Source organism: Artibeus jamaicensis, unplaced genomic scaffold, assembly GCF_021234435.1.
Source record: "Artibeus jamaicensis isolate MK-2021 breed Jamaican fruit bat unplaced genomic scaffold, CSHL_Jam_final contig_687, whole genome shotgun sequence".
NCBI lineage: Eukaryota > Metazoa > Chordata > Mammalia > Chiroptera > Phyllostomidae > Artibeus > Artibeus jamaicensis.
In genome coordinates this window covers 270,340-414,518 of record NW_026521925.1, presented here as the reverse complement: position 1 = coordinate 414,518, position 144,179 = coordinate 270,340, and the positions used below count along the sequence as shown (strand labels likewise).

At 39.7% G+C, this 144,179-nt stretch overlaps 2 protein-coding genes and 1 pseudogene across 3 annotated transcripts; 2 read left to right on the top strand and 1 right to left on the bottom strand.

The window, feature by feature from the left end:
* The first annotated feature begins 62,112 nt into the window (after nucleotides 1-62,112).
* Nucleotides 62,113-63,692, top strand: LOC128628321 (guanine nucleotide-binding protein G(I)/G(S)/G(O) subunit gamma-10-like). The gene is made up of 2 exons (XM_053671438.1): nucleotides 62,113-62,116; nucleotides 63,293-63,692. Exons 1-2 carry the CDS (start codon nucleotides 62,113-62,115, stop codon nucleotides 63,532-63,534), a joined length of 246 nt encoding a protein of 81 aa, XP_053527413.1. The 3' UTR covers nucleotides 63,535-63,692.
* A 10,742-nt stretch (nucleotides 63,693-74,434) lies between these two features.
* LOC119046644 (uncharacterized) lies at nucleotides 74,435-74,553 on the top strand (annotated as a pseudogene).
* A 9,120-nt stretch (nucleotides 74,554-83,673) lies between these two features.
* BMS1 (BMS1 ribosome biogenesis factor) lies at nucleotides 83,674-143,922 on the bottom strand. 2 transcript variants are annotated; one of them, XM_037141773.2, is made up of 23 exons: nucleotides 143,794-143,922; nucleotides 142,062-142,272; nucleotides 141,159-141,349; nucleotides 139,293-139,372; nucleotides 123,968-124,156; nucleotides 123,163-123,305; nucleotides 122,328-122,449; nucleotides 121,808-122,025; nucleotides 120,649-120,788; nucleotides 118,031-118,788; nucleotides 117,719-117,820; nucleotides 116,935-117,089; nucleotides 112,290-112,371; nucleotides 100,822-100,895; nucleotides 99,671-99,847; nucleotides 96,670-96,858; nucleotides 96,399-96,579; nucleotides 96,150-96,208; nucleotides 95,019-95,141; nucleotides 93,849-93,996; nucleotides 93,151-93,326; nucleotides 84,688-84,849; nucleotides 83,674-84,166 (listed from the first exon to the last, which is right to left on the bottom strand). In XM_037141773.2, the coding sequence occupies exons 2-23, from the start codon at nucleotides 142,235-142,237 to the stop codon at nucleotides 83,936-83,938; spliced, it is 3,876 nt and encodes a 1,291-aa protein (XP_036997668.2). In that variant the 5' UTR covers nucleotides 142,238-142,272; nucleotides 143,794-143,922; the 3' UTR covers nucleotides 83,674-83,935. The 2 variants fall into 2 exon arrangements, with proteins under 2 accessions (XP_036997668.2, XP_036997669.2); XM_037141774.2 differs by having other exon boundaries at nucleotides 121,832-122,025; nucleotides 143,794-143,921.
* Between the last annotated feature and the right edge of the window lie 257 nt (nucleotides 143,923-144,179).

Below are 144,179 nucleotides of genomic sequence, written 5' to 3'. Positions count from 1 at the left end.
CTAGTTCTTATAGGCGTAGAGTAAGGTTGTTTATTTGAAATGTTTCTATCTTCTTTAGGTAGGCCTGTATTGCTATAAACTTCCCTCTCAGGACTGCCTTCGCTGTGTCCCATAAGTTTTGGGTTGTTGTGAGATCATTTTCATTTGTTTCCAGAAACGTTTTGATTTCTTCCCTAATTTCATTCTTGACCCATTCGTTGTTTAATAGCATACCATTCAGTCTCCATGATTTTGGGTGCTTTGGGTTTTTTCTTTGGGGTTGGTTTCCAATTTCAGTCCCTTGTGGTCAGAGAAGATGCTTGGTATGCTTTCAATTTTCTTGAATGTGTTGAGGCTCGTTTTGTGTCCTATCATGTGGTCTATCTTTGAAAATGTTCCATGTGCATTTGAAAATAATGTGTACTTAGCTTCTTTGGGGTGAAGGGCTCTATATATATCAGTTAAGTCCATTTCATCTAGGGTGTTGTTTAATGCCACAATATCTTTGTTGATATTTTGTTTGGAAGATCTGTCCATTTTTGATAGTGGGGTGTTCAAATCCCCTACTATAATTGTGTTGCTGTCAATATCTTTCTTGAAGTCCTCTAAGATTTTCTTGATATATTTGGGTGCCCCTATGTTTGGTGCATATATGTTTATAATGTTAATGTCTTCTTGGTGGATTCTTCTCTTGAGTATAATGAAGTGACCTTCTGGGTCTCTCTTTATGGCCCTTTTTTTGAAGTCTATTTTGTCTGATATGAGAATTGCTACCCCAGCTTTTTTTCTTGTCCGTTTGCTTGGTAAACTTGTTTCCGGCCTTTCACTTTTAGTCTGTAATGGTCTTTTGTCCTGAGGTGGGTCTCTTGTAGGCAGCATATATGTGGGTCAGGCTTTCTTATCCATTGAGCTATTCTGTGTCTTTTGATTGGAGCATTTAATCCACTTATGTTTAAGGTTATTATTGATAGGTACTTATTCATTGCCATTTTTGTACCTGTGTTCCTCTTTGTCTCCCTCTTATCCTTCTTTCCCTTAAAGCAGTCCTTTTAGTATTTCTTGTAGAGCTGGTTTGGTGGAGGTGTATTCTTTTAGGCTTCTTTTGTCTTGGAAGCTCTTTATTTGGCCATCTATCTTGATTGAGAGCCTCCTGGGTAAAGTAGCCTTGGTTGTAGGCCTCTGGTTCTCATTACTTGGAATATTTCTTGCCATTCTCTTCTTGCTTGAAGTGTTTCCATTGAGAAGTCAGTAGCTAACCTTATTGGGGCTCCCTTGTATGTTATTTCTTTTTTCTTCTTTGCTGCCTTTAAGATTCTCTCTTTGTCTTGGAATTTTGACATTTTGATGATGATGCGTCTTGAAGTGGGCCTCCTTGGTTCCTCTTGATTGGCACTGTCTGTGATTCCTGGATTTGTGAGACTTTTTCTCTTATCAAATTAGGGAAATTTTCTCTCATTACTCGTTCAAATATGTTTTCTATCCCTTGTTCTTCTTCTTCTCCTTCTGGTATTCCTATTATTTGAATATTATTACATTTCATATTGTCTTGTATTTCTCTTAATCCCTCTTCATTCCTTCTGAGCCTCTTTTCATTTTCTTGCTCTTTCTGTGAGATGCTTTCTACCTTGTCCTCCAACTCATTAATCCTATCCTCCGCTTCATCTATCCTACTTTTGAAACTTTCTACTGTGTTCTTCAATTCAGAAATTATATTCTTCATTTCCTCTTGTCCCTTGCTGATAGTTTCTATTTCCTTTTTCATGTTGATGTTTGCAGAGAGATCATTGTAGTTTTCCTGTAGTTTCTGGTAGTTCACTGTGAGCTCTTTGAACTTCGTAATAACCAGTGCTTTGAATTCACTATCTGATAGTTGATCAGCCTCTATTTCATCTAACATTCTTTCTGAAGTTTCTGCTTTTTCTTTCATTTGGGGATTATTTCTTTGTCTTCCCATTGTTTGAGACTCTTCTTGTTAGTCTCTGCCTCTAAAATTGATCTGTTCTGAAACCCTGGTTTTATGGTGTGAACTTCTGTGGTATGATCCTTGTGAAGTTCAGTGGTGCCGACTCCTTGAAGTTTCTTGATGTTCTTCGTCTCCACCTAGTCTCACGCTGGTCCTCGTGCTGGTCCCTGCGTTGGTCACCTACCTCTGCTGAATGTCCCGGCTCTAGTAGCCGCCTCTTCAAGTGCCCAGGCCCGTTACTACAGCAGCAGCACAGGGGCCAAGAATGTCCCGGCTCCTGTAGCTGACTCCTCTGCCGCCGCCCAGGACCTTCACGGGTTTGGAGTGTCCCGGCTCAGGTAGCTGGCTCCCCGGTGCCTAGGCCCACCTCTATGGCGGCATCACAGGGGCCTCTGGTGTCCCAGCTCCTGCAACTGACTCTTCTGTTGCCCAGGCCGGTAGGTATGGCATCGGCACAGGGGCCAAGAGAATGTCCCAGCTCAGGTTCCTGACTCCTCTGTCGCCCAGGACCGTCACAGGGGCTTGGAGTGTCCGGCTCCTGTACCTGACACCCCCACTCCCGGGCCTGTTGCTCTGGCGGCAGCACAGGGGCCGGGTGTGTCCCAGCTCCAGTAGCTGACTGCCACTGTCTGGTGTTTCAGCGTCGGCCACAATCTTTGGTCTTTTAATTTCATAAATGCTGCGTAACCGATGGTTTATTGTGCTGTTTCTCTATAGATCTGCCAGGATTTTCACCCATGAGTACAGGAGCTAGCATCAGCTCCCTCTTACTCTGTCGCCATCTTCCCAGCATCCAGCCTTGCTATTTTAATTATGATATGCCATTGTGTGAGCCTCTTTAGGTTCATTTTGTTTGAGACCCTCTATTCTCCCTGGATTTACATGTCTGTTTTCTTCACCAGGTTAGGAAAATTTTTGGTCATTTTTTCAAATAGGTTTTCAATTCCTTGTTCTCTCTCTTCTCCCTTTGGTACTCCAATAATACAAATATTCTTATGCTTGATATTGTCACAGAGGTCCCTTAAACTACTCTAATTTTTTAAACTTATTTTTTCTTTTTCTGCTCTTACTGAATGTTTTCCACTACCTTGTTTTCCAAATCTCTGATTTGATCCTCTGCTTCATCTAACCTACTGTTGATTTCTTCTAGTGAATTCTTCATTTCAGTTATTGTATTTCTCATTTCTGAATAATTCTTTTCATAGTTTTTATGTCTTTTTTATGCTTATTATCTCTGTGTTGAAGTTATCACTAAGTTCCTTGAGCATCCTTATTGCCAGTGTTTTGAATTCTGTATCTGGTAGATCTTGCCTCCATTTGTTCAGATCTTTTTGTGGAGATTTCTCCTGTTACCTAATTTGTGACATATTATTTTGTATCTTCATTTTGGCCATCTCTGTGTATTTGTTTCTATGCACAATTTGTTTCTATTGATTTGTTATGTCTTCCAGTCTTGGCAGGCTGGCTTTATGTATTGAAGTAGGTATCCTGTGAATCCCTGTGGTTTAGTCTCCTTGATTACCAGAGCTGGGTGCTTTTGAAGTTTCCCTTATGTATACTCTTCATTTTGAGTTCAGCCCTGATGGCTGTTGGCAGATAAGTGGATAGGAAATACACTCAGGTAATTGACTATGAGTTTGGCCACAACTTGAGGCTTATAAGCTGCTGTATGAGGACTGACTCCATGAATGAGATTCATGCCAGTGTGGTCTAGTGCTTGCTAAGATTACTCTTCGGGTGTTCTACTTGTGGAATTTGTTGAGTATGCTTTATTATGGTCTGATGCTAGCCACCAAGTTTGTGTGCTCTGGGGCCTCTTGGGAGGCGCTTTAGTGCAGGCTAATGTCAAATGTTAAAATGTGACCAGTCTGGAGCTACTTGTTAGAAGCTATGAAGTGATCTACAGTTGGTTACTGCCTGTGCTGGATCTGAATGCATGTACAAGAGACCACACTGAGAACTGCGGCTGACTGCTATGAGTTCCTTGCATGGGGGCAAGTTACCAAAAGTCACTCCAGGGCTTTCCACTGCCTGCTACCTGTTTGTAAGGTTTAGCTGCTGAACAGCCTTGGGTTGTACACATGTTAGATGAAACAGGGTCTCTTGGAGTCACGAGAATAGGGTGATGGTTTACTAGATTAATGCATATTCAGATTTACTTCCAGTGCTGAGCCTGAGGCTGCTCAGTGAATGCCACAGAATACACTAAGACCCAGCACCATCCTCCTGGGATCTGCACACATTCGAGAATTTTTAAAGAAAGACTGCAATGTGGGCCATGGCTGGCTGCCTGCCACTGAAAGAGCCTTGGGCAGTATGAGAGTTGGGTACTCCAGAATATCAGGAATTAATCTGGATGGAGATAATGGAGTTTATCAGGCTAATTCAGATTCAGATCTAGTTGTATTGGGGAGAGTTCAGCACAGGAATGATGGCACCCACAAGCAGTGTGAGAGGTGGGCTCAATGCAGGGACAATAGTAGCTGTCCCACCAGCCCTCCTCCTAAAATCACACAGCTCAATTTCTACCTTTATATCTCTGGTGCCTTCCCACCCCAAGCTCCTGTCTCTCTAGTGGAGCCAAAGGTGAGTATGTGTAAGCAAGAGTCGTGTGTGAGTTCTTTTAAGAGGATGCCTGGGTTTCCGGCAGCCTTTTTTTCACCCAGGCAGATAAAACCTTTGCTGATTTTTACAGAGAGATGTTGTGGGGGTTTATCTTTCTGGTACTGGTGCTGTGGGCTGGGGATCCCCATGTGGGGATGAGACCCCTTACTCTGAAGGAAGGACATCAGCCACCCCATTTTGCATCTCTGCCTCTCCTACCAGTCTCAATCTGGCTTCTTCTTAATTACAGAACTTCTGGTCAGCTAGCTTTCAGATGGTTCTATAGGTGACTTTTTATAATTTAGTTGTAATTTTAATGTTGTCATGAAAGGAGGCAAGTATAGCATTAACCTACTTTACCATATTTACTGAAACTCCTTTTCACCTATTTTTTTAAAAAGATTTTCAGCCCTGGCTGGTATGGCTCAGTGGATTGAGGGCCAAACTGCAAACCAAAGGGTTGCAGGTTCGATTCCCAGTCAGGGCACATACCTCACCACATGCTGATATTTCTTACCCTTTCTCCTTCCCTTCCCCTCTCTCTAAAAATAAATAAATAAAATCCTTTTTTTCCTTTTTATATTTAATTATCGTTATCAGATATTTTAAACTATTTTTTTAAATTGATTATGCTGTTACAGATGTTCTATTCCCCCCTTCATTCCCCTCCACCCTGCCCCCCCATCCCCACCATTACCCCCCTTTAGTTTATGTCCATGTGTCTCAAGTCCTTTAGGTTCTATATTTCCCATGCTCTTCTTGCCCCCCCATCTATTTTCTATCTACTGTCTATGCTACTTATTTTCTGTACCTTCTCCCCCCATCTCCTCCTCCCACTCCCCTGTTGCTAACCCTCCTTGAGATCTTCATTTCTATGTTTCCACTCCTGATCTAGCTGTCCTTTTAGTTTGCTTTCGTTTTAGGTGTGGTTGTTAATAACTGTGAGCTTGTTGTTCTTTCACTGTTCATGTTTCTTTAACTTCTTTTTCTTAGATAAGTCCCTTTAACATTTCATATAATAAGGGCTTGGTGATGATGAACTCCTTGAATTTGATCTTATCTGAGAAGCACCTTATCTGTCCTTCCATTCTAAATGAAAGTTTTGCTGGATAGAGCAGTCTTGGTTGTAGGTCTTTGGATTTCATGACTTGGAATACCTCTTTCCAGCCCCTTCTTGCCTGGAAGGTCTCTTTTGAGAAATCAGCTGACAGTCTGATGGGGACTCCTTTGTAGGTGACTGTCCCCTTAGCTCTTGCTGCTTCTAGGATTCTCTCCTTCATTTTAATTTTGGCTAATGTAATTATGATGTGCCTTGATGTGTTCCTTCTTGGGTCCAACTTCTTTGGTATTCTCTGAGCTTCCTGGATTTCCTGGAAGTCTATTTCCTTTGCCAGATTGGGGAAATTCTCCTTTATTATTTGTTCAAATAAGTTTTCCACTGGTGGCCGTGCCTTTCCCCCTTCTGGCACCCCTATAATTCGGATGTTGGAGCCTTTAAAGATGTCCTGGAGGTTCCTAAGACTCTCCTCGTTTCTTTGAATTCTTGCTTCTTCACTCTTTTCTGTTTGGCCATTATTTGCTTTCTTCTGGTCCACTCCATTGATTTGAGTCCCAGTTTCCTTTTCATTGCTATTGGTGTCCTGTGCAATTCCATTCATTTCAATTAGTTTCACCTTCATATATTTGTCTAATTTGTCGGTACAATCAACCAGATCTGTGAGGATCCTGATGACCAGTGTTTTAAACTGTGCGTCTGAGAGTTTTGCTATTTCTTCGTCGCTTAGATTTATCTCTGGGGCTTTGAGGTCTTCCTGCGACATTTTTGGTCTGTTCTGGCTCTTTAAATGTGAGAAGCGGCGCCTTGGACTCCCAGGTCGCTGGGTTGTGACGCTGTATGTGGGGGCGTAGTCAGAGCGGGGAAATGGCGGCGCCCTCTATCGCCGAGGCCGGTCCAACCGCCCACTCCCTTGCCTGTCCACTTGCGCGCAAATAGGCAACCGCAGTCAACACACAGCACCGCCTCCCCACTGACTCCTCTGCAGTCGCTCACCCGGTGGGTTGTTCGGTCGCTCACTAGGTCCAGTCCTGCGTTTGGAACCCATGCGTCTGGATTCGCGCATCTGGATTCCGCGCCCGGGTCCGACCGAGTCAACCCCTCACCAGACGCCGGTTTCGCCCCTTACCGGTCGGGCTGAAGAATTTGTTGTTAACGGACTTCCGAAAAGTTCAATTTTCCGTGTTCTGGTTGTGTTTTCTGATGCTAATATTTAGTTGTCCCTAAACTTGGTTGTGTGAGAAGGCACGGCACATCCACCTATACCTCCATCTTGGTGGAAGTCTAATAAAATCTTTTTAAAAACTTAGAAAAAATTTTCAGAGTATATCTCAAAGTAAAACCCAACTCAACACTGAATACAAAAGAAGCATCAAAGAGGGATAAATATACCAGAGAAATATAAATAAATACAATTATTCACTTACACACTTAGTTCTATAAGGTAAATTCCTTAAACATGACTCAGAGGAGAATGAACCCATCAGAAGCACACACTGCTGAACATAGCACTTCAAAGAGATGATTCTCTTTCATCTTCTCATGTATTGTTCAAACATGTATTATACTGTCATCTGTAAAACACTGTTTAGAAGAGTTTCATTGATGTAGTTTATGATGGAAATACAGACACTTAAAAACAGTTCAGAATTTTCTTTAAAAGTTATAGGTATACTTACTATATGATTTAGATTACTACATAAATCTAGGGATTTAGCCTAGAGAAAAGAAAACATGTTTACATAAACACATGTACACAAATACTTTCAGGAACTCCATTCATAATTGCCAAAAACAACCCAAATGTTCTTCAAAAAATGAATGTGAGATACCCATACAATGGGCTTCTGAGGAACAAAATATTGGAATAATTTTTTGATGAATCTCAAAGGCATTGTGCTTAGTAAAAGTAGCTGATCTCAAAATGTTAAATATATGATTCTATTAGAACATAATTTTCTTGAAAATAAAAATATGCTGGATAACACAGTGACTAACAGGGCCTTGGAATAAAAGGAGAGTGTGAATAGCATGAGGATTTGGATGTTTTTATGTCATAAGCCTGTTCTATAACCTACTTATTTATATAATAGTTATATAAACAATACCATATTATAATTTATACACTATACATCAGAAGAATAAGAGTCAACTGTGCTGTATAATTATTTTTCATTGTTATTGTATTTCAATTGTCTCAATTTTCCCCCTCTGCCCTTCTCCACCCAGCCCGCCCCCGCTGTCACAGTCAATCCCCGTAGTGTTGTCCATGCCCATGGGTTATTTCTATAAGTTCTGTGACTAGTCTCTTCCCCTTCTTTCCACTATGACCCCCATTCCCCTACCCTCTGGCCACTTTTAGTCTCTTCTGTGTTTCCATATCTCTACTGTATTTTGCTCATTAGTTTATTTGGTTCATTAGATTCCTCTTATAAGTGAGATATATGGTATTTGTTTTTCACTGACTGGCTTGTTTCAGTTACATAATATTCTCCAGTCCGATGCATGCTGTTGTAAAAGGTAAAAGTTTCTTCTTTCTTTCTGCTACATAGTATTCCACTGTGAAGATGTACCACAGTTTCTTGATCTACTCATCTACTGATGAACACTTAGGCTTTTCCCAGCACTTGGCTATTGTAAATAATGCTTCTATGAACATGGAGGTGCATAAGGTCTTCTGAATTGGTGTTGGCAAGATTCTTAGGGTATATTCCCAGCAGTGGAATTACTGGGTAGAAGGAAAGTTCCATTTTTAATTTTTTGAGGAAATTCCATATGCTTTCCACAGTGGCTGCACTAGTCTGCATTTTCACCAACAGTACATTAGACTTCCCTTTGTTCCACATCTTCACCAGCACTTGGCGTCTGTTGATTTATTAATGATACCAGTCTGACATGTGTGAGGTGATATCTCATTGTGGTTTTAATTTGCATCTCTCTGATGGCTAGTGATGTTGACCATCTTTTCATAACTATGGCCTATCTGTTTGTTCTCCTTGGAGAAATGTCTATTCAGGTCCTTTGCCCATTTTTAAATTGGATTGTCTTCCTGGTGTTGAGTCATATGAGTTTTTCATATATTTTGGAGAGTAAATACGTGTCTGATGTATCTGGCAAATATGTTCTCCCATTTAGTCAAGTCCCTTTTCATTTTGACGATGGTTTCTTCAGCTGTGCAGAAACTTTTTATTTGATATAGTCCTTTTTGTTTATTTATTCCTTTATTTCCCTTGCCCTAGGACAGGAGTGTCAAACTCATTTTCACTAGGGGCCATATCAGCCTCTCAGTTGCCTTCAAAGGACTGAATATAATTTCAGGACTATATAAATGTAACTACTCCTTAACTAGAGGCAAGGAGCTCAGTGCTGCTGCCACATAGAAACAAGGTGCTGGGCCAGATAAAACAAGGTGGAGGGCTAGATTTAGCCTGCAGGCTTTGTGTTTGCCACCTGTACCCTATGAGATATGTTGCCAAAAATAATATTATGTGGGATATATGAAATTTTACTGCCTATGTTTTCCATGAGGACTTTCATGATATCACAACTTATATTTAAGTCTTGTATCCACTTTGAGTTTATTTTTGTGTATGGTTTAGTTGGTCTAGTTTTATTGTTTTTCATGTACTAGAGCCCAGTTCTCCCAACCCTATTTATTAAAAAGACAATTTTTACTCCATTGTATGCTCATGCTATCTTTGTCAAATAATTGTTGACCCAAAGACATGGGTTTATTTTGGCCTTTCTATTCTGTTCCATTGATTTATATGTTTGTTCTTATGTCAGTGCCAGACTGTTTTGATTACAGTGACCTTGTAGTATGGTTTGATGACGTATTTTTATCCCTTCAACTTTACTCTTCTTTCTCAATATTGCTGAGGCTATTTTGGGTCTATTTTTCATATCCATATAAATTTTTGGAGAATTTGTTCTAGGTCAGTAAAATATGCCATAGGTATTTTAATAGATATTTCATTGGATCTATAGACTGCATTGGGTAATACAGACACTTTAATGATGTTAATTCTTCACATCCATAAACATGGTATAGGCTTCCATTTATTTGTTTTTTAACTTTTTTATTGATTATGCCATTACATTTGTTCTATTCACCCCTCCGTTCCCCTCCACCATGCATACCCCTCCCCCACCATTTCCCCATTTAGTTCATGAACATGTGTCTCGAATTCTTTAGATTCTGTATTTCCCCTACTATTCTTACCCTCCCCCTATCTATTTTCTATCTACTGTCTATGCTACTTATTTTCTGTACCTTCTCCCCCCTTCTCCTCCTCCCACTCCCCTGTTGCTAACCCTCCATGTGATCTTCATTTCTATGGTTCTGCTCCTGATCTAGCTGTCCTCTTAGTTTGCTTTTGTTTTAGGTGTGGTTCTTAATAACTGTGAGTTTGCTGTCCTTTCACTGTTCATGTTTTTTATCTTCTTTTTCTTAGATAAGTCCCTTTAACATTTCATATAATAAGGGCTTGGTGATGATGAACTCCTTGAATTTGATCTTATCTGAGAAGCACTTTATCTGTCCTTCCATTCTAAATGAAAGCTTTGCTGGATAGAGCAATCTTGGTTATAGGTCTTTGGTTTTCATGACTTGGAATACCTCTTTGCAGCCCCTTCTTGCCTATAAAGTCTCTTTTGAGAAATCCGCTGACAGTCTGATGGGAACTCCTTTGTAGGTGACTGTCCCCTTAGCTCTTGCTGCTTCTAGGATTCTCTCCTTCATTTGAATCTTGGCTAATATAATTATAATGTGCCTTGGTGTGTTTCTTCTTGGGTCCAACTTCTTTGGTACTCTCTGAGCTTCCTGGATTTCCTGGAAGTCTATTTCCTTTGCCAGAATGGGGAAGTTCTCTTTTATTATTTGTTAAAATAAGGTTTCCACTCGTGACTCTTCCCCTTCTGGTACCCCTATAATTCGAATGTTGGAATGTTTAAAGATGTCCTGGAGGTTCCTAAGCATCTCCTCATTTTTTTTTGAATTCTTGTTTCTTCATTCTTTTCTGTTTGATCACTTTTTCTTTTTTCTGTTCCACTCCATTGATTTGAGTCCCAATCTCCTTTCCATTACCATTGGTTTCCTTTGCATTACCATTCATTTCCTTTAGTTTAGCTTTCATATGTTTCTCTAATTTGTGACTAAAATCAACCAGTTCTGTGAGGATCCTGATAACCAGTGTTTTGAACTGTGCCTCTGAAAGTTTGGCTATTTCTTCATCGCTTAGATTTATCGGCTCTGGGGCTCTGAGTTGTTCTTCAGCCATTTTTGGTCTGTTCACACCAATTAAGTAAGAGGAGCGAAGCCTTAGTTGTTTACCAGGGAGGGGCCACCCACGTCACTGGTTTGTGACGCTGTGTGTGGGGGCAGGGTCAGAGAGGGAGCAATGGCAGTCCTCTCCGCTAGCCCAGTCCGTCCTGTCCCACCACTCGCCCCGGCCTGTTTATCCGATTGGAATTGTGCGAGCCTGCTGCTCCTTGCCTTGCTGTCTCAATGCTCGCCTCTTCACTGGTTTATCTGCACGCAGATGTGCAACCTATCGCAGACAGCCAGCTGCGCCTCTTCCCTGTGTGCTCCCATAGCTAGCCCGCGATCTGCGCCTTCGGCTGCTTGCACACCACCAGGTCAGGGATCTTTTTGGTTAACCCGCTGCGCTGCTGGCTTCGCCCCTCTTACCAGTTTAGCTGAGCATTTTTTTTTTCAGACTCTATATTGTCGATTTTCTGTGTGGTTTGGTTATGTTTATTGTTGTTAAAATAGTTGTTCTTAGATTTGGTTGTGCACGGAAGCAAGATGTTTCCACCTATGCCTCCATCTTGGCGGAAGTCACCCGGCTTCCATTTACTTGTATCTTCTTCATTTTTGGTCTTCAGTGTTCTATAGTTCCCTGAATACAGGCCTCTCCCTCCTTGATTAAATTTATTCCTAGGTGGTTTATTTTTTGTTGTCTTTGCAATAGTAAATGGGATTGTTTTCTTGGTTGTTCTCTTTTTTTTTCTTTATGCCAATAATTTTGAGATTTATTTACTCCTTATATGTACATTTATTTTTCACTTTTTTACTGTAATTTTTCTTCCATTACCATTTGGTCCCATTATAATTGCCTGCACCCATCAATCACCACATTGTTGCTCATGTCTATGAAGCCTTTTTCCTTTCTGCTTAATCCCTCCACCCATAACCTTCCATCCTACCTAGCTGTCATTCTGCTCTCCATCTAAGAGTCTGTCCTCATTTTCCTTGTTCAGTTTGTTTATTAGATTACACACATCAGTGCATTCATAAAGTATTTGTCTTTCTCTAATTGGCTTATTTCACTTAGCATAATGTTCTCAGTTCCATCCATACTGTTACAGATACTGGGTAAAATTTTCTTCTTTTGCAGCCAAGAATTATTCCATTGTGTAAATGTCCCATAGTATTTATATGCATTCATCTACTGATGGACACTTACATATTTTGGCAATTTTAAATAGCATTGCAATGAACACAGAGGTCCTTATAACCATTTGAATGAGCATTTTGGGTTCCTTCAGATATATTCCCAGAAGTGGTTTCACTGGGTCAAAAGGAAGCTTCATTTTTAATTTTTGGAGGTATCTTCATACTGCTTTCCACAGTGGCTGTACCAGTCTGCATTCCCAACAACAGTGCAAAAGGATTACCCTTTCTCCACATCCTCTCCAGCACTTGTTGTTTTTGATTTATTGATGATAGCCATTCTGACAGGTGTGAGATGGTGTCTTATTGTGGTTTTAAATTGCATTTCTCTGATGATTAGGGATGTTGAACATCTTCTCACATGTCTATTGGTCATCTATCTCTATGACCTCTTTGGAGAAGTGTGTATTCAGGTCCTTCACCCATTTTCTAATTGGGTTTTTCTTTTTTTTTGCTATTGAGTTTCATAAGTACTTTATACATTTTCGATATTAACCCCTTGTCAGATGTATCAGCAAATACATTCTTCCATTCTGAGTATTTTTTTTAGTTTGTTGATGATATTGTTTGCAGTGCAAAATTTTTAAGTTTGATGTAGTCCCACTTAGTTATTATTTTTTGTTTGTTTTTCTTGACTGGGGAGATATATCTAATAAAATATTGTTATGAGCAATGTATGAGATATCGCTACTTATGTTTTCTAGTATTTTATGGTTTTTGGTCTAACAGTTGAGTCTTTGATCAATTTTGAATTTATCCTTGTGTGTGGTGTAAGAAGGTTGTCCAGTTCCATTTTTCTGCACTTAACTGTCCAACTTTTACAGCACCATTTATTGAATAAACTATCTTAACCCATTGTATGTACTTGTTTCCTCTGTCAAATATTAATTGACTATAAATATGTGGGTTTATTTCTGGGTTCTTTATTCTGTTGCACTGATCTATGTGTCTGTTCTTTTTTTTTAATGTGTTTACTTATCTTTAGAGAGAGGGGAAGGGAAATAAAAGGGCAGGGAGAGAAACATTGATCTATTGCCTCTCATATACCTCCACTTGGGGACTTGGCCCACAACCCAGGCATTTGCCCAGGGAATTGAACTGGAGACCTTTTGGTTCATAGGCCAGCACTAAATCCACTGAGCCACCACCCAGGGCTATGTGCCTGTTCTTATGCCAGTAACAGACTGTTTTGATTACAGTGGCCTTGTACTATGGTTTGATATCAGGTATTGTGATCCCTCCTACTTTGTTCTTTTCTCAAAATTGCTGGGGATATTCAGGGTCATTGATGGATCTATATACAATTTTGAAATTCTTGTTTTATATCATGATATGTCATTGGTATTTTGATAGGGATTGCATTGAATCTATAGATTGCTTTGGATAGTATTGAGAATTTAATGATGTTAATTCTTCCAATCCATGAACATGGTACATTCAATTGTGACTTTCTTAATTTATATCTTGAGTGTTTTGTAATTTTCTGAGTACAGGTCTTTTACCTCCTTGGTTAAGTTTAATCCAAGGTATTTTGTTTTTCTGTTGCTATAGTAAATAGGATTTTATTCCTAATTTCTGTTTCTGATATTTCATTGTTAGTGTACAAAAATGCCTTCAAGCTATGAATATTGACTGTGTATTTTGCTGTTTTGACAAATTCACACATTGGATTGAGTAGTTTTTTAATGGAGTCTATAGGGTTTTCTAGGTACACTATCATGTTATCTTCAAACAATGAGAGTTTTACTTCCTCCTTTCCAATTCAGATGCCTTTTATTTCTTTTTATTGTGTGTCTGATCACTGTGGCTAGAACTTCCAATACTATTTAAAGAACTGGTGAGAGCACAGTTTTCTTGTTCCTGATCTTAGTAGGAAGGCTTTTAGTTTTTGCCCACTGAGTATGATGTTGACTGTGGGTTTCTCATATATGGCCTTTATTATGTTGAGGTATGCTCCCTCTACTCCCACTTTGCTGAGTGTTTTTATCATAAATGGATGCTGTACTTATCAAATGTTTTTCAGCATCTATTGACATGATCGTGTGGTTTTTGTCTTTCTTTTTGTTTTGTGAGGTACTACATTTATTGATTTGTGTTTATTGTACCATCCTTGCATCCATAGGATGAATCCCTTTTGATCATGGTATATGATCTTCTTAATGTATTGCTGGATCCAGTTTGCCAATATTTTGTTGAGAATTTTATCATCCTTGTTCATCAGCAATATTGGCCTGTAGTTTTTTTTTTCTTTCTGGTGTCTTTATCTTGTTTTGGAATTAGGATAATGGTGACCTCATAAAAAGAGTTTGGGACTCCTCCCTGTTCTTAGATTTTTTGGGAATAGTTTAAGAAACATTGGGATTACCTCTTCCCTAAATACCTGTTAAAATTCTCCTGGGATTTTGTGTGTCAGGAGTTTTTGATTACTGCTTCCTTCACAGATAAATTTTTTAATAAATAAATTTTTAGCAAAGTTGCTAGATAAAAGATCAATATAGCAATAATAATTGTAGTATTCTATTAATATATCTGAAACAAACAATAATGTAATTTTAAAATAATACCATATACAAAACCATTAAAAAAGAAATAGAATATGAAGAACTAAGCCTGACAAATTGTGTGCTGAAGCTCTATACAAAAACACAACACCTATATAATTGGATGGATATACTATGTGCTTATATTGGAGAATGTTAATCATCTTCAAATGTATCTATAATTCAATGCAATCAATTAAAGCTCGAATTCAAACAGTGTTTTCGGAGGAATTTGACAAACTAATCCTGGTTTTTAGAGTGTAAATAAAATGGCCCTCAAATAGCTAAGATATGCTTTAAAAAGGCAAGTGAGAAGACCTCTTCTACAAGCTATCTATAAAATTTTTTATTATTTATTTTTTAAGATTTTATTTATTTATCTTTATAGGGGAAGGGAATGAGAGAAGGATAGAAATATCAATGTATGGCTGCCTCTCATGTGTCCCCTGCTGGGAACTGGCCTGCAATCCAAGCACGTGCCCTGACTGGGAATCGAACCATGATCCTCTGGTTTGCAGGCCTGCGCTCAATCCACTGAGCTATAGTATGAGAAATATAGAAGCTAAAGAACTTGTGACACATGGACGTGAATTAAAGAGGGGGGATAGGGGTGGAGGGGGTATGTAGGGTCGAGGGGAATAAAGGGGGGAATGAGACAACTGTAATTTTATTGATTTAAATAATCAATAAAATATATTTAAAAAAATAAAATCAACAACAACAAAGCTATCTATAAAAATTATTTCAAGTTGTACAAAATAGTGGTCCTGGTGCAAGGATAGACAAACAGACTAGTGGAGAAAAATAAGCCAGAAATAGACTTATGCTTTCAAAACAAGGCTTTACTTCTACTTTATATCACATGTAAGTATCAATTCTAGGTGAAATGAAGATAGCATAAGAAAATGATTTGAAAGGTGGATAAAGTATCTTAAACAAGACACAAAAAGCAGTAACCAAAAAAGGAAATGCATGCTAAATTGAACTCATCAGAAGACACACTGAGAGTAAAGCAGCACAGCAAGGCATGAACTAGAATATATTTATGATACATACAAAAACAAAGTATTTAATCCTCTCAATATATCCTATGCATCAATAAGAAAAAAAGGCAAATAAAAAAAAGGCTAGAAAATTGAACATGGAATTCCTATAAGATGATATGCAATTGGATAATACATGCAAATTTGCTTAATCTCACTAGTCATAAGTGATATTCAAAACACACCTCTTCAAGCCACAAGTACAAATCCACCAGAATGACTAAAATTTAAAAGACTGACAACAGCAAGTGTTGCCAAGATTGTGGAGCAACAGGCAGGTACTCATGCCCTGTTAGCAAGAGTTTATAGGTTGTACAGATATTTTGGAAAACAGATGGCAGTATTGCCTGAAGCTTAAGTATAAAAATAATATGGCTTGGCAATTCCACTCCTAGATATATACTCAATATAAATGTGTGGACACAAATCTTAAGAGTCATGAACAAGAATGGCATCAGCAGCATTATTCATAATAACCAAAGATCAAAAACAAGCCAAATATCCACCAACATTAGGATTAATATATAATGAGGTATTCAATAGAATATTAGTAACATGGAAGTAAATGAATCACAGCCACAGGCAAAAATATGAATAAGTTGTGCAAACAAAATATTGAGTACAGAAAGCATGGTATGTATGAATTCATCCTGTATAATTGCTTGTAATTCATCATTGGTAAAAATAATACATATTAACCTTCATCTGGTACCAGACTTCTTGTTTTATTGGCACTTAACATTCTACTACAAATAATCCATCTTTGAGAAGTTCTCTCTCAGGTCGTAAATCATATTTAATTTCAGAGTACATTAATGAATGCAATTGTACCTAAATTAAAGTGGCTCATGCAAAAATAAATTAAGGAACAACATTACCTTGTTCTCAAAGTACCTACAACCATGTTTGTATATTTCACTCTCTCTGGGCTAAAAAAAATTATTTTGCCATTAAATAATCTTGCCTCTAGGTTACTTCTACAGCTTCTATGGGTATTCTCATAGAAATCATTTACAAAATGGAATACTACCCAGCAGAGAGAAAGAAGGAGCTCCTACCCTTTGTGATGGCATGGATGGAACTGGAGAGCATTATGCTACGTGAAATAAGCCACACTGTGAGGGACAAATATCATATGATCTCACCTTTAACTAGAATCTAATCAACAAAAGAAAAAAGCAAGCAAAATATAACTAGAGACATTGAAATTATGAACAATCTGACAGTAACCAGAGGGGAGGTGGGAGGGGATAATGGAGGAAAAGGTTTTCAGGAACAACCTCAAATAATACATGGACAAAACCAAGGTTGGAGGTGGAAGTAAGGGAGGGAGGTGGGTTTGGCTGGGGGTGAGTAAATGCAGACAACTATAACTGAACAACAATAAAATATTTTAAAAAGAAAAAGATGCTTTGGATAACAAAATAAAAGATAAAATAAAATAAAACAGGGTCTAACAGCTATTTCTAAACAGGGTTTTATCATGAAAGCCTCTTCAGGGAGAGAACCACACTACGCTGCCAGCCTCCTACATTAAACTACTTCCCTGTACTGTATTTCATATTTTTATGCCTAATTTTTATCCTGAAATGTAAAGCTCTTCTGAATTAAAGTACAGTTGACATACAATATTATATGTTGCAGGTGTGGAACATAGTGAGATTTTGCATTTATATACCTTACAAAGTGATTGCCACAAAAAGTCCACTATCCATCTGCCACCATACAAAGTTATTGTGATATTATTAATATTCCCTATGTTGTAATTCATATTCCCATGCCCCCAACCACCCAACGCTCTAGCAATTATCAGATTTTCATGGTATATTTATTTATAAATTTATGCCTCTTAATTCCCTTAATCTTTTTGCCCATACCCCCACCACCCAACCCTCTGGCAATTATCAGTTTTTCTGTATCTATGGGCAGTTTGTTTTGTTTGTTCATTTCTTTAGTTTTTCTAAGATGCATACCTAACTGAAGTGATACAATATTTGTCTTTCTCTGACTTAATTTCACTTAGCATAATACCCTCTAGGTTTATCCATGTTGTCTCAAATGGCAAGATCCATTTCTTTTTCATGACTGTGTAATATTCATGTATTATCTGAATGTGCGTGCACACACATCCACTTCTTCATCAATTCATCTAGTGATGAATACCTCAATTGCTTCAATAACTGGGCTATTGTAAATAATGCTGCAGTAAACTTAGAGGTGCATGTCTCCTTTTGAATTGTTCCATTTATGGCTTATCTGAAGAAAAGAATTACTAAGTTCTTCTTTGTCTCTTGTTATATAGCCTTTGTTTTAGTCTTTTTGCCTGATATAAGTATTGCTATCACAGCTTCTCTTTTCATTTTCATGAAATATATTTTCCATTCATTTATTTTCAGTCTCCACATGTCTTTTAATATGGAATCTCATGTAGGCAATACATGCAGGGGTCTTTTTTTTTTTAAGCCATTTAGTCATCCTGTGTTTTTTCAATGGAGCACTTAGTCAACTTGCATTTGAAGTAGTTATTGATATGTATGTGCTTATTGCCATTTCAATTGTTTTCATACTACATTTATAAGTGATTGGTCTACTATTTCTACTATATGTTTCTAGTATATATGAGATATTTTTTCATTTATTTTCTTATTCCTAGTTTTGGCCTTTTCTTTTCCACTTAAAGAGTTCCTTTTAACATTTCTTGTAATGCTTGTTTAGTGGTGATGAACTCCTTTAACTGTTGCTTGTCTGAGAAAATCTTGGTCTCTCCTTCAATTCTGAATGATCATCTTCCAGGGTAGAGTATTCTTGGTTGTAGGGGTATTTTCCATCATGTTGTATATCTCATGCTGTATATTCCTTTCTGTTCTGCAAAATTTTGTTTTTTTTTATTTTATTGATTATGCCATTACAGTTGTTCTATTCCCCCCTTCATTCCCTCCACCCTGCAACCCCCACCCCCACCATTCCCCCCTTTAGTTTATGACCATGTGTCTCAAGTTCTTTAGATTCTAGATTTCCAATACTATTCTTGCCCTCCCCCATCTATTTTCTACCTACCGTCTATGCTACTTATTTTCTGTACCTTCTCCCCCCTTCTCCTCCCACTCCCCTGTTGCTAACCCTCCTTGAGATCTTCATTTCTATGTTTCCGCTCCTGATCTAGCTGTCCTCTTAGTTTGCTTTTGTTTTAGATGTGGTTGTTAATAACTGTGCATTTGCTGTCCTTTCACTGTTCATATGTTTTATCTTCTTTTTCTTAGATAAGTCCCTTTAACATTTCATATAATAAGGGCTTGGTGATGATGAACTCCTTGAACTTGATCTTATCTGAGAAGCACTTTATCTGTCCTTCCATTCTAAATGAAAACTTTGCTGGATAGAGCAATCTTGGTTGTGGGTCTTTGGATTTCATGACTTGGAATACCTCTGTCCAGCCCCTTCTTGCCTGGAAGGTCTCTTTTGAGAAATCAGCTGACAGTCTGATGGGAAATCCTTTGTAGGTGACTGTCCCCTAAGCTCTTGCTGCTTCTAGAATTCTCTCCTTCATTTTAATCTTGGCTAATGTAATGATGCTGTGCCTTGATGTTTTCCTTCTTGGGTCCAACTTCTTTGGTACTCTCTGAGCTTCCTGGATTTCCTGGAAGTCTATTTCCTTTGCCAGATTGGGGAAATCCTCCTTTATTATTAGTTCAAATAAGTTTTCCACTGGTGGCTGTTCCTTTCCCCCTTCTGGTACCCCTATAATTCAGATGTTGGAGCATTTAAAGATGTCCTGGAGGTTCCTAAGCCTCTCCTCATTTTTTTTGAATTCTTGTTTCTTCATATTTTCTGTTTGGCCATTATTTGCTTCCTTCTGGTTCACTCTTTTGATTTGAGTCCCAGTTTCCTCTTCATCACTATTGGTTTCCTGTGCAATTCCCTTCATTTCAATTAGTTTAGCCTTCATATGTTCCTCTAATTTGTGACTAAAATCAACCAGTTCTGTGAGCATCCTGATCACCAGTGTTTTGAACTGTGCATCTGAAAGTTTTGCTATTTCTTTGTTGCTTAGAGTTATGGGGTCTGGGGCTTTGAGATCTTCTTGAGCCATTTTTGGTCTGGTTGTGCCGGTCCGGTTGAAGCTTTTGTTGTTATCAGACTTCCGAAAAGTTCCATTTTCTGTGTTCTGGCTGTGTTTTCTGTTGTTAATATTATGTTGTCTCTAAACTTGGTTGTGTGAGAAAGCACGGCATCTCCACCTATGCCTCCATCTTGGCAGAAGTCCTGTTCTGCAAAATTTATGTTGAAAACTCAGTTGACAGTTTTATGGAAATACCATTGTATGTAACTAGCTGTTTTTCTCTTGCTGCTTTTAAGATTCTCTATTTATCTCTCACTTTTAACAACTTAATTATAATGTATCTTGCTGTGGGTATCTTTGGATTCATCTTATTTGGGGATCTCTGTGCTTCCTGGACTTGGATGTCTGTTTACTTTGCCAAATTAGGAAACTTTTCAACCATTAGTTCTTCAGATGGGTTTTCTGTCCCTCTCTCTCTCCTCTTTCTGAGACCCTTGTGATTCTAATGTTAGTGTGCTTGATATTGTCCCAAAGGTCACTTATGCTATCTTCATTCTTTTAAATTCTTTCTTTTTAATCTTTCAGTTGGGTGATTTCCACTATCCTGTTTTCCTGACTGGTGGTCAATTCTTTTGTGTCATCTAATTTTCTGTTGATTCCCTCCAGTCAATTTTTCAGCTGTTATATTCTTCCATTCTGATAGGCTTTTTCTTAGAATTTTTATGTTCCTTCAAGTTGTTAAAGTTCTGAGTTTTTTCATTTGTTCAAACAGTTGAATAAACATCTTTATGATGGTTACTCTGAACTCCATCTAGTAGACAGCATACCTCATCTTTTTCTGGGGTTTTGTTCTGTTTCTTTTGTTTGGAACATATTTTCTATCCTCCTTTTGTCTGTCTGTTTCTATGTATTGTAGTAGGTATGTAAGCTAAAGCTTGTGGTCTTGCTAAGCATCATTTTCTTGTGGGGCCCTTATTTAGAGGATGTCCACCTTGTCACTAGAGCCAGATGCTCAATAGGGTGGACCAGTTTAGCCTCCTATTGTGTCTGGGCCACAACTTCTGTGGACACACTAGCAGGACAGGCTGATGTCTAGCTTGCTGTCTATGAGGCCTGGCCACAACTGTTGCAGGCTTACTGGTATGCAGTGTAAGACTTTAATGTGGCTGGCTGCAAAGCCCACTTCTGCTGTTGTAGACACACTGCAGTGTGCTAGTACTGAGTGATGCTGCCCATTGGATGTGGCATGGCAAAAAGTGCTGTTGAGGGGTGGTACCCTGGGTAGGTACTCAAGGAAACCCCTGGGTGGGGCAAACAGTGTTAGCACGGTTAATGGATGGTGTCAGATATGGCACCTGCCAGTGTCAGACAAACTAGTTTAAAGAAAGGGAAAAAATGGCTTCTACCAGCACCTCTGACATGAGCAAGTTCCAACAGATCCCTGACCCTCCAGCACATGTACTAAAATTAGTCTATGTTAATCACCTTCACATGTGACCTAGCTGCTTTTCAAACTGCTCCCTCTGTGCCAGAACTCAGAAAGAGCCCAATCTGGGTTTCCTAGAGCCCTTTGGCACTCCCAGATGTAAGTCTCACTGGTTTTCAAAGCCAGATGTTATGAGGGCTCCACTTCCTGGTTCAGGCCAACCAGACTAGGGCTCAGACCCTTCACTCTTCAGGGATGACCTTCATGGTTGTGATAATCCTCCAACTCACGAGTCACTGCATGAGAAGTGTGGAGTAGGGTAGGTCCTGACTAGCCTTAGTCTCTACGCCTCCTACCCTTTTCAATGTGACTTTTACTTTATACCTGTGGTTGTAGAAAATCTGTTCTTCTAGTTTTTAGGTGGCTATCAGAGATAGTTGTTCTGCATGTAGTTGAAGTTTTGGTGTTCATGAGACAAGGTGAGCCCAGGATCTTCCTACTGTACCATCTTCAACTTGAAGCCAAAATCCTTGCTTGAATGCCAATTTAGTTTGTCCATGAAAAGTTGTTCCCTGTGGTTGGTGCGCTACCCTTGCAAGAAACTTGCCTCCAGACAGGATTGCCTGAGTCACCGCCCTCCTGCACTGTACTTCTGACATCTGAGCCAGCTCTTACAGATGAGTTCCTGGAATCCTACTTCAATCAATAGGACTGAGACTTTCCCCTATCCAATCAAAGCTGTGCAGCTATCTCCTCATTAGCATCTTCACTGACTAATTATAGCAGCTCCATTCTGACCAATCAGGACAGTGCTTTGGGGATCAAACTGTGAGTATTTTGAGTGCTCATTTGCATAAGGACTGCCCAATCAAAGACTGGGGGCAGGGACTTCTCTCTCTATAGGTCAGCTCCCCTCTCACTCCCAAAAGTCCACTTTCCCTTTACACTGAAGACTTAAGGATGACATTTACTTGCTGGAGAGAGGCATGGAAGATATCTTGCAGAACCAGAACAAATGGAGTGTACCAGAGTGGACCAGACCAGAGTAGATGAGAGCAGAGATCTCTAGTCAAAAAGGGGCATCACTTGAGGGCCACCTCATAGCCATGCTCTTCCACAATTAACTTAGTAGCCCTGAATAAAGTTTCTTTCTTCAAATTGGGGATTCTTGTTGGCATTGAATTGGCAGCAAGAGCCATCAGTTGACAGAATCAACTTATCCAATGTGCCTGCCACTCCCTGAGCACTTTCAGTTTCCTGTCCTTTGCCCTGAGTGATGACAGAGTAGGGTCAGAGGGGCACCCTGAGGCACATGTCCCCAGATGCCCAGCACAGGCTCAAGAGGAGGGGAAACAGTGTCCAGCCTCCTCTGGATAGGTTCAGAGAGCAGAATTTATCACTCCTGTGGGTCCCACACTTGCTCTTCAGCCTCAATGGGCACTCCCTTCACCTGATCTACCCACCCACTTCTATCTCCCTGAGTTTATTCTGTGCATCTTTTCATAAAATCTGGTGTTGAACATAGAGCTTTTAATCTTCATTTTATCTTTTACCCTAACGTTATAAGTTTCTCTCTCATGTCATTTTACCAGCATCCCATGGGAGTCAGTACCCACTGCTTCTGTTATTGTTTGGTTTATATCTTTTGCATTTTCCATGATCATTTCTCCTTTGGCCCATGAATTATTTGAGTTTCCAGATGTATTTGGGTATGGGGACTCTTTCTATGATTGACTTCTAATATCATTGGGTATTGATTAGAGAGCATATTCCACATATCATCTTTGGTATTTGTTAAAGTTTTCTTTGTGGCTAACTTACATGGTCAATATAAAAATTCCATCTGTGCTGAGTAATAGTGAATGTGCAACGTGTTGTGTTGCACATTGGCCCAATATATCAAACTTTTAAATTATGTACTTCGAAATCATTCACATATATACACACACACATATATATATATATATACACATATATATGTGTGTGTGTGTACACATACACACACATACATACATACATATGAGGTCTGTCCAGACCTTACAAGGTATCCAGTATGTAATATAAAAAATAAATACATTTATTGAAGAAGATACAAGAAACAATGTACATAAGACAATGATGCCACAGTTCCCTTTAAAATAGGCACCTTCGGAGCCCTGGCTGGTGTAGTTCAGTGGACTGATCATGGGCCTGCGAACCAAAAGATCACGGTTCGATTCCCCATCAGGGCACATGCCTGGATTGCAGACCAGTTCCCAGCAGGGGATGCACCAGAAGCAACCATACATTGATATTTCTTACCCTCTCTCCTTCCCTTCTAAAGATAAATTTTGGGGACTTCCGCCAAGATGGAGGTTTAAGGTGGATGTGCCTGCCTCCTCTCACAACCAAGTTTAAGGACAACTAAATATTAGCATCAGAAAACACAACCAGAACACGGAAAACTGAACTTTTCGGAAGTCCGCAAACAACAAATTCTTCGGCCCTACCGGTAAGGGGCGAAACCGGCGGCGGGTGAGGAGTTACAAAGGAGAACTCGATCGACCCGGGCGCGGGCGCGGAATCCAGACGCGCGAATCCAGTCGCACGGGTTCCAAACCCAGGATTGGACCTAGTGAGCAGCCCACCGGGTGAGCGACTACGGAGGAGTCAGTGGGGGAGGCGGTGGCAGCGAGTTGACTGTGGGTGCCCGGATACGCACGGGTGAGGGAGTGAGCGGTGGGACCGGCTGCGGGGCGGTGGCGGCAGCGGCGGCGCCATTTTCCCCGCTCTGACCACGCCCCCACATACAGCGTCACAACCCAGCGACCTGGGACTCCAAGGCGCCGCTTCTCTCACTTAAAGGGCCAGAACAGACCAAAAATGTCGCAGGGGGACCTCAAAGTCCCGGAGATAAATCTAAGTGACGAAGAAATAGCAAATCTCTCAGATGCACAGTTTAAAACACTGGTCGTCAGCTTCCTCACAGATCTGGTGGACTATAGCCACAAATTAGAGAAACATATGAAGGCTAAATTAAGGGAAATGAATGGAATTCCACAGGAAACCCATAGAGATGAAAAAAAAACTGGGACTCAACTCAATGGAGTGAACCAGAAGGAAGAAAAAAATGATCAATCAGAAAGGAATGAAGAAATAAGAATTCAGAAAAATGAGGAGAAGCTTAGGAACTTCCAGGACATCTATAAACGCTCCAATATCCGAATTATAGGGGTACCAGAAGGGGGAAAGACACAACCACCAGTGGAAAAACTATTTGAACAAATAATAAAAGAAAATTTCCCCAATCTGGCAAAGGAAACAGACTTCCAAGAAATCCAAGAAGCCCAGAGAGTACCAAAAAAGTTGGACTCAAGAAGAAACACACCAAGGCATATCATAATTACATTAGCCAAAATTAAAACGAAGGAGAGAATCCTGGAAGCAGCAAGAGCTAAGGGGACAATCACCTACAAAGGAGTCCCCATCAGGCTGTCAGCAGATTTCTCAAAAGAGACCTTACAGGCAAGAAGGGGCTGGAAAGAAATATTCCAAGTCATGAAAACTAAAGACCTACAACCAAGATTGCTCTACCCAGCAAAACTTTCATTTAGAACGGAAGGACAGATAAGGTGCTTCTCAGATAAGACCAAATTCAAGGAGTTCATCATCACCAAGCCCTTATTATATGAAATGTTAAAGGGACTTATCTAAGAAAAAGAAGTTAAAGAAACATGAACAGTGAAAGGACAACAAGCTCACAGTTATTAACAACCACACCTAAAACGAAAGCAAACTAAAAGGACAGCTAGATCAGGAGTGGAAACATAGAAATGAAGATCTCAAGTAGGGTTAGCAACAGGGGAGTGGGAGGAGAAGACGGGGAGAGAAGGTACAGAAAACAAGTAGCATAGACAGTAGATAGAAAATAGATGGGGGGGGGGGGGCAAGAATAGTATGGGAAATACAGAACCTAAAGGACTTGAGACACATGGACATAAGCTAAAGGGGGGGTAATGGGGGGGTTGGGGGGCAGGGTGGAGGGGAATGAAGGGGGGAATAGAACAACTGTAACAGCATAAACAATTCAAAAAAAATAAATAAATTTATTTAATTAAAAAAAAAGATAAATTTTAAAAAACTTAAAAAAAACAGGCACCTTTGGGACATCTCAATCGCCATCAGCTACCCCCATCATATTTTCTGAATCTCATTAACAGTCTGAAATCTCTTCCCTTTTTTAAAGTATTTTTTTCTTTGTGGAGTTTGCTTTTATTAATGCAGTCACAATGCTTTGGCATCTTTCCGTGCCAATATAAATAGATTTATCTTACGATTCACTTAATTGAATTTAGTTAATGTACTAATTTTTAGTTTAGAACCCACTTATATAAAGAATTGAGCCAGTGTCATCATTAGCCCACCTGTAGTCCTCAAAGATTATTTTAATCTTGGGAAAACCCAGAAGTCGCAGGGCAACAAATATGGTCTGTAGGGGGGCTGAGTCCCCTGGGTGATTTGATATTTTTGTCAAAAAACTCTGCACAAGGTATGATGTATGAGTGGGAGTGTTGTCATGATAAAGTTGCCAATCCCCAGCTGCCCTTAACTGTGGCCTCCTGAATCATCTGAATAGTTTCTACAAAGGAATATTCATGATTAACACAAAATATGATGCATATTTTTTGCTGTACTCAGTCATTTTGAGTGGACAGCCACACAATACACATGCTCACTCAATGGCATCTACCATCCCCACTGACTAGGTACAGTCAAGTCATCATTCTTCACACATGTGCATTCCAGTCCAATCTCCTTGGCACCATGTTACATTGATGTCACACAAACTGTTTTCATTATATTAACAATGCCTGAACTTTTTCCCAATGGTCTTTGTATATATAATATAGTTTGCTTTTAAAAAAATCTAGCTTAAGAATCTGTTTTTTAATAATATATATTAAATTACTTTCACAATCTTACTTTCAATATACCATTGTTTTAGGACTTTTTTCTTTTGTCTCTAGTAGACTGAATTTTCTTTTATTCCCTTTCCCTTCCCGGCTGGTCTAGAGGTTGTAAGATTTTTTTCTGTCTTAAATGCACTTCATTTTTGTGTGTTTAGTGGCTTTCAGGTACATAAATGTGAGCACTCCTCAGTTCCTATAGTGTCTCTCTCCTCCTTCCCTTCTTTTTCCTCCTCTACTCCCCCATTATCATTAGCCCACAACAGGCCTCACTTCAGTACTAGTTATTGTTGGTGTTGGTTTTCCCTTTCATTCATCATCTATGATCCCATTCCTCACATGCCCCAACCCAGCAGCCTCTCTCATCTATATTTATGTGCCTCTTCAGTCCACATGCCATTTATTTACATATACTGGTAGATAAGAAAACTGTGAGGCATCATTTATATAAGCTTTTGTGGTATACATTAATGGTGTTGGGCTACAGACTTTCTTCTTATTCTTTCCTTTCTCACAGGGCATCCATTTTTGGCTATGTCCCCACCATACCCCTGACTACTGGTGATCCTAACCTTACAATGGACTTGTCCTCTCATGTGACCTTGAGAGGTCTGAGGTCGGACTCACTCTTGTTTCTGAGTAACCACTTTATTCTCTGTAATTCTTACTTTGTTGGAGGTGGGTTGTTTTTTTTTTTTGACTTTTGAATGCTTCTATCTTGTATTACTTTTCCTTCAATTATTGGAAATTCTCCATTAGCAATTCTTGAAATATTTTCTCCCAATTTTTTTCTGCCTTTCCAGGACTCCTAATAGAGGGATGGGGATGCTTTTCTATCTTCCACACCTCTGAACTTTTCTCCTATGCTTTCCATCTTCTCCTTTTCTGATGCCTGTTGGAACAGTCCCTCAGTAAAATCTTCAAGTCCACTTTAACAGGTATAGTGTATTTGTCACTTCCAAACTTCAACTGGTTCACTTTCATAACTGCTTCAATGATTCATTCACTTATGAAAACAATTGCAGCAATTCCAGCCTGGGTCTCTCTGTACCTTCAGTCTACCCAGTCAAGGATATCTCCTGATTCATGGCTTCAACAGAGCTGGTCAGTTTTCCTGAAGGAATGGATTCTATGTGCCTGTCACTGGACTCCCAAGCCATGACTCTGCACAGGGCCCTTGCCTCACAACACCTGTTGTGTCCCCAAGTCCCTAATCTTGCCTCCTCCATTCCTCCTCTCCCCTGCTACAGCCCTTGGTCACCAGAAAACTGGTGTCTGGCCCCTGCCACTATTCCTGATCACAGCCTCAGGAGTTTTCCAAAGCACAATCTGATCCTGTGGCCTGAAGACAGGACTGAAAGGAGCCTGTAGTCAGCAGAGGGTTCCTTGTTTTCTGCAGAGAGTAAGCATGGTCTCATGACTCCTGACCTCATTGACCTCTGATGTGAGGATATCTCTGGACATCCTAAAGGACACTGGCCTTCTATCCCGCTGGTTAGCCCATCTACCACTGTTCCTAGCAGCTTAAGGGACACTTCCAACCATCACCACTTAAATAGTAACAGAGGCATGGGAGTGGGGATGTGAAGACAGGAGTTGGCCCATGAACCTCCCAGGTGTGACTATGGGCCAGGGTACAGGCAAGTCCACAGGTAATGTCAGCTGAGGTGGCTGCAGGGGCTCCTCTCCAGGCACTATGCCAGTGCTGAGGTACTCTGAAACTCTCATTGGCTAAGGCTGTATCTAATTACCAAGCCCTCGACCATACTCCTGATGCCTGCTAGCATGCAGGCAGACTATAGGTAACACTGCAGACATCAGGTGAAGGAGTGCAAGCTGGGCCTTCTAAGGCTGGTGGGAAATGTGATATCGTAATATGGAGAGGAAAATGGAAGGTACTCTAGAGAATGCAAGATAGAACAATAGCCCAGGCCCTCAGAATCCACAGGCCAGAGATTCAGGCCCTGCAAGGGCCTCAGTGTATGCTTATTCTGCCATGGGTAGTCTCTGTATCAGTGCCTCCTGTAAAATGGAAATAAATCTGAAGATGCAGTCTGTCAGCTTAGCCAAGTTCACTGCCCAGAGCCACTCCTGTTGCAGCTAGCAGCCTTCCCAACCCCTGCTGTTTATGGACCTGCTAAGCTTTCCAGCCTTCCCACCTGGACCCTGTCTTCAGGAGGCAGGTTGTGCCTATCATATTCTGGCCTTCATGCCCTGCGCAGTGGATGTCTGTCCTTAGCTCCCTATTGCATGGTTCTGCTGTTATGTGCATAGTGCTCACCTTCTGCACTTTACTCATTCACCAATTCACGACCTGTCTCCCTCAAGAACCAAAGCCCCATGAGGACAGATGGTCCACACTTGGATACCTGGACCAGAACCTGGAACTGGAGGTGCTTGGTGAATTTCTGTTGGATATACAAAGTGGGACAATTAGTGCTTAGAAAGTCTTCCTGTTCAATTCCACCATAGATATTTCCTCTGTTTTGTTTGTTTTCCTTCACTGGCTGAGCTGTGTTGACCACTTTCCTGCCTGATTTGTTAGTGTTCTCCAGAGGAACAGAACCAATAGAAAGTTTTATTTATAATGTATATATGTATTATATATTTATTTATAAATATATAAACTTATTTTCATAGGTATACATATTAATATGTACATTTATTTATAAATATATATTTATATATGCACATATATAAAATAAATGTATATATACACACATACACACACACACACACACATATATATATATATATATATATATATATATATATATATATATATGGAAATTTATTGGTTTATGTGATTTTGGAGGCTGAGAAGTCCTATGAATTGTTGTGTACAAGCTAGAGACTAGGAAAGCCAATGGTGTTGTTCCAGTCTGAGTCCAAAGCCATTAGAATCAGGGAGCTAATGGCATAAGCCACAGGTGGCAAGCACAAGGCCCGCAGGCCAAATCCAGCCCTCCACCTTGTTTTATCTGGCCCAGCACCTTGTTTCTATGTGGCAGCAGCACTGAGTTCCTTGCCTCTAGTTTAGGAGTAGTTACATTTATACAGTCCTAAAATTACATTCAACCCTTTGAAAGCAACTGAGAGGCTGATGTGGCCCCCAGTGAAAATGAGTTTGACACCCCTGGTAAGCCCTAGTCCAAGGGCAGAAGATGACCAATCTCTAGCCCAGCAGGCAGTCAGGGAGGGAATACATCCTCCCCGCCCTTCACTTTTTGTTCTATGTAGGCCTTCAACTGATTGTATAAATCCCACTCACATTGTGGAGGGCAATCTGCTTTACTCAGTTCAACCAATTAAAATGCAAATCTCTGCTGGGAAGACCCTCACAGACACAACCAGAAATAATGACATGGGCATCCCATAGCCCAGTCAAATTGATATATAAAATTAACCACCACAATATTTAGTTATCCATACCTCATGCTTCATTCTTGCTGAGTGTCTTGGTAGACTTGCCATCCTGCTGAGACAGGCTGTTAGAATTTCAAGTACATTAACACCAGTTCCAGCACCATACATTCTAGTCTCATGTGGCTCTAAGAGGAGATCATTTAGAGGGTAAGTCACACAACTTGCTGTTGAGGAGCTGCAATTTGAACACAGGTCCAGCTGACTTCAAAGCCAAAGTTCCCAACCACTGGTTCCCTGACAACACAATGCCAGGCAGGGCCTTGCACATAACAGAAACATGCTCAGAGGACTCCAATAAGCCTTCTGAAATCCTGAAGCCAGGGACTTAGATATATTTATACCTTTATCTGAATGAATTAGTGGCAACTTACAATGTAACACAATCATAAGGAAACTGAAAACCATCAAAGCTATACAATGGCTGTGTGTATGTTTATGTAAGCAGTCACACAGTTATCTATTTGTTGGCATATATAAACACATGTGTATTATCCAAACACCCCCACACACAGCTCTGCCTAGTCTTCTACCAGGAACAGTGAAGATACAGTTTCTGAACAGCTGAGAAGATGACAATTACTTTTGAGCTTATTTTGCATTTGGAAAATGTATTTAATGAGGAGGTCTAGGAAAAGAAAGTGCAGTGTGAGGCTTCAATGATTTCTTAAGGACATGTTGCTAAATGATTTAATCCCTTCCTGAGACACTGTCCATAAATCGATGACCTCTGCTTTTCCTTTCCTCAGTCTGATGAGCAATGGTTTTTCTGACAGGCCCGTAAATTTCTCTCATTTGCTTCTGCAGAGAAAAAATTTTTTAAACATGATGAGGAAAAACTGCTTTATTGCAAAGTACTCTGCACCCAGCCCCCTGCCTTTGCAGAGTGTAAAGCTATACTGGAAGAAAGGACAAGCCAGTGGCAGTGCTCCCAGGATGCACTGAGTGCCATTAAATTAAAACAAATGAAGGTGACTTCCAGATGGTGACTCACACAGAAAGGAGGCTGGAGACATGGGGACTAAATAGATGGCTGCCTTCTTTACCTGTACCCAGGATCTACAATGAGGCAGCAAGAGAGCACCTCCCAGACTCCCACCCCACCCAGAGCACCCTCAAATGCCACATTCACATCTGAAGTGGGAAATGGGATTCCAGAGAGACCAGAGGGAAAACTCGCTCACCTGCCAGAGCCTGGGGTATAACCATCCAACACACACATTCAGTATGGCAACCATTTACTACACCTTTCTGTAGGCCAGCTACATAGCCAGTTTGTACCTGCAGGGAACAACTCTACTAGGAGTCCTTTGGGATATACTACCAGGAAGTACTGTGCAGAGGCCTGGCAGCTGACCACAGCAGTGAGCAAGAGCAGGCTCCTGAAGGAAGGGATGGTGTGCACGAGCATTGTGACTGATAGGTAACCAAGGCATCCAAGAGAACACAGTGGGCAGGAGGTAGGGAGATGCTGAATGTGGACGTCTGTATACAGAAAAAGCTGAGTGTGGAGGTCTGTACTACAGAAAGAGCTGTCTCTGACTTGGTTTCACAAAATCTTCTGTTGGGAGCATGCCTCCACCCCACGGTGACTCTCCTGGCTGCTGAAGGATGTGTACTTGAGATCTCCTTTCTCATGGAGAGGGGGGTGCATCTTGGAGAGCCTCACAGCCAGGTAAAGAGTATTGTAGCTGCCTTCCCAGGCCTGAGTTGGTAGCTTACCCATCCTGCTCCTTCAGGTCCAAGAATGATGCAGCCCTAAGCCCTTGTCCAGGTGTGAACTTGTCCCAGCTCCTGGGCCTCTGGGGCTCAAGTGGCAATAAAGTACAATGCATAGGCCAGGTATAGGTCTAAAATGAACACCTGTCAAGACCACTCACAGTCATACTTGGCAGCTCCTGGGTGGCCTTTACACTCAGGTTGGAGAACTGCCTGAGTGCCCCCTTTCACCAGCAAAATCAGGGCCATGACATGACTAGAAAATAACCTGAAATTCTGGGAGGAAAAACTGAAGTAAGAAAAAACACAGGCTAGAAAAATATTTGTATCAAATATGATAGGCTTACTCTTAGCTAATTTTATAATATATAAAAATTTTAGCCCTGGCTGGTGTAGCTCAGTGGACTGAGTGTGAGCCTGTGAACCAGAGTATCTCGGTTTGATTCCCAGTCAGGGCACATGCCTGGGTTGCAGGCCAGTTCCCAGCAGGGGGTGCATGAGAGGCAACCATACATTGATATTTCTCTCCCTCTCTCCTTCCCTTCCCCTCTAAAGATAAATAAATAAAATCTTTTAAAAATTTTTTCCTCAAATTTTAATGAATTAATATTAAGTCTAGGATTGATAAAGGTGCAATGAGTACTAACAGATAGTTTAAAAAAATGAAACAAAAATATCAAAAAAGACAAAAGCAAAAAATAGGTATAAGCTAAATGAGTTCCAGCAAGAGGTAGGCTCATGTAGAACCTGAGGCTTCTTTCTGGCACAAGGTTAGTTACCATCACCTCAGGTACAGGCCAAGGTGGCCAAGAAATATGAAAGCAATGATAGTGGAACAAGAGGTTGCGGATGGTTTTCCCTTCTGTGCATATGAAATTTATTCATGCTCACTTACAACACTTCTGTTTATTTAAAGTGTCCATGTCAAATGGCATGCTATGGTGTCACCAAAGGTGTGAGGTTCCTGGTTGTCATTCCTGAAACCCTCAGTTCCCTCTCCTTCTTTCCAGCCCAAATGCCTAATCCATCCGCTGCAGAATAGCCTTTAAGGACACAGTTACTTCTCATAAATGTTATACTTTATCTCTCCCCCTTTTACTCTATGTCATTCCAGAAGCAATGTCCCATAATCAGCAATAATGAATACTATATACAAATATTAAACAACAGGCTCAAGCAATCAAGAGGAGAGAGAACAGGGCTTGTACCAAACAACAAGCCCAAGGAAAGTAGATCTGTAGTTGAGCGTAAAACTTAGCACTGAGCTTCCTAGAAGCCAAGATGGAAAAAAAAAAAGACATGTTTTAATGCACATTATCCAGGACAAGAAGTCATAACCATTTGCTGAGAAAGACCACTGTTTTTCTAACCCTACTCCAGACAGTCCTGAAGTCATTACAGGGTCTCCAGTGTTTTCCTGATGAATGAGAACATTCTTCAAGTGATCTCACCTCAGCCTCATCAAAATACCATGTTAAGTTCCAATTCTCCTACACATTTCTGGAGGAACTCTAATATAAGGTAGGTCACTGTCTGAACTAATACAAATGAATACTGTCAGAAATAGATAAAAGGAGGACTTTCAAGTTAGCATTGGAGTAGGGGGAAGCTACACTCATCTCCTCCCAGCACTAAACTGGAATCACAACTAAATAATAAAGCAGTCATCCTGAATAACCAACTGAAGACTAGCTGAAGTTTTATAACCAAAAATTTTCAGAGGAAGTCACATCAAAACTAGTAGGAAGGGAGAAGATGAGAAAGAAGCTTGCCTTGCCCCATATGTAGCAGCTGAGATTCTAGAAGGATATCTCAGCTGTGGAGAAAGTGTGGGGCCTAAACTTCAGGCCAAGAACACCAGAGCCAGGTAGAGGTGCCCACTTTACATTTGGCTGTGAAAAGCCTCGGGGTTTCTGTCTGTCAGGGAGAGAAGAGAGTCTGCTAGAAACACAGGCACATTCTTAAAGGGTCAACACCAAATCTCATTTGCAACCACTAACCCTGAGCTTCAGCACAGGAAGGGTGGAGTGAACTAGAGTCATGTGTAAGGAGAGACTGGGGTTTGTGGCTTTGGGGAGAGAGTTGAAGGAAAAGCCACCAGGATCTCTGAGCTGAGTCATTCTCCTAAACCACAGATACCATCTTTCTTCGTTGGAGCATTCAGATAAGGAAAGAAATATCCCCACCCTCTGGAACTCTCCCTAGCCAAATCATTAGGCCCTGCTGAGGAGTCAACTGCCTTGGCTAAGGTATAGAGGTCTGGGCAGACTCAGGTGATGTCAGTGCCTGAGTTGTATAGTTTTGAAGTGGGATCCATTCCCCCTACTTTCATATGAACCTGACTGGTGCTTCCCTTTCATGGGAGATCTGCTAGAACCCTCCTCTAGGCTTCCAGCAGTCCTGCCTTCCAGAGTCCAGCTTCGGCTCCAGAGACCCCATCCACCTGACTCCTAGTAGTTCCACCCTGCCAAACTGAAGCAAAATCTAAAACAGACTTAGTGAGTGTGGTTCCAAGGTGGGGGCAACATTCCCTACCTTCTCTGAAGCCTGACCAGCACCTCCCCCTCATGGAAGAGCCACTAGCCTTATCACCCCAACCTGTTGAGCTGTCTCCTCCAGGCAGAATCTGGGACAGACTGAGTTGTGTGGGTCCATGATGGGGGAATGTTTTTTTTTTTTCCCTCACGTGCCTGACTTGTGCAGAACCCTCCCTTCACATGGCCAACTCTTAGTATGTTTGAGCCAGATAAACTCTGTTGACTTCACCCTGACAACTCCCTGAGACCCTACCCCACCACAAAGGTGTGCAAGCACCAAGGAGTGGCAGCTAGACTTGGTATACCCTGTGACATTTGCTTAGTGGCCTCAGACCAAGCAATGGGACCAAGGTTGAGCCTTTATCAATCTGGTGAACAAGACACACACCTACTAGTGACTCACTGAGAACTTACCTCTTACAACTTGAATACTACCAGAGGCACTTTCAATGACTGAGCCTAACAAGAAGCTGTCAGGCAGTGGCAGGTAGAGGCAGATCTCAGGTGTCTTGGGTCTTGTGCTGACCTGCTCCTGGTGCTGGAGCTGGTAAAGGCTGGCCATGGAGCACAGCTTGGTCCTTCCTGTGCACACCTAGGCCTAGCACAGGCAGCAACAAAGTATGGATTGTTTTGTAGTTTTAAATAGGTAGTCCAGGGCCTGTCACATACAGCAGTTAACATTTGTCTGCACCAGAGCCTGTCTCAGGATGCACCAGAATCAACACACCCAGTGGACAGCTTCAGACAACATCAGAATAGAATCTAATAAGCTTTCCAAGCAGCATCTCCAAGATCTTGGCAGGCACAAGACTCTACTGAGGTGAATTCTACTTTGTATGGTCAGCATCTTCACAACAGCTTATACACTATGGTTAGGGTTGATCCTCAAGGTCAGCCAGCCTGAGAGTTGACCCCATGCATGAATGGGCTAATAACAACCAAGATTCAATTATAATAGCCCTGGCTGGTGTGGCTCAGTGGATTGAGCACTGGTCTTTGAACCAAAGAGATACCAGTTCGATTCCTAGTCAGGGCAGAAGCCTGGGTTGGGGTCAGGTCCCCTGTATGGGGCACGCTAGAGGCAACCACACACTGATGTTTCTATCCCTCTCTTTCTCCTTCCCTTTTCCTCTGTCTAAAAATAAAAATAAATAAAATCTTTTTTAAAAAATTTCAACTACAACAGAAGAGCACACATAACCCATACAATGGACATTCATGGAGCACTCCACTCATGTGATCAAAGAGATTGCACCAATGAGTACCATAGGTCCCCTTCTACATAAGAGCACCCTACCAAGGCTGGGAGTCATGGTAGGTCTGCCTAATATGTAGAAACAAACACAAAGGGACAACCAAATGGAGAATCAAAGAAATATGCCTCAAATGAAAAGAACAGGAGAAATCTCCAGAAAAAGAGCTAAATGAAATGGAGGCAAGGAACTTATCAGATATAGACTTTAAAAAATGGTTATAAGAATGCCCAAGGAACTTAGTGAGAACTACAACAGCATAAAAAGGGATATGGAAACCATTAAAAAACAAATGAGAAACAAAAAGTACAATATCTAAAGTAAAGAACACACTTGAAGAAATAAAGAAGCAAATGATCAAATCAGAGATTTGGAAGGCAAGGTAGGAAAAAACACCTAATCAGAGCAAGAAGAAGAAATGAATTTAAATAATGAGGATAGTTTAAGAGAGCTCTGGGACATGAAGTGTAACAATATCCACATCATAAGGGTATCAGAAAAAGAAGGGAGAGAGCAAGGAATAAGGACTGAAAACTTCCCTACCTTGGTGAAGGAAAATGACACGCAAGTTCAGAAACTGCATAGTCCCAAACAAGATGAACCCAAAGAAGCCCACACCAATATACATCATAATTAAAATGGCAAAGGTAGCCTTGGCTGGTGTGGCTCAGTGGATTGAGCACTGACCTGTGAAAAAGAGTCACTGCTTTGATTCCCAGTCAGGGCACATGCCTAAGTTGCAGACCAGTTCCCAGTTTGGGGGCGCATGAGAGGCAACAACACACTGATGTTTCTCTCCTTCTCTTTCTCCTTCCCGTACCTTCTGTCTAAAAAAAATAAATATAATCTTTTAAAAAATAAAATAAAATGGTAAAAGTAAAAGACAAAGAGAACCTTAAAAGCAGTAAAAGAAAGACAGTTACCCACAACAGAGCACCTATAAGACTGTCAACTGATTTGTAAACAGAAACAATTTAGGCCAGAAAGGATTGGAATGAAATATTCAAAGTGATGAAAAGCAAGGACCCACAACCAAGATCACTTTACCCAGCAAGGTTATCATTTAAAATTGAAAGAAAAATAAAGAATTTCTCAGACAAGAAAAAGCTAAAATAAAAGGTTGTTAGCACAAAACCAGTATTACAAGAAATGTTAAAGAACCTGCTTCCCTGGCTGGTGCACTGCAGTGGGTTGAGTGTGAGCCTGAAAACCAAAAGGTCTCTGGTTCGATTCCCAATAAGGGCAGTCTTGGGTTGCAGGTCAGGTCCTCAATGCAGGGCACGTGAGAAGCAACCACACATTGATGTTTCTCTCCCTGTCTTTCTCCTTCCCTTCCTCTCTCTCTAAAAAGAAAGGAAGATAGAAAAAGACCTATTGAAGAAGGAGGAGGAGGAGGTGAAGAAGGAGAGAGAAACATAGTTAAAAGAATAAAATTGCAATAAATGCATGCCTATCAATAAACCCTTTAACTGTAAATGGCTTAAATACTCCAATGAAAATACATAGGGTAGCTGAATGGATAAGAAAATAAGACCCATATATATATATATACTGCCTACAAGAGACCCACCTCAGAATGCAAGCTATCTGGACTAAAACTTAAAAAAACATGAAAAAGATTTTAACGCAAATTGGAGGGGAAAAAGCTGGGAAAGCAATACTTATATCTGACAAAGTAGATTTTAAAACAAAGACTATAGTAAAAGAAAAAAATGGATACTATATAATGATGAAGGAAGCAATTGAACAAGAGGATATAACCCTTGTAAATATCTATGCACCCAATATAGCAGAACCTAAGTATGTAAAGAAAATATTGCTGAAAATAAAGGGAGAGACTGACTGTAAAAGTCATAGTAGGGGATTTTAATACCCCATTATCATTGATGGAGAGATCTTCCAGAGAGAAAATCATCAAGGAAACAAGGGCTTTAAAAGACACACTAGATTAGATGTATATAATTGATATCTTCACAGCATTTCACCCCAAAGCAGCAGAATGTACATTCTTTTTAAGTGCACACAAAAAATTGTCTAGGGTAGACCGCATGTTAGGACACAAAACAACTTTCAGTACGTTTAAGAAGATTGAAATCATATCAAGTGTCTTCTCTGACCATAAAGGAAAGAAACTAAAATTCAATCAGAAGAAAAAAACGAAAAACATAGACATGGAGGATAATAAGATGTTATTGAACAATAAATGGGTTAACTATAGATTAGAAAGAAATCCAAGATGCCTTGAAAAAATGAAAATGAGAACAAAACACACCAAAAGCATTACAGCATGATGATGAAATTCATAGCATTACAGATGATGTCAAGAAACAAGAATAATCTCCAGAAAACAATCTAACTTTTTTAGAGAAACTTGAAAAAGAACAAACAGCCCAAAATGAGTATAAGGAAGGAAACAAAGATCAGAGCAAGAATTAAAAAATAAACTCTAGAAAAACAATATGAAAGATCAATAAAACAAATGGCTGGTCCTTTAAAAAGAAAAACAAGATTGACAAATCTTTAACCAGGCTCATCAAGAAAAAAGAGGGGCCAAATAAATAAAATCAGAAATGAAAGATGAAAAGTAACAAATAATAGCAAAGAAATACAAAGATTAACACTTAAGTCAACAATGGACAGATCTTCCAAAAGAAAGAATCAACAAGGATATTGTAGCATTGAATGATACTCTAAATCAAATGGACTTAACTGATACATACAGAATATTTCACCCCAAGCAAGCAAAATATATATTCTCTTCAAAAGCACATAGAACATTTTCAGAGATGGACCACATGATAGGACACAAAACAAGCATCAACAAATTCAAGAAAGTTGAACTCATATCAGGCATTTTCTCAGATCACAATGGCTTGAAACACGAAACCAACCTCAAGGAAAAAAGCTCACAAATAATTAAATCCATGGAGTCTGAATAACATGTTATTAAACAATGAATGGGTACACAATGAGATCAAGAAAGAAAAGAAAAAGTTTCTAAAAAAAAAATGAACACACCACAGCCAAAAACCTGTGCAACACAGCAAAGACAGTCCTGAGTAGGAAATTCATAGCAATACAGGCCTACCTAAAAAAGATAGAAACATTTTAATAAACAACCTAATACCACAACTAAAGTAACTGGAGGAAAAACAATAAACAAAGCCCAGAGCAAGTAGAAGGAAGAAAATAACCAAGATGAAAGCAGAATTAAATGACATGGAGACTAAAAGAACAATTCAAAGAATCAATATATCCAGGAGCTAGTTCTCTAAAAAGATAAACAAAATCAAATGTGTTTAATTAAACTCATCAAGGAAAAAAGAGAGAGGACCCAAATAAATAAAATCAGATATGAAAGATAGGAAATTATAAATGAGACCACAGAAATATAAAGGACTATCAGATATTACTACAAATAACTATATGCCAAGAAATTTGACAACCTGGGTGAAATGGACATATTCCCAGAAATAATATAATCTTCCAAAAGTGAATCAAAAAGAAGTTGAAAACCTGAATAGACTGACACCAGCTAGTGAAATTTAAGCAGTAATCAAAAAACTCCAGACTTCCGCCAAGATGGAGGCGTAGGTGGATATGCCATGCCTTCTCACACAACCAAGTTTAGAGACAACTAAATATTAGCAACAGATAACACAGCCAGAACACAGAAATTTGAACTTTTCGGAAGTCTGTTAACAACAAATTCTTCAGTCTGACCGGTAAGGGGCGAAACCAGCAGCTGGTGGAGCGGTGTTGCACAGGAAAACTCGGTCAGACGGACTCAGTCGCGTGGAATTCAGGCGCAGGGTTGGACCTAGTGAGCGAATGAGCCAACGACCAAGGGAATGACCGCGGGGAAACAGCGAGGGAGCAGGGCTGTGAGTTGACTGTGGTAGCACATTTGTGCGTGGATAGACAAGCGAGGGAGTGGGCAATTGGACCGGGACCCAGCGGGTCCCCGCAGCAAGCAGCAGGGAGGGCGTCGCCATTTCCCCGCTCTGACCCCACCTCCACATACAGCGTCATAACCCAGCAACTCTGAGTGGCCTGGCCCTGGTGAACCACCTAAAGCTCTGCTCCTCACCCAGTGGCACAAAACAGCAGAGGGTGCCAACATTTCCCCGCTCTGACCACGCCCCCACATACAGCGTCACAACCCAGCCACCTGGGAGTCCAAGGCTCCGCTCCTCACACTTAAAGGGCGCGAACAGACCAAAAATGGCTCAAGAACAACTCAGAGCCCCAGAGCCGATAAATCTAAGTGATATAGAAATAGCAAAACTCTCCGACGCAGTTTAAAACACTGGTGATCAGGATCCTCACAGAACTGGTCGATTATAGCCACAAACTAGACAAATATATGAAGGTGAAACTAATTGAAATGAAGGGAATTGCACAGGACACCAATAGCAATGAAAGGGAAACTGGGACTCAAATCAATGAAGTGGACCAGAAGAAAGCAAATAATGGCCAAACAGAAAAGAGTGAAGAAGCAAGAATTCAAAGAAGTGAGGAGAGTCTTAGGAACCTCCAGGACATCTTTAAATGCTCCAACATCCGAATTATAGGGGTACCAGAAGGGGGAAAGGAACAGCCACCAATGGAAAACTTATTTGAACAAATAATAAAGGAGAGTTTCCCCAATCTGGCAAAGGAAATAGACCTCCAGGAAATCCAGGAAGCTCAGACAGTCCCAAAGAAGTTGGACCCAAGAAGGAACACACCAAGGCACATCATAATTACATTAGCCAAAATTAAAATGAAGGAGAGAATCCTAGAAGCAGCAAGAGCTAAGGGGACAGTCACCTACAAAGGAGTCCCCATCAGACTGTCAGCTGATTTCTCAAAAGAGACCTTACAGGCAAGAAGGGGCTGGAAAGAGGTATTCCAAGTCATGAAATCCAAAGACCTACAACCAAGATTGCTCTATCCAGCAAAACTTTCATTTAGAATGGAAGGACAGATAAAGTCCTTCTCAGATAAGATCAAATAAATTCAAGGAGTTCATCATCACCAAGCCCTTATTATATGAAATGTTAAAGGGACTTATCTAAGAAAAAGAAGTTAAAGAAACATGAACAGTGAAAGGACAGCAAACTCACAGGTATTAACAACCACACCTAAAACAAAAGCAAACTAAAAGGACAGCTAGATCAGGAGTGGAAACATAGAAATGAAGATCTCAAGGAGGGTTAGCAACAGGGGAGTGGGAGGAGGAGAAGGGGGGGAGAAGGTACAGAAAATAAGTAGCATAGACAGTAGATAGAAAATAGATGGGGGGGCAAGAATAGCATGGGAAATATAGAATCTAAAGAACTTGAGACACATGGTCATAAACTAAAGGGGGGGTAATGGTGGGGATGGGGGTGTAGGGTGGAGGGGAATGAAGGGGGGAATAGAACAACTGTAACAGCATAATCAACAAAAAAATTAAAAAAAAAAAAACAACTCCAGGCACACAGAAGACCTGGACCAGAAGCCTTCAAAAGAGAATTTTATTAAACACTTAGAGAAAAGCTAACTTCTATCATGGTCAAACTATTCCAAAAAGTTGATGAGGAGGGAAGATGTCCAAACTCATTTTATGAAGCCCATAATATCCTAATTCCAAATCCAGGTAAAGACACAACAAAGAAACTGCAGGCTAATATCTCTAATATCTCTGAACAGAGACGCAAAATACCCAACAAAATATTAGCAAACCACTTCCAACAACACATTAAAAAGATCATACACCATGATCAAGTGGGATTCATCCCAAGGATGCAAGGATGGTACAATATACAGAAATCAATAAATGTAATACATCACTAAACAAAAGGAGAGACAAAAACCATATGATCATATCAACAGAATCAGAAAAAGCATTTGATAAGGTAGAGCATCCATTAATGATTAAAAAAACATTCAGCAAAGTGGGAGTAGAGGGAGCATACCTCAACATAATAAAGAACATATATGAGAAACCTACAGCTAACATAGTACTCAATGGGCAAAAACTAAAAGCTTTTCCCCGAGATCAAGAACAGGACAAAGGTGTCTGCTTTCACCACTTCTATTCAACATAGTTTTGGAAGGCCTAGCCATAGCAATCAGCCAAGAAAAAGAAACAAAATGCATTCAAATTGGGAAGGAAAAAGTAAAACTGTCACTGTTTACAGATACATGATAGTGTACATACAGATTCTACCAAAAAAATTACTTGACCTAATAAGTGAATTTGGCAAAACAACAGGATAAAGTCAGTCTTCAGAAATCTAAGGCATATTTGTACACCAGAAACGAAATGTCAGTATCGGAAATTAGGAAAAAATCACATTTACTTTAGCAACAAGAAAAAATAAAGTATGTAGGAATAAACTTAAACACAAGGTAAAAGATCTGTACTGAGAAAACTACAGAACACTTAAAAAGAAATTAAGGAGGATACAAATAAATGGAAGAATATACTATGTCCCTAGATTAGAAGAACTATCATCAAAATGTCCATACTACCCAAAACAATTTTTAGATTCAATGCAACCCATCTTAAAATACCAATGATGTATTTCACAGATATAGAACAAATATATCAAAATTTTATATGGAACTATAAATATCCCAGAATAGCTGCAGCAATTTTGAGAAAAAAGAACAAAGTAGGAGTGATCACAATACCTGATATAAAAATATATTAAAAGGTCATTGTAATCAAAAGAGTCTGGTACTAGCATAAGAACAGACACACACAGATGAATTAAACAGAAAAGAAAGCCTAGAAATAAACCCAAGTCTCTGTGGTCAATTAATATGTGACACAGGGGCAGGAGCAGAAAATGGAGTAACAATAGCCTCTATAATAAATGGTGTTGGGAGATCTGAACAGGTACATGCAAAAAAATGAAACTAGACCACCAATGGACACCATATACCAGAGTAAACTCAAGATGGATAAAAGACTTAAATATAAATTTTGACACCATAAAAGTCCTAGAGGAGAACATAGGCAGGAAAATTTCAGATACCCCATGCAGCAATATTTTCACCAATATGTCCCCTAAGGCCAGGGATATAAAGGAAAGAATAAACAAATGGGACTGCATCAAACTGAAAAGCTTCTCCATGGATAAAGAAAACAGCAGCAAAATCATAAGGGAACCAACTCTATGGGAAAACATATTTACCAAGGATACCTCAGACAACGTTTTGATCTTCAAAATATATAAAGAATTCACATGACTCCACACCAGGAAGATGAACAATCCAATTACGAAACGGGCAAAGGACCTGAACAGACACTTCTCCAAGGAGGACATACAGAGAATCCACAGTCATATGAAAAGATGCTCAGCATCACTAACCATCATAGAGATGCAAATTAAAACCACAATGAAATACTATTTCACACTAGTCAGAACTACCATTGTTAACAAACCAATAAACAATAAGTGCTGCCAAGGCTGTGGAGAAAGGGGAACTGGTGTAGCCCCTGTACAGTATGGAATTCTGGATGTACAGAATACTGTACATACAGTACATACATTATGTACAGTATGGGATTTCCTCAAAAAACTAAAAATGGAACTGTCTTTTGATCCAGTGATTTCACTGCTGGGATTACACTCTAAGAATCCTGAAACACCAGTTCAAAAGAACCTTTGCACCCCTATGTTCATAGCAGCACTTTTTACAATAGCCAAGTGCTGGAAACAATCTAAGTGCCTATCATTATATGAGTGGATCAAAAAATTGGTACATTTACACAGTGGAATACTACACAACAGAAAGAAAGAAGGTGCTCCTACACTTTGAAACAGTATGGATGGAAATGAAGAGCATTAGGCTAATTGAAATCACACAGTCCTCTGCTATCAAAGAGAGTACAGCCTTAGGCTAACTAAAATAAGCCAGGTGGTGAACAGCAAACACCACATGATCTCACCTATAAATAAAACCTAATCAGCAAAATGAATGAACAAAAAAGAACAATCTGACAGTGACCAGAAGAGAGGGGGGAGGGCAATTATGGAGGAAAGAAGGACAAGGGTTAAGTCAAGGAACATGTACAAAGGACCCATGGACAAGACAATGTGCTGAGGATTGTCTTTAGGAGCAGGATTGGCGGTACAGGTGACAGCAATGGGGAAAATGGGGACAACTGTAAATGGACAACAATAAAAAAAGAAATACAAAGAATTATAAGAAAATATTACAAACAATGATATGCCAACAAATTAGACAATCAAAATGAAACAGATAAATTCCTAGAAACATACAATCTTCAAAAACATACAATCTTCCTAGAAACATACAATCTCCCAAATTCTGGGAGAATCAGAGAATCTGAATAGACAGGTTAAAACTAGTGAAATTAAAGAAATAATTTAAAAAGTATCAACAAACAAAAGTTCTGGATCAAATGGGTTTTCAGGTAAATTTTACCAAACATTCAAAGAACTAACACTTATCCTTCTCAAAGTAATACAAAAAATTCAAGAGGGAAGTCTCCCAAGCTCTTTTCATGGAACCTGCATTATCCCAATTCCAGATAAAGACACTACGAAGAAAGACAATTATAGGCAAATATCCTTGATTAACATACATACTAAAATCCTCAACAAAATACTATCAAACCAGATTCAGAAATATATTTACAAGATCATACACCACGACCAAGTAGGATTTAGTTTGTAGATGCAAAGTTGGTACAACGTTCACAAATTATTAAACATGAGACTTCCAGCCACGATGGAGGCATAGGTAGACACACTGTGCCTCCTTGCACAACCAAAACAAAGACAACAAGAAATTTAAAAACAAAAATCAACCAGAACTGACAGAAAATTGAACTGTATGGAAGTCCGACAACCAAGGAGTTAAAGCAGAAACATTCATTCAAACCAGTAGGAGAGGTAGATAGGACTCCCAGTAAGGCAGTGGCTGGTGGACTGGGCAGTCCCATATTTGCATGCAGATAAACCTTGAGGAACAACTAGGATGTGAGACAGACCACACAACCCAGGGTTCCAGCTCTGGGAAATAAAACCTCCAAAGCCTCTGACTGAAAAAACCTCTGGGGGTTAAGGCGGTAGTGGAATAAACTCCCAGCCTCATAGGAGAGTTCATTGGAGAGACCCAAAGGGTCCCAGAATGTACACAAACCTACCCACCAGGGAATCAGCACCAGAATAGCCCAATTTGTTTGTGGGTAATGGAGGAAGTGACTGAAAACCAGCAGAGTGGGGAGCAAGTAGCACTGTTCCCTCTTAGATCCCTCCATCACATACACACATACAGGTTTACAACACAGTGATGTGGGTTGCTCCACCCTGGTGAACACCTAAGGCTCTACCTGTTACTAGTAATGGGCAAGCCGAAACAAACAAACAAAAAATGCCCAAATGAAAGAACAGTTCAAAGCTCCAGAAAAAAATACAACTAAATGACCAAGAGATAGCCAACCTATCAGATGCACAGTTCAAAACACTGGTTATCAGGATGCTCCAGGAACTCACTAGGTACTTCAACAGCATAAAAAAGACCCAGGCAGCAATGAAGGTTGCATTATGTGAAATAAAGAAAATCTATGGGAACCAACAGTGAAGAGAAGGAAACCAGGACTCAAATCAACAGTTTGGAGCAGAAGTAAGAAAGAAACATTCAACCAGAACGGAATGAAGAAACAAGAATTCAAAAAAATGAGAGGTTTAGGAATCTCCAGGACATCTTTAAATATTCCAACACCCAAATCATAGGGGTTCCTGGAGAAAAGGAAGAACAAGAAATTGAAAACTTATTCGAACAAATAATGAAGGAGAACTTCCCCAATCTGGTAAAAGAAATAGACTTTCAGGAACTCCTGGAAGCTTAGAGAATCCCAAAATGACCCAAGGAGGAACACACCAAGGCACATCATAATTACATTAGCCAAGATGAAAGATGAGAAAATCTTAAAAAACAGCAAGAGAAAAGGAGACAGTTACCTACAAAGGAATTCCCATTAGACTATCAACTGATTTCTCAAAAGAAACCTTGCAGGTAAGAAAAGGCTGGAAAGAAGTATTTGAAATCATGAAAGGCAAGAACCTACATCCAAGATTATTCTATCCAGCAAACCTATCATTTATAACAGAAGAGTAGATAAAGGACTACACAGATAAGGGAGTTTTCCTTAAAACTGAAAACAAGACAGGGATGTTTGCTTTCCCCACTATTATTCAACATAGTACTGGAAGTTTGAGCCACAGCAATCACACAAGAAGAGGAAATCAAAGGTATATAAATTGAAAAGCAAGAAGTAAAACTGCCATTATTTGCAGATGACATGATACTGTATATAAAGGATCCTAAATATTGCATTAAAAACTACTTGAACTGATCAATAAATTAAGTAGCAGGATACAAAATTAACATTCAGAAATCACTGACATTTTTATACAACTAAAATGAACTACCAGAAAGAGAAAATAAGAAAACCCCTTTCACAATTCCTTCAAAAAGAATAAAATACTAGTAATAAAGTTAACCAAGGATGTAAAACATCTGCACTCATAAAATAATAAGACACTGAAGAAAGCTTTTGAAGAAGATACAAATAAGTGGAAGATTTGCCATATTCATGGATAGGAAGAATTAACATCATTAAAATGTTCATATTAAATTCTATGCAGCAGAAAGAAAGAAGGAGCTCCTACCCTTTGCAACAGCACTAATGGAACTGGAAAGCATTATGCTGAGTGAAATAAGCCAGGCATTGAAAGACAAATACCATATGATCTCACCTTTAACAGGAAGCTAAACAACAAAACAAACAAGCAAGGAAAATAAAAACAATGACACTGAAATAGAGAACAGGGGGACAGCGACCAGAAGGGAGAGGGGAGGGAATTTCAGGGGAAAAGGGGGAAGGATTTGCAGGAACTAGTATAAAGGATACATGGACAACAACTAAAGGGGGTGGAAATGGGAGGGAGGTGGGGAGCACAAAGTGGGGTGGGCTGGCATGGGAGTAAAAGACAGAAAACTGTACTAAAAAATAATTAAATTAAAAAAATGTGTTCTAGTAAGAAAAAATAAAAAAAAAAACATAAGATACTTAAAAAAAATGTCCATATTAAAACAATCTATAGAGGACTTCTGCCAAGATGGAGGCATAGGTGGATGTGCCGTGCCTTCTCACACAACCAAGATTAGAGAAAACCAAATATTAGCAACAGAAAATACAGCCAGAACACGGAAAATTGAACTTTTCGGAAGTCCGTTAACAACAAATTCTTCAGCCTGACCTGTAAGGGGCGAAACCAGCGGCTGGCGGAGCAGGGTTGCACAGGAGGACTCGGCCAGACACACTCAGGCCCGCGGAATCCAGGCGCAGGGTCAGACCTAGTGAGCAACCAGGCGAGTGACCGCGGGGGAGACAGCCGGCCCGGGGCTGCGTGTTGACTGAGGTCGAGCATTTGTGCGCGGGTGGACAGGCCAGGGAGTGGGCGGTTGGACCAGGCCGGCAGGTCCCCACGGCCAGCGGCAGTGGAGGGCGCCGCCATTTCCCTGCTCTGACCCCACCTCCACATACAGCGTCATAACCCAGCGACTCTGAGTGGCCCGGCCCAGGTGGACCACCTAAGGCACTGCTCCTCCGCACCCAGCTGTGAGAAGCGGCAGAGGGGGTCGTCATTTCCCCGCTCTGGCCACGCCCCCACATACAGCGTCTCAACCCAGCCACCTGGGAGTCCAAGGCTCCGCTCCTCACACTTAAAGGGCGCGAACAGACCAAAAATGGCTCAAGAACAACTCAGAGCCCCAGAGCCGATAAATCTAAGTGATATAGAAATAGCAAAACTCTCCGACGCAGTTTAAAACACTGGTGATCAGGATCCTCACAGAACTGGTCGATTATAGCCACAAACTAGACAAATATATGAAGGTGAAACTAATTGAAATGAAGGGAATTGCACAGGACACCAATAGCAATGAAAGGGAAACTGGGACTCAAATCAATGAAGTGGACCAGAAGAAAGCAAATAATGGCCAAACAGAAAAGAGTGAAGAAGCAAGAATTCAAAGAAGTGAGGAGAGTCTTAGGAACCTCCAGGACATCTTTAAATGCTCCAACATCCGAATTATAGGGGTACCAGAAGGGGGAAAGGAACAGCCACCAATGGAAAACTTATTTGAACAAATAATAAAGGAGAGTTTCCCCAATCTGGCAAAGGAAATAGACCTCCAGGAAATCCAGGAAGCTCAGACAGTCCCAAAGAAGTTGGACCCAAGAAGGAACACACCAAGGCACATCATAATTACATTAGCCAAAATTAAAATGAAGGAGAGAATCCTAGAAGCAGCAAGAGCTAAGGGGACAGTCACCTACAAAGGAGTCCCCATCAGACTGTCAGCTGATTTCTCAAAAGAGACCTTACAGGCAAGAAGGGGCTGGAAAGAGGTATTCCAAGTCATGAAATCCAAAGACCTACAACCAAGATTGCTCTGTGCAGCAAAACTTTCATTTAGAATGGAAGGACAGATAAAGTCCTTCTCAGATAAGATCAAATAAATTCAAGGAGTTCATCATCACCAAGCCCTTATTATATGAAATGTTAAAGGGACTTATCTAAGAAAAAGAAGTTAAAGAAACATGAACAGTGAAAGGACAGCAAACTCACAGGTATTAACAACCACACCTAAAACAAAAGCAAACTAAAAGGACAGCTAGATCAGGAGTGGAAACATAGAAATGAAGATCTCAAGGAGGGTTAGCAACAGGGGAGTGGGAGGAGGAGAAGGGGGGGAGAAGGTTCAGAAAATAAGTAGCATAGACAGTAGATAGAAAATAGATGGGGGGCAAGAATAGCATGGGAAATATAGAATCTAAAGAACTTGAGACACATGGTCATAAACTAAAGGGGGGATAATAGTGGGGATGAGGGGTAGGGTGGAGGGGAATAAAGGGGGAATAGAACAACTGTAACAGCATAATCAATAAAAAATAAAAATTAAATTAAAAAAACAATCTATACATTCAACACAATTCCTATCAAAATAGCAATGGCATATTTTGCATGACTAGAACAAATTTTATATATATATATAAAATCACAAAGTGCTCCAAATAACAACAGAAGTCTTTAGAAAAAAAGAACAAAGTTGGAAAAATCATGCAACCTGGTATCAAACTATATCACAAGGTCCTAGTAATCAAAACAGGATGGTACTGGCATAAAAACAGACATACAGATGGGGAATCTAATGAACAAAATTGTCTAATGAACAAAGTAGAAAAAAGAGGCATAGATACATGGAACAGACTGACAGCTGTTGAAGGAGAGTGTGGGGACTGGATGAAAGAAGGTGAAGGGCTTAGCCAAAGAACATATGTGCATGACCCAGGGGTATGGACAACAGTATGGGGATTGACTGAGGAAGGGGGAGAGGCTAGGTAGAGGGTGGCAGGGGGGAAAATTTTAATAGCATGCACAATAAAATATAATATAAAACATAAAGACCTGGCTGTGCCCTGGAGTGAGAGTGCCTGCGTGAGAGCATAGAAAAGATGGGCTCCAGGACATGAGGGGAGAACTGCCCAGGAAGATAACATCGAGACAAGCTGCAGCCCAGCTGAAACATCCTGCTCTACAACCACCCCATCACCGATGAGAACTCCCAGACACTGCCCCTCAGGGCTGGTGCTGTCTCATTTCTCCATACCCAGCCCTCTCCTTCTCTTGGGAGAGTAAAAATAAAAAGCTTTACTTTTGGCAAAAATAAATAAATAAATAAATAAATATAGACCTGTACGACAACAAAAAAAATCACCCAACATATAGATCAATGTAACAAAATAGCCTACAAATAAACCCACAACTTCAGAATTAATAACTGAGAAAGGAGACAAAAACATACAATGTAGTAAAGATAGTCTATTAAATAAATGCCATTGGGAAAATTAGAAAGATACATTGAAAAAAATGAGACTAGACCACCATCTCACAGCATACATAAGAGTGAACTGAAAACGGACAGAAGACTTAAATCTCAGACTCAAAAAACATAAAAATCCTTGGAAGAAAACATAGGCAATAAAATCTTAGACATTTCTCATTGCAATATTTTTTCTGATATATCACCCCAGGAGAAGGAAACAAAAGAAAAAATAAACATATGGGACTACATCAAACTAAAAAGTTTTTGCACATCAAAGGAAACCATCAACAAAATCAAAAGACAACCATTGAATGAACCATTTGATAAAGGGCTAAAGTCTGAAATTTATGAAGAACTTACAAACCTCAACACCAAAATAAATAAATAAATAAATAAACAATCCAATTTAAAAATGGGCAGAGGACCTAAACAGACACTGCTCCAAAGAGAACACACAAATGGTCAATAGAAATATGAAAAGATGCTCAATGTCACTAATCATCAGAGAAATGCAAATTAAAACAGTGAGATAGCACCTCATACCTGCCAGAATGGGTAACATCAACAAAATTAACAAACAAGTGTTGGTGAGGATGTGGAAAAAGGAGAATCATTGTACACCACTGGTGGAAATGCAGATTAGTGCAGCCACTATGGAAAGCAATATGGAGTTAATTTTTAAAAATTAAAAATAAACTACCTTATCACCCATTGATTCCACTTCTGAGAATAAAGCCTAAGAAAACAAAAGCACTAATTGAAAAGAGTACATGCACCCCTATGTTCATAGCAGCATTATTTACCACAGCCAAGATCTGGAATCAGCCAAAGTGACCATCAATAGATAGTGGATAAAATATTACTTGACCATAATAAAGGAGGAAATCTTATCCTTTGCCATAGCATGGATGGACCTAAAGCACATAATGCCAAGTGAAATCAGCAAGTCAGAGAAAGACAAGTACCATATAATTTCACTCATATGTGGAATCTAATGTACAAAATGAACTATGGAGTAAAATAGAAACAGACTCATAGACAGAGAGCCTACTGACAGCTGTCATTGTGGGGAATGAGGTATGGAGATCTCGGTGAGAGTGTGGAGGGGTTGAGGGTGGGGAGTAAAGGAAAAAGAGAAAAAAATAATGGACATGAACCATATAGTTCATGTGGGGCATGTGGTGGAGTAGGTGGGGGTATATATGGTGATGGAAGGAGACTTGACTTTGGGCTGTGAACACACAGTACAGTGTACAGACGAGGTGTTGTAGAATTGGGCACCTGAAACCTGTATAATTTTGTTAACCAGTGTCACCCAAATAAACTCAATAAAAAGAGGAGGAAAAAAATTGGATGACTCTTGGCCATCCCCTCCCTCCCAGTCTCCTGACCCAGCCTTGTTTTTATTCCAAGATAGGCATAAATTAAAGGAGGCATGAAACAACTGAACAAGTTAATTCTTGGGCTTCTGAGTCAGGAGGTGGGCGGATGTATGCTTCTTGAGGATCCTGGTTCTTTCGAGGGTACAGCATATCTTACTACCCTTTGGCCTAAAGATGCCAGAGGTCTCAGGAAGGCAGCAGGAAGGAGAGGAGCTGCCAGGCCATGAAGTTCTCCCCAGGAAGCCATGTGGCAGGACCTAGATATGGCTCTCCCAAATGAGCTGGTCCTGCCCTCCACTGATACCCCCTTCCCTCTCATAGCCTAGCCCCATGGAGAGGGGGACAAGTGCCTGGTTCTAATCCCAGCCCTATTTCTGAAATAGCTGTGTCACCTGGAATGGGCCACCTGTAATCACCGAGTCTCCTAGAGCCCTGTGTCCTCCTGTATCACTGGAGGGGTTAGGGAGTATGAAATGCAAGATTGTTTTAGGGTTTTGATATGCAGAGCTCCTGGCACATGGTATGTTCTCAACATGTGGAAATACTACTTTTTTCTAATTTCCAGGGGTGTTACATCTTGACCCACGGAGAGAGCAACCATCCCCAAGCACCTTGCTACAGGCCGGGAGGGAAGATACAGGTGGGACTTACAGTGAATTGTGGGAGTGGGGTGGTCAGCAGAGAAAATTAATGATGTGGCCATTTCATCAGCATCATCACCATTATGTCCTCCATGTTCAAGGCCATGCCAGTTCTCCATCCAACCAGCAGCTTCTGTGTGTGAATTTGTGAGGAATTCTGCTAAAGCCAGTGAAATCTGTCTGTGGACCCTCACCTATGGGACAGAGCTAGACCCAGAGCCCAGGCTTCCAGAAGCTCCTTGGGGACAGCTAACATTTCATGTGTCCTTCCTGATAGCTCTCTACTCACAGAAACCACAGGGTGCCTGCCAGAGGGTGCCAGGAGCAAGAAAGCCAGCCCTGCCTGGCCTCACTGAAGCCAACTCAGAGTCAGCTCCTTTAGGTTTACATGGTGGGGATATGTGGGACAGATGAGGACATGAGGGGAAAATCAGGTTGTGTGTGTTCTCCTTCAGTGCCACAACCAGCCACTTAGATTACCCTTGGAGAAGTGGTTCTTCAGCCATTGCCTGGGAAACCTGCACTCCTGGAGAAATCTGCTCTTCTGCAGCATCCTCACCTTGAACCTCTAGTCCCTTTCTCACTGGGAAAACTCAGACTCTCAATCCCCCCACGCCCCGCAGACCCTGACTGCTGCCCACCTGCACCAGGCCATGGCTCATGCTCATCCCTCTGTCTGTAAGGACTGGCCCTCAAGTTTTTAAACTGCATGAGATTGTGGTGCCCCTAAGGTCATTCCTAGGTGCACACTGGGTTGGGAAAGTGGAGGCAGAGCAAAACCAAGGAGCAAGGTGTACTCTTCCCCCTGCTCCCTGAATCTACTGCCTAGAATATTTGACCTCACCTCCAACCCTGCCTTTCACAGTCTGTTGATGACATACTTTGGGCTATCCTGGGGAGACAGCCCACGAAAATTAACACAACTCTGGTTCTGATAACTATTACCACAGCTTTACTATGGTAAGGATTTCTGGACTGTCACCAAAATTCCTCTCCTCTTAAAATTTTTCATTAAGAGCTTAAGATTGATGGAAAATGGTTTGTTTTCTGGAATGTTCTCCAAAGTGCGGATTTTTCACTGCTGAGTCCTTTTTCTAAACAAATGAGGGCTCTCAAGACTCAATAAAATCATAGCCAAGGACCTCACACAAAGTAAGGAGGAGGGTGACCATAAGACACTGTGATAAGGCTGTCCGCAGAGCTAGCTCTCACTGTGGGCCCTGGCCTAGTTGGTGGATGGTCTCTGAGGTCCTTCCAGCCCAGAGAGAAGCTGAGTCCACAAGCAGCATAGATGGCTGGAGAGCCAGGCCTGGCTGCCAGCAGAGCAGCCAAAATCTTGAGGAAACTTTCTGATTGCATTAATGAGGTGGCACTACCAAGGACATAATCAAACTTCTCTGAAGGATGTGGCTTCCAAGAAGGGCTCACATGGGGCAAAATTAGAGCCACCAGGGCCACACAGAGTGGAAGGAGGGAAATCCTGTGCTCAGGACTCAGGGTGGGAAGTCAATGAAGCTGCACCACTGAGGCTCATAGGCAGCACAGAGTCAGTAAGCAATGCTGTTTTCTGGGCCCCAAAAGGCAGCCTTTTCCAGTGATCATGTGTGGAGACAGCTGGAATGAGAAGGCCCAAGTTATCTGCACTTCTTCCCCATCACAGGCCATCCTGGTTTAACAGGTAAACAGGGGTACCCAGAAAAGCTGTACACTACAGGTGGAAGTGGATCTAAGCCCACTCATTCACACCAGAGGAAGTGCCCTGCTGAGGGAGGAGAGAGCTCTGAGGAAGAAGAAAGTGAGCACTCACTCCAGATCCATTGTCTTAAGTCTAGCAGTTTCTGAGCCTCAGAAGTCAGGAGTAATTACATCTGCTTGTCAAGACTATTGTGAGGACCACAAAGAACTGTGGCACAGAGATTGCACAATGCAGGGCTGTGGACGTAAGCATCAGCTCCACAGGCCGGGCCAATCTGGGCACTGCCACCTGATGGCTAGGCAACCTTGGGGGATCTGCTTACCTCAGTGAAGTTCAGATTCCTTAGTGGGGATAACCATCAGTTTATTTTGAGGTTTGAAATAATAGAATGTATGTAAAGCACTAAACATAGAGCCTGGCCCAAAGAAAGCACTCAGTAGATGACAGTGGCTGTTGCTAAGTTGATCTTATTAAACAAGATAGGACCATTCCTACCAGAGTTAGTGTCTGAGTCAGGGTGGGGGTGATCTCAAAGTGATCCCTTCACTTTGTAGTTCCAGTACCCTAGGAACAAAACTCCTACTAAACCAAGCACAGGAGACTGAGGGATACACCCAAGGCCAATGTACTACCATGATGACTCCTTGTTTCTTTTCTAACTCCATATTCATATATCCTGACCACAGAGAGAAAAATTATATGAGTTTCTCAACCTAGTTTGTCAAACAAATATATAAGTGCAGGGATAAAGAAACACACCAGAGATAGGAGACAAAGCAACTCAGTAAACCTGTTGCTGTGAATGGAGGGCACTCACTATGGGACTCCATCTCTTCCAGAACTCCCAGCTCCTGTCATATCGAGCAGAACCTTTGTCACCAGGGCCACCATGGTCCTGCCTTTTCCCACCTCTGGCCTCTTTCATACCTCTTCTCTTTCCTCCTACAGGTTCCTGCCCTAGTACTCCAGGATCCTTTCCTGATGCCCACAGCTTTCTGCTGTCTGCCCTCACAGCCCTGGAGTCATGCACCTCCTGGAGTATGTAAGTTATGGAAGAGGGCATTTGTTTTGCTCACCTGGACATAGCAGGAGCCTGAGTGTAGACATAACTCTGTCATGTGGCCTCTCTGTGCTCCCTCTCTTTGTACGATGAGGTTCACCTTATCCTGGAATCACAGAGGAGCCCAGCTTGACACATGGATCACAGCAGCTGCTTGACACAGGATGACCTGGCATACCCTGGGCACCCACTTCATAGTAGTGACTGAGAAGAGCATTGCTTCTTCTAAAAGGATAGGAAGAAGACAAGAGACAGTTGATATTGTTTGAGTGTGGCCTGGAAGGATGAGCAAGTAGGCGGGGGGGGGGGTGTAATTCAAGGTGCAAAGACAAGATGACAAGTGGGGAGGTATGTGTGCGCATGTGTGTGTACATGCTTTCATGTATGTGTGTGCTGGGATGGAGCTCTAAGTGCACTGTGAGGGTCATAAGATCCACCCTAAAGCAAAGTCAGTACAAGGTGACTGTAGAGCCAGTGTTTATGGCTCCCTTAATGTGGGCCAGGCTCCAAGCCAGACTCTGTTGAGACCCCTGAAGACAAACCATGCTTAGCAGTCCACTTTCCCAGAGCCAGGAGAGCTCAGTCACCTCCAGTACCTCAGGGAGGCTTGGGGCTGTTGGGCCAATGGAGCACCCTGAGTTCCCTGAATGGACCCAAAGAGGCTTTTAGTAGTATCTCTGTTAAGCTCAGAAGGGAACTGTGCACAGGGGGAAAGGCTAGGCTGGGATGAAACTAGAGAGAAGGAGGATGGAAACAGGTGACATCTTTGGTCTTGTTACTTAACTTTTGCAAGTTCCAGTGTCTCGTCAGTAAATAGGGGGACAAGCACACCTCTACTATAGTACAATGGCTGATGAAATTCCTGTAAAGCCCCTGAAAATGGGCATGATGCATCAATGCTGACAGGAATGGTGCAGATGTTGAAGAAGGTGGAGATGGCAGTGCAGCCTGGGTATTGTCCACTGGGAATGTCCATGTCAGTTGGCCAAATGGAGGTCCAGTGGAAGTATCCTTATGACATGAAGAGAAGAATGTTGACAACAATGAGAACATCCAGCCACAGGGTAGAGTTCAGCAATGGCAAAATAAGGACTAAATGGCATCATCAGAAAAAAGATACAAGTTTTAAAATTAAGCTGATAAGTCTAAATTACTTAGAAGTATACCTTTCCATGATTGCATTATAGGAAAAGACGCAGGACTGAAAAAAGCATGGAAGGGTCTAAGCAAGTTCAAGTTGGTCCACAGGCCATAGCCTTGAGGGTCATGACTTTTCTTTCCTAAATCTGTGGCAGCAGGTGCTGCTTGTATCCAGGTTGGTCTCCATGGTCCCTGTGATTTCAACTGCTGTATCTGATCTCAGCATTTCTCCTTCCTGACTAAGAGCCTGGCTGTCTGAGGTATCCATACCAAAAAGGAATTCCTGGTAGGCATTGGCAGGCGAAGCCCCTACACCCCACAGCCATTAGGGATGTTCTGTGTGGTCCTCAGAAGCCCATGGTTAGTGATTTGTCCACCCCTCCTCTCATCCCTGCTTCCTGGGTTCAAATTAACCAACTGATCACAGGCCTTTTGCTTTGTTTTCATGGTTTTTTTTTTTAACATTTAAAGGTTTAATCCATCTGAAATTTGTTTCAAAGCATAGTGTGAGGTGAAGAATTTCACCTTCCCAGTGATTTAAGTAGTTGTCCTAGCCATGCTTGAATAATCCATTTGTCTCCTGTTTCAGTGGGGCCTTGAAATGGCACCACCACTGTTGTCTGCCGGCTTGTCCACACTGCATGGCCTTCCTTTTTAGGCTCTTGTCCTGTTCCATGAGCACAGCTCCTGAGCAGCCTCCTCCCCAGCAGGCAGCCTCAGCCCCACTAAAATGCCTTTTTGGCAACCTGTGCCTTTCTTGATAGCTCCAATTTCCACTTGCTTCTCCATTATTCTCTTCAACTTCTCAGGGTGTAGAAATGCCCTGGTCCAACCCCCAGCACCCCTCTTTCTTTACTGCAAACAGTCCCCAAACCCCTAAATGTGCCCCCAAGGATGCATCTGGAACCGTGGCTTCTCTCCTGGGCACTATGGATCCTGAGAAAGAAGATATCTACTAAGAAGGACTGGGCTCAAATTTTTAACAAAAACAGCCCAGTGTATAAAATACTTCAGGGAGAAACCTGCACTAAACTATCTACCTCTGCAATAAACTGCCTACCTGTACTGTATTTGACATCTGAGCCAGTCCTTATACAGTTCTTGGAATCCTATTTCAACCAATGGGACTGAGTCTTTCCCCATCTAATTGGAGCTTTATAGCTGTATCTCCATCAGTACTTTCACTGACCAATCAGGGTCCATTCTGATCAATCAGGGCAATGCCTCCTGCACCAATAAAACTGAGGATTTGGAGTCCTCACTTGCATGAGGATGGACCAATCAGGGACCAGGGGCAAGGACTTCTGTACGAATAAGCCAGCTCCCCTCTGGCTTAGGAAGAACAATTTCCCTTTCCCCTGGAGACTGCATTTCTCTGGCTGGAGTTGAAACACAGAAGAGGTCTGTAGCAGAGCAGAGCTGCTTACCTGAATGGGGCCAGGTCTTAGGGCCTCTTCAGAGCCCTACTGTCTCACAACTGTGCTGCTTCATAATTAAGCTATTACACTGTTGAGTTGTTCCACAGCCATATGGTTTTCACATCTATACTGTATCACAATTGAGCTGTTTTGCGCTGCTTTCTTATTTACCACACCCCAAATGGGGAATCCTGATGGTACTGAATTAGTGCCAATGACCATCAGGTGACAGCACCAAGTGCCTTGTGTCAACTGCCTTCCAGGCATCTTCCCTTCACTCCTCTAATCCCAGCCTACAGTTCGCATGTGCAAGCACAAACAGACACATAAATACTAACACACAAAGGTGCACATTCACAGGTAGTCATGCCAAAAAATTATTTTATTTAGAAGAACCTGAGTTTCAAAAATATGTCCAAAGCCACAACTACTCAGTGGCAGAACTCAGGTCTCTAGTACTTTTACCTTTCCTCTGGGTGTTTTTTAAAAAAAAGTTTACAAAAACAAAGAATTCAAAATATTGAGGAAATAAAATGACATTGCATGTTACATGGTCAGCACAGTACCTGAGCCTAGGTGCTAAATTAGCAATAACCATAGAATGATAATTATTCAACTCACTGTCACTCTTTGGTATGGATTCCAGTGGTAGTTAGCCTCTTCTCTCCCAATGAGGCTGAGAAGCCCCCAGGGACTCCTGTTGTCCCTTGGCATCTGCTTGTCTGTGACACCTCCTCTTGACTGGGAGCAAAGCCTAAGCTCAGCAGCAACTTGTCTCAGAAGTCAAACCACCAAACCGGGGGAATATTCCTCCTTTATCCTCCAGACCACTAAAGGAAGTCTCCCCACTGCCAGGAGCTGGGGTTGTCATGTCTGAATACACAAACATGTACATTTACATTTACATGAATGTACACATGGACACTCTCTCATGTGCACTCACACATGAACACATACATTCCCTCTTACCTGTGTGGGTCCTGCTACACACAGCTTGACACAGCTTACCATCATAAAGGCATAGAACACCAGAGCTGGATGACCCTGTTTGTTCATATCATAGATGGGAAAACTGAGGCCCAGAAAGAAGACACCCTGAATCCAGTCCCACAGAATTTGCTGACAGGGTACCAGGGCCACATATTAGGGCAGCAAGGCACGTGACACTGTGGTCAGTTCTGTGACCAGGGAAGCAATGGGGCTTAGCTGGCTGGCTGCTGGCTGTGGTGCTAGAGAGATCAGGGAAGGTACTCCTGCAGTCTTGGCTAGTCACAGTTGAGGATCTTGTGCAGGACCTCAGAATTAAGTGGCGGGAATCAAGTGTCTCAATATTAAGTGTTAAGAGATAGACACCTGTGCACAGTCTGCTGGAAAGGGAAAAGCCAGTGGTCAGGGGCAGGTGGAGGTATTAGTATAGGTAGCTAGATATTAATAAAGGAAGCAAAGGGAATCAGGCATTATTAAGTATAATCAACTAGGGAGCACAAGCCTGCTTGCTTCCCTAGGAAGTTACAAGTTCATACACACCCCAGGGAAACACCTCTAGAGTTGTGCTTGAAAAACAAGGTGTTACAGGAGAACAAGTAGGTCAGGGAACAAGTAGGACATGATGGGCATGGTGGGGTAATTGAGGCTTGAGGGGAGAAGCACAGCAAAGCCCTCCTGGAAGAAGGCTGGGGATAAACAAGATGCTGAACAGAGATCCCTTTGCAGAAGCAGCCAGGAAAGGAAGCCAGAGCCATTACTAAGTCATGGTCCCAGCACTCTATTGGACAGTGTTACCTCCAAGCCCATGCCTTTGATAGTAGGATTCCTACTTAACAGATAATAACTAAGGCACAAGTTTTAGTAAACTGCTTTAAAACAGGCAGAGTTGTTCCAAAATCCAGGCCTTAAAAAAACTGTGGTAAAATATACATAACACAAAACTTACCATTTTAACTATTAAGTGTGCAGTTCAATGGTTTTTAAGTACATTCATACTGCTGTGCAACCATCATCATCATCGATCTTCAAAACTTTTTCATCTTCCCAAACAGAAACTCCAACCCCATTAAAAAACTCATTCTCCATCTCCCCACGCCTAGTACTTGACAACCACTGTTCTGTCTCTATAAATTTGCCTAGTCTAGGTGCCTTATGTAAATGGAATTATACAAGTATTTGTCTTTTTGTGTCTATTTTACTTAGCATAAAATCTTTAAAGTTAATCCATGTTGTAGCATGTGAGATTTTCCTCCCCTTTTTAAGGCTCAGTAACATTCTATTTGATGGATATATCACAGTTGTTGATCCACTCATGACTGATGTACACTTAGGTTGCTTCTATTTTTTCGCTATTGTGAATAATGCTGCTGTGAACATGAGTGTGTAAATAATCTGTTTGAGTCCCTGCTTTCAAATAGCAACACAACACCAGCACCATGCAGAACCAGTTTCCATAAACCTCAAGTATAGGGGAGCAGAAAATGAGAAGGTGAAGAAACTGGGCAAGATGTAGTGCATGAGAGACAGGGCAGCAGGCTGAGGGGGTCCTGAAAGCCACCAGAAGGAAAGCTTGCTGGAGAACAAGTGAGGCCTCCTACAGAGTTGGGGTAATGTGGCAGTGTAATGGGTGAAGCTAGGTGAGTGTTGGTGCTCTTGCAGGAGCCTGTTAGTCTTCTTCATTCCTGTTCCATCTCCTCACAGTGGGCTAGCCAGGAGGCCATACCAGGTGAGAACAAGCTGACCAACAAGATCAGGAAGCAGAGACTCTATTGTTTCAGCTGAAAAAATAAGAGGTGGACCTCACCTCACCATGCACCTACCACCAACTGTGCTCACTGGGCCCTCTGAGACAGGGAAGTACTTATCTGGCAAAGCACAACTAGAGCAAATGAATATGTACCAATTTTGGACAACAGATAACTGTTTTCTCCTCATTCCCTCAGCCCTTCAGCCTAAACAACAACAAAAACAAACACAAAAACATCCTGGACATGTTAAAAGATTCACTAGCTACAAAGATCTGAGCAAACAAATAAAGCTTCAAAAAGCAGAACAGACTGTAATATCTCTAACTCATTTTTACAGAAAGATTTAAACTCATACTCAGGACATATATTCTCTTTACTTGTGATATTTTCATTTTTAAAGATTTATCTTTAATCTTTATTGTATTTTCTTTTTTTTTAAATAAATTTATTTTTTTTTGAATTGATTATGCTGTTACAGTTGTTCTATTCCCCCCTTCATTCCCCTCCACCCTGCCCCCCCAACCCCACCATTACCCCCCTTTAGTTTATGTCCATGTGTCTCAAGTCCTTTAGGTTCTATATTTCCCATACTATTCTTGCCCCCCCATCTATTTTCTATCTACTGTCTATGCTACTTGTTTTCTGTACCTTCTCCCCCCGTCTCCTCCTCCCACTCCCCTGTTGCTAACCCTCCTTGAGATCTTCATTTCTATGTTTCCACTCCTGATGTAGCTGTCCTTTTAGTTTGCTTTTGTTTTAGGTGTGGTTGTTAATACCTGTGAGTTTGCTGTCCTTTCACTGTTCATGTTTCTTTAACTTCTTTTTCTTAGATAAGTCCCTTTAACATTTCATATAATAAGGGCTTGGTGATGATGAACTCCTTGAATTTGGTCTTATCTGAGAAGCGCCTTATCTGTCCTTCCGTTCTAAATGAAAGTTTTGCTGGGTAGAGCAATCTTGGTTGTAGGTCTTTAGATTTCATGACTTGGAATATTTCTTTCCAGCCCCTTCTTGCCTGTAAGGTCTCTTTTGAGAAATCTGCTGACAGCCTGATGGGGACTCCTTTGTAGGTGATTGTCCCCTTACCTCTTGCTGCTTCCAGGATTCTTTCCTTCATTTTAATTTTGGCTAACGTAATTATGATATGCCTTGGTGTGTTTCTTCTTGAGTCCAACTTTTTTGGTACTCTCTGGGCTTCTTGGATTTCTTGGAAGTCTATTTCCTTTGCCAGATTGGGGAAATTTTCTTTTATTATTTGTTCAAATAGTTTTTCCACTGGTGGTTGTGTCTTTCCCCCCTTCTGGTACCCCTATAATTCGGATATTGGAGCGTTTATAGATGTCCTGGAGGTTCCTAAGCTTCTCCTCATTTTTCTGAATTCTTATTTCTTCATTCCTTTCTGTTTGATGATTTTTTTCTTCCTCCTTCTGGTCCACTCCATTGATTTGAGTCCCAGTTTTTTTTTCATCTCTATGGTTTTCCTGTGGAATTCCATTCATTTCCCTTAATTTAGCCTCATATGTTTCTCCAATTTGTGGCTATAGTCCACCAGATCTGTGAGGAAGCTGATGACCAGTGTTTTAAACTGTGCGTCTGAGAGATTTGCTATTTCTTCGTCACTTAGATTTATCTCTGGGGCTTTGAGGTCTCCCTGCGACATTTTTGGTCTGTTTTGGCCCTTTAAGTGGGAGGAGCGGCGCCTTGGATTCCCAGGTGGCTGGGTTGTGACGCTGTATGTGGGGGCGTGGTCAGAGCGGGGAAATGGCCGCGCCCTCTGTCGCCTTGGCCGTTTATCGCCGCCGCCGCCGCTCCAAGCGCTCACTCCCTCACCCGTGTGCAACCAGGCAACCACAGTCAACTCGCTGCCACCGCCTCCCCACTGACTCCTCCGTAGTCGCTCACCCGGTGGGCCGCTCGGTCGCTCACTAGGTCCAACGCGTCTGGGTTCCGCGCTCGGGTAGATCGAGCCCTCCTTTGTAACTCCTCACCCGACGCCGGTTTCGCCCCTTACCGGTAGGGCCGAAGAATTTGTTGTTAGCGGACTTCCGAAAAGTTCAGTTTTCCGTGTTCTGGTTGTGTTTTCTGATGCTAATATTTAGTTGTCCCTAAACTTGGTTGTGTGAGGAGGCATGGCACATCCACCTTAAACCTCCATCTTGGCGGAAGTTTTATTGTATTTTCTTACATTATCTTTTAGTCCTCTTATACCCCCACTCCACCCAGCTATCACCACACTACTGTCCATGCCCATGAGTCCTTTTTTGTTCAATCTCCCTACACTAGCTTCATCCTGCTCTCCATCTATGAGTCTGTCTCCTTTTCCTTGTTAGTTCAGCTTATTCACTAGGTTACACATGTGAGTGAAATCATATAACATTTTGTTTTTCTCTGACTGGCTTATTTCACTTAGCATGATGTTCCCCAGGTATATCCAAAGGGTAAAATTTTCTTCTTATTTATGGCCAAGTAGTATTCCATTGTGTAAATGTCCCCATAGTTGTTTTATCCATTCATCCATTGATGGACACTTGGGCTGCTTCCACATCTTGGCAATTGTAAATAATGCTGCAAAGAACATAGCGGTGCTTATGTTCTTTCAAATTAATGTTTTGGGTTCCTTTGGATATATTCCCAGAAGTGAGAATACTGAGACAAAAGGCAGATCCATTTTTAATTTTTGAGGTATCTGCACACTACTTTCCAAAGTGGCTGCACCAACCTGCATTCCCACTAACAGTGCAAAAGGGTTCGCTTCTCTCCACATCTTCGCCAGCACTTGTTGTTTGTTGATTTGTTGATGATAGCCATTCTGACCGGTGTGAAATGATAATCCTGCTGTGGTTTCAATTTGCATTTCTCTAATGATCAGTGATGTTGAACATCTTTTCATGTTTGTTGGCCATCTATCTCTAGTTCCTCTGGAGAAGTGTGTATTCAGGTCCTTGGCCCATTTTTAAATTGTGTTGTTTGATGTTTTGGTGTTGAATTTTGTAAGTACTTTGTAAATTTTGGATATTAACCCCTTATGAGATGTATCAGCAAATATGTTCTCCCATTCTATGGGTTGTGAAATACAAAGGATTCTAAGAAAATATTATAAATGACTATATGCCAACAAACTAGACAACCTGGATGAAATGGGTAAGTTGCTAGAAACATACTATCTTCCAAAATTAAATCAGGAAGAATCAGAGAATCTGAATAGACAGATTGTACCTAGTGAAACTGAAGCAGTAACAAAAAAACCCAACAAACAAAAGCTCCGGACCAGACGGTTTCATAGGTGAATTTAACTAAACATCCCAAGAAGAACTAACACCTCTCCTTCTCAAACTACTTCATAAAATTCAAGAGGAAGGCCTCATTTTACAAGGCAAGCATTACCCTAATTCTAAAACCAGATAAAGACACTACAAGAGACGAAAATTATAGGCCAATATCAGTGATGAACACAGATGCTAAAATCCTCAACAAAATAGTAGCAAGCCAAATACAGCAATCCATCAAAAAGATCATACACCATGATCAAGTGGAATTTATTCCAGGAATGCAAGGTTGGTACAACATTCTCAAATCAATAAATATGGTGCACTACATAAAAAATTAAGGATAAAACCTACATGATCATATCAATAAATGCAGAAAAAGCATTTGATAAAATCCAGCACCAATTTGTGATCAAAACTCTCAGAAAAGTGGGAATAGAGGGAACATATCTAAACATAATAAAGACCATATATGACAAACCCACTGCCAGCATCATACTCAACAGACAAAAACTACAAGCATTACCCTTTAGACTGGGAACAGGACAGAGATGTCTGCTTTTACCTCTCTTATTCAACACAGTACTAAGAAGTCCCAGCCACAGCAATCAGACAAGAAGAAGAAATAAAAGGCTTTCAAATTGGAAAGGAAGTTTTTAGCCACAGATGACAAGAGTCTGTACACAGGGAATACCAAAGATTCCACCAAGAAACTACTAGAACTAATAAATGAATTCAGCAAAGTAGCAGGATACAAATTTAATATCCAGAAATCAGCTGTATTTTATATGCCAATAACAAGCTAACAGAAAGGAACATCAAGAAAATAACCCCACTCATAACTGCTTCAAAAATAGTAAAACACCTAGGAATAAATCTAACCAAGGATATAAAAGACCTATACTAAGAAAATTACAAGACACTGAAGAAAGACATTGAAGAAGATATAAATAAATGGAAGCACACACGGTGTTTATGGATAGGAAGAAATATCATTAAAATGTCCATACTACCCAAAGTAATCTATAAATTAATGCCACTCCTGAGCCAGCCCAGCTCCCGCCCTCGGAGCGCAGCACTGCCACCCTGTCCATGGGGGCCAGTGTGAATGCCCTGCAGCGCCTTGTGGAACAGCTTAAGCTGGAGGCCACCATGGAAAGGATCAAGGTCTCCCAGGCTGCTGCAGAGCTTCAACAGTACTGCATGCACAATGCCTGCAAGGATGCCCTGCTGGTCAGCGTTCCAGAGGGAAGTAACCCCTTCAGGGATCCCAGATCCTGTGCTCTACTCTGAACACTGTAGGAAAGAAGTGGGTCAAGGAATGCCTTCAAGCACAAAGTGATGAATGCCTGCCTCCAAGTCTCAAGAAAGCATTTTTCCCCAACCAAATGACTTTTAGGTATTTCAGACCTTCCCAGAGGCCTGGTCCTATTGCCAAAATTCTACAGAAATTTATGAGTTTCAACTCAAAGAAACTGGGAAAAGGAGTAGATTTTTAAGTAATAATGGCCCACTTTGTTTAGTGAAGTGCTTTATACTTAAGCCAAAAACCTAACCACCAAATGTACAGAAATGTACCTCTTTCACAAGGGAATTACTAGTGTTTCTATACCTGGAATATGATGTATGTTTTATTTACTGGATGTTTACATTTTGGAAAGAAAACCATTTTTGTCTATTAAAAAACTCAATATTTGGAATTTTATTGTTCCTAAGATTTTTATGCTATAAAAAAATTTGTCCCTTTCTCATGAATTTACAATTTCTAAATGAAGAAAAGCCAGTATAAAATTGTGGGATGAATAGGCTTTATTAATCAAATGATGTCTTGATTTTTGTAAGTGAGAAGACTTTTATTTTTAACACTAAACATGAAAGATGTTTCTTAGCAAACTCGTTGGAAAGATGAATGCATCGTGTATTCGATCTCCCAGTTCTGTATGTGACGCACAGCTCTTCCTAAGTCCCTCGGGAGTTGTGGCTGTACTTAGTCGTACCTTATTTCATGTCTTTGAAAAACATTTAAAATGTGACTTACAGAACATTGCAAGTGATTAAAAACAAAGTAATTTGAACATTCTACAAACTAAATGAATTTTTAATGTCATGTTTTATGTTGTGCCTTTGATTTAATTTGAGACACTTTCACAAGAATACTTTGTGTTTGTGATAATCTTTAAAGAGCTTGGAAATAAAATGTCTGCTTCTACAACAGCAAAAGAAAAAATTCCACTCCTATCAAGATTCCAATGACATATTTCACAGAACTAGAACAAATATTTCTAAAATTTACATGGAACCACAAAAGGCCCAGCACAGCAACAGTGATCCTGAGAAAGAATAACAGAGTTGGAGGAATCAAGCTATCTAGTATCAAATGGTACAGTAAGTCCTTAATAATAAAAACAACATGGTACAGGCATAAAAACAGACACATAGATCAATGGCACAAAATAGACTAGAAATAAACCCATATCTTTACAGTCAATATTTGACAGAGGAAGTAAGCACAGAAAATAGGCTAAAGAATAATTTGTTATTCAATAAATCATGTTGGGAAAATGGGACATATACATGCAGAAAAATGAAACTAGGCCATTTTCTTACACCACACACAAGAATAAATTCAAAATAGATCAAAGATTTAAATGTTAGACCTGGAATCATAAAATCCTAGAAGAAAACACAGGCTGAAAAATCTCATTGTTCATAGAAATTTTTTTATCAGATATATCTCCCCAGGCAAGGGAAACAAAAGAAAAAATAAATGAGACTACAAACTAAAAAAGTTTTTTCACAGAAAAGGAAAACATCAGTAAGATACATGTTCTAATCGAGCTCATTAAGAACATTTGAAAACACTGACACTGTGCTGGAATAGCAAGGATATCTCAATACCTTTCACTCTTACCAGGTTACAGTAAAATTAGAAATAATAAGAAATCAATATTATAAGTACATTTTGGAAGCGAAATTAATTTCTACAATGAAAATTATAAAATGTTTGAAACTCAATGACAACCAATATTTACATAAAAATGATGGAGTTCAACAAAACTGGTATTTAGAAGAAAATATCAAATAGACTTGTAATATACAGGATAAAAGGGACAACAGAGAAAGCTAGTGGTAACTTGGGTTAAAGAGAAAATAAAAACTAGAGTTAAAACGCTTCAGAAACAGAATACAACAAGACCATGACCAATTAAAACCTGTGGGATATGTCCAAATAAGTATGCAAGGGAAGTTGTATAGCTCTGAGTATATATGCATATACTTAAATATATAAGATATAACTAAGCAAATAACATAAGGAGCTTTTTAAAAAAGGAATAAGATATAAACTTTTTTAATTATAAAATAACCATAATAAAAGTAGGTTTGACAAATAAAACCCAAAACTGATTCTTCAAAAATATCATTAAAATAAGCAAAATTCTGAGAAGTCAAGCAATAGAAAAAAAAATAGAATACGTTTGAAAAGTTAGCTTAAAAAAAGTGACACAACAACAGCTGTGAAGATGTTTTAAACCACAAGATAATAGTAGGTACAGCTTCATTCTGGTTGATTTTGTTTTATTTGAATGAAATAAATTTTCTTGAAATATATATAACTAAAATGGCTTAATATGAGGCAGAAAAACTGAAAAGAACAGTAAACACAGAAAAAACTAAACAAGTAAGAAAAGGGTTACAGTGGGTCCTTCTGCCTTCAGAAAGAGAGGATTTCTGCAATGGATGTTAACAAGTCACATCCTCAGTGTGCTCCTAAGGGAAGCTCCTCAGTGCTTTCTATAAGACTAACAAGCTTAACAGGAATATCACATACATACACATATGCACATACTGTGGTGATATACAGAAAGATCTTCCAACATACTTGTAATAGTTAAAAACAGTTCCCAAATAAAACAATCCTATGTGTTTGGTTTGGAAAGAAACTGCATGGAGGAAAAATCACAGTGTATGATTGTCTCCTACAAAGAGATCTATCTGAAAGACAGACATCAGACAGGTCAGCAATCAGCAATGGAGACAAGAGTATGATGAGAAGTTTTAGGGAGAGAGAAAGAGAAAACATATCCTTTTTATACTATCCCTAACTTGGTGGAATGTTTACAAACTAAAATTTACTTCAAAATTATTAAATAAAATGTAAATCAATCATAAAGGTAAATAAATGTAACCAATAATTAATAATTTAATTTGAAAAATGACACTTTAATAATTGTTAATTACATATTTTAAGCTAAGAATAAAAATGAAAAATTTGGAGAATGTGTGGAAAAAGCTTTTCTAATAGAATATTTAAAACAGAAGGTCACTTTTGTAATTAAAGAGGTAGAAATGATCACCCAAACAGGTTATAAAAACCTCAAAGCCATAAAGGAAAAATAACGATCTCATTGTATGAACTTTAACCTCTATACAAAGAAAAGCATTGTGGGCTTGTCAAAGGACAAGTGTCATACTAAGGAAAAATGTTTATGAGACTTACAACCGGCCACAAGATTTATATCCTGAATATAAGAATCTTTTACAAAATCAATATGGTATAAAACCCAACAGAAAAATGAACAAAGAATATGTACAAATCATAGAAGGTATAAAAATGGCTAATAAACACTTGCAGCCCTGGCTGGTGTAGCTCAGTGGATTGAGGGCAGGCCTGCGAACCACACAATCGCAGTTCGATTCCCAGTCAGGGCACATGCCTAGGTTGCAGGCCAGTTCCCAGCAGGGGACTCATGAGAGACAACCATACATTGATATTTCTCTCCTTCTCTCCTTCCCCTCCTCTCTAAAAGATAAATAAAATCCTTAAAAAATAAAAATAAAAAAATAAACACTTGCAAACATGCTAAAGCCCTTTAGTTATCTAATATAAGTGCAAATTTAAACAATAGTAAAATATTTGTCTATCAGACTAGCAGAAATTAAAAACGTTGAGCACGTTTTTACCACTGGCAAAAATTGGGAAAATTCTGTTATTTTTCCAATATTTCCCTGTTGGGGGCTGGGATAAGCCTGAAACAGGCTGATACAATCCGACCTGAAGGTTGCACCTGAATAACAGGATGCTGCGGTTAGGAGCCATGGAACTCCCCCTCCTGGACACGCGGGTGGCACACCAATCAGTGCCTTGATCACGCGCCCGCCATGCACCCCCCGGCCAATTGCAGGCTAGAGCACGCTTTGAAGCCCCCTATCCACTGCACTTCCTCCACTGCCCTCCTCTATATAACTCCCTCCATTTTGAAATAAAATTTGCAGCTTGATCAGAATCCTTTGTCTTGCTGCCATTCTTCGCGCCTCCTGTCCCATCCCCCTTCATCCGTTACAGGTACATCGGCGGACCCCGTTGACTGCCTCGCGGGCCGAGGCAACTGGCGCCCAACGTGGGGCCCCGCTGATCGCCTGTGCGGACCGCTGTCCCCCTCGATCGCAGCGTTTCGCCCGGCTCACCGCGACCACTCGACCGCGCGCCGGCATTCCCTGAAGACCCCCGTTCCCCGACAGCGGCATTTCAAAAGGTAAGACCCAGCCATGGGACAGGCATGCTCACAACATGATTCGTTCGTTGCTCAATTAAAAGAGTCTTTCAAGGTGCGCAAGATAAGAGTTCGTAAAAAAGATTTGAATTCCTTTTTCACTTTCGTTTTTAAAATCTGCCCATGGTTTCCTCAGGAGGGTAGCATTGACTCCCGCGTCTGGCGCCGTGTAGGCAACTGTCTAAATGACTATTATAAGGTTTTTGGCCCCGAGACTATCCCTATAACTGCCTTTGATTATTATAACCTCATAACAGACATCCTTAAAAACCACAATAATTCCCCCTGACATACAGCGCCTTTGCAAAGAAGGGCAAGAAATTCTCCGCAATCAATCCCCGGCCCCCTCCAAAGCCCCCCTCAGTCCACGGCCTTCCCGATCGTGCTGACTTGCTTTCGCGACCTACCTCACGAGCGCCTTCAAACTGTCCTTCTGTTTCCATCCGAATAGATGCAGACCCTCAAGTCCCTTTTCTGTACCCTCCCCTTCAGGACTTCTATTCCTCTGCTCCACCCCCCAATTCCCAGGACCCCGGCAACCAGTTAGACCCCTCTGAACAGGCAGAGTTAGAGTACGAGGCCGCTCGCTACAATAATCCCGACTGGCCGCCGCTTGTAGCGGCAGTCCTTCCACCATTCAAACCGCCTCCTTATAGTACCTCTCACGCACCCGCCGCCGCCATTTCGCCTCCAGTGCATAGCGCTTCCGCCATTCCGCCCACGGCGTGCAAGGCACCCACTGCTCTGCCGCTGGCGGCCACCGCCGCACTCACTCCGTTTCCAAAGCCTTTCCTTCAGGAAACCCTCTCTTTCATCCGAGATATCAAAACCATTGCCAATGAACTCTCCGCTCTTACGATCAGTCCCCCTCCCCACGAAACTTTAGCATTCCCTGTTACTAGATCCTAGACTCGCCCAGATAAGACTGAGAACGTAGATAGTTCAGCTGCGGCTGCAGCTACCCCCCTTCCTGACAGTGATGACCCCGAAGACTCTGACAGCTCCCCTTCTGATATAGAGGAAGCACAGCCCAGTATAAGAGACACTACGACCCCCAAGCTTATTTTCACACGTATAAAAAACTTAGTCTTAAAACACTAGAAAAAGTCAAAGCTGCTGTAACACACTACGGGCCCACAGCTCCCTTTTCCCTTGCCCTAATTGAAAATCTTAGTGAGCGCTGGCTCACGCCCAATGATTGGTTCTTTCTAGCAAAGGCAGCGCTGAGCGGAGGTGACTTTATTCTTTGGAAAAGCGAATATGAAGACATTGCTAAACAGTTTGTCCAGCGCAATATGCGAAAATCCTCCTCTAAAAATTGGACCATCCTTAAGTTTCTTGGCTCCGCCCCTATCAAAGCAATGAGAGACAAGCTCAATTTCCCCCCGGACTTTTAACCCAAATCCAGTCCGCGGGTCTTAAAGCATGGAGGCGCCTTCCACAAAAAGGTACCGCAACCACTTCTCTTGCAAAAATAAGACAAGGCCCAGATGAGCCATACAGTGATTTTATAAGTCGTTTACAGGAATTAGCTGAGAGGCTCTTTGGCGCGGGGAAAGTAAAAACGCTTTCGTTAAACACTTAGCTTATGAAAATGCCAACCCCGCTTGCCAAAATGCCATCCGCCCCTATCGCCAAGGAGAGCTCTGTGACTATGTTCGCCTCTGCTCCGGCATCTAATCAAGCCCAGGGATAAGCCATACTCCCTGAGGGACTTCTCTCTCCTTTCTATTACAGGAAACAGAACGCACCGAATAAACATCATTATACTACTCGGAACACTCCCATACCTAAAGACAGACGGAGGACGAGAAGGACCACCCCAAAACCCCTGCCTCGCCCTATTTGGACAACCCTGCATCTGTAAAAGAAAAGAACTTTCCGAACACACCCTTTGGGGTGGACTTAACGGAATTCTCCCCTACCCCCTTCCCCTCTTAGGACCTTTAGTTTCTATCACCCTCATCCTCTCCTTTGCCCCCTGGATTCTTAGACGTATAACTAACTTAGTCAAAGACCAACTTAACAGTGTACTAGGAAGACCTATTCAGGTGCACTATCAACAATTAGAAATGCTGGAACATGGAGCGGACTCTGAGCCGTACAGCTGCTGGGGTGCTAGCCCACGATTCCTGCCAGGTTCCCCTCCTGCGGGAGCAGCATAACCTCGAAGATATGCTTCACAGCCAAGTAGCTGTGATAGACACCGCTGGGTGCAAGGCAAAGCACTGCAAGGAGAGGCCTGTACATACGGCCACTCGAGTCTCCTGAGAGGTAAGCTGACTTGCAAAGAGGTTGGTACCCAACTCCTCTCCTCCCAAAGGTACCCCAAAGCTCAGAATGAGCCCAGGAGGAGTCAGGCCTCTGCCTCCCCCAGCCGGTTAAAGTCTACCCTATCACATTCTCCTCGCCCTCAAAGCAATAAAAAGGCAAGTCGGCTTGCATAGAGGTCAGCACCCCAACCCTCTCCTCCGAAAAGGGTGCTTCAGAGCTCGGGACGAGCTCAGGAGGAGCCAGACCTCTGCCTCCCCTAGCCGGTTAATGTCCACTCCTCACCTTAAAAATAAAAATAAGGAAGGAGATGTTGGGGGCTGGGATAAGCCTGAAACAGGCTGATACAATCCGACCTGAAGGTTGCACCTGAATAACAGGATGCTGCGGTTAGGAGCCATGGAACTCCCCCTCCTGGACACGCGGGTGGCACACCAATCAGTGCCTTGATCACGCGCCCGCCATGCACCCCCCCGGCCAATTGTAGGCTAGAGCACGCTTTGAAGCCCCCTATCCACTGCACTTCCTCCACTGCCCTCCTCTATAAACTCCCTCCATTTTGAAATAAAATTTGCAGCTTGATCAGAATCCTTTGTCTTGCTGCCATTCTTCGCGCCTCCTGTCCCATCCCCCTTCATCCGTTACAGGTACATCGGCGGACCCCGTTGACTGCCTCGCGGGCCGAGGCATTTCCCTTATCTATTAATCGTTTTCTATCCTTCTATCACTCAGGTAAATGCAAAATCTCCTCATTTCTGTCCCTCTTTAATTCTCCATCTCATTGGCCCCTTTCTCATCTCTTCCCTAAAAACCCCCAACCTCATCCCCATTCGTTTATTCTTCTGTTCTTTAACTTTTCCATCAAGTTCATCATTTTGGGACTTATATTGTTCATACTGAATATATTTTTCATAACTGCATTGTATTGTCTCCTATTTCCAATATCCTCCTGATGATATTTATTATGCACATGCAAATGCTTTCTTTTGTCTTGTCTATTTATCTTCTTCCTCTAGTATTGTTTGTGGTCATTCTCGGAGTTTGCTCTTCTCGTGTGTCCCATCTTTCCCCTATGGCCACCTTGGTTAGTCAAATATACTTGGAAGAAGGGGCAGAAAGCCTTATACCCAGGCAGTACCTTCCATGTAAGTATAAGAAAGTGGACAGAATGCTTCTGAGGTCAAGAGCATAGGGTGTGATAGTATGGTTAACCTTCCTTTTGTGCTTATCCTCACTGGGCTAATTTGGCTCTCAGAGAACACTGCCTGACGTTTTTATCCTGGGTGCCATCTTTGTCCAGGGGCTAATAGCCTGCATTAGAGTTAATGTCCCGTGGTAGAGGGAGGTGTCAAGAGGCAGCCAGCTAACCTGTCTAGGTGTGGTACTCACTCCAGGTAGATTCTATACTGTCTGTTCTGGCATTGCCCAGACACCTGTGCCTGGTATAGGAGCTCCTGGTAAGAGTAGTGCTGAGCAGGCAGTGACCCCAGGGTGGTGCAGGTATGAGAGGAGTTCCTCCAGCCTGACTCTGTGTGGGCTGAGCCACTTCCACTCCACAACATGCCTCATCTCTTATCTGAACCACACTGCTCTGTATCTCCCCAGAGATTTCTCATGGGTTTTCACCATAGTTTCTGGGTTTCCATCTTATTAGGAAGCAATAGCAAAACTTAAAAACAAAAATCATATAGTAGACATTTTCATGGGTGAAGAAAATGGACACATGCAGATATTGTTGGTAGAAATATAAATCATTATGTCCCCTCTTCAGGGGACAGATATTGTGGTAACGCATCCCAAATGCTTGAAAAATTGCCAGGGAATTCCATGACAAGATGGTGTAAACTCACTTGTCCCTACTCCTTCCCTCTAAATATAACTACATGCACTGGAAATAATCTAATAGATAATCCTAACAGGATTCTGTAAAGTGAAAAGAGGAAGGCAGACTATCCAGGAAGTACAGGACATAACTGTCACTGCATTGAATTCCTAGGTTTTCTTCTTCTATGGTATTAGTCTATTTCATCTGCTATAACAAAAATACCATAAAGTGGGTAATTTAAACAACAAATTTATTTCTTACTGTTCCGGAGACTGGGAAATCCAAAATCAAGGCACTGGCAGAAGTGTGGGTAGGGGAGGGGAATGAAAAAGGGAAGGACTAGACAAAAGGTTCTTAGACTCGACATCAAAAGTACATCCATATAAAAATATTGATAAATTGGGCCCTAGCTGGCGTAGCTCAGCGGATTGAGCGCGGGCTGTGAACCAAAGTGTCGCCAGTTCAATTCCTAGTCAGGGCACATGCCTGGATTGCAGGCCAGGTCCCCAGTGGGGGCCACATAAGAGGCAACCACACATGAATGTTTCTCTCCCTCTCTTTCTTCCTCCCTTCCCCTCTCTCTAAAAGTAAATAAATAAATTTTAAAAAATATTGATAAATTGGGCCACATTAAAATTAAATTATTTTGCTCTGCAAAAGATTCTGTTAAGATGATGAAAAGACAAATTACAGGCTGCTATAAAATATTTACAAATCACATATCTAACAAAAAACTTGTGTCTAAAATATATAAAGAACTATCAGAACTCAACATTAAAACAGCAAAGTTGAAAATGTACAAAAGCTATGAAGAGCTATATGAGCAAAGAGGATATACAGTTGGAAAAAAAGGGTATTCAACATCATTAGCAATTAGGGAAGTACAAATTAAAACCACAGTGGGATGTGACTACACATCTATTAAAATTGCTAAAAACAAAACAAACATACAACAGTGAAATGCCAGATGCTGGTGAGGATGAAGAGAACCAGAGCACTCATACATTGCTGGTGACAATGTAAAATGGTACTGTCTCTCTGAAAAATGGTTAGGCAGTTTCTCTTAAAACTAAAAATGCACTTATCATATGACTCAGAAAATACAATCTTAGGTTTCTATACTGGAAAATTGAAAACTTATTTTTACACAGAATACTTCACATGAATATTCATAGCCTTATTTATAATGCCCCCAAATGGGAAACTACTCAAATGTCCTCCAGTGGTGAAGTTAAACAAGCTGTGGTACGTTCATATTATGGAACACTGCCCGGTATTTAAAAAGACACTATTGATATATGCAAAAACTTGGATAAACTCAAGGAAATTACAGTGAGTGAAATAAGCCAATTTCAAAAGGATACAAACTACATGATTCTGCCTCTATAAAGTTGTGAAGTAACACAATTACAGAGATGGAAAACAGATTTAATAGTTGCTAGAGGTTAGGGCTGGGGTGAGGAGTGTGTGGCTATAAAGTGGTAGTATAAGGAAGCTTTGTGGTTATGGTAGTTTTGTATCCTGACTGTGGTGGTAGGTATAGAAAGCTATGCAATGATAATACTACACAGGGCAATATACATATGCACACAAATGAGTACATGAATCCTTGGGAAATCTAAATTCTGTAGATTGTCCCAAGGTTGATTTCCTGATTTTGGTATATTATTCTAGCTATGCCAGATGTTATCATTGAGGAAAGCTGCCCTATACTTTATTTTGGGTCAAACTTCCTGTGAATCTAAATTATTTCAAAATAAAAAGTCCTTTAAAAATGGCTTCAGGATCTCACTTTTAGAAATTTATTTTAAGAAAGAAAAAGGGGGGATTTCAATTTAGGGGAAAATGAATAAGCACATTCTACTGTCTCCCACAAAATGCAACTAAAATCTAGATAGAACACATGGAGAAGCTACTTGAGGTATTTTAAAATCAAAGAGCAGGAGAATTGGGAAAGGAGATAATACTCTGAAGTAAAACTTGTGGGAGTTTTACCATTTCACTTCCACATTATCTCAGACTATCCTCAGGCAGCCTTAACCATGGAGGTGGACATCAGTGGAAACAGAGTGTCCAGGAAAGCCTTTCAGTTCAAGCTGGGAAGCAGAAAAGAGTCTCCAAACACTGAAACAGAATGCAAGAAATTGTTCTCCCAGCTCCTATCCTTCATGCTTTTGACCTTTTCCTTCACTCCATTTTTCCATGACTTAGCTCCCTGCAGCCCACAAGTGCCTCCTTTCTGATAGTTATGATCCAAGTAGGGTGGGTTTTTTTTTTAAGCCACTGTTTTCTTTCTGTGTTCTTCTACTGCCTTGGCCCTGGATGTGGATGGGCATAGTCTTGGTAAAGATGTTGCAGAATGAGATAAATGAAGCCCCAGTTTCTCGGCTAGAGGGCTAAAAAGGAGAGCACCAGAGAACTGTAAAATATCAGAAAAATAAAAGAGCGGGGGGATTTCAGGACATTGACCCCAAATGTTATGAGCCTCTGGGCAACCTCTTGACCTATATGTATGCACAGATCCAACCCTAAAGAGTGAATCTTTGTCTACGGCCATACTGCCCTGAACATATCTGATTTCATCTGATCTCAGAAGCTAAGCAGGGTCAGATCTGGTTAGTACTTGGATGGGAGACCACCTAGGAATACCGGATGATGTAGGCTATTGCCTGAGGACTTCCAGTCAAGATGGTGGCACAGCCAGACATGGTTCGCCTATTTGCACAACCACAAAAATAATTACAACTAAAATATAGAACCTTCATCGCTCAGAACTGACAGGAATGGAGATGAATGGGAAGTCTGAGAACTGTGGAAATAAAGAAACCACATCCATCCAGACTGGTATGAGGGGCACATTTGGCGGAAGAGGCTGGTCCCACATCTATGAATTCAGGAAGGATAGCTCAGGAGCAAGGAGTCCCAGGCCCATAACTGGACCCCAACCCACAGTTCCAGGGCCAGGAAGGTTAAGTCCCCACAATTTCTGGCTGCAAAAACCAATGAAGATTGAGTCAGTCAACTTCTGGAGCCCCAAGCAACTGCTCTTAAAGAATCCACACACAGACTCACTTACTCAGACTCACTCCCTCTGGGCTCCAGTGCCAGGGTAGCAGCTTAAGGGACACCAGTGTCATGTAGGGGAAGGCTGACATGCCTGGCATCAAGGTCAGCAGAGGCCATTGTCCCTTTTCTGGACCCTCCCCCTACAGATCTGGCAGACTGGGCCATATCTAAGATTTCATTAACTTGGCTAACACTGTTTGACCTGCCTTGGAGATCCCCTGAGACTCTGTCCTACCCAACTTAACAGCCCACCACAGCTGCTTTTCCATATGAATGGATGGTCTAGTTCAAGCTTCACAACTTTCTAAATCCTCTCGAACAAGCAACAGCTGGCCTCAGTGGGCCTCAGTGAGCCCCAGGCCCCAAACTGGCAGCCTAGATTCACAGCTTGGCTTAGCCTATAAATCTCTTAAGCCCAGCACAAGTAGCAGCCATCTTAGATTGCTTTATAACTCAGGCAGGATGGCCCAGGGCAAAACACAGGTTGGGGCTGATCTTGGCCTAAACCACAAGGGAAACCCCAGGGCCAGCACACCCCACAGACGGGTACAGACCACTGGGTAATGGCACACCACTACCCAGTTTGTGCACAACTGATCCTCCACGGAGGGTGGAGGTTGGTGGTAAGTGGTAGCAGCCAATCCTTGCAGCAGACTGGCCTGGATAAATCCCTCCCACTGACCTCCTAAAAGCAATGAACTTCAACTACAAGAGGAAGATGTATTCAGCCCACACCATGGGTACACCTGGAGTACCAAGCTTCGGTGATAGGGAAGGCTGTGCCACTGGACCCTAGAGGACACCTACTACATGAGACCACACTACCAAGACATGGAGTCAAAGCAGCTCTACCTAATACACAGAAACAAATACAGGGAGGCTGTGAAAATGAGGAGATAAAGAAATATGGCCCAAATGAAAGAATAGATAAATGCTTCAGAAAAAAGAGCTAAATAAAATGGTGATAAGCATTCTCAGACAGAGTTCAAACACTGGTTATAAGGATGCTCAAGGAACTTAGTGAGGACCTTAACAGTGAAAAAGATCCAGTCAGAAATGATGGGTACACTAATTGAAACAAAGAACAATTGACAGGGAAATAACAATAGAGTGGATGAAACCAACAATCAAATCAATAATTTGGAACATAACGAAGCAAAAAAACACCCATCAGAACAAGAAGAAAGAGAATCCAAGAAAACAAGGATAGTGTAAGCAGCCTATGGATCAACTTTAAGCAATCCAACATTAGCATTATAGGGTGCCAGAAGGTAAAGAGAAAGAGCAAGAAATTGGAAATCTATTTGAAAAAATAATGAAAGACACTTCCTTAATTTGGTGAAGAAAACAGACATTCAAGTCCAGGAAGCACAGTCCCAAACAAGATGGATGCTAAGAGGTCTACCCTGGGACACATCATAATAAAAATATCAAAGGTTAAAGATAAAGAGATGAGATGGGCAATGTGGGAGAACAGGTGAAAAGTGAGGGGATTAAGAAGTACAAATAAGTAGTTACAGAACAGCAATGGGGATGTAAAGTACAGTATAGGAAAGGGAGTAGATAAAGAACTTACATGTATGACCAGTGGACATGAACACAAGTTGGGGGCTTGCCTGAGGGAGTGGAGGGTGCTGGGTAGAGGTGAACAAAAGGGGAAAACCAGGACAACTATAATAGCATAATCACTAATACATAATTTTAAAAAGCATATCTTTAAGCATGGACTTAAGAGACAGATAAGGTCCCACACAGACCACAAGGTAGCACGTTATATGGGTTTAATCCAAACAACACTTCCAATGCTTTATAAATGAAACTGACATTTTGACCAAAACCAATAGAAGACTGGCTGCAACTTGCAGCTAAACATTATTATAAGGATATGTACAGCATTAAAGGTTAATATTAGAAAAAAGACGACATTTAAAGGGCCAGAACAGACCAAAAATGTCGCAAGAATATCTCAAAGCCCCAGAGCCCATAGATCTAAGCAATGAAGAAAGAAATAGCAAAACTCTCAGACGCACAGTTTAAAACACTGGTCATCAGGATCCTCACAGAACTGGTTGATTATACCGACAAATTAGACAAATATATGAAGGTGAAACTAATTGAAATGAATGGAATTGCACAGGACACCAATAGCAATGAAAAGGAAACTGGGACTCAAATCAATGGAGTGGACCAGAAGAAAGCAAATAATGGCCAAACAGAAAAGAGTGAAGAAGCAAGAATTCAAAGAAACGAGGGAGAGTCTTAGGAACCTCCAGGACATCTTTAAAGGCTCCAACATCCGAATTATAGGGGTGCCAGAAGGGGGAAAGGCACGGCCACCAGTGGAAAACTTATTTGAACAAATAATAAAGGAGAATTTCCCCAATCTGGCAAAGGAAATAGACTTCCAGGAAATCCAGGAAGCTCAGAGAATACCAAAGAAGTTGGACCCAAGAAGGAACACACCAAGGCACATCATAATTACATTAGCCAAAATTAAAATGAAGGAGAGAATCCTAGAAGCAGCAAGACATAAGGGGACAGTCACCTACAAAGGAGTCCCCATCAGACTGTCAGAGGATTTCTCAAAAGAGACCTTACAGGCAAGAAGGCGCTGGAAAGAGGTATTCCAAGTCATGAAATCCAAAGACCTACAACCAAGACTGCTCTATCCAGCAAAACTTTCATTTAGAATGGAAGGACAGATAAGGTGCTTCTCAGATAAGATCAAATTCAAGGAGTTCATCATCACCAAGCCCTTATTATATGAAATGTTAAAGGGACTTATCTAATAAAAAGAAGTTAAAGAAACATGAACAAGGACAACAAACTCACAGTTATTAACAACCACACCTAAAACAAAAGCAAACTAAAAGGACAGCTAGATCAGGAGTGGAAACATAGAAATGAAGATCTCAAGGAGGGTTAGCAACAGGGGAGTGGGAGGAGGAGAAGGGGGGAGAAGGTTCAGAAAATAAGTAGCATAGACAGTAGATAGAAAATAGATGGGGGGGCAAGAATAGCATGGGAAATACAGAATCTAAAGGACTTGAGACACATGATCATAAACTAAAGGGGGGGGTAATGGTGGGGATGGGGGGTAGGGTGGAGGGGAATGAAAGGGGGAATAGAACAACTGTAACAGCATAATCAATAAAAAAATTTAAAAAAAAAAAAAAAGAAAGAAAAAAAGATAAATCTCACCCTAGAGTGTTGGTCCATACACTAAAAGGTTGCTGGTTCAATCTCTGGCCAAGGCACATGCCTAACTTGCAGGGTAGATCCCCAGTCAGGGTACATGAAAGAGACAACTGATCAATGTTTTGCACATTAATGTCTGTCTGTCTGTCTCTCTCTCTCAACCCCTTCCTCTTTCTCTAAAATGATAATAAAATAAACCTTAAAAAGGGGGTAAAAAAAAAGAAAAACTCAAATCATTAATCTAAACTTCAACCTTATGGCATTAGAAAAGAGTAAAATTATGACACGCACACCAAGAATAAACTAATAAAAACCAAAAACATTGAGAAAAATCAATAAAATCAAGCCCATTCTTTGAAAAAACATTAAAAAAATTGATAAACATGTAAGACTAAAAACAAATGTAGAAAAAATACAATTTACCAATATGAAGAATGAAAGAGGTGATACCACTACAGGTCTCAAAGATAATAAAAGCATGTGAGGGAATCCTAAAACTAATTCTATGTCCCTAAGTTTGACAACTTAGATGAAATAAACACCATTTAACAATATATCACAATATACTCAAGATTGTGGATGAAAAGGGTCCACATATTAAACCTGATAAACTCAGGGGAGGTCTGCATGATGGCCTTACAAATTTAGAATCCTAAAGTAACCACATAGGATGGTGTGAAATTAAAAATATTCTAATGGACTTCTGGACAGATGGAGGCATAGGTAGGTAAACTTTGCCTCTTTGCAAAACAAAAAGAACAACAAATTTAAAAACAAAACACGACCAGAACTGCCAGGAAATCAAATTGTATAGAAGTCCAACAACCAAGGAGTTAAAGAAACATTCATTCAGACTGGTAAAAAGGACAGACAGGAAGCCAGGGCAGAGAGGATTTGCAGTGACAGTTGGAGGACCAGGAGGGCGAGGCAGCTGCTGGTGGTACCGCATTTGCATGCGGATACACTGAAAGGAACAACTGGGTAGCAAGACAGACCATGCAACCTAAGGTTCCAGTGTGGGAAAAGCAAGCCTCAAAACTTCTGGTTGTAAAAAACCTATGGGGGTTGTGGAAGCAGGAGAAACTCCCAGCCTCACAGGAGAGTTCGTTGGAGGGGCCCACTGGGTCCCAATTTGCTTGTGGGTAGCAGGAGAAGTGACCAAAAGTCATCTGAGAGCCAAGCAAGCGGCACTGTTCCCTCTCTGACCCTTACCCCACATATAGCACCACAATGCGGCAATGCAGATTGCCCCACCCTGGCAAATGCCTAAGGCTCTACCCCTTATAATGTAACAGGCATGCCAAGACAAAGAAATATGGCCAAAATGAAAGAACAGATCAAAACTCCAGAAAAAGAACTAAGCAATGAAGTCATAGATACAGAGGTTCAAAACACTGGTAATCAGGATGCTCACAGGAAAAAGTGAAGGCCATGCAAAGTGAAATAAAAAAATATATACAGGAAACAAACAGTGAAGGGAAGGAAATCAGGAGTCAGATCAACGGTTTGGAGCAGAAGGAAGAAATAAACATTTAACCAGAACAGAATGAAGAAACGAGAATTTAAAAAATGAAGAGGCTTAGAAACTTCTGGGACAACTTTAAACATTCCAACATCCAAATCACAGGAGTGCCAGAAAGAGGAAAGAAAGAACAAGAAATTGAAAACTTATTTGAAAAATAATGAAGGAGAACTTCCCTAATCTGGCAAAGGAAATAGACTTCCAGGAAGATCAGAGTCCCAAACAAGTTGGACCCATAGAAGAATACACCAAGGCGCATCATAATTACATTACCCAAGATTAAAGAGAAGGGGAGACTCTTAGAAGCAGTAAGAGAAAAGGAGACAGCTTCCTACAAAAGAGTGCCCATAAGACTATCAGCTGATTTCTCAAAGGAAACCTCACAGGCAAGACGAGGCTGGAAACAAGTATTCAAAGTCATGAAAGGCAAGGACATACATTCAAGATTACTCTACCCAGCAAAGCTTTCATTTAGAGTGGAAGGACAGATAAAGTGCTTCCCAGATAAGGTCAAGTTGAAGGAGTTGCTCAATACCAAGCCCTTATTATATGAAATGTTAAAGGGATTTATCTAAGAAACAGAAGAAAATCAAAAACTATGAACAGGCTAAACAGTAAAAGACAACAAACTCACAACTATCAACAAATGAACCTAAAAAACAAAAACTAAGCAAACAACTAGAATAGGAACATAATCTCAGAAATGGAGATAACATGGAGAGTTATCAGTGAGGAAGGTGAGGGGGAGAATGGGTGGGGAAAGGTACAGGTAGTAAGAAGCATAATGGTAGGCATAAAATAGGGGGAGATTAATAGTATAGGAAATGGAGAAGCCAAAGAATTTGTATGTACAACTCACAGACATGGACTAAAGGGAGTGGAGATGCTGGAGGGTGCAGGGGTGCAGAGTAGAGGGGGGTAAAAGGGAGAAAAAATTGGGTCAAACGTAATCAATAAAATATACTTTAAAAAAAGGATTACATCTGTATGTTTCCACTTACACAACCTTTTCAAAATGACAAAGCTATTATGATGAAAAAAAACACACCAGCAATTAGCAGGGATTGGAGGTGGCAGATGGTTTGGCTATGCAGAATGAAGGAGTGCTTCAGAGATGGGATTAATATCTCAATTTAGGTGGTGGTTACTTGAATCTACATACATGTTAAAATTCATAGACCTATATACCCCTTTAAAATGATACAAGAATTAAAAATATGTTCTGTACTATAACTTTGCATGTAGTCTCATTAAAGCCTTACAACCTGTAAGACTGACTGGTTTATTGTTTCCATCTTATGGACTGAAACTTGAAACTAAGAGCTACTCAGGAACTTGGCCATAGTCACATCCTAGTGAGTGGCACAGCCTGGAATCCCCTAACCAGACCCTCAGTGCCCCTCAACACTGGAATAGTCAAGTGTGTGGTTATTAAGTAGTCTAAGACACTGGAAAGACAGCTTTCACCCCTGTTGGTGTTTATATGTCTGGCTTCTGTGCACAGTGTTTAGATGAACCTTAGGAGAATCACATGGGCTTCTTGGGCACTGGTCTATACCCAGGGCTTGAATTTTTTATGTGAAGACATCGAGCTAATGGAAAGAATGCTGAACTGAGAACCACTGTGTTCAAGCTTGACCCCTAAGATTATTTTACCCACTTCCAGGGAGGTACTGATGTCTGTCAGAAAGTGTACTGTAATTCCAGATAGTATATGAACATGAGCTTTAAACAGTAATTCTAGCTCCACTGATGTCTCTACATGGACATCCCAACAGGTATATGCTCTAAAAAATGAGCTCATCATTCTACCCTACATCTCAGTTAGCTAGACCCCCAGGTCAGGTTAAACACCTGGAACTCCTGGGGTCTTCCCTGAAAATCCATGGCTTCTTACAACTCCCATATCTAATATACTCATACTTTCAAAGTTACTGGCTAAAACCCTAGCATCCTCCACTTCTGCCTCTCTGCACCACCTTCCAGCACTCCTATGTCAGCCTCCTTCCCAGACTTATGCCTAGATGCCCTCCAAACTATTCTCTACCCAGCAGTAGAGAAAGGAAATTTTTCAAAAATGCAAAGTTCACCATATTGTACTAGCTAACTAACTGTCTTCTAAGGGATTCCCAGTATCTTGGGATAACAATAGCACCTTAATTTGGTCTCATATCCCCAGTCTCTCTACCTGCCTTTTCATTTCCTTCTCCAGCTGCCTGCAATGCTGTGTCCCTAATCCTGGCTCTATCCACATTGACTTGTGCCACAGGACCTTAGCACAGACATTCCTGCTGCCTGACATACTACATACTCTTCTCCACCCCAACACCCACCTTTTGCCAAGTTAGCCTGCTTCTTCAGATCATGGGTCAAAGGTCACTTGCTTCCTTTAAGGAATCCTTCTCTGACCTACATTTTGTCTACAGCCACACTGTCCTCTCAACATAACTGGCCCCACAGGCCAACAAGAAACTGCAATGTGCAACTGCTGCTAAGGAACTGAAGATTTAATTTTGTTTAATTTTAATTAGTTTCTATTTCAATTCAAAAAATTGAATTGAATATAACTGAAACCAGTACCAAAAAAATTGGTACTGGTTTAAGTTATATTTGAAATAGCTAGGGTTAATATAAATTTTACTTTTTCAACTGCAAATTTTATAAAATCTAAATATAAACCAATTATTCTCCACAAAATGTAGCATCTAAATTGAGAGGCGCTATAAAATACACACCAGATTCAAAGAGTTGACAAAAAACAGGAATGTCAAATATCTCACTAATGGTTTTTATATTGATCACGTGTTTTAATAATATTTAGATATATTGGCTTAAAAAATAAAATACTAAAATTCATTTTACCTGTTCTCTTCTCCCTTCTGTTAATGTGCTAGCACTCTATCTCTGTCAGGTGGAGGGAAAACCTGATCACGCAAGCCCTGCGGCAGAGGTTCTGGCTGTCCCCTCAGCAGAAGGCAGTGGTAAGGTGGCTGGGCTGTCTCTTTGAGTCAAGCCAGCTGTGTATACAGGAGCCAGTCTTCTCTTCCCTCTCTTTAGTCAGGATTCCTCAAGAGAAATGAAAATTTAAGAATATGATTATAGCTCTACTTAAATAGCAACTCCCCTATGTAGGTTTTATGTTACTAAGTTTGCCAAAACTTAGGGCTTTCAAAGCATATGATTACACTGATGTCTTTCCTTCAACCCTGAGACTGGCAAGCCAGCCTGGGATGTAGGGCAGGTGAGGTGTGCCCAGAATGTCACAGGGAGGAGTTGGAAAGCTTGGTAGTAGTAGCTTGTTTTCCTGTGCACTTGTTGCCAGGCCATAGCATCTTCACGGGAATGGAAAAATTGAAGCACAGTATTAATTAAATACAGCAAGTATTTAATTAATTCACCCATTTATTGCACACATATGAAGTACCTGACATCAATAGTTAGGTTGAAGGTGCATGGTGGTGAGCAAGGAACAGTCTGGCATAGTGGTTCCCAAACATTTGAACCTTAAGATTTTTAAACTCTTATAAATGACTAAGGTATTAAAAGTTTTTCTTCATGTGGACTGTAGCAACAACTTTACCATATCAGAAATTAGAGCTAAGAAAAAATTAATAATTAGTCTTATAAACACCAAACAAAGGCTATTTTATGGTAACATAAATAGCATGTTCTTGTGAAAAATATTTTCCAAGGCAAAAACAATTTGTAGGAAAGTAGCACTGTTTTACATTTTTGCAAGTCTCTTTAAGTCTAGCTTACGGAAGAAGAAGCTGGTTTCTCCTATCTGCAGTTAAGTTGCTACATTATTGTACAACATGTATCCTATAGGAAAATTGGTTGTGCATTGTACATACATAGTTTTCTAAACTTTTTCTTTCAAGCTGAGGTTTCAAGTTAACATTTCTCCCCTTTCTGGAAGACTCACCATGAAGGGCAGAATCAGTATTTATCCACAATCATCAAGCATTCCTTCCCTAATGAAAACTACTAAGCCAAAATTAAGGGAAAAATATTTTAATCATTTTTATAAGAACAAAAAAAAAAACTGAGACAGGTAAGAGAAATATAAGAGAATCTACAAAACCATAAATTACATTGCCTTAAACCTTGACATAACCAAGATGTTGAGAATAAACAGGTATCCTATCAGTAGATTTCCATTTCTCTTCTCCAAGGCACAGTCTGGGTGAAAAATCCAACAAAGAGATCTTCCTGGAACTCCAGTGCTCTAACCCAAATGATAGCCTATCTGTCTGGAGCTCACTTCATTTGCTCCTCAAGCCCCTTCAGACTAGACTTCTGATTTCTTCTTTCTTTTTGACCCTGAATTCGAAAGAGCTTCTTCCTGAGATCCTTCTGTCGTTTCAGCTTCTCTTCTTGTTCTTTCTGCTTCAGTCTGAAGTGTTCTTTGTTGTGCAGATGCCGTTGCTCCTTGGCCTTCTTCAGCTTGTGGCCATGCACTGTACTTAGTGCATCCAGCAGAGCCAGGATCTGAAAAGGACAAAACTCAGTGAAAATCAGACTGCTCTAGCAGTGACAGCATGCCTTCCTTCGAAGTTTAATGGGACCTGTACACTTCAATTGACTATCAAAACTAGACTCAATTCATGACACAAATGAATGTTAACTAAGTGAAAATTTATCCTGAACTAGGAAGTTATAATTTGAACGAATGTATAAGTTGAAGCCTATTTACTTAGCAAAATACTTTAATAATGGTCTTCAACACAAAACTACCTTTAGATACTATGTACAACCAATTAAGACAGAGTGATTTACAAGCTGTGTGCCTATTATTTCCCATTAAAATGCATGAGGCAGGGAATGGCTAAACAAAAGAGAAAAAAACTCTAGTCTTTCCTCTAACTGCCATTTTTAATGCCTTGAGTAAGTCTGGCCCTTATCCTTTCCTGATGAAAAATGAGAAGAAAGCAGAAATGCTAAATGTGCTACTGAGACAGCATTATTTTCACATCTAAATGCAGCACGCAGGAAGCCATTATTGACATTACCTTCCTTTCATGAGGCTCCCGAATGACTGTAGGTCTCAGCCTGTCCCTAGGTGTCTTGCCTGCTTTTGCCTGGGTCTTAGGCTTGTTCTTGAAGGGCAGAGCCTTCTGCAAGGCTTTTGGAATGTGCAGTGAATTAAAATGTTTCTTCTGTCTCACAATCAGCTGAAAAGAAAAAAAAAGATGGTGACATATTTAAATTATGACCTGTATGCATTTAAAACTTGCATAAAATCTTCTCAATGGGGGGATGCTGGGAAGATGGCGAGGGAGTAAGATGGAGCTGATGCAAGCTCCTGTACTCATGGGTGAAAATCCTGGCAGATCTATACAGAAACAGCACAATAAACCATCGGTTACCCAGCATTTATGAAATTAAAAGACCAGAGATTGTGACCGACGCTGAAACACCAGACAGTGGCAGAGTCAGCTACTGGAGCTGGGACACACGCGGCCCCTGTGCTGCCGCCAGGTCTGGGAGCTGGGGAGTCAGGTACTGGAGCCGGACACTCCAAGCCCCTGTGACGGTCCTGGGAGACAGAGGAGTCAGGAACTGGAGCTGGGACATTCTCAGCCCCGGTGCCGATGCCATACCTACCGGCCTGGGCAACAGAAGGGTCAGTTGCAGGAGCTGGAACACCAAAGGCCCCTGTGACGCCGCCATAGAGACAGGCCTGGGCCCTGAGGAGCCAGCTACGGGAGCTGGGACACTCCAAACCCCTGTGACGCAGCAGAGGAGCCAGCTATGGGAGCCGGGATGTTTTCAGCTCCTGTGCCGCTGCCACAGCGACGGGACTGGACGCTGGGGAGTCAAGTACGGAAGACGGGATGCTCCAAACCCCTGTGACGGTCGTGGGCGGCAGAGGAGCCAGCTACTGGACCTGGGACGTCCTCAGCCCCTGTGCCGCTGCCATAGCGACGGGACTGGACTCCGGGGAATCAGGTACAGGAGTTGGGACATTCTAAGCCTCTGTGCCACTGCCACAGAGACAGGACTAGATGCCAGGGAGTCAGGTACAGAAACGGGGACATTCCAAACCCCTGTGACGGCCCTGGGAAGCAGAGGAGCCAGCTACAGGAAGGAAACATTCTCAGCCCCTGTGCTGCTGCCATAGCGACTGGACTGGACGCCGGGGAGTGAGGTGCGGGAGCCGGGACACTCCAAATCCCTGTGACGGCCCTGGGCGGCAGAGGAGCCCGCTACAGGAGCTGGGACATTCCCAGCCTCTGTGCCGCTGGCGTAGAAACGGGCCTGGGTGCTTGAGGAGGTGGCTACTAGAGCCGGACATTCAGCAGTGGTAGGCGACCTATGCAGGGACCAGCGCGAGGACCAGCGTGAGACTAGGTGGAGACGAAGAACATCAAGAAACTTCAAGGAGTCTGCACCACTGAACTTAACAAGGATCATACCACAGAAGTTTACACCATAAACCCAGGGTTTCAGAACAGATCAATTTTAGAAGCAGACACTAACAAGAAGAGTCTCAAACAATGGGAAGACAAAGAAACAATCCCCAAATGAAAGAAAAAGCAGAGTCTTCAAAAAGAATGTTAGATGAAATAGAGGCTGATCAACTATCAGATAGTGAATTCGAAGCACGGGTTATTACGAAGTTCAAAGAGCTCACAGTGAACTACCAGAAACTACAGGAAAACTACAATGATCTCTCTGTAAACTACATCAACATGAAAAAGGAAATGGAAACTATCAGCAAGGGAGGAAATGAAGAGGAAATGAAAATACAATTTCCGAATTGAAGAACACAGCAGAAAGTTTCAAAAGTAGGATAGAGGAAGCGGAGGATAGGATTAGCGCGTTGGAGGACAAGGTAGAAAGCATCTCACAGAAAGAGCAAGAAAATGAAAAGAGGCTCAGAAAGAATGAAGAGGGATTAAGAGAAATGCAAGGCAATATGAAATGTAATGATATCCAAATAATAGGAATACCAGCAGGAGAAGAAGAAGAAGGGATAGAAAACATATTTGAACGACTAATGAGAGAAAATTTCCCTAATTTGATAAGAGAAAAAGTCTCACACATCCAGGAATCACAGAGAGTCCCAACCAAGAGGAGCCCAAGGAGGCCTACTTCAAGACACATCATCATCAAAATGGCAAAATTCCAAGACAAAGAGAGAATCTTAAAGGCAGCAAGGGAGAAAAAAGAAATAACATACAAGGAAGCCCCAATAAGGTTAGCTACTGACTTCTCAATGGAAACACTTCAAGCAAGAAAGGAATGGCAAGAAATATTCTAAGTATTGAGAAACAGAGGCCTACAACCAAGGCTACTTTACCCAGCAAGGCTCTCAATCAAGAGAGATGGCCAAATAAAGAGCTTCCAAGACAAAAGAAGCCTAAAATAATGCGCCTCCACCAAACCAGCTCTACAAGAAATACTAAAAGGACTGCTTTAAGGGAAGGAAGGATAAGAGGGAGACAGAGAGGAACACAGGTACAAAAATGGCAATGAATAAGTAACTATCAATAATAACCTTAATCGTAAATGGATTAAATGCTCCAATCAAAAGACACAGAATAGCTGAATGGATAAGAAAGCATGACCCACACATATGCTGCCTACAAGAGACCCACCTCAGGACAAAAGACCATCACAGACTAAAAGTGAAAGGCTGGAAACAAGTTTTCCAAGCAAACAGACAAGAAAAAAAAGCTGGGGTAGTAATTCTCATATCGGACAAAATAGACTTCAAAAAAAATGCCATAAAGAGAGACCCAGAAGGTCACTTCATTATACTCAAGGGAAGAATCCACCAAGAAGACATTAACATTGTACACATATATGCACCAAACATAGGGGCACCCAAATATATCAAGAAAATCTTAGAGGACTTCAAGAAAGATATTGACAGCAACACAATTATAGTAGGGGATTTGAACACCCCACTATCAAAAATGGACAGATCTTCCAAACAAATTATCAACAAAGATATTGTGGCATTAAACAACACCCTAGATGAAATGGACTTAACTGATATATATAGAGCCCTTCATCCCAAAGAAGCTAAATACACATTCTTTTCAAATGCACATGGAAGATTTTCAAAGATAGACCACATGATAGGACACAAAACGAGCCTCAAAAAATTCAAAAAAATTGCAATCATACCAAGCATCTTCTCTGACCACAAGGGACTGAAATTGGAAACCAACCCCAAAGAAAAAAACCCAAAGCACCCAAAATCATGGAGACTGAATGGTATGCTATTAAACAACGAATGGGTCAAGAATGAAATTAGGGAAGAAATCAAAATGTTTCTGGAAACAAATGAAAATGATCTCACAACAGCCCAAAACTTATGGGACACAGCGAAGGCAGTCCTGAGAGGGAACTTTATAGCAATACAGGCCTACCTAAAGAAGATAGAAACATTTCAAACAAACAACCTAACCCTACGCCTTCAAGAACTCGAGGAAGAACAACAAAGACAGCCCAGAGCAAGGAGAAGGAAGGAAATAACCAAGATTAGAGCAGAATTACATGACATAGAAATTAAAAGCACAATTTTAAGGATCAATGAATCCAGGAGTTGGTTTTTTGAGAAGATAAACAAAATAGACAAGGCTTTAAGTAGGCTCATCAATAAAAGGAGAGGACATAGATAAACACAATCAGAAATGAAAGAGGAGAGATTACAACTGATACCACAGAAATAGAAGGGATTGTAAGAAATTACTATGAAGAACTGTATGCCACGAAATTTGAAAACCTAGGGGAAATGGACACATTTCTAGAAAAACACAATCTTCCAAAACTCAATGAAAAAGAAGCAGAAAATCTAAATACACCAATAACAGCAAAAGAAATTGAAGCAGTAATCAAAATACTCCCATCACACAAAAGCCCTGGACCAGATGGTTTCACAGGAGAATTCTACAAAGCATTTAAGGAAGAGCTAACCCCTATTCTCCATAGACTACTCCAAAAAAATCCAGAAGGATGGAAAACTCCCAAATTCTTTTTATGAATCCAGCATCATCCTAATTCCAAAACCACATAGAGACACAACAAAGAAAGAAAACTTCAGGCCAATATCACTGATGAACATAGATGCTAAAATCCTCAACAAAATATTGGCAAATCGCATCCAACAATATATCAAAAAGATTATACACCATGACCAAGTGGGATTCATCCCAGGGATGCAAGGATGGTTCAATATTCGCAAATCAGTAAATGTAATACATCATATAAACAAAAGCAAAGACAAAAATCACATGATCATATCAATAGATGCGGAAAAAGCTTTCGATAAGGTACAACACCCATTTATGATAAAAACACTCAGCAAAATGGGAATACAGGGAGCATTTCTCAAAATAATAAAGGCCATATATGAGAGACCTACAGCCAATATCATACTCAATGGGAAAAAACTAAAAGCTTTTCTACTAAGATCAGGAACAAGACAAGGTTGTCCACTTTCACCACTTCTATTCAATATAGTCTTGGAAGTTTTATCCACAGCAATCAGGCAAGAAAAGGAAATAAAAGGCATCCAAATAGGAAAGGAGGAAGCAAGACTCACTGTTCGCAGATGACATGATAGTGTACATGGAAAATCCTATAGACTCTACCCAAAACTGCTCGAACTAATTAATGAATTTGGCAAAACAGCTGGTTACAAAGTCAATATCCAGAAATCAAACACATTTTTGTATACCAACAGTGAATCAGCAGAAGCAGAAATCAAGGAAAAAATCCCATTCGATATAGCAAAAAGAAAAATAAAATATCTGAGAATAAACCTAACTAAGGAGGTAAAAGACCTGTATGCAGAAAACTACACAGCCCTGAAGAAAGAAATCAAGGAAGACACAAACAAATGGAAACATATACCTTGTTCATGGATTGGAAGAATTAACATCATCAAAATGTCCATACTACCCAAAGCAATATACAGATTCAATGCAATACCTATTAAAGTACCAATGGCATATTTTACAGACATAGAATAAACACTTCGAAAATTTATATGGAACCATAAACGAGCCCGAATAGCAGCTGCTCTTTTGAGAAAGAAGAACAAAGTAGGAGGGATCACAATACCTGATATCAAACTGTATTACAAGGCCACTGTAATCAAAACAGCCTGGTACTTGCCTAAAAAACAGGCATATAGATGAATGGAACAGAACGGAGAGCCCAGAAATAGACCTAACTCTCTACAGTCAATTAATAATCGATAAATGGGGCAGTAACATAAAATGGAGTAAAAATAGCCTCTTAACAAATGGTGTTGGGAGAAACCTGAGCCACTGACTTACACCATACACCAGAATAAATTCAAGGTGGATAAAAGACTTAAATATAAGCCATAACACCATTAAAGTCCTAGGGGAGAACATTGGCAGGAAAATTTCAGATTATTTCATGCAGCAACATTTTTACTGATATGTGTCCTCGAACAAGGAATATAAAGAAAAGAATAAACAAATGGGAGCTCATTAAAATGAAAAGCCTCTGCATGGCTAAAGAAAACAACATTTAAATAAAAAGACAACCAATTGTATGGGAAAACATATTTGCCAATGATACCTCAGACAAAGGTTTAATCTCCAAAATATACAAAGAACTTACATGGCTCCACTCTAAGAAGACACCCAACCCAATTAAAAAATGGGAAAAGGACTTGAACAAACACTTCTCCAAGGAGGACATACAGAACATTCAGAGACACATGAAGAGATGCTCAATATCACTAGCTATCAGAGAGATGCAAATTAAAACTACAATGAGATACCACTTAACACCAGTCAGGATGGCTATCATAAACAAAGCAACAAGAAACAAATGTTGCAGAGGTTGTGGGGAAAAGGGGACCCAAGTGCACTGTTGGTGGGATTGCAGACTGGTACAACCATTATGGAAAACAGTATGGAATTTTCTCAGAAAAATAAAAATCGACCAGCCTTTGACCCAGCAATTCCACTGCTGGGATTATATCCTAAGAATCCTCAAACATCAATATCAAAGAACCTATGCACCACAATGTTCATAGCGGCACAATTTACAATAGCCAAGAGTTGGAAGCAACCTAGGTGCTCATCAGTAAATGAACGGATCCAAAAATTGTGGTACATATACACAATGGAATTCTATGCAGCAGAGAGAAAGAAGGAGCTACTACCTTTTGCAACAACATGGATGGAACTGGAAAGCATTATGCTGAGTGAAATAGTCCAGGTGCTGAAAGACAAATACCATATGATCTCACCTTTAACAGGAAGCTAAACAACAAAACAATCAAGCAGAAAAATAAAAAAAAACAAAGACACTGAAATAGAGAACAAGGGGACAGTGACCAGAGGGGAGAAGGAAGGGAAGGTTAAGGGAAAAAAGGGGGAGGGATTTGGAGGAACAAATAGGAAGGACACAGGGACGAGAACTAAGGGGGGTAGAAATGGGAGGGAGGTGGGGAGCAAGGGGCAGGGGAGGCTGGGATGGGAAAAATAGAGAAAAAACTGTACTTGAAAAATAACTAAATAAAATTAATTAATTAAAAAAAAAAAAGAAAAAAAAATCTTCTCAAATGGATTGACTTTACCCCAGATCAGTAACACCAGAATATGCTGACCATCAGAAACAAGGATTTAATAATCTATCAAATATGGATTGCCTCAACAGACAAGCACAGCTCTAGGCAAAACAGAGAAATATATGAAATATATTTACAATTCATTCAAGAATTCAACTGTCCTCATTTCTACAGGATGAACTATGGGAATCTCAATAGAATAGCTGAATACATCCAAAATTTCTTGTAATGGAAAATTCTGTCCTTATCTTTAGGGGACTAAGGTGATATTTTTCTAACCTAACAAGAATAATCTGGCCGTTCATCTTGACTATCAACCTCTCTTAAGGACATCGTTCTTCCCCTAATCAAAGCCAGTGTCTCCTTCCTTGATTCTCATTGAGAAGTTTAACTTTATTCTGTTTCTAATAGAAAACCAGCTGAGAAAGTTGAGATTTAAACAACAAATGAAGGCAAGGCACTCTCTACATTTAATTTTTAAAGTAATCTAAATTCTATGCTTAAATTGAGATGCCTCAGAACTCATTAATAAGTACAGACTTTTGTCCCAGGCCTTTACCAAGGTCAACATCAACTAAGAATATTTCTGCTATGCCCCTAAATTAATTATTGAAAACATCATCTACAATAATGTTCAATATTCTGTTTTAGGAAATTAAAATGCCTTAGAATGAAAGAAATCAGAGAAATCACCTTCTCACTTCACACTGGACAAGAGGTACCATGTCCTGAAGTGTAGTGTATTTTAAGAGACACTCATGTAATATGATTCAAAATTAACTATTTTATAGAAAAAGTAATGCCAGGGAAACTTCTGTCTCAAGCAGAATGGCAGACTACTAGCCTGAACTACCATCTTATTACAAAACAATTAAATATCCTGCATTAAAACAAACAACTATTTTCAAATATATTGTTAATCTGTGAATAAAATAATGAAAGTTCTGACACCAAAATCTAAATGAAAATAGAAAGGCACCGAGAACTTAAAAGAAAAAAAATACTGGTGAGGTCAACTACTGGCAAGAATACGGAAAAACCAGAACTCCAATAAGCTGTTAGTGGGAGTCTAACTAACCTGGTGTGACTTTAAAATACTGCAGGCATCATATACTGAAGTTTAACAAATGCCTACTCTGTAACCCAGCAATTCTACTCTTGGGGATCTATGCAACAGAAATACGTGCCCACGTACACCCAGTAAGTCACATATATGTTCATGGCAGCATTTATAATGGCCAAGTATTGGAAAGGAAGTCCATCAATAGATAAAACTGACCTCTTCATATAACAGAATTCTACTCAACAGTAACAACTGGGTGTCTGCTATACCCAAGAACTTGAATAAATTTCATAATACTATTGAAAGAACACAGGCAAAATATGTGCTGTATTTTATATAACTCAAAAACAGGCTAAACTAATTTACATATCAGGAGTTGAGAAGGTTAGTGACTGGGAGAGGTCACATTAGGGGCTTCTGTTGTGCTAGTAATTCTACTGTTTTATCCAGGTGGTGGCAATATGGTTGTGTTAAAGTTCAATAAGTTGTACACTTCTGATTTGTGTACTTTTCTGTATGTATATTACACTTTAATAAAAATGTTTATTGAAACTTTCTCCTAAGCCTACACTACTTGAATAAGAATTAGCATTGTTTTTAAAAGTAATAAATGAATATGGTGAAAAAAAAACAGACCAAGAGAATAAACAATGAAATCTCTTTTTTAAACCACAGAAAACTACCATTAATCCTTTCCTGTGTTTCTTCTACAATAATCTATGAATATACAACATGTTCATTCAAATTTAATGATAGACTTTTTACTTAAAAATTCGAATCACAGAAAATATTACACACAAAGCATCTGGATGAGCCATCTGCAGAGCACATGAGTGATAATACCTTATACAGAGAATCCTTGCTGGGCTTTAGTCTGACATGATGGGTGAGCCGGAGTTGACCAGTTGTCCGCATTCCTGACCAGGTATTTTTTTCACCAACTGGTTTCAGCAAAGATGTTACTGGGTTATAGAAGGCTGGAATGGAGACAGGATACCAAGTTCTCATGAAGACAATATCTGGAATGAGAAATTGAACATTTTCAGAAGATTTATATCCATCTGTCAAACAAAAGAACAAAATGTTCACCCCAAACTTCTCTAGCTAGTTGCACAGTATTTGAAGACAGATTTTACCAAGTAAACTACCCTTGAATATCATAAAACTTTTGCGTGTTTTGGCTGAACTGGCTCCAGATACAGTGTTACTTGGCACACTGCACCAGATGCTCCAAACAGGGAGACCTCAAGCTCATTCCAGCTTTCTTTTTTCTTTTTTTTTTTTTTTTCTTTTTATCAATGTGTGGTTGCCTCTTGTGAGTCCCCTGCTGGGAACTGGCCTGCAACCCAGGCATGTGCCCTGACTGGGAATCGAACCGCGATACTCTGGTTCGCAGGCCCGCGCTCAATCCACTGAGCTACGCCAGCCAGGGCTCATTCCAGCTTTCTAAAAACCTAAACTACGACCTCTAATCCATACTAGCTAGAAATCAACAGCACATAATAACATGCTATCATGAACATACCACAAAAGATATTTACCACTCATCAGCAGCTTATCTTCAAAGCTGGCCCGGAAAGCTCCTTCTGGAGCTCGGAGTGCTTTCTTGATCTGTCCCCTTATTCCACTGACCGTTCGAACCATAGCACCTTCAAATTTGGCCACTTCTAAGGCAGAATTAAACATTCCCTACAGTATATATATAAATTTAAAAAATACACACAAAATCAGATACTTTTTAGTTCATAAATACATCCTTGGTTATAAAACATAACACAACACACTGAAGGATGATAAAAATAATAATAAAAATGTATTTTCCTTGTAAAAGTCAAGAATTAATGGGTCAAGAAGAATACAACTCTATTTTATCTTCCCCTAAATAATATTAAGACTCTATTATGGGATCATTAACATGTTCATCACTGATATCATTGTTGAATAGAAGATCCTAACATATTTGTTGGCCTGAACTGCACTAGACAGCCTTTACTGTAATCTCACAGGGCTGGATTGTAGCTCATTTAGCATTACTTAAGGTGCACACAATCTGAAAATAAAAAAGAGCTAGATAAATGCTACATAAAAGAACATTTTAATACCACCTAACTCTGTGTTAATGGGAACACCCCTTCTAATGAAATTTTCAATAAAGGTTGTTCAAACTACCCTGCTATGTTATACTGTGTTAGTGTCCATTTCTCTCTACACTTGCCAAGAAGTCTTTTTAGAACTGCTTTGTCTAACTTTCTACTGATCTGTTCGACAAACCCATGATTCTTCTCTTTTCCTAAGGCAAATCAAAAAGGTAGGAAACAAAGCCCAGTGAATGATTACACATTTCAACACTCTATGACAGTCTCATATGGAAGTAGTAATAAGTTAATAGTCTCATTTACTAAATATCTCTATTTTACTTCACCTTAAGATTTCTGAGAATATTTAAGTAGCACAGAGACCAACAGAAAGAAGTAAACTAAAAATATCAAAGATCAAATTTATAAAAGATTTAAAATCCTGTCCTGAAAACATCAGACCTATATTTCAGAAGCATTTCATTCCTCCTTTAACAATACAGGGGTGGGTAAAATAGGTTTACAGTCACAATACAAATAAATACAGTAATTAATAAATTATAATACAAGAATAAACCTACTTTTGTCCACCCTGTATCTATATTTGTAGATATGTGAATATACAGATATACAGACCTTAATGAATGAAGTATTCTTGAAAATTTTATATGGAAAACCTGTTAGCTTTAATTTTTTCACAATTTTTATGGATTTATCCAGATCAAGAACAATTCCTGTGGCAGCAATCCGGAAATCGGGCTAAAAAGGAAACCCCCAAAATTTGAATTCAGGAATAGTATGAGCAAAAGAAAAACGACAATTCTCTGTAATATAACAAATTAACAAAGTATACTTCATTTACAATCAGCTAAGGAAAAATAAGAATACCTGAACATACAAAACAGTATTTTAACAAAAGCTATCTGAAACTATACAACACACATATATCAAATTAATGATGATGTCTTCAGTATTTTCCTGAGCATGATTTCATAGTAACATAATTTCACAACAATGTTGTACTTGGAATAAAAAGAAATATGAAAATTTGGTTATAATGTTTAAGAAAGTAAATTTTGGACCTTCAGGTTGGGTTCCATCTGCTCATTATTCTGTTTTCTTTTCTGTTAAATGGTGCCAATAAAACCTGCTCTGAGTGATCAAATGAAGACTGTGTGAATATACTTTGCTAAACCAACATTACAGGGAGGTGGTCCTGCCCTGGCTTGTGTGGCTCAGTGGACTGAGTACTGGCTTACAAAGCAGGGGTTGCTGGTCAATTCCCAGTTGGGGCACATGCCTGGGTTGTGGGCTGGGTCCCCAGTGGTGGGAGCAGGTGTGAGAGAGGCAAACACACATTGATGTTTCTCTCCCTCTCTTTTTCCTTCATTTCCCCTCTAAAAATAAATAAATAAAATCTTTTAAACAAATTACAGGGAAGTGGTCTTATATCTAGCTAGTATCTGACATATCCCCTGAACCTAGTATAGTATTTAGCACATGGTAACCACTGCTTCAATATTTTTAGAAAAATAAGTCCCAAAAGTGTGTAAAAATATAAAATGTCATCAGTACCATTACAATTCTTCTAACTCCCTCTTCTCCACTCCGACAATGTACTTAAAAAGCAAGAAAATTAAAAACAAAAAGAAATTCACTCTACACACTAAAAATGAGTAATTTTCAACTTACAGTTTCATGTACATATTCCATATTCAAGATACAATTCAAACACAATATGTAAAATAAAACATCCAAGATATTTACCGTTATACCACTGACAAACTGTACTGCCAACACTCCAGCTCCTTGTGGAGTAATAGGACCTTAAACAGAACAAAAATATACAGTGAATCACAAAATTTGGGGTCTGTTTGACATACATACTTCAATCCAAAATAAAGAGAAAAATATTATGAATTGAGATTTCATAAAAGGAAAAAAGCAAAACTATAATGGTAAAGCCTAAAAGGTTTAAATTAACCTATAAGCAAATTATTCTTCATCACGTTTTACCCCAAAAGGTTGCTCCACAATGCATGTGCTGTGGGGTGTATTTTAAAAGCCTTTGTCTTCCATTATGGTCTTCGATATAATACAGCGGGATGGTCTGAAACCTCCTCCACCCTACAGAAAAAATGACTGGATCTCGGGACTTGAGGATTTTCTTGTACCAACGATGTTTCTTCAGGCGCATCTGAGAGGAGAAGAGATTTCAATAAGATTATTCAGTGAAAGTATGTCCATAAAAACTTCAACGGTCAATCACACAGCAAAGGGTACCTACCTGTACATATCCAAGACTGCCCTCACTATTGCCCAAACCACCCAAAATAACTGGGTAATGGGGGTCAAAGTTAAGCACGAATTCACAGGGGACGTTCTCTATCTCAATTCGGACATACATCCCAGGTCGAAAACCCTCATATTGAACTCTGGCTTCATCATCTTGATCTTCAAATTCTGCCCGGTTAAGCTATGCATGAGAAGAAAAAAAATTGTTTTTAATTTAAAAAATCCACAACGCTGTTATCTTTAATAAATATAAGATTAATATATAAAAATGAATGATTTCAAAATGAAGGGACCATGAACAGTATTATTTAGGCTTTATCCTAATTGAAAATAATATGTATTATATTTGCATAGTTTGTTCAGGATATGTCCCAACCAGTTTCTTCTCTGTTGTTTCAAGGTGTAGCAAATATGAGCAACTCAGAAAAGATCCCTTAATGCTGGTTAGCAAACACTCTCGACTTACCCAGTTTATTTCAAACTTTTTCTCCGTTCTTCAAACACCTAAAATCAACCTCTTCATCCTCATTCTTTTTTTATTTAAACATTTATTTATTTTTAGAGACAGGAGGAAGAAGGGAGAAAGAGAGGGCGAAGAAATCAATGTGTGGTTGCCTCTCACGTTCCCCCTACTGGGGACTTGGCCTACAAGGCAGGCATGTGGCCTGATTGGGAATCGAACTGATGACCCTTTGGTTTGCAGGCCGGTGCTCATTCCACTGAGCCACACCAGCCAGGGCCATGCTCTCATTCTTAGTACTTTTCCTAATTTACTCAAAAGCTAAGCAATCTAAAAGATCTTCAACAGCTAACCCCCTACTGATGTTTACACCCAAATCTAGCCTTTTACTATAGCTCTACACTGTTCAATATGGTAGCCACACATGGCTTTTTAAATTGAAATTAATTAAAATTAAATAGAAACTTAAAAATTCAGTTACTTGGTCACATTTCAAGTAATCAGTATCAATCTGTGGCTAGTGGCTGCAACCCAGTGCAGCTCAAACACACACTTCCCTCATCAAAGGAAGTTCTACTGGGGGGGGGGGGGTTTGGTGGGAGGCTGTTGCACATTACTTATCAATCCATTTAACATCAAACTTTATTTGCACACTAGGTATCATCTACTCTTGGACTTCATTCCAACAAATCTTGCCTGTTATTTCCCTTATCTTAAAACCTTGTTTTGACTCAACTTCCTTTAGTAGTTCCCCATTTTTCTGCTTTTTTCTGAAGAACAATGTCACAGAAGTTTTCTGTAGTTACAGTCTCCATTTTCTCTGCTCCCATTCTCTTAAATTCCCTAAAATTGGACTTTAATAATCCACACTCCATAAAAATGCTTGACAGAGTCACTTAAAGGCCTCAACATTCCTAATCCAGTGGTCATTTTTGTCTTAATTATAGTTAACATATCAAGGACATTTTAAGTAATTTATCACTTCCTTCTACAATGTCTTCCAGCACACCATATGTTCTCTTAGATTTCTGATGTCTCCTGAACACTGCTCAATAACCATCCATGATTCTTCCTCTCTTCCCAGAATCTCATAATGGAGTACCTACCCAGTGTAGGTACTGGTCCTCTTCTCTCCTGTCTCTATATCTACTTTCCATGTCATCCCATCCATCTCATGGCTTTAAGCAGCATCTAGATCTAGGTTCCTGGCTCCAATTTCTCTCAGGAACTCCTTACTCACTACTTGCTACTCTACTGTCTGAGAGATAACCCAAACCTAACAGATCTAAACTTCATCTTCCCAAACCTATACCAACTAAAAGTTTTTCTGTCTTACTTACGAAAACCCAATTCTTCCAGTAAGTCATCATTATTTTCTCTCTCACATACCCAACATTCAATCCCCACATTCAGTCCACTAGGAAATCCTACTGATGTACTTTTAAAATAAAGTATAAACCCAGGATTTGATACTTTCTTTCACTTCCACTGCCACACACCTCCCCATCCCCCCTGTGTGAGTTATCTTACTTTCATCTTACTGAATACTTGCCAGAGCAATCCTTTCAAAGGTAATTAGATCATATGTATTTCTCCTCTAATCACAGAGCCCCTATTTCACTTAGAGTAAAAAAAGTCTGTCCTTTACAATGGCTCACAAAGTTCTAAGCGATTTTAAATTGTAAATGCCTAATGCAAAGACTTCAGAACTAGCCTTACATTTCTCATTCACTTCTGTCAGGTCAGTACAGACCTGAAACCACCATGTTAACAACCAGTCAATAAGGATACTTCTTTGAGTAGATGAAGGCCTAGGTTGAGTAAAACCTGTTGATGACATTTTCACAAATTATACACTTAACTTGCAGAAGATATATTAAGGTATGTTCCAGCTTACAGAGATTCTTAGTAACGCCACTTGTCAAAGCACTCACATTGACTCCATACACATCTTTGTATATCTTCCAGAGTTAGTTCAACATCCCCAGTAGCAGGGCTAAACTATCTCCCTTTCAGCATTTTACATGCCTCCTTTACATGCCTCCACAGCTGACCTTAACTCAAAATATCCCGTGAATTCCAACCAAGTTAAGTTTTCAGAAAACCCATCCTTAAGAACACTGGTGTGTACGTAAGCCACATAGGCCAAGAATCACCTCCTTATTCAGATGATTTGATCATGGTTGCAGGAAGTAGTAATACGAATGCTAAAGCAATGCTGGCATTTAAATAAACTCACTGCCTCAAATAACTATACTGTGAGACCCTCAGAAGTAGCAGTAGCATTTCACCATTTCTGTTTCTTCAGCACTTAATGTTTGGTGCAAAATAGACACTGACTGATATCTTTCTGGTGAATTTCTGAAAGAAACAGATGACTGAATAAAGAAACACACTAATCTGCACCTTGATCTTGGAGTCCAACTGAGAAGGACAGAAATAAGTCAAGGAGCAGAGAGCCAGAGTAAGTTAAGTATTCATGACACTGTATTACAGCCTTGAAATAAGGCTGATAGGATCTTAGCTTTCTTACCTGTGTTTGTTTCTGCATTTCTCCTTTAAGATCATCAAAGTATGTGTTTTCTCCTTCATCATATTCCGCATCAAACAACTCCTTCAATTTTCTCTTCTTATCCAAATGCTTTTTCTTGGCACTTTCCTCTGCTCTGGGTTCAACTTCTTCTTTAACTTCTTTCTCTACATTGTCAATCTTAAATTTCCAGAAAAGGAAATATTGTAAAAGCTCATGAAGATCCTTTTTCCTTTTTTTAAACAGATTTTAAAACTTCTATTGAGCTACAAAAACCTAACTTATGATCATCATGAAAACAAAACAAAACACAGCCTTAGGCTGTAAATAACGTACTGCCATTCCTTAATCTGCCTGGGAATGCCAAACATGAAAAAATAATAGCAAATGTCCCAAGCCCAGTTGTGCCCAGATACTGTTCTAAAGAAATCTCAGGGAGAAGAGGGAATTAGTTTTTCTAAATGGCATTAAAATTTTTTTTGCTTAGATATGAGTAGTTTCTTCCATTTAAAAAAAATTTTTAATTCACTGGGGGTGACACTGGTTAAGAAAATTATATAGGTTTCAAGTGTACAATTTTATAATACATCATCTCTTTATACTGTATTGTATGTTTACTGTCCCAAGTCTCCTTTCATCACCATTTATCCCCATACCCTCTTCTGCCTGTCCCCAACACACTTTCCTTCCTGTAATCACTGTACTATTGATTATCTATGTCCATGGAGGTTTTTTTCTTAATTCCTTTATCTTTTTCACCCAGACCTCTAACCCCCTGCCCCCTGACAGCTGTCAGTCTGTTCTCTATGAGTCTATTTCTCTTTTGTTAGTTTATTTTGTTCATTAGATTCTGCATGATTTAAGAAGAGAATGATAGCAAAAGGAACAATAATGACCCAAGAGCTAAAACTTTCAATGACTGAAGAATCATAATGATAAGAAGGGGTAACAGGTATTAGTCCAAATATCAAGAATAACAAATAAACCCGTAACCTTTTATCTGACTCCAACCTCCATGTTTTCATTAAAGAATCCACCCAGTCTCTAATCTACACAGATAATAAGATTAGGATTTCTTAAAACAGGTCTCCCTTGGAATATACTGACCACAGATCAAGGACCAGTGGCTGACACTGGCCATGGCAAATTCATACCTGAGCATCCAGGCCTGATTTTCCCTTGTGCACATCCCCTGTTTCCAAATCTTCAAAGTCACCATAGAGCTCCTCTGGGAAAAGAACAATTAAATAACTCCTCCGTGAATAGGGTCTGCATATGACACTCCAGTACCACTCAGAATCGATGGAGAGTATGTTCTGCACCCCAAACTTCATTTTTACTATTCCTATTACTATATAACCCAGAAAAATCCTGCCCTTACATAGGCTTCTTTTCCTTGTTACAACCCAATCTACATTTCCATACTTTACTTCAACATCCCACATAGCCAAGACCTATTTTTCCCATACAGGTAATAGACACCATAGCAGAGATGCACAGTAAGTGCTACATACAGCCCTGCAGGTGAGACCCCCAAAACCAAAAGTTCTAAGAGCGACTTGAAAGTCCATGGTTTAGATAACAGCACATGTGAAAAAGAGTCTCACCAGTAAGCTCAACAAGGCAAAACTGTGTGACATACCTAGAGGAAAACCTTATATTACAAAAGAATAGTGTCTAAAATAGTACCTAAAAAGAATTAGTACACTGTACCAAATAGTGTTGAGCCCACATGGAGAGCTCATTCATTCATACAGTCACTTTTGAAGCTCTAAGTTTACTTATGATTCTTAACCTTAAAAGAAATATGACAAGTAAGTCCTCTGGGAGGCAACTTTAGAAGGGTATTAAAACATTTTCCTGTAAGAAAGAATGAAAGAAACAAAGATCCAAAGGAAATATAAAAGATGAGAAGATTCCATGAAAATAAAAATAAGATTTAGAAATAAACAAGAAATGTGCTAATCTTTAACTCAGTATTATAAAAGCTTTAATAAGCTACCAAAGGACACACAGAATAACAATAGCTAACACTTTTACATGCTTTACATGCCAGACTCTGCTCAAAGCACTTTACATGTTTTAATACATTTTTCAACATGAGCCAGTGAAGGAGGTATTATTACCTCCTGAACAAATAAAGATTACCATGTGTTTGGAAATGAAGACTCAATTATCATTAAGATGCCAATTCTCTCTTTAACAGTTACAATAAATACACCCACCAAAATTCTGATCTGGAAAAGATGGTGTATACATGTTTTCTTTGCTCCTCCCAGCTATGTATATAACCACCAACTCCAGAAATAATGAAAGAGCAAAACCAATCGAAACCCTCAGGAAAAAAACTGAAAAACCAAATGGAAATTACAAAACTAAAAAATACAATTACCAGAAGAAGGTAAAAAACTAGCTAGATGACTCTATAATAAACAGAGGTGACAAAGGATAGAATCAGCAACTTTGAGGCCCAATCAATAGAAGTTACAGTCTAAACAACACAGAGGAAAAAAAAAGATCAGAGCCTCATGGATCTGTAGAACAGAAACAAATTTATCATTAAAGTCTTACAAGGAGACTGAGGCCGAAAGACATAATGACTCAAGATGTTTGAATGTGGTGAAAGACATAAATTTATTGAGCAAATCTCAAACAGTAAACCCAGTAAACTCCACATCAGTCAAACTTCTGAAAACTAAAGACAAAACAAATTCTTCAAAGCAGCCAAAAAGAAATGACAGATTACTTGTTAGAGGCACACCAATTCCAATAACAGCCTATCTTCTACTCTGAAATTATAGAGGCCACAAAGTAGCACATTTTTCAAGTGCTGAACAAAAAGAACTATCATCTACAATAAGTTCTGTATCTGGTGAGGCTATATACTTTTGGGAAATAAAGACATTCTTAGACAAAAGAAAACTACAGGAATTTGTCATTAGCATAGCTACCCTTTAAAATGTATAAAAATGTCCTTAGGCAGGAAAAAAAATTATAAAAAGAAAAATCTATGACTATCAGGAAAAAAAATAAAAAAATAAAACAAAATAAGATAAAAATATGGATACATTAAAATATCCTCATGAGTTTTCAAAATATTACACACTAAAAAAATACTGTAAAAAAATCAAAATAGAAGAAAAAGGAAAAGGAAAAAACAAGAATTAGCATTAGAGGAAATAAATATAAAATATTAGATTTAAGATACATACCCATAAATACCTTAAATGTAAATGGCATAAATGTGCCATAAAAAAATACATAGCCCTACTACACACGGTTTACAAGAGACTCACTTCAAATTGAATACATAAGTAGGTTGAAAGTTAAAGGACAAAGAAACATATACCATGCAAGCTCAACTTTTTAAAAAGCTGAAGTGCTCTACTGATATCTTATAAAGTAATTTCAAAGCAAAGAAAATTACCAGAGAGACTTAAAATTTCATGTGCTACCCTGATATTTTGAGCCTCATGACAAATATGCCCCTAACCTATGAAAAAGTACCCCAACCCTACTAATTCCTTTATCAGTTGAACCAGTGCCACCTCATTTAGTCCCCAAGCTAAAAGACCGTGAATTTATTGAAAAAAGCTAGTCCATCCTCTCAAGGAAAAAAACCAATGGTTATCCTGTGCTCTTTAAGTACAAAGCCTGCCTCCCAAATGCAATCCCTGCATGGCATAATGGTCTTTTTCCCTCTGGCTATGAGTGTGCATAACTAATAAACTGCAGCTGCCCTCATCTGTCTAGTGTCAGATGTTGGCTGTTCAAGTATTTCCATAACACTAGGGCTGGAATCCCTCCCTCACAAATGATTGAACAGAAAGGGACAATATATAATGGCAAAAGGATCAATCTACCAGTAAAATGTAACAATCCTAAATGTGTATGCACCAAACAAAGCCTCAAATAGTTGAAGCAAAAAATGATAGAGCTGAAAGAAAAGGAAGTAAATCTATAATTTCATGGCAACTTCAAAATCCCTCTCTCAGCAACTGATAAAACTAGACAGAAAATCAGCAAAGATACAGAAGATCTGAATACAGTCAACCCATCACAATCAAACTGATACGTATGGAACACTATACCCAACAGCAGCAGAATACATCCGCCTCACACCTACAAAGACAGGACATATGTGGGTAATAAGGCAAATCAGAACAAACCCAAACAGTTTGACATCATGAGTATGGTGTTAGGAACTTCAGGTCAAGATACCAGTACAGGTAGACACAGATTAGCTCCTTGCATAAACATGTCAAAATCACAACTAAAATACAGGACCATCACTCAGAACCATCAGAAATCAAGGTGAATGAAACTCAGACAACCACAGAATTAAAAAAATACATCCACCCAAACTGTTATGAAGGGCAGAAACATGTAACAGGCTGGTCCCACAACCAAACACACTAAATAAAAATTTGGGAGGACTATCTCAGGAATGAGGAGTTCCAGCCCCACATCAGGACCCCAAGACCAGGGTTCCTTCTACTGCTTGGATGCAGAAACCAGTGGGAATTGAGTTGGTGGAAAAACTTCTGCAGTTCCAACTAATTCCTCTTAAAGAATCCGCACATGGAGGCCCTGGCTGGTGTAGCTCAGTAGATTGAGGGCGGGCCTGGGAATCAAGCAACTATGGTTCGATTCCCAGTCAGGGCAAATGCCTAGGTTGCAGGCCAGTTCCCAGCAGGGGACACACAAGAGGCAACCATACATTGATATTTCTCTCCTTCTCTCCTTCCCTTCCCCGCTAAAGATAAATAAATAAAATCTTAAAAAAAAAAAAAAAAAAACCCAACCCAGAATCCACACATGGACTTACACAGGCTCATTCCCTCTGAGCTCCAGCACTGGGGAGTAGCTTGAAAGGCACCAGAAGCATACAGGGAGGGACTGACTGAAGTGTCTGGCATCAAGGCAAGAGCTGGGACATAGCCTTCTCCCAGACAGAAAGGCAGACAGAGGCTACTGTCCCCTTTCTGTACCCACCCCCTATAGAGCCACAGAGCCAGCAGGCTGGTACCATATCTGAGACTCTATCAACCTCACTAACACTATTTGCCCCACCCTGAAGATCTCCAGAGGCTCCCTCCTACCCAAATTACCTGCACACATGAACTGTTAAAGTGACTTTCCACATGAATCCCTGGTGTTGGCTCATGCTTCAGAACACCACAAATCCTCTCAAACAAGCTACAGCCAGCCTCAGTGAGCCCCCAACCCCTTGTATGTCTCACTAAGTGGCCCCAAGCCTGGCACTACAGCAGGCAGCCTGGATTCACAGCTTAGCCTCACCTGGGAATCTCCAAGCCCAGCACAAGTAGCAGCCTTCTGAGATTGCTTCACAGCTCATGTAGGGTGGGCCCGGGCAGAAACAGGTGGGGGCTGACCTTGGCTTGCACTGCCCAGGAAACTCCAGAGCATGCACAACTGGTGGACAGCTACAGATCACGGTGTTGTACCACCACGCTGGCCCTGCACAGTTGATCCTCCACAGAGGATGGAGGTTGGTGGCAAGGGGTCACAGTCAGTACCTACAGCTGATTGGCCTGGGTAAGCCCCTTCCATTGACCTGCCAACAACAGTGAAGGCTGGAAGGGCTTAGCAAGACAAAGTCATGAAAAGCAGGGACCTACAGCCGAGATTGCTCTACCCAGCAAAGATATTTATTTTGAAATTCAGATAAGAACTTCCCAGACAAGCAAAAACTAAAGGAGTTCATTACCACTAAACCATTATATGAAGTGACAAAGAGAGTTATTTTAAAAAAAGATCAAAACTATGAAGTATAATAGCAATAAATACATTAACTATCAACAATTGAATCTAAGAAACAAACTTAGCAAACCAGAATACAAATAGAATCATGGATACAAAGAGTATTTTGATGGAAGGAGGTGTAGAGGAATGAGTGAAGAGGTGAGGGGATTAATAAGTACAAATAGGTAGTTACAGAATACCCATGGGGATGTAAAGTATAGAAAATGGAGTAGCCGAAGAACTTACAAGCATGACACATGGACTTCAACAGTGGTGTTGGGATTGCCTGACGGAGTATGGGATCTGGGTAAAGGGAGGCTAAAGGGGCAAAATTGGGACAATTGTAGTAGCGTAATCAATAAAATTTTAAAAAAGAAACAGGATTAACTTTGTCAAAAAGTATATGCATTTTAATTCTGAACTTAAGTTGCCCTAGACAAATGTCCTGTACTTCATACTCCTTCTTGCCAGTTCATAGGTCAACAGTGGTCTAAATTTTACAAACCATTTTGGCAAATACGGTGCCTTACATTTTTTACTTGATATTACAGTAAACTGAAAAATTGATTTAGGAATAATTGAAACTTATACAGTGTTCTGTTCTCTCCAGGAACACATTCTGCCTCTACTACCTCAAATTATAGGTTTGTGCATCACCAAATGTTTTTTATAGTTATTTCCAGCAGCTTGATATTTCTAATGAATTTTTAATGCCTTTACTCAAAATTTGGCTTAATATTGAGACATGACAGCTCACATCCATCAAGAGGATATGGACTCACATAATGAGGCCTTCTGGAGAGAGAGGAGATACTTCACTAATTCACATACAGCTTGAAAGAGGAGGCGAGGAAAGGAGGCTAGTTTTGGGGCTGTTAATGGTGGTTAGGTGTGGAGCTATACAGGGTGGGGCAAAAGTAAGTTTACAGTTGTTCATATGGAAAATAATACAATAAATAATACAAGAACAAACTTTTTTTTGTATACTCACAACTCTAAACTTATACTTGCCCCACCCTATATTTCCTTGATGGCTAATGATGATACCATTTTTTATGTGCTTATTTGCCATTTGTATCTATGCTTTATTAAAATGTCTATGGATGAGTTTCACCTTTTTTTAATTGGGTAGTATTTTTTCACTGTAGAACATTGGGAGTTTTTTATATATTCCATTGCTGGATATGTGGTTTGCTGATATTTTCTCCTGTAGTCTGCCTTCTCATTTTCTTGATAGGGCCTTTGACAGAGCAAAAGCTTTTAATTTTGATGAGGTCCAATTTATCACTTTTTTTTTTAGGGATTGTGCAATGATGTTAGGTCTAGGAACAATTTCCTATTCCTACACCCTGAAAATTTTCTTGTTTCCTAAAAGTTTTCTGGCTTGTTTTGTTTGTGATCTATTTTGATTTTTTTTTCTTATAGATGTGAGATTTAGGTCAAGGTTTATATTTTTGCTTGTGGATATGTGATTCCTCCAGCACTTTTCTTTCCATTAAATGACTTTTGCACCTTTGTCAAAGATTGGTTGAGCATCTTTGATTTTATTGCTGGGTTTTTTCATTCATTCATGTGTCAAGTTCCTCTGGCAATACCAGCTATCTTAGTTACTTGTAGTTATGTAGTAAACATTAATATTGGGTAGAGTGATTGCTTTTGCCGCATTCATTTTCTAAAATACTGGTTTATCTATCCTAAGGTCTGTGACTTTGCATATAAATTTTACAATAAGCTTGTCTGTGTCTACAAACAACTTCACTCTGATTTTGATAGGAGTCACATTAAATCTATAGATCAATTTGGGGAGAATCTTGACTACTTTGATTATTCTAATCCAGAAACACAGTATGTCTATTCATTTTTCTTCAATTTCTTTCATAGGCACTTTGCAATTTTCAGTATACTGATGGTGAATCTATCTTGATAAGCTTATACTTACTTTACTGTGATTGATTTTTGTGTTTTTTTTATTTTGCTGAACTCACTAGTTCTAGTTTGTTGTTTTTGTAGATAGCTTGCAATTTTTTTACGTAGACAATCATGTTATCTGCAAACAGGGGCAGTATTACTTCTTCCTTTCTGACCTGTGTGTTATTTCTACATACTTTAAATATTTTTTTGTAATGGCTAGACTAAAGCTAAGAATAGAAATCCTTCCTTGTCCCTCCCTAATGTTTTTCACTGTTCTGTATGATGTTGATTTGCTTTTTCTATAGATGCTTTTAATCTGTTCTGTTCCTCGTTATTCCTAGTGTACTCAGTGGAGTTATTTTGTTGTTTTTTTTAACCATAAATGGGTATTGAATTTTGTCAGATGACTTTCAGTGTCAAATGATAGGATCATATGAATTTTATTCTTTACACTTTTGATTATAGTGGATTATGAGTATTGAACCAGCATTGCATACCTGGAATAAATTCTACTTAGTCATATAATTCTTCATATGTTGCTGAATTTTATTTGAAGCTTTTTTTGTTGAAGAATTTTGCATCTAAGTTCATGAGAGATACTAGTCTGTGTGTTGTTAGTCTTTGTTTTGTTTTGTTCATACTGTCTTCTGGTTTTAGTATCAGGGTAATACTGGCCTCATAAAATGAGTTGCAAAGGTTCCAGTTTTTGTTTTCTGGAAAAGATTCTTTAGACTTGGGATGAATTCCTTAAATATTTGATATAATTCTCCAGTGAAACTTTCCTTTTTGGAAGCTTATAATTACAAATTTTATTTTTTATTGGTTATAGGACTTTAGGTTATCTATTCCATCTGACCTGAATTTTGGTACGAATAGTTTTCAAAGAATTTCAGGACCTATTACGAAAGTTTTATTAAGTGCTTTCTCTGAGAGACCAGCTTGTTGGGTATTCTGAGCATAATATGGTATTTTATTAGTACCCTTTGAATTGTTTCAGGGTCAGTTATTTTGATAATATGCTATTTCTTTCTTGGTATTTGTGATTTGAGTCTTCTCTCCTTTTATCTTTGTCAGAAGGTTTATTGACTCTTTTCCCCCCAAGTAACCAACTTTGTTTTCTTTGATTTTCAGTTTCCTAAATTTCTTTTGTGTGTGTGTGTACAGATTAATTTATTATTCAGTCCTTCACTACCCAGCAGTATTCTTATTGTTAAGGCTAGGAATGTGTATTTCTGGGTTGAGAAATTAATTAGTACTCAGGAACATGATACAAATGGCTAGAACAGTACATAAAACATAAATGTTCAGTCAATAGGGGAGGGGAAAAGATAACAGCAAAGGGAAAAGAAGGAAATCAGTAACATCATAGAGGATTTTCTCATTTATTTGTCACTCCAAATGAATTGTTAACTTCCAATGGGCAAAAGTTGTGTTGTTTTCACTAACAAATTCTCATTTCCTGTTACATTACCTAGAACATTTGATGAGTAGATTTAAAGGGTCAGCAAACTTCTTCCATAAAGGGACAAAGTAATACTTTGGTGAATATTTTTTGCTTTGGTAAATAGTAGATATTTCATGCTTTGTGGACCACATATTCCTTATAGTATGTACTCAACCCAACTCTGCCATGATAGCACAAAGTGGCCACAAATGGGCATGGCTATGTTCCAATATAACTGTTCATAAAAACAGAGGGTAGGTGTATTTTACACAACTTAAAAAAACACATGAAAAAACAAAAATAAAGGGTAGACTGTAGTTTATCAACCTCTGAGATGAACAGTTGTAGATGAGATGAAATGAAGTTAGATGCAGAGATGTAAGGATTTGCTAAACAAAGGGAGGGAGGAGAGAAAAGAAGTGAAGAAGAAAAGAGGGAAATAAGGAAAGATGAATGCTATCTGCATTAGGAATAGAAGAAAAATAACAGCTATACTTGGTAAAAGAAAGATAATGAAACACTCATTCTCCTCCAAATAACTAAAACATAATATTTTGTCAACTCAAAAGATGTGATCTTTAAGCATTCTTCTGCTTGTTTCAAGCCTAGCCTCTGGTTAGGTATCAGTGTAGGTTCATCTCTCACAGGGGCATTTTCTAATTAGTCAATCTCTTGTGAATTTTCTTTATTAGATTGATAATTTAGCATTCTTAATTCTTTATCAAGATCTAGGTGTCATCAGCTTGGAGACTGATGAGAGTTCCCCCCTTGGATTATAGACAGCCACCTCACCTGGCCTTTTCTTAGTGCATGCAATTTAAAATTTTTCAATTTTGTTGATTTCTGCTCTTTATTATTTCTGGGTTTTGCTTGTTTTAGATTGCTTTCTACTTTTAAATTATCTTAGGTTATTGGTTAGAGAACTTGTCTTAACTCCTATTCTAATTCCTAAGTTTTTAATTTTTTTTCTTATTCTGACTGGTGTGTTTTGCTTCCTTATGTTCCAAATTATTAATCTGATTCTCAGCTTTATCCACTTTACTGTTGTTTGCCTATAAATTGTTCTTTGTTGATATTTTGTTTGGAAGATCTATCCATTTTTTATAGTGGGGTGTTAAATTCCCCCTTTTTTTTAAATTAATTTTATTTATTTTAAATTCCCCTCTTAATGGCTCTGTTTTATGCTGCTGAGGTCCTCACTAAGTTCCTTGAGCATCCTTATAATCAGTGTTTTGAACTCTGCATCTGATAGATAGCTTATCTCCCTTTAGTTCTTTTTCTGAAATTTTGATCTATTCTTTCATTTGGGTCATGTTTCTTTGTGTCCTCATTTTGGCGGCCTCCCTGTATTTGTTTCTATGTATTAGGTGGAGATGCCATGACTCCTTACCTTGGTAGTATGGCTTAATGTAGTAGGGTGTCCTATAGGATCCAGTGATACAACCTCCCTTATCAGCCAAGTTGTATACTCAGGCTGTGCCTTTTGCGTGGACTGAGTACACCGTTTTTTATAGTTGAATCTTTATTGTTCTTGGCAATTCAATGGGACAGACTTTCTCAGGCCAGTCAGCTGCAAGTACTGACTGTGACCCCTTGCCACCAACCTCCATCCTCTGTGGAGGATCAACTGTGCAGGGCCAGCGTGGTGGTACAACACCGTGATCTGTAGCTGTCCACCAGTTGTGCATGCTCTGGAGTTTCCTGGGCAGTGCAAGCCAAGGTCAGCCCCCACCTGTTTCTGCCCGGGCCCACCCTACATGAGCTGTGAAGCAATCTCAGAAGGCTGCTACTTGTGCTGGGCTTGGAGATTCCCAGGTGAGGCTAAGCTGTGAATCCAGGCTGCCTGCTGTAGTGCCAGGCTTGGGGCCACTTAGTGAGACATACAAGGGGTTGGGGGGCTCACTGAGGCTGGCTGTAGCTTGTTTGAGAGGATTTGTGGTGTTCTGAAGCATGAGCCAACACCAGGGATTCATGTGGAAAGTCACTTTAACAGTTCATGTGTGCAGGTAATTTGGGTAGGAGGGAGCCTCTGGAGATCTTCAGGGTGGGGCAAATAGTGTTAGTGAGGTTGATAGAGTCTCAGATATGGTACCAGCCTGCTGGCTCTGTGGCTCTATAGGGGGTGGGTACAGAAAGGGGACAGTAGCCTCTGTCTGCCTTTCTGTCTGGGAGAAGGCTATGTCCCAGCTCTTGCCTTGATGCCAGACACTTCAGTCAGTCCCTCCCTGTATGCTTCTGGTGCCTTTCAAGCTACTCCCCAGTGCTGGAGCTCAGAGGGAATGAGCCTGTGTAAGTCCATGTGTGGATTCTTTAAGAGGAATTAGTTGGAACTGCACAATCTTTGCTGGTGTTTGCAGCCAGTACTTACCTTCCTGGTACTGGAATCCTGGGCTGGGGGTCCCAGTGTGGGGTTGGGATTCCTAGCTCCCAAGATACCCCTCCCAAAGTTTTACCCATCACAAGTAGGTGTATGACCAGCCCATTCTGCATCTCTACCCCTCCTACTAGTCTGGGCGAATGTGGTTTCTTTAATTCTGTAGTTTTCAGACTTCCATTCAACTCTATTTCTAATGGATCTGCGTAATGTTTGTTCTGTATGTTAGGTGTAATTTTGAGGGTTGTGCAAGGAGACGAGTCATGTTTACCTACGCTGCCATTGTGAGTGGAACAGTAAATCCATTTCTAAATATCTGCTCTACAGGATATTGCCACAAAGTATAAAGAATGTTCACTGTGACTTTATGTGTAAGAATAAAAAACTGAACAAAAATCGAATGATAATTAATTGTTAAGTGATGGCACATCAACAGAACATATAGCCATTAAAAAGAGGCTGCTCCAAATAATGTGACAAAGAAGGATGTCTATGTCACAATTCTCACTTTAGTATATCTGTCTTATGAAAATAAAAAATTCAACACTTAGATCAAGATGGTCCAGTGTAGTGATATGTATAATACAAGCAAATTATTTATATGTCAAACAATAAAACTATAAATTAAATTGTAATACTTAAATAATAAATACAATCTTCAAAAATATTTGACTATATGAAATATAATTAGAAAAATTTATTTATATACACATATATATCTCTATAACACTTGTAAATGACTTGAAAGGTTAAGTTTTTTTACAGGTGATAGAAATTACGGTATGATATTATGTTTTTATTCTAGTATTTTATAATATACACTACCTTATCATTAAAAAATGTACATGTTATTTGAGTGCATTTTCCACACACACACAAATCTATTTTTAACAAATACAAAATAAAATTTATGAAACATCTCCCACTTTTCTTCACTGTCCATATCTACTAAGTCATTTAACCAGGGGGAGAAAATAAGCTCACCATGCAAGAAAGAACCAAAATATTATCCATAACACTTGTCAGTGTTTCCCAAACATTTTACAATTATTTCCTTAATTCATTAAATACATAGAAGAAAATAGAGAGAAGACAGTCCACTCTGAAGAATATATCCCTTTACTTACCATGTTCTGCTAAGATTTTGGCTGCATCTTTATCATCTTCCCACTTCCCAGTCACGAAACAATCTCTGATACTGTTCATAACCTTATACGGAAACATCAGCACTTAATTACAGTGGATAGAGGAAGCCCTATCAGCCCAATGACCTCATAAGTAAACAGGTATTTACTAATTCCACTGATTTTGAAAGTCTTTTAGTGTTCCTAAGGCAATACAGTTAAACAACATTTTTAGAAATTTGACATTACTGTTTGCTACTCCAGACATATTATGGCTGCTTGGAAACTTAATTCCTTTGACCAATGATAATATTCTGACAAAAACAGAATGTCCTGCATGAGCATAACAGTGTACAGAGTACTGATGAGGCTCCAAGTCTGAGCTATGCCAGATCATTTAGTACACAAAGATAATAGATGCTTGGTGCACCTCTCTACTACAGAATAAAATCTTGTACAAACTCTCCATTACAGAGTCTGTTTCCTGGGGACTCTGACATAAAACAGTCCACAACATTCACTGACAAGGCCTCAAAACTACATGTATGTAAACATTATATAGGTCTGTACTTTCACCTGAATTATATTTTGGTTATGAATCATGTTTTTCATACACAGCCTCACTTTTAAAGAGTACCCTCGAGGCTAGCATGATTAAAATGAATGCAAAAGCAAACTTATTCATTTACTTATTCCTTTATGCCTACGATCACTCATTAAACATTCACTCGACATATCTATTTTACGCCAAGAAGCTCTGTAGATAAACTCTTCCCAGATAATCTTTATTTCATTAAGATTAGTAATCAACTTAGGGAAACCAAATTAGACCAAACAAATTTTAAAAATAAAGAAAGAAGCCCTGGCTGGTGTAGCTCAGTGGATTGAGCGCGGGCCTGCGAACCACACAATCGCGGTTTGATTCCCAGTCAGGGCACATGCCTGGGTTGTAGGCCGGTTCCCTGCAGGCCAGTTCCCAGCATGGGGATGCACAAAAGGCACCATACATTGATGTTTCTCTCCCTCTCTCCTTCCCCCCCCTTCCCCTCTAAAGATAAATAAATAATAAAATATTTTTAAAAAAAGAAAGAACCTCTATTAAAAGCTCTCAATAAGCTAGGAATAGAAGAAAACTTCCTCAAAGTAATAAAGAACATCCATTTAAAAACTCACAGCCAGCATCATATTTAACGGTGAAAGACTGAGACCTTTCTCTCTAAGATCAGGAACATGACAAGGATGCCTGCTGTCACTTCTATTTAACATTGACCTGGATGTTCTAGGCAGGGCATTTAGACAAGAAAATGAAATTAAAGACATCCAGTTTAGAAAGGAATACTGTTTCTATTCACAGATAATATAATCTGCAGAACAGAAAATCCTAAGGAATCTACTGAAAAACTATCTGAGCTAATAAAGCAGTTCAGCAAGGTTGTAAAATACTAGATTAATATAGAATAATAAAACTTATTTCTATATATTATCAATGAACAATCTAAAAATAAAAATGAAAATAAGAAAACAGTTCCTTTTATAATAGCATCAAAAGACTAGGATTATCGGAATCCCAGCTGGCTGTTTTGTAGAAATGGTAAAGCTGATCCTAAAATATGGAAAACCCAAGAGATCCAGAATAGACAAAAAAATCTTGAAAAAGAACAACAAAGTTGGAAGATTCACAATTTGTGATTTCAAAACTTATTATGAAACAATGGTAACCAAAATAGGACTGCACTGGCATAAAGATATATAGATTGATGAAATACACTTAAGAGACCACAGATAAACTCGTATTTCTATGCTCAAATGATTTTTTGCCCAGGGTGCTAAGACAGGGTGGGGGGGGGAGGAACAGTCTTTTCAGTAAATGGTGCTAGAACAACTGAATCTCCACATGCAAAAGAATAAAGTTGGGTTCGTCTCATACCAAATACAAAAATTAACTCAAAATGAACTGAGTATCTTAATATAAGAGCTAAACTGTAAAACTCTTAGGAGCAAATCATAATCTTGGATATGGCAATAGTTTCTTAAATATATACCAAACACACAACATCAACAATATAGACTGGGACTTCATTAAAATTTAAACCTTCATGCTTCAAAGGGCACAGACAAGAGAAGCTATAGACTAGGAGAAGATATTTGTAAATCATGTATTTGATAAGAAACTTCTATCCTGAATATATAAACTACATTTACAACTCAGTGATTAAAAAGATAAATAATTCAATTTTTTAAATGGGCAAATGATACAGACATTTCTTCAAATAATATATAGAAATGGCCAACAAGCACAGATGAGAAGTTGCCTGACATCATCAGCCATCAAGGAAAGGCAAATCAAAACCACCCTAAGATACCACTCACACCCATCAAGTAATAATAAAGATAGTAACAGCGTTAGTACGTCAAAAAATCAGAAGCCACTTTTGAAAAGAGAAATGGAAGAACATATGAGGAAAAAAACTGTAACTGTTTTAGTAATCATATTAATAGTAATGTGTAATGTTATGCTGACACTAGTTTATGTATAATGTGACAAATAAAGCTAATGAATAATTATACAGTTTTCTAATTTCACCAAACAGGGAATAATTTCTTCAATGAAAAAACAGTTACAAATATCAGATAGAAGAGGTTAAACAAAAACCCTGTAGTTCTGAATCTGAATTGGAAATATCTGTATAAATCCTCCTAAATTTGGTTACTGAAATGGCCTAGGAACAATGACTAACCTGTAGCAATGAATATTCCCATGTCTAGATTGTGATGTTGAAATACCATTTTGCACTGAAAGAAATCAGCTCATTTCATGGCTGCTTCATGTGTGGCATCAACAACAAGACAATGTGACACTGGAATACCTTATCGTTTCAGACAGCAATGAAGCACTCAAGGACCAGAAGGATCATGTCAAAAGAACACAGGGACCAACATGAAGACTCTTGCTGGCCACAGATGAAATAAACCTGAGCATCGATATGTATAACAAGTGCAGTGGAAGGAAATGCTCGACTATATTTAAATTTGCGAGTTCAAAATGATACTTAAAAAATAAAAGGGTCACTTTTGGAGAATCATCCTGAAAACCGGCAAGAGGAATCAAGCATCTATCCTGTTTATATGGAACTGGGCAACCAAATAGTAGATGAGGGGAAGTTTCTCTTTACAGAAGTGTTCTAGCTAAGAAACACTAAAGGGAAATTTAAGCAAAATATCACCATTTTATATCCTTATAAGTTAATGGATCAAGGCACTGAGGATCAACAGCTTTTAAAATAGATGACTTTATGTGCCTCCTAATGAAAAAACGCCACCACCTAGGAAGCAGCCTTGCTGAAAATAAAAATCAAACCTAAATCCAATCAAATTCTAGATGTGCTGTCTTCAAGGTAGCTACAACCACGTGGTTATTTAAATTCTAATTAAGATTAAATAAAACTTAAAATTAAAAATTTAGTTCTTCTGTCTCATTAGATATTAAAAGTGCTCAACAGCCACAAGTAAGCACATTGGCAGTTCATATACAGATTATTTCCATCATCACAGAGTTCTAGTGCTATTTCTCTGTATCAATTTATAGGAAATACAGAGGACAGTCAGAGATGCCTGAAGAACTGCACATAGGACTGCAGTGGGATACATGAAGTCCAGAATATGAGAAACTATACACCATACACTTCGTTTTTTAAACATATTAAGTGGAAAGGTGGTAGGGGAAAGATGGACAGAGAAAAAAATTATGTATTTAAAGATTAAAGGGCACAGTGAAAAACCCCAAAAAAACCAGTAAAAGTAAACTATGCCGTTTAATGATGCAAACATGGAGGTTGAAATTACTCTATAAAGAAAATATTGATTACCAGAGAGTCAAGGTTCCTTCTCCAGGGACAGAAAGGACTGTGACTAGGATGTAAACAGTGCTTACAAGGGTGCTCACATCATAATCCATTAAATTAAACAACTGTTTTATGTGGTCTTCTAAAATCTATATTAAATTTTACCATAAAAATGGTTGCACAGAATTTCATAAAGGACCTATGTGCTATTCAGTAAATTAAAATAGCTAATATGATAATGACTGGACCTTTCGAGGAGTGACATTTAAGCTAAACTGAATCATCAAAAGAAGCCACCTTGAGATGATCAGAACATTCTAGAAAAAACAGAGGTAAGAGGTATAAGATGAGATTAAGCCTGGTAAATTTGAGCACTGACTGAATTCCAGTGTGACTAGACAGTGGTAAGCAAGGAAAATTTAGCTCCAGTGTCATATATTTGTTTACAAATACCATAAATTATAAAAACTAACTCAGGGACACTGGATTTATTCTAATTATAAAACATTATGTATAAAATATTACACATCTAATATTTTAAAGGTATAAAATTTATGTGCAATGCTTCAAGTACTACCCATGCTAAAAAGTTGAACATTTCCCTCTTCTCCATTAACACATGCACAGGGTTCGACTGAACTCAGAACATATTATTGCTTAGAATGTATGAAAGATCCACTCCAACAACTGGGAAAATATCCTGTTATAAAGTAACAGGTAGGCAATATTAAAATCACATGATCTTCTTTTAGAACAATTCTCTAATTCTCTAAAAAATCAAACATATTATTCATATTCAGCCTTACCTCCTCTAAATCCCAATTATGGGGCACCTCCAAGTGAAATATGGAGCAATCCAAAGCCTCAGCCTTGTGCTTACACTCTCTGGTAGGCTGGGTGACACGAAACAAGCCTCCAAGCTCTTCCCTGGTATCACCTTCTTCTTCATCATCCTCTGTCACTAAAGAGACCACATGATGGAAGAGAGGACTTGGGACTGAGGGTCCCTCTTTGATGTGTCCCTGAGCATATCAGTCAGAGAAAAGTCAAGGAACTACTACTTACCATGTCTGGGAGACTGCCTTCCTGCAGTGTGTTGAGGAGGAAAGGGAAATTTACAGGCAGAACTTTCAATTATCATAAAAAGGTTCTCTGGAAGAATGCTGAGCCCCTAGTCACTAAGAGCACTTAAGCAAAAGCCAAATAAATGAGTATACACCAACCTCCTATTCTGATGCTCCTAGCTCACATATACTCCTTTGGCCTTTTCCTAATCATGTAATAACTGGGGACTGCAATATAAGTCCCCACTTTATATTTTCTTGTCACTAAATTCTACCAAAAAATTATCACAAAGGACTTTGTGTAGAGGATACAAATTGACATAATGGAGAGTATTCTCATCCAAAGTTTTATGACAAACCCATAAATCTATTTCATACGACCAATTTATGGTTATCATAAAGTGATGATTAAAAACATTTATGGCTGTCACAAGCACCACTCCAACCTCCAACCAATTTCCTCATTGCCTTTTCAGAAAATAGTCTAAGAATCTATGTATCTTGATCTGAACTGGAGGCCTTTTACCTGTTCCATAAATAAGTTTCTGAAGATTGGGAGTTGCTTGTTGCTGCCTCAGAAAGGCCTCAGCTGCCTTCCTGGAAAGGTCTTCCTTCCACTTGAGGGCACCTGAATGGACCAACACCAACATCAATTAAGTCTGTTTATCTGTCATCTCTGCTTCAAGCTCATTGTTCATTCATCCTGAATCCTTTTATGAGGTACAATATTTGAACAGTTGACAAAATATCCAAAACACCAGACCCCCAAGTGTACACATTCTATTTGTAGCACACTTGAGAGCCATTCATAATCATAGTTAAAATTAAATTTACATACCTGAAGTTTCTGTGGAATATATATTTTCTTCCTTGTAACCTTCTTCCTCTTTGAGTAAATCTACATTACTGGTCTCATCAATTAAATTCTCTGACCACAGTTTCTGACCACTGACCACCTGAGAAAGCTTTGGAAACTTTTTTCTAATAACCTCTTCATTTTCTGTATCCTTTTTCTCTGTACTGAGAGAGAAGCTTTCTTCAGATTCGTCTTCAGATGCAAATGCCTCTTCAGTTCTGTAATGACCTGAATCTGAAATAGTAAGGGTTACTTTTTTCACTGTCTTCTCCAGGTTCAAAGTGTCAATCAAACCATTACTTTGTAAAAGACCTGGTTTACTGCCTTTATCTATAGACTTAGGTTCTAAAATATCCTTCTCTCCTTCTGCAGAAGAATCTTCTTCTTCAGTGCTTTCATCAGCTTCCTCAACTTCTCCTTCATCCTCTGAACTCCTCTCAAGGTCATCATCACTGTCAGCAAATGCCAATAAATCTCTCTCAATGTCTTCTTCCATCTCCTCAAATCTCGGCCATTTGACAACCTTATCAGCCATATACACTTTACCAGACATTTCAGCATCTTCTTCCTCTTCTTCTTCATCACTAGAGCTATTTTTCAACCTGTCACCTTCAGACATTTCTTCATCATCTTCGATATCACTAATTCCAGACACATCTTCATCACCTCCAAAAATGGCTTTCCGACGTACTCGACCAGTTTTCAGATCCATCTGCTTTTCCTCTTTTGGAATCTGCAGCCTAGATTACCAAGCAAAGCAAAATAATTCAATTTGTATAACAATCTGCTAATCTAGAAATGTCAAGTCAATAACTATGCAAAGAAGTAGAAAATAATGTCAAGGAATGGTTTTAAATAATATAGCACAGAAAGGAATTATCTGATAAATACTAGAATAGTTAATAAGCAAACTCATGCACAGTTCCCTAATAAAACTCTTCCAATAAACTTATAGACAGAATAAAGAGATAACCTTAAAAGAACAGACTAGCCCAGGCTGGTGTGGCTCAGTGGGCTTCAGTGCCGGCCTGTGAACCAAAGGGTCACCAGTTCAATTCCCAGTCAGGGCAGGTGCCTGGATTGCCAGCCAGGTCTCCAGTATAGGATGCACAAGAGACAACCACACACTGATGTTTCTCTCCCTCTCTTTCTCCCTCCCTTCCCCTCTCTCTAAAAAAATAAATAAATAAAATCTTTTTAAAAGTAGACTAATTTTAGGGAAAAACTGCTAAAATGGAAATGAGTGTTTAATAGATGCTTTTAGAAAACATCGTTTCCAAGCTTGAAATAGATGATCCTCAGAAAAGTGGCTGACTCCAGGTTCAAGGCAGGGAAAGGTAAGCCTGGAAGTGCTCAAAGAGCAAAAATGCCAAAAGGACACGAAACAGACCAAAAGAACAACATAACAATTTAAGGCATCATAAATAACAGGGTAATAACAAATGGAATAAACAAAAATGTCCATTAGTCAACAGTGATACTGAGAGTGAAAGCTCTTTGTTAAGGAATGCTAGCTAACATGTACATGGAATAACATTAAGAATATTGCGATTTGGAATCACCAATACAATCCTTGATAAAGAATCATCATCAAAATACCAAAACCACAGGATGAAATAAAAAATTATGAAGTTATTTAATGTAGCTTAAACTAATCAGAAAATACTAAAAACTGTACTACAAGAAAATAGACAGGCTACTATACACCAATAATAACAAAATGATGACTATATAAGAAGACTGTATAGAAAAGAAATGCTCACAATATAAGCATAGAACTTTTACATAAATTATGACTAACTTTATTAGAAAGAGTATCTATGTACACAAGGAGTATTTATCTGCATTGTACCAAATAGTTTATGTATACATTACTGCATTTAATCATCACAACTCCTAAAAGATATAAAATTGATGCTCAGAGACAATTTCCAAAAAAAGCAGGCCTACTGCACTCAACTACCACACTACACTGTCTGCGAGTTAAATGGCAGATGATTATATCCTCATTTGAACATATTTATAGTATGTTATAAACTAGATAATCTCAATAATTTTCAGACTGATTTTTATTGGTAGTCATAAATCACTACAATAAAACAAAATACCTACTATGTAATAAAGTATACAAATCCCCAACCCAGACTGAAAATAACTCACATTAGGCCACACACTGGTGGAAATTAACCCACAGGAGATACCACAACACAACGTAAGTAAAACTTTTAGAGACAAAATATGTGACTTCCGGACAGCCTCATAAACCAGCTCCCTGACTCTGCTTGTTCCACTATTTTGATCTCTAAAAGACAGCCAAGAATCCCCACAGCTCCTAAAGAGCAATCTACAGAAAAGGTTTTGTGACAGTAGAGGAATATTCTGGGTTTGTTAAAAATGGAATTCTCCATATTCATTCGGAAAATGTCATGTAAAAATAAGTGTCATGTAATGTCACCTAAGTGAAGAGCCCTCGAAACAAATGTATCTATAAAGCAAAATAAAACATTCCAAATTAATCCCACCAAAATGTGTTATGATGGCAGTTATGAGGGATATAATCTTCAATAGCATAATTTTTTAAAGAAAAATAACAAACTTACCATTGATTATCTATATCCTCTGATCCCAGTGGTTTGGAGTCAGAAAAAAGTGTCACTCTACTTGAAGCTATCTTGGCATCAATAGTGGAATGGGTGGAAATGAGACTCTGGACCAGTTCATGGGTGGGTCTAGTCTCATCCTGTCAAGGTCACCAAGAAAGTGAAAGTCAGGAATGCACAAGGATTCTGAAGAGACATTGGTTTCTATTACTTTTTCGAAATTACCCAAAACACAGTGCTAAAACACCCTTCTTACTGTCCCCCACAAAAGAAAATTCTTACAACAAAGTCTAAATCTGATTTCTTTCTTTATTAAACTTTTTCAAAGTTCATAGAGTATACAACCTGATAACCTAAATACTTAACACTAGAAAAACCTTCAGTGCTGATGCTACAGAATACACTCATTTTAGCCCAATAAAATATCATTTCCAAACAGTAAAAGAGATAAAAATCTGAGTCAATTAAAAAATTTTGCTACCTTTTGATTCAAAAATTTCACTTCGAGGAATTTACTGCATAGAAAGATCCCTCCCAGTGAGCAAAGCTACATGTGCAAGATCTTACTACATCACTATTCAAACCAGGGGATATGGAGTGAGCCATCAGCACTCCAAAGACTGCTATGGTAAATGAGGTTTATTCCTACAATGAAATAGTACAAAACTGTATAGAGACAGAAGCAGCTCCCTATTAGGAACAACAGAATCACATACTATGTGCCCCCAAAACCTGTACAAGCATTTAAAACTGGATCTCATATAACAAATATGACTTACCTTTTTCTTACACATACACACAAACACACACACCATACCACATTATAGTATTTACGTATAGCTTGCAATAATCTAAATAAATGTGTATAAGTTTAAAGAGAAAAAAAAAGAAAGACCGAAGAGAGCTGGAAGACATTGATTTCATATAGAGATGGAAGTGCAAGGCACCAAACTTGTACTTCCTGCAACTTGTACATCACTGCTTACAATGCTCATGTTGGGAGATGTGAGATCTCCTGTGGATCTTGAAGAAGGGAGGTACAAAGGACAGACTTCTACTTTCTGCTTGGTAGAGTTAAGTATTCTGCAGATTTACAACAGGCAATATCATAAATATGAATACAAACTTAAAAGCTTAAGTAAATAAAAGGTAATTATACTATTTCCTGTGACTTTCCTCTCACCGATTCCTGAAAGCCATGGCTGCCACCAAGGTCGACATAGACAGCATCTTTGTCATATAGCACACCACCAACTCCAGAGAGCGGTGCATAAACCAACTTCTCTTTTTCATTTAAACAGCGCTTCTTTTGTTGTTCAGGAAGGGCACAGGGGTCTGGTAGAAAACTGATGTCATTCACAACAAAATCCCCTACACCTGGAAGAATAACAGGAAGTGGGTTCAGCTGACAAATCTATCAACTGTCAGCAAAAATGGTCCACAGTCAAAAAGCTTCAACCAGGATAACAGCACCATTTGATACTGGCATTGTGCCTTGCTAGCTAAACAACACCATCAGAGCAGAAGAGATCTGGTCAACTCAGTGTCTGCTGGCCAATGAGGAGCTGAGTTACTCTCAAAACCTCCAGCAAGGGAGCTTTATCTTGTTTGGCCATTTTTCAGTTTGCCTGAGAAATGAAGTCATTTCAAAAGTTCTACAATTACTAGTGAAACAATACCTGGCATGTGAATGTGGCTTTTATTTTTCAAGTGTGCTCCTCTTAAATAACCATAAAGAGACAACTTTCGGTCACATTTGATATTTGTTCGGATATCTTCTGGCTTTGTCAAATCTTCCATCCTAGAAAAATAAAACCCAATCACATGGCAGACATGAGTGTCAGAGTTCTTGTACCTCCCTTCGTGTCAACAATTCATCACATTTACTAGTTCACAAAATGTTAGAAAATTGTAGAACATGCAAAAATAAGCAAACACAGTTCACCATCTACCAGAGGAAAAGAAGCAAACACATGATTGAACCTTTCTAAGACTCTATGTAATAATATGTTCCATAAGTATGACTGCAGAAATGGGATATGTATTCCCTGGTGTCAGAAAAGAATACAGAACCTACCCAGAAAAAACTTTTATGATAGAGGATTAAGCTTTGTTCTGGGTTTTTTGTTTTTTTGTTTTGTTTTGTTTTAGTGTGGCTTGGGTTCTGGTAGGTGAAAAAAGGTATTATAGGCTGCAAAATAATATGAAAAAAAGCATAAAGGAAGGAAAACACAATATACTTCTGAGTGACTAGTGCATTATGGATGAAGCCACATCCTGTAGCCCTAAATGCTTCAAAATCCTGACATTTTTCTAAATATTTCGTACTTTATTCCCAAAGTCATGGCATCTTTAAATAACAATACAAAAAAGTAGATAATTTCCATCAACTACATTCCTCCCCACACTGTTCAAAAATAAACACAAAATAAGCTCTATTATTGTTTTTTTTCTAACCTCCTTAGCTTTGAACTATCTGGGCAAGGAAGAAAAAAATATACATTAACTTTTTACCTGTCTACCAGGATGTAAGGATGAGAGGTTTGCCATGTAAGAGGCCTAAACTTCATCACTGTAATAAAACGACCCAGATTGTGAATTTCTTGGTTTTGATATTCTCCATGTACCATTCCAGAAAGATAGAAGAGCTTGGCACCCTAAACATGAAAAAACATTAATTTTCAACTAAATGCTTGTCAACAACTGCACTAAATAAAAGCCTCTAAGTAAGAAGCAATCCTAAGAAAGGGAGACTTCTAGGAAATCACTGTGCCAATACTTCCAGAATCTCTCTGGCCTCTTTTAGGAACCATCTTGTCAGGGCTTCCTAAGGGCAAAACTGTAAATACACTTAGTTTCAAAACTGCGCTCCAGTCAAGCAGTGACATCTCTCTGGAGTATTGCAGTGGGGTTTCTGGGCACAGAAAACATTCTGTAACCAATGGGCCATACCAGTATGGAGGGGAAGAAGGAGAAGCAGTATGAGTGCACTATAGTTCTTGGTTCTGTAACTACAATATGAGAAACTTTGGGCAAACTCTATTAACTCACAAATCTAAAACACTTAGAGCCAGATACTGCCTGGTGCTGGGGAGAGACAAATAAGACATGCCAAAAAGGTCTGTACTATCAACTATATTGAGGAAATATGCCTAGGACTATCAACAGATATATGAAGGAAACTCAGGAGGTGAATATATAGAGATATTGTTAATGTCTCTACCATTTAGACAAAATTAATCTAATTTTCCCTCATACTCATCCAGTCTATTTTTAAAGGATTACAGTGTTAGTATTCAATAATTAATTATCTTCATACCGGGTAGACTTCTGTCCAGAATCTATGTTTTAATCGCTTCTTTGTCTTCTTTAGTTGCTTATTATACTTGAAGGAATCTAGGTGAGTGAGAACACCCATAATTTTAGGAAAGCCATGTACTTGACAGATGTTTAGAAACTCAAATGTTTCCATTTCAAACCCGAAGCTGGCATCTATAAGCATCAGAACCTAAAAACAGATGATAATTTCTCAAGTAAACTACCAAAACAGATCATCAGCAAACTATGGCCTATGGGCCAAATCTGACTCTTCACCTGTTTCATAACTGAAGTTTTACTGGAACGCGGCCATGTTAATTCATTAGTTAGGGATAACAATGCTTAAAAAAAAAAAACAAAAAACACCCTTCTATTTCAAGCATTTCAATGTATGAGAAATAACTCAGAAAAGGCTGGGTCTAATTTAGCCCATACCTGAAAAGTTCTTATTTTAAGAAATAAAGTGTTTGGCAAGGTTGTTAAGCTAAGTAACATCTGTACAAGGAAACAAAAAAGCAGATCTCTGACACCCAAAAATGGGAGATAGTGGTAATAAATGCAAAATATTAAAAATGTATTTTTTAAAGCAAGTATTCTTGTTTTGATCTTCTCATATAGAACACAAAAATTTTTTGCAAGGAAGTGTGTAGTATTAAAGCTCTATCTCAGATATTAATCTGAGCAGGAAATTGCTCAGAAACTTAAATAAAAGAAGGCTTCCAATTTAGAATTGAATCAAAGGACAGTAAAGTTATAAGTGGTAATCTGTAAGAAAGTATAAGCAGACTTCTAGGCAAGACAGAGGTGTAAGTGGATACACTATGCTTCCTCATACAACCAAAAGAAGGACAACAAAAATTTAAAAGCAAAAAACCACAAGAACTGACAGAAAAACAAAACTGTATGGAAGGAAGTCTGACAACCAAGGCGTTAACAAAGAAACATTGATCCAGACCAGAGGAAGAGGCAGAGACAAGCAGCTAAGCAGAGGACTTCCAGCAAGGTGGCAGCTAGAGGATCGGAGTGGGCAAGGCAGAGGTTGGCAGACCTGAGTGTCCCACATTTGTGTTCAGATAAACCAGGAGGAACAAATGAGTAGTGAGATAGATCACATAATCCAGGGATCTGGTATAAGAAAATAGAGCCTCAAAGCCTTGGCTAAAAAAACCTATAGGGGTTGAGGTAGCAAGAGAAACTACCAGACTCACAGGAGAGTTTGTTAGAGAGACCTAAAGGGTCCTAGAATGTACACAAAACCACACACCTGGGAATCAGAACCAGAAGGGCCCAATTTGCTAGTGGGTAGTAGCAGAGGGGACCAGAAGCCAGCAAAGAGCTGACTGGGCCACATTGTTCTATCTGGGTCCCCACCCACACATACAGCACCACAACAAAGTGACTTGGGTTGCCCCACCCAAGTGAATACATAAGGCTCTGCCCTTTATTATGTAAGACCTGCACCGAGACAAAGAAATATGGCCAAAATAAATGAACAGTTCAAAACTTCAGAAAAAAATAAAACTAAGTGATGAAGAGATAGCTAACCTATCACATGCAGAGTTCAAAACACTGATAGTCACAATGCTCACAGAATTGATTGAGCTCAGTTGCAAAATGAATGAAGAAATGAGGGCTATACAAAGTGAAATAAAAGAAAATATACGTTAAGGGAAGGAAACTGGGACTCAAAACAACAATTTGGAGCACAAGGAAGAAAGAAACATCCAACTAGAACAGAATGAAGAAACAAGAATTCAAAAAAAAAAATGAGGAAAGGCTTAGGAACTTCCAGGACAACTTTCAACATTCCAACATTTAAATCATAGGGTTGCCAGAAGGAGAAGAGGAAGAGCAAGAAATTGAAAACTTAATTAGAAAAAATAATGAAAGAGATCTTCCTCAATCTGATGAAAGAAATAGACCTCCAGGATCTAGGAAACTCAGAGTCCCAAAGAAGTTGGACCCACAGAAGTACACACCAATGAACATCATAATTACATTACCCAAAATTAAAGATAAGGAGAGAATCTTAAAAGCAGCAAGAAAAAAAAGAGAGTTATTTACAAAGGAGTTTCTAAAAGATTATCAGCTGATTTCTCAAAGAAAACTTATACGCAAGAAGGGGCTGGAGAGAAGTATTCCATCCAAGTCAGGAAAGGCAGGGACTTAGATCCTAAACTACTCTACTCAGCAAAGCTATCAATTAGAAGGGAAGGGCAGATAAAGTGCTCCACAGATAAGGTCAAGTTAAAGCAGTTCATCATCACCAAGCCCTTATTATATGAAATGTTAGAGGAATTTATCTAAGAAAAAGATAAAAAATATGAACAGTAAAATGACAATTAATTCACAAACACGAACAACCAAACTTAAAAAATAAAAAGCAAGCAAACAGCTAGAACAGTAATAGAATCACAGAAATGGAGATCACATGGAGAGTTATCAGAGGAGAGGGGGCAGGGAGGAATGACAGGAAAGGCACAGGAATAAGTAGCATAAATGGTAGGTACAAAATAGATGGGGACATTAAAAAATAGTATAAGAAATGTACAAGCCACCTGGTTGGTGAAGTTCAGTGGAATGAGACTGGGCCCATGAACCAAACAGTCGCTGGTTTGATTCCCAGTCAGGGCACATGCCTGGGTTGCAGGCAAGATCCCTAGTAGGGGGAGTGTGAGAGGCAACCACACATTGATGTTTCTCTCCCTCTCTTTCTCCCTCCCTTCCCCCTCTCTCTATAATAAATAAATAAATAAATTCTTTTTAATAAAAAAATGTTGAAGCCAAAGAAATTATTTGCTCAACCCATGGACATGAACTAAGAAGGGGGATGTGGGTGGGAGGGAGTGGTGCAGAGAGGAGATGAATAAAGGGGATAAAAATGAGACAACTGTAATAGCATAATCAATAAAATATACTTTAAAAATAGATAAATGGCATCAAAATCAAAAAGGAGGAAGCAAAACTATCACTGTTTGCAGATGACATGATAGTATACACAGAAATACCTACAGACTACCCCCAAAAACTACTCAATCTCATAAATAAATTTTGTATAAATAAAAAAATTTTGGATATAAAGCCAAAATTCACAAATTGAAGGCATTTTTCTACACCAGCAATGAAATATCAGAAACAGAAATCAAGGAAAAAACAAACCATTTACTACAGCAACAAGAAAAATATTTAGGAATGAACATAACCAAGGAGATAAAAGACCTATACTCAGAAAACTAGACAACACTGAAGAAATTAAGGAAGACACAAATAATGGAAACACATACTATGTTCATGGATTAAAAGACTTAACAACATTAAAATGTCCATACTACCCAAAGAAATCTATAGAATCAATACACTCCCTATTAAAATACCAATGACAATGTTTCACCAATGTAGAACAAATATTTTTAAAATGCCTATGGAACCATAAATGACCCCAAATAGCCTCAGTAATGTGGAACCATAATACCTGATATCTAACTAAAGTACAAGGCCACTATAATCAGAACAGTATGGTACTAGCACAAGAACAGACACATAAATCAATGGATCAGAACAGAGAGCCCAGAAGTAAACCCATGTCAACAGAGTCAGTTAATATTAGACAAAGAGACAGGAGCATAAAATGAAGTGAAAATAGCATCTTCATAAATGCTGTTGGGAGACTGGGACAAGTACACACAAAAACATGTAACTATACTGCCAACTTACACCATCCATCAAAATGAACACAAGATGGATAAAAGACTTAAATATAAGTGACACCAGGGAAGGATGGTAGCAAGGTAGGTGGGAATAGAGCCAAGTTCTCCCTATGTCCAGCCAGAACACCTAGCAGATCAATTGTCTGAGGAACAGAGTGACCAGCCAATGGAATCCCAGCTCATATAAAGTCTGGAGACAAAAAATTGCAGAGGACATTGAAAAACAGTGAAGAGATTGTGCTGGGATGGTAAGGCCCCTGGGATCTGCACAGGAGACCAAACTGCTGTGGCCCCTGGCCCGGTGCCTGCCACAGGGTATGGGGAGGAAAGTTAGATCACCAGCTGCCTCCCCTACCAGAGCAGGGAGGACACCCTGGTACCAGAAGGGACCTGGATGCTGGAGGTTGCTGACAAAGTGGGAGACACACACAGAGGCAGTTCACATCTGCTGGGACTGTGGACACCAGCACCAGAGATTTTGGGGTGCCACGCGACACCTGGAGAAGGGAAGAGTTGGGTCGTGCCGGACCCCGACTCAGTCTCTAGACTGGTTGGAAAGTTGGGCTGTGTGGAAAGCCTTGCACTTGTTAAAAATAGAGGGCAGCTGCTTCGGGAGGAACTCTCCAGCAGTGACTGGCTCGCCCCAGGGTGATTTCAGTTGCCCACACCCAGAGACTGACTGGCCTAGTATGGAAGTGCGCTGCTTGGCTTGTCTCACGCTGTGTGCAGCTAAGTGGCTGATTTGACCCTGACAGATAATGGAGGACATGGGCAAGAGGCCAGGAAACTATAAATATTGTGGCCCATACTTAGTCCCCATCCTCTTAAAATCATAGGAAGGGAAAAAAGGGAAACCCAGTCCCCGCTTCTTGTGGCATCTAGGAAGACCAGCAGAACTTGCTGAACAGTTTTAAAGTCAGCAAGAGGCTTATTATTATTTCCTTCATTGTGGTTTCTCTCCCTTTTTTCCCCGTTTTTTGCCTCCCCCAAGTTAGACAATAAGATGTGGAGTTACTAAGGGTCCAGAGACAGATCAAAAGGGAGAGGTTAAGGCTAACCCCAAAAATTGAGAAACGGAGACAACCATCACTTTGCTATCATCCCACAGAGCTGGCATTTTATTGTTTCTATGTATTAATATTATTTTTCATTATTTTTAGCACTTTTATAAGTATTTTTTTATTTCTCTTCCTTATGTTTAGTTTTGCTCATATTATTTCTGTTTAATTGCATTGTTTCCTTATTCTTTCTTCATTGTATTTTAATTTTCCTTCTTTCACTTCACTGTGTTCCAATAACACACAACGGTTGATTGGGTTCTTTCTATTCTGGTTATCCAACACTTATATTTCTTGTCATATTATTGCTGTTCCAGTACTACTGTAAATAATTGATGTTCCATACAATTTTACACACAAACAGCAACCCTCTCTGATCTTAGCCCACTTCGCTTTAATCCTGAGCATTAATATTGTTGTGGTTAACTCTCTTCTCTTGCATACTATACCTACTTTCTATCCTTTAATCTTACTATATCTGATCATCTAACCTTGCACAAGAGTTCTGTTTTCTGGATTCAGCTCACAATCATCCTTCCCTCTAACAAGAGTCTTACCTCTCTTTCACCCTTTGTAAAAAGTGGCTAATTGGGTAAAATATCACAGTTAACTCCATACTAATCCAAATAATCTATTTCTTCTCTACTAGCTGCTATTTTAAATCCCATAAAATACTCTCCCACTGTCTTACTCCATTTTGCCTGCTCCCTGCCACTGAGGAAATCAAAGAAAAGGTGGGAACTGCAAGCATCAGTATTCCAGCTGGAGGAGGAAAACCACCAACAAAGCAACCACCAAAAGGTAAAAACCCAAGTATAACAAGAGAGCCCACACAAACAGAAGGGCAAACCTAGAGCAACCAGACAAGGAGATCAAAGAGAGCAAACCACTGAATCCCATAGAATTCCTACCATAGAAGATCATACAACAAAGACAGCTAGCAAAGCGAAACATCAGGAAGCATAGAAACAAAGAGTCACCTAAAATGGGCAGACAAAAAAAGAACACGCACTCGAAAGAAGACTCCTGACTAAAACAGCTAAATGAAATGGAAGTAAGTAATCAAACTATCAGATATAGAATTCGAAATAATGGATTTTCTTATGAACATATGAAGATGTTGAAGGACCTCAGACAACTGCAAGGAAATGAGTGAGAACTGTATCTACATGAAAAAGGAAATGCAAACTACAAACAAAAACAAGGAAGAAATGAACAATAAAATCTTCTAAATAAAAAACACATTAGAAGGAATTTGCCCTGGCTGGATTGCTCAGTGGATTGAGCGCGGGCCTGCGAACCACACGATTGTGGTTCGATTCCCAGTCAGGGCACGTGCCTGGGTTGCAGGCAGGTTCCCTGCAGGCCAGTTCCCAGCAGGGGACGCACGAGAGGCAACCATACATTGACATTTCTCTCCTTCCCTTCCCCTCTAAAGAAAAAAAAATAAAATCTTAAAAAAGAAAAAACACATTAGAAGGAATTAAAAACAGGTTGGATGAAACAGAGGATCGAATCAGTAAGCTGAATGACAAGGTAGAAAAACACACCCACATAAACATGAAATGGAAAAGAAACTCAGAAAGACCGAACAGGTGGTAAGTGAACTGCAAGACAACATAAAATGAAACTATATATGTATAATAGGGATACCAGAAGAACAAGAGCAAGGGATAGAAAACCTGTTTGAAAAAGTTATGATGCAAAACTTCCCTAATTTGATGAGAGAAAAAGTCACACAAATCCAGGAAACACAGAGTCCCAATCAGAGGAACCCAAAGAAGCCCACTTCAAAACACATCATAATCAAAATAGCAAAATTCCAAGACAAAGAGAGAATCTTAAAGGCAGCAAGGGAGAAACAGGAAGTAAAATACAAGGGAGCTTAGATAAGGCTATCAGCTGACTTCTCAATGGAAACCCTCCAAGCCAGAAGAGAATGGCAATCAATATTCCAAGTAATAAAAACAAGAGGCCTGAAACCAAGACTACTTTATCCAGCAAGGCTCTCAATTAAAATGGAAGGCCAAATAAGGAACTTTCCATACAAAAGAAGTCTAAAAGAATATACCTCCACCAAACCAGCTCTGCAAGACATGGTAAAGGGACTGCTTTAAGAAAAGGAGGGGAAAGAATGAGGGAGACAGGAGCACAGGTAGGAAAAAATGGCAATGAATAAGTATCTATAAATGACAACCTTAAACACAGATGGATTAAATGCTCTGACCAAAAGACACAGAGCAAGTATTGAACAGATAAGAAAGCATGACAGACACACACTGCCAACAAGAGACCCTCCTAAGAAAAAAACATCTAGACAGACTGAAAGCGATGGGCTGGAAACAGATATTCCAAGCAAACTGACAAAAAAAGCCGTGGTAGCAATACTCATATCAGACAAAAATAGACTTCAAAAAAAGGGCCATTAAAAGAGAACCAGAAGGTCACTTCGTAATAGTCAAGGGAAGAATCCATCAAGAAGATATAAACATTGCAAATATATATGCACTCAACATAGGAGCACCCAAAAACATAAAGAAAATCTTGGAGAACTTCAAGAAAGTTACTGACAGCAACACAATTATAATAAGGGATTTCAACAACCCACTGTCGAAAATGGATACATCTTCCAAACAAAATATCAACAAAGATATTGTGGCAATGAAAAATGTCCTAGATCAAATGGACATAATGGATATACATAGAGCCTTTCATCCCCACAAAAGCAAAATACACATTCTTTTCAAAGGCACATGGAACATTTTCAAATATAGACAACATGATAGAACACAAAACAAGCCTCAACATATTCAAAAAAACTGAAATCATTTCAAGCATTTTCTCTGACCACAAGGGATTGAAACTAGAAAACAACCTCAAGGAAAAAACTCAAAAACACTCAAACTCATGGAGATTGAATAGCATGCTAATAAGCAATGAATGGGTCAAGAATGAGATCAAGGAAAAAAATCAAAAAAGTTTCTGGAAACAAATGAAAATGAACTCACTACAACGACAAATTTACGGGACACAGTGAAGGCAGTCCTGAGAGGGAAGTTCAGAGCGATACAGGCTATGTTTCTAAGAAAGAAAGAAACATTTCAAATAAACAACCTACCACTACACCTACAAGAACTCAAGGAACAATAACAAAGACAGCCCACAGCAAGTAGAAGGAAATAACCAAGATCAAAGCAGAATTAAACAACATAGAAACTAAAAGCACAATTCTAAGGACCAATAAATCCAGCAGCAGGTTCTTTGAAAAAATAAATAAAATCAACAAGACTTTAAGCAGGCTCATCAAGACAAAAAAGAGAGAGGACCCAAGAACACAAAATCTGAAATGAAAGAAGAGAGGTTACAACTGACATCACAGAAATACAAAGGATTGTAAGAAATTACTGTGAAGAACTACAGGCCAACAAATTTGAAAACCCAGGTGAAATGGACAAATTTCTAGAAAAATATAATTTTCCAAAACTGAATGAAGAAGCAGCAGAAAGCCTGAATAGACCAATAACAGCTGACGAAAATGAAGCACCAATCAAAAAACTTCTAACACACAAAAGCTCTAGACCACATAGTTTCACAGGAGAATTCTACAAAGCATTTAATGAAGAGCTAAGACCTATTCTTCACAGATTTTTCCAAAAAAATCCAAGAAGATGGAAGACTCCCAAACTCTTTATGAAGCCAGCATCATCCTAATCCCCAAACCAGATAAAGATACAATAAAGAAAACTTCAGGCCAGTATCACTGAACATAGATGCTAAAACCCTCAAAATATCAGCCAACTGCATCCAGCAATACAGTAAAAAGACCATACACCATGAGCAAGTAGGATTTGTCCCAGGGATGCAAGGATGGTATTACATTTTCAAATCAATAAACGCAATATATGACATTAAAAAAATGAAACACAAAAATCACATGATCACATCAATAGATGCAGAAAAAGCATTTCATAAGGTACAGCACCCATTTATGAGCAAAACACTCAGGAAAGTGGGAGTAGAGGGGGCATTCCTCAATATAATAAAGGCCATATATGAAAGACCTACAGCTAACATCATACTCAATGGGCAAAAACTAAAAGCTTTCCCACTAAAATCAGGAACAAGACAAGGATGTCCTCTCTCACCATCACTATTCAACATAGTATTGGAAGTCTTAGTCACAGCAATCAGACAAGAAAAAGAAATAAAAGGCATCCGAATTGGAAAGGAGGAAGCAAAACTGTCATTGATTGTAGATGAGATGATAGTGTACATAGAAAACCCTTAGACTCCACCAAAAAACTGCTTGACCTAATAAATGAATTTGGCAAAACAAGGGATACAAAGTCAATATTCAGAAATCGAAGGCATGTTTGTACAACAATAAAGAAGTATAAAAAACAGAAATTAAGAAAAAAATCTCATTTGATATAGCAAGAAAAATAAAATACCTAGGAATAAACCTAACCAAGAAGGTAATAAACCTGTACTCAGAAAACTACACCACACTGAAGAAAGAAATTAAGGAAAAGAAACAAATGGAACACATACTGTGTTCATGGATTGGAAGAATTAACATCATCAAAATGTCCATACTACCCAAAGCAATTTACAGATTCAATGCAATATCTATTAAAGTACCAATGGCATATTTCACAGATATAGAACAAACATTTCAAGAAATTATATGGAACCATAAATAACCCTGAATAGATGCAGCAATTTTGAGAAAGAGCAAAGTAGGAGGGATCATAATACCTGATACCAAACTCTATTATAAGGCCACTGTAATCAAAACAGCCTGGTACTGGCATAAGAACAAATGCATGGAATAATGGAACAGAATAGAGAACACAGAAATAATCCCAAGTCTCTACAGTCAACTAATATTTGACAAAGGGGGCAGCAACATAAAATGGAGTAACAATAGTCTCTTCAATGAATGGTGTTGAAGATCTGGACAGCTACATGCAAAAAAATGAAATTTGACACCAACTTACACCATAAACAAAAAAAATTCAAGGTGGATAAAAGACTTAAATATAAGTGTGACACCATAAAAGTCCTAGAGGAGAGCATTGGCAGGAAAATCTCAGATATTCCATGCAGCAGTATTTTCATTGATATCTCCCCTAGAGCAAGAAACATAAAGGAAAGAATAACAAATGAGATCTCATCAAAATTAAAAGCTTCTGCACGGCCAAAGAAAACAGCATTAAAATGAAAAGGGAATCAACCATATGGGAAAATATATTTGCCAATGACACATTGAAAAAGGGATTGATCTGCAAAATATATGAAGAACTCACACAACTCCACTCTAAGAAGACAAGCAACCCAATTAAAAAATGGGCAAAGGACTTCAGCAAACGATTCTCCAAGGAGGACATACAGAGGGTCCAGAGACATATGAAAAGATGCTAGCTATCGCTAGCCGTCAGAGATGGAAATTAAAACCACAGAGAGATATCACTTCACACCAGTCAGAATGGCCATCATAAACAAAGCAACAAGCAAGTGTTAGAGAGGTTGTGGAGAAAAGGAAACCCTAGTACACTGTCGGTGGGATTGCAGACTGGTGCAACCACTATGGAAAACAGTATGGAATCTCCTCAGAAAACTTAAAATGGAACTGCCTTTTGACCCGGCAATTTCACTGCTAGGATTATATCCTAAGAACCCTGGAACATGGACTTCCAACCAAGATGGAGGCATAAGTGGAAGGAAACACTGTACCTCCTTGCACAACCAACTTTAAAGGCAAGAAAGTTTTAGTAACAAAAATGCAACCAAAACACGGAAAATTGAACTGTAAGGAAGTCTGACGACAACGAATCATTCAGCCAAAACTGTAACAGGTGTGAAGTCAGCGGCTGGAGGCGCAGGTCACACAGAAAAAGGTGGCCATACCAACCCAGGCATGCAGGTGTCGGTTAGGAAATCCCAGGCATGGAGTGGCAACAGGCGGACCCAGTGAGGACGCAAGGAAGCTGGCTGACCATGGTCACACATTCGCATGCAGATAAACCAGGCAGAGGAGCAAGCAGTGAGACAGACAGCACAAACTAGGGACCCAGTGCTGGGAAATAAAGCCTAAAAGCACCAATTGAAAAAACTTTCAAGGTAGAGGTGCCAGGAAAAGCTCCCAGACGCACAGAGAGGTCGTTGGAGAGACCCACAGGGTCCCAGAGGGTGCACAAGGCCACACCCGGGAACCAGCACCAGAAGGGCCCAATTTGCTTGTGGGAAGCAGCAGAGTAAACTGAAACCCAAGAGAGAGCAAAACAAACACCACTGCCCCTCTCTGATCCCAACCCCCATACAGTGTCACAACCCAGCAACTGGATCACCCTGCCCTGGTGAACATCTAAGACTCCACCCCTCATACATAACAGGTGCGAACAGACCAAAACATTATGGCTCAAGAAAAACAGCTCAAAGCCCCAGAGCCAATACTTCTAAGCGACTAAGAGATAAGGCAATCTATCAGATGCATAGTTCAAAACACTGGTGATCAATATGCTCACAGAACTGGTCGATTTTAGTCACAAATTAGAGAAACAAATGAAGGTTAAACTAATTAAAATGAAGGGCAATGCACAGGAAACCAATAGTGATGGAAAGGAAACTGGGACTCAAATCAATGGAGTGGACCAGAAGGAAGAATAAAATGACCAAACAGAAAAGAATGAACAAGAATATTAAAAAATGAGGAGAGGTTTAGGAAGCTCCAGGACATCTTTTAACCTTCCAACATTCGAATTACAGGGGTACCAGAAGGGAAAGAGGAACAGCAACCAGTGGAAAACTTATTTGAACAAATAATAAAGGAGAACTTCCCCAATCTGGCAAAGGAAATAGACTTCCAGGAAATCCAGGAAGCTCAGACAGTCCCAAAGAAGTTGGATCCAAGAAGGAACATACCAAGGCACATCATAATTGCATTAGCCAAGATTAAAATAAAGGAGAGAATCCTAGAAGCAGCAAGAGATAAGGAGACAGTCACCTACAAAGGAGTTCCCATCAGACTATCAGCAGATTTCTCAAAAGAGACCTTACAGGCAAGAAGGAGCTGGAAAACAGTATTCCAAGTCATGAAATCCAAAGACCTACAACCAAGATTGCTCTATCCAGCAAAGCTTTCATTTAGAATGGAAGGACAGATAAAGTGCTTCTCAGATAAGATCCAGTTCAAGGAGTTCATCATCACCAAGCTCTTATTATATGAAATGTTAAAGGGACTTATCTAAGAAAAAGAAGATAAAAATATGAATAGTGAGAGGACAGCAAACTCACAGTTATTAAGAACCACACCTAAAACAAAAGCAAACTAAGAGGACAGCTAAATCAGGAGCAGAACCATAGAAATGGAGATCACATGGAGGGTTAGCAACAGGGGAGTGGGAGGAGGAGAAGGGGGGAGAAGGTACAGAGAATAAGTAGCATAGATGGTAGGTAGAAAATAGACAGGGGGCAGGGCAAGAATAGTATGGGAAATACAGAATCCACAGAACTTGTGACACATGGACATAAACTAAAGGAGGGGGAATGGTGGGGGAGGGGTGTGCAGGGAGGAGGGGAATGATAGGAGGCAAATGAGACAACTGTAATGGCATAATCAATAAAATACATTTTAAAAAAAGAAACCTAGCAAAATATATAAAAGTAAAAAAAAAAGAACCCTGAAACACCAATTCAAAAGAACCTATGAACCCCAATGTTCATAGTAGCACACTTTACAATGAGCAAGTGCTAGAATCAACCTAGGTACCTCTCACTAAATGAACTGATCAAAAAACTATGGTACATTTACACAACGGAATTCTACGCAGGACAAAGATAGGAGCTCCTACCCTTTGCAACAGCATGGATGGAACTGGAGAGCACTGTTCTAAGTGAAATAAGCCAGGCAGTGAAAGACAAATACCATATGATCTCACTCTTAACTGGAACCTAATCAACAAAATGAACAAGCAAGCAAAATATAACCGAAAACAATGTAACTGAGAACAGGCTGACAGTGACCAGAGGGGAAAGGGAAGGGAATAATGGGAGCAAAGGGTGAAGGGTTTACAGGAACAATTATAAAAGACACATGGATAATAACAAGGTGGGGTAGAAACAGGGGAAGGAGGTGGGAAGAGCTAGGGTGGTGGGGAAGGGTAGGGGGGAAAGGCAGAAAACTGTACTTGAACAACAACAAAAATAAATAAACAAACAAACAAATAAAATTTTAAAAAGAAGCGACATCATAAAAGCCCTGGAGGAGAACATAAGCAGAAAAATCAGATATCCCATGCTGCAACATTTTCACCAATATATACTCTAAGGTAGTAGTGTCAAACTCATTTTCATGGGGGCCACATCAGCCTCACAGTTATTTTCTAAGGGCCAAATGTAATTTCAACTCTGATTTAACAGTTAAGGTGTAGGTTACATTTATAAAGTCCTGAAGTTATTTCAGCCCTTTGAAGTCAACATCAAGGCTGAAGTGACCCCTGGTGAAAATTAGTTTGATACCCCTGCTCTAGGGCAAGGGATATAAAAGAAAGAATAAACAAACGGGACTACAGCAAAATTAAAAAGCTTCTGAAATGCTAAAAAGAACATCAACAAAATGAAAAGAGAACCAACTACAAGGGAAAACATATTTACCGATGATTACCTCAGACAATGGTTTGATCTCCAAAATATATGAAGAACTCACATGACTTCACTCCAGGAATATAAACAATCCAATCAAAAAATGGGCAAAGAACCTGAACAGACACTTCTCCAAGGAGGACATGCAGAGGGCCCAGTGACACATGAAAAAGTGCTCAACATCACTAGCCATCAGAGAGATGCAAATTAAAACCACAATGACATACCACTTCACATCAGGTAGAATGGCCATCATTAATAAACCAACAAACAACATGGGATGGTGAAGTTGTGGAGACAAGGGAACCCTAGTGCACTGTTGGTGGGAATACAGACTGGTAAAGCCACTGTGGATAAAAGTATGGAATTTCATCAAAAAACTAAAGATGGAACTACCTTTTAATCCAGTGATCCCACTGCTGTAATTATACCCTGAGAATCCTGAATCACCTGTACCAAAGAACCTATGCACCCCAATGTTCACAGTAGCATTATTTACAATAGCTGAGTGCTGGAAACAGCCTAAGTGTCCATCAGTAAATGAGTAGATCAAAATACTGTGGTTCATTTACACAATGGAATAGTATGTAGCAAAAAGAAAGAACTCCTACCCTTAGTGACAGCATGAATGGAACTGGAGAGTATTACACCAAGTGAAATAACCTAGGCAGTGAAATACAAACATTATATTATCTCATCTATAACAGGAACCTAATGAACAAAAGAAACAAACAAGCAAAACAGAATCGGAGACATGGAAATAAATAAGAACTGTGAGTGACCAGAGGGAAGAGTAGAGGGGGAAAATGGGGAAAGTAAGGGTCGGGGCAAGTCAAGAAACATGAACAGAGGACTCATAGGCAAGGACATGGGGTGGGGATTGATTCTGAGGCAGGGCAGGGAAAAGCAAAGGGAAAACATTGGAACACTATAACTGAACAACAATAAAAAAAAATGTTTCCCCACTCTTTTTTTTAAACATTTTATTTATTTATTTCTATACAGAGGGGAAGGGAAGGAGAAAGAGGGAGAAAAACAATGTGTGCTTGCCTCCCATTTGCCCGCTACTGGGGACCTAGCCCACAACTCAGGCATGTGCCCTGACTGGGAATCAAACCAGCAACCCCCTGGTTCACAGGATGCACTCAATCCACTGAGTCACCCCAGCCAGCCCTGTTTCCCTACTCTTTATATGGCTTAATTTACTTTTCATTTGGCTTTACTTTTGCTAGTTTAAAAAATAACTGATGAACAGTATCATGTCTATAAATGTAACTGAAGCTGCACAATTTCCATATATTGAGTACTATATACATTTTCTTTTATTACAAACTCTCACAACTTCTCAAGAGCAATCCATGTATTTATTTTATCAAAATCTTTTAGAACAGAGGTTCTGGTATCATCCAAGAGTGAGTTCCAACCTCCTAAAAATTATATAACTTCTGGAGCCTTGATTTCATCATATGTAAACTGGAGATAATTCCTATTTATCTCTAAGGCAGACTGGGGGATTTGATAAGCTAAATTTGTAGAAAGCACAGTGCCCAGTAAGAATCCAAGTAATGGTACTTACTCTTGTATATGTATAGGTATAGGTATAGGTATAGGTATAGGTATATGTATTTATATGCATGTATGTATATCTCAATGAGCTTTTATTAGCTATAATTGTTAAAGGTTTTCTGTCCTGTGATTTACTTTTAGATTTTAAAATTCATTGTGCACCATCTATTTTTAATACAAAAATAATTATTATGACCATCATCATCAACTCAAACACATCTATTGCATCCCTGATAATGTATTTCTCTAGTAATCATAAACCTTTCTTCCCTTCAACATTGCATAAATAATCAACATGGGACTACACTGGTTAAAGTCCCCATCAAAAATTCTACTGGCCACACCAACTTACCAAATCTGCTACTTTAGCCAGGTCAATCATCATGTTGATGTCACATCCACATTCGATAATGGTAAGTCTACGCTTTTTACCTATAAGTGAAAAAATGAAAATTTTACTTTTAAAGAAATCTTGAAAAAATATATCCATTAACTCCAATTAACATTTTTAACTTCATCCAGTAAAACACCATATATACATACAGGAAGGAGTAAACAAAAAGTTCATTTTTATAGGCAAAAACTGATAAAATATATTCCATGTTGGTTTTCTTGCTATGTTCTCTAATTTTAAAACAACCAGAAGCCTACTCACATGAATGAAGTGTTCAAACAGGTAAAATTCCAACTAAAATGGGCAGACAGGTAGGTTTCATGACCCTGATCCTGCTGTTCTGCAGTGGGCTAACACTTCTATCTCTATCAAAGCATCCTATGTTTCCATTATAGCTAAAAAATCCTCAAATCTAGTGTAACAGAATGTTCATGGAACAATCTTTATTTCTAAACTAAGTTTCAAGAAATCATCACCATAATGGAATGTCTTAAAGACAAAGAAAAGCCTCAGTCCTGCTACAGTTGACTATTGAGCAAGGTTAGAACATCTCTGAGCAGTGGAAAATCTGCATATAACTCCCCCAAATCTTCAGTCATCCCTTGGTATCCATGGGGAATTAGTTCCAGAATGCCCATAGATATTAAAATCCACAGGTGCTCAATTGCCTTACATAAAATGGCACATGACAGTGCACACAGTTGGCCACCACATGCAGACTCCAAACAGCAGATCAAAAACACTCTTTTTGATCCACAGTTGGTTGAATCCACAGACATGAAACCTAGGAATGCAGAGAGCTAACTGTACATTTATCAAAACAAATCCACACATAAGTAGACCTGTGCAGTTCAAGGGTCAACTGTACATTACTGCTACAATAAAATTTCAGATTCTGCCCTGGCTGTTTTAGCTCAGTGGATTGAGTGCAGGCTGTGAACCAAAGTGTTACTGGTCTGATTCCCAGTTAGGACACATGCCTGGGTTGTAGGCCAGGTCCCCAGTGGGGGCCACATTAAGGGGCAACCACACACTTATGTTTTTCTCCCTCTCTTTCTCCCACCCTTCCCCTCTCTCTAAAAATAAATAAGTGTTCTTTTTTAAGTTCAGATTCTACCACTGTCATTTTGGGAATCTGTTTCATCTTCCTTCAAATTTAGACAGGGTACCATCTTCCAAAGCAGACAAATTCTTACAGGAAAAAAAGAAAAAAACTCCCTAATTTCCACAAGAATGAAAGTATCTACTATCTGTTAAATGACGGTGCTCCCATGACCAAGCCAGCATGCCCAGACTGCCAAGCCTTTCAGAAGAGCATACCTAGCATATCCACACTTCAGTCAGAATAAGGTATACATCTACATTATTATTATCTCTAGGAATCTATTTTTTCTGAAGCTATAGCCAACTTAGTAAAATTACAAGAGAGGTAGTATGAAGTGAAAGTATTACTTTAGCATTTACCAGTTAAAAAAAGTGTTCAACAGCCATGGCTGCATCAATCAGGTGGCGGGAGCACTGCCCCACACACTACAAGATTGAGGATTCCATCCCTACATCGAGGGAACATACCACACACCTAGATTGTAGGTTTGATTCCTGCTTGGGGTACATACAAGAGGAAACTGATGTTTCTAACATTGATCTCTCTCTCTCTCTCTCCCCGCCCTTCCCTGCTGCCCATCTCTCTCTCTTTCTCTTTCTCTCTCTCTCAAATCAATAAATGTATCCTCGGGTGAGTATTTAAAAGAAGTTCAACAAAGACATGCATCCTTCTCAGACAATACCACCTGCCATTATCAGCCTTGGGTAGCACCCTCCCACCTGACACAATTGTTACAGGGCCTCTGATCTCCGTCAGCTTCTGCCTGGTGAAGTTCCGAATGAGGCACCGAATCAAAGTGCTCTTTCCAACCTTTGGAGGCCCCATCACCACCACCACTATTGGAGGGGGCTCTAGTGGACTTCGATCAACTATTGGAACATGATGCTTTTTTGTCTTCAAATCCTGAGTCCTATTTGTAAAAAAAAAAAAAAAAAAAGTACATTCATTTTCAAAATATAAAAGGCATTATCCTTACAAGTAAAGATTTTAAAGAGAGCAGAACAGACAATATATAGATACAATTAACTTGTTAACTTCTGGCTCCAGTCCAAATAACCACTTCAACAGTGTAAAATGTTGTATAGTTTTATTAGTTGATTACAGTAATTAAAAAGAAAAAGGACATACATTGAGACAGTGAATCATAATGAATAAAAACAGTGGCTATGGAGTTAAAATTTGGCTCTCTTACTAGGAGAATCTAATTCAATCATGCTTAAAGTATACTTCTTGGCACAAAGTAAGGATTCATTAAATAAAGCTATTTAATCTTACACATTACAGTTATATAAAACATACCCAGAGGGGAAAAAAACACAAGCACACTGAATACCACAGAAATTCTTTAAAATTTATGAACATATAAATTCTATAAAGAAAAACTCCTAAGTTTTTTCCCTTGGACAAAAAAAGGCTATCAGTATGCAGATGCTGGTGGCAAGGCATCTGCATACTGACTGGCATCCAAAGCAAATATTTCTTATATTTTAGTAAAAGAAATATGGCATGAATCCCCATGTCCTTCAAAGCTGAATAGGCTCATAAATCTAAAAATCACCTGAAGAAACTCTGTTTAAAAAGAAAAAACAATTAAAGAACCACTAGAATTCAGCTAAATGTACCTGTGAAAGGATCGAGCCATCCGTACAGCAGACTGGACTGCAAAAGCTTTGGGGTTTCTCTTCTGAGTGTCTTCTTCATCACCAAGTTGGAGATCCTGCAGATGTCGTTTCTTTTTCTTATCAGCTTTGGGCCCACTGTTTTTCTTTCTGTGTTTCTTCTGGTCCTTAGTTTCCATAGTGACTTTTTTATCAATTCACAAGTGACTCTCACCTATATTGAATGAGGTGGGGGTGGGGGAAGTATTTTATAATCCAGACAACATCCAGGGAAAAACAGTAAATTTCTTTTTCTTTAAAAAGTTATGTATTTGTTCACTCAACATGAGTAGGCACTGCTTAATATTATGCCCAAATTCACTGCTCTAATATGCTATAAATTAGGTTACCTCTGCTTACGTTACTACCTATTTATCTTAAGTTTCTACATCAACACTGTTTCATTTCTACAATGATGGAAACATCTATAGCTATACTTTTCAACACAGCAGCCACTAGCCACATGCTGTACCAAGTGGAACTGAGAAATTAAAATTTTATTTTAATTAATTCAATTCTAAATTTAAATAGCCATATGTGACCAGTAGTTACCATACTGGACAGTTCAGTCCTAAATATCAATTGGACTAATGAAGTGGCTCCAAATGTACACTATTTTAAAGATATTTCATTTTTAAAAAAATAAAGGATTTTAATAACCCTCCAACATGACAGCAGTATTACTTTCAGTTTGATTCTGCAGTGATTTCAGTTTGAAATGTATATAACCCATATCTGCATTTGTTTCAAATGTATTTCACCAATATGCATTTAAAAAACAGTACTGTCTACCTCTGTGAGATATGGTTCGTTGTGGATGATGCCTAGAGACCCTCGTGATTTCTGAACTTCCTAATAATTCATGCCCCATAAATTGGGAACCACTAAATTTAGTTTTTTTAAGGAAATCAGGCTGCATACAGTATGAGAACATGATTAACAAAAAGAGTGGGGGATCACGTCATCAAATAGAGGTACTGAATTAACTTCAGTTCAAAAAATGTATGTGTCTGCCTATGATGTGCTAAGCACTCTGCCAGATGACTAGAGCTATGGTCTGACCAGTGGAGGAAATTCAAACTAATGTCTTCAGAGCCATCCATGCAGTAAGGCCCACATCAGAATTTTACACTGTAGGTCACTCGGATTTCCACACACACCAGCGGAAATATTTAGCAAGTCGATATACACCACATAATGTTAAGAAATACTACTCGGGAGTAGTATTTCTCCCGAGAGAAATACTGAATTCCAGGAGAGCTGAATTCCAGGAGCACTTTAAAATTAAATAAAAGTTATGGGACTCTAGGCCATTACTTGTCTTCTCCACATTTTGGTTTCAAACTTGTACGTTCTTGATGATTTTCTTCTTCTGGAGAGCGGAGGGGAGAGAAAAACGCATTTTGGAATTAAAGATATGTGGCTCAAGTCTAAATCGCCAGCTGGTATTATTCCGCCATGATACGGCCTATCAATTCGCATTCCCATCTCTTCTTCCAGTCTAGGGTCTCAATACAAATGTACTAGCCACTCCGACTTCGGAGTACCTATCCCGCAGCTGCGTCTGAGACACTCTTCGGAAGGAGACTACCGGAGAGCCTGAAGGAGGACGTTAGCCGCTCCACACGCAACCCTCCCCGTACCCCAACCCAGGAGACCCCATTACCGCCTCCTTCCCCAAGCTACGGCCAGTTACCTAGTTCACAGCTGCTACTCTCCCTCAGGCCCGCGTGGTGGACGACCGGAAAAAGAAAGACGCCCAAAGCAAGTACTGTAATAGCGGACAGGAAACAAGAGGAGGGCAGAAGAAAGAGACCGGAGGCAGGGAGGACTTTCCAGGGTGAACCACAAGGAAGACTTGTGATTGGCTAATGGTTGGGCGCGAGTGACGTTTGGGCCAAGCGTCCTACCGACTGCAACAAACAAAGGAGCACTGGGATCAACCCCCACAGCAATTACCGTATTCTGCTGTGTATAATAGCCAGATTTTTCCCCAAATTTTTGGGGGGGAAATAAAGATGTGCATTATATATCGGTAGATACCCAGTATCTGTTCTTGTGTTTATATATTTTTGTTACATT

Excerpts from the sequence above, each read along its gene's own strand:
- BMS1 (XM_037141773.2), bottom strand. The coding sequence starts at position 142,237 with ATGGAAACTAAGGACCAGAAGAAACACAGAAAGAAAAACAGTGGGCCC. Across the intron at positions 124,157-139,292 it reads TGGCTAAAGTAGCAGATTTG|GTTCTGATGCTTATAGATGC; the intron begins GTAAGTTGGTGT and ends ATCTGTTTTTAG. Across the intron at positions 122,026-122,327 it reads AAGCCACATTCACATGCCAG|GTGTAGGGGATTTTGTTGTG; the intron begins GTATTGTTTCAC and ends TTATTCTTCCAG.